Raw genomic sequence first — 126,809 nt, 5'->3', positions numbered from 1 at the left:
CAATTAAAAGTTCTGAGCACATGAATGACACAGCAAAGTTGTATTTACGAATGAAAAACTGAATTCTAGATGATACACGAGTTGCAGAGTTGTGACATTGGTAAGGGCAAAAATAATGATCTTTAAGTGATATAAGTGTTATCTATAATAATTGTTTTTATATAGAGAGATCAGTGGGCACCCCCTCTCCTCTCCATTTAGTTTCAGTTTCCTTGGTTAGTAATTATGCGTTTCTTTTCATAGCTACTCATTGTTCCCCTTCAGTCGCTCACGTTCGACGTAGTCGACATATTGGGATCACACTTAGAGAGCCTGTCATCATCGAGTACTGTTAAAACAAGCCAATCTACAGTATATGGATGTGTATTGTATCTGGACTGTGTCAGTTGGGACTCATTCAATTCTATATGTAAAAAAGCTTGACTTGCGTCTAGTAATTCACTAGCGAGCGCCAGAAAGTCTGTTCGGCGTTCATTGACACTTTCATGGCGAACGTGAGTTAAAACAAAACACCCATAAAACCAGCGATGAGCCAGCTTCACACAGACGTTATCATCTCAAAACCTTCCCCCTTTCCGGCAATAAGGAATTCCAGCTCCACACACACGTAAAGTCAGAAGACTCACACCCACACAGACAGACACACATACACTGACTTTTCATGAACTTCCTCATATAAAGACATTACTAAGATTTGATATATTTGATATGTTTTTATGTTGGCCATGTCCTATTGGGGTACCTGATCTTATCGTAGCATTAAATTAACTATAAGTGTGTGTAATTATGCCGTAAGCTGTATCTTTGTCATTTCTATTCTTCTTCATGTTTTATTTGGTACCGTTTTAATCCTCTTAGTCTCACTGAATTAACCAGCTACAGGAAATTACAGTAAAATGTATTATCCTCTGCACAACAGCTTTCTGGTTAGAAACTACATCTTTTAACACTGGAATAAAACATTAAAATTATGTGGTCAGAAAGAGACAAAGGAAATCCTTCCCGCCAAGGTTTTGTTGAATGTCATTGGGCAGGTTGCTTCAAAAGAGGTGTGGACTGTTTTCCTTAAAGATGACGGTCCAAGCATCTGCTCGTCCTCTTCTTCGGCTTCTTCTTGTGTTGGACGTCTCCAGTTTGTCCTTTCCTTTTAGTCTTAGTCTTTTGTTTTATTTTGTTAAGTTTTGTTTTTCCTTTTCGTATTCTACTTTGTTCATTTCCACAGACGAGTAATGAACTTAGCCTGAATTATTTCTTTGGAAACTTTACGTCGAGGACCTTTAAACCTTCATTGAAGTGCGCGCTCTGGACCCATCCACAAACCACGTGACGCTCCGACGAAATGACACACCACACACATGCGCTTTCTCGACTCAGCACCACAAAGAACCATATATGCAAGTATTGTTTATCGAGCTTTCAGAGCATTAAGATTGTGTTTTCAGTGTTGTCTCTCAAGGGTTTACGGTCTGTAATTTGCCACTCTCCTTCGGGATCTCTCTCTCACTCACTTCCTGTTTCTTTCACTTTCATTTTCTTTCAGTGTTTTGTGGTTTTAGTCTGTTGTATGTACTCCGTGTAATTTTAGTCACCTGTATACATAGTTTTCCTTTATTAAATACATTATATTCATTTGATTGACTGTCTCGTGCGCATTCGAAAGTCCCTTTAATGTTGCGATCAAGCTATGTGCTTTACAAATGTATTGATACTTAAAAGTATTGTTATGATTTCCATTACACAAGAGTAGATGTTAAACCTCATGCTGATTTGTACTTGGGTTTCGCTAAGATAAGCACAAACTAAGACGTAGCTTTACAGTAACCTATGCTTCTCTCTCTCCATCTCTCCATCCATTTACGCTTCTTTCCTGATGGTGATGTGAATCTCCTTCTGTCCGGCGTTAACGGCTGCAGTATACTTGGCGCGTCAGCACACACACCGGCTGCAACTACAGTGTGCTCTCCCCAGTGGACCAGCACGACAACCGTCTGGATTGAGCCGAGTAGGGGACATCTCTAGGGTCTTCAAGTGGGCACCTTCCGTCCTCAGTGTTTCGTCGACTAGCCCACGACACCTCAAGAGGGCTCGACAGTGACTCTGGCGTCCCAGAGTCACCCCCCTCCGTCCCCCACTCAACTCAGCCCAGCTTACTGACCTCTACATCCCTCCTGCTGCTGAGACCTAACCACAATCTCACAATCTCTCCGCAACCCAACCATACGCGCCAACCCGTTTGACTAAGGCTGTCGAGCCCCACTGCAGTCTTAAATGTAGTTCTACCAGAAAGACTCGGGAGAATAAATACTGTAACAATAAATACATTTATTGATAGCCCAGCAAGCAATAAAGTTCTTTGGCGTAGGCCCCGTCCATAGCTCGCAATCCGAGGGTCCGGACTCTGCATTTCCTGCCTGAAGACGAAGGCAGGGGCGCAGCCGACCCCCAAAAATGGGTGGAAGATAATTCCACCAGGACGGAGCCCACCCCCAAAAAACGGTAAAGAAAAGTATACCCACCAGTCGTGTATCCTTTAGAGCCTAAAATAGAAAGAAAAGGGAGTTAATAATGGGCATGAACATGAAATGTGGAAAGCCTCGTAGCCATTAACTAATTAGTGAGAGACGACTTCATAGTGAGCCTGAAAGGTACTATGAGAAGACGTGAATAAAGCATTTATGCATTTATGTTCTGCTGCTGTATGTACATTAGCATTTATCCATGCTGACGCTTTCATCCAGAGCGACTTATGTTTTGAGACGCACTTACGTCTGATCGAACCAGTTTCCCTGAGAATGAGTTGGAGGGAAGCAAGTGTTGTGGAATAGTGACTTAACTGAGAACGAGGCTAACTTAGGACATAGGGACAGGTCATGGAACAAAGCGGTTATAGGACCACAGAGAAAAGGCCACCTTGGGCATACAGAACCGGCCATATGGGACAAGGCCGTAACAGACCGCACAGAGACAAGGCCTCGATGGACCACACAAAACAGAGCCACATTGGCCAGGCCTCATTGGACCACACAGAGACAAGGCCACGATGGACCACACAGACAATGCCACATTGGGCCAGGCCTCATTGGACCACACAGAGCAGGCCACCTAGGGCCATACACAGAGCAGGCCTCCTTAGACCGCAAACTGGCCACATTGGACCACACGGCCATGATAGACCACAGACACAAGGCCGCCCGGCCACATGGCCTTGCTAGACCACAGAGACAAGGCCGCAATGAGCCACAACGGCCTCTAATGCCGCACATAGAACGAGGTAGACTGGACAAGGCCGCAAGGCCACACAAAACCAGGCCGCAAGGACCACAAGACCACATGGCCATTTTTTAGCGAGGCAACAATGCCTCAAGGCCGCTTGGCCACGCAAACAACGGCCGCTTGGCCACATTGAACCGCGCCACTAAAGGCCACAGACCACTGGCCATTTTTTACATACAGGACAAGGCAACTTGTGCCACAAGGCCACTATAGACCACACAGAGCAAGCCACACAGACAACGGCCACTAGGCCACATTGAACCGCGCCACTAAGGGCCACAGACCACTGGCCATTTTTTACATACAGGACAAGGCAACTTTGTGCCACAAGGCCTCTAGACCCACACAGAGACAAGGCCCGCTGGGCCACAAGGCTGCTAAAGCCATACAGAGACAGAACCACTCATCGACAAGGCCTTAGGCCACATAGAACCAATGCCATAACTGGCCACAAGACCACGAGACAAGGCCACATTAGGCTACACGGTCACAGTAGACCACACTGAACATAGAATGAGGCCGCAAGGGCCGCGATATCGTAAGCCCACACTGAGACGAGGTCACACAGGGACAACGGCCACTAGGCCACACAGAACCGAGGCCATAAAGGCCACAAGACCATGTAGGCCACACATAGGACAAGGCAACATTATGCCACAAGGCCTTGAGACCCGCACAGAGACAAGGCCCGCTGGGCCACAAGGCTGCTAATGCCACACGGATACAAGGCCAACGAGACACAGCCACTAGGCCACACAGAACCATGCCATAACTGGCCACAAGACCACGGGACAAGGCCACATTAGGCTACACGGTCACAGTAGACCACACTGAACATGTATATCATATAATTTTTTTTTTTTTTTTTTTTTTTTTTTTAAGACCATAAAGACCACATGGGACAAGACCACAACGGCTACTACTGCCACATAGAGACAAGGCCACATTAAGACAAGGCCACTAGGCCACATATAGACGATGACTCATTGACCATTTGTAATTGCAAGCAGAATTTAAGACCAATTGTGAGAATGGATTATCATGGCACCACCACCAGTAGTTGCAAAGGTTATTTACCTGAACCGTTTTAGTGAAGAGCTTGCTGAGCTTCGAGGATGATTTTGAATCAGGTCTTATATAGACTCTAATGCAGAGGAAGACCACCTTAATAGCTGAAGTAGAAATGCCATGATCAGCTGCTGTAGTGGCTGCCTCGATCCTGAAGGAATAAACAGTATACTGGGAGGGAGATAGACTGCAGCTTTTGAGGACAGAAATGATGAGTCCTGAACTAGGCTTAGAGAGAAGTGCTCCGTTAGTTAGGATAAATGGAGGGGAACTTAAAGAAATTAATCATAGATGAGAAGGGACAGAATTTATAACTAATTAATAAATTGATAAGTGAAACAGAGCCTTGAGAGTCATTCTTAGAGTTCTTAAGAAAGAGAGTAAAGAAATTAGGTGAGAAACGCAAATTAGAAGAGACCATGGGGAAATCGGAGCATTTAGCTCCTGGAGTGAATCCCCTGGATGCATGAGCCATGCATGACGCTGTAACAGACAGCTACAATCTGAATACCAATAGAAAAGAGACCATTACGGACAGAAAGTAATAAAAGGGGGTTGGATGGATTTTGCTTTTCTAACTTACTTAGTGTGAAATGTTGCCGTATAAGCATAACCAACATCTTCAAGGTTACAACACTCAAAGTTCAAGCAATGGGAGAAATTCATTTAAAAATTGCTTTTTAAAGACTACAACAGCGGTGAGAGGAGCTAACGAAATTCCTCCTGGGTTAGTGCAGCACAACCTAAATTTACATGAATCCTGCCCACGGGACATGATTTAAAGAAAATCGAGACAGAATAAGCTAATTAGTGACTAGAGATAGCTACGATGAGCTACATAATTCATCAACGACCATCCGGAATGTTGTCTATATGTTGACACTTCTTAAGTCTCTCCATCTTGAATGATCCCGGTTGAGCAAAGAGAAAAGTTTATAATTGTTGGTGAGAGGTAATCGAAGCTGCAAAACGAGCTGTTGAAACTCCGACCCCTGTGCCGGGAGTAGCAGCCCTGCCACATCCAAAGGGATAGACAAAACGATATGCTTAATCACTTTCGAAATGACCATTCCAACATGCTATTCAAAATTATCTGTGGGCATTCCGAGGCAAACCCCACATACACACCGGAGACCAATCACATATTTTGCTATTTTTACTTTTCTTATTTGTGTGTTCTGGTTCTGTAAAGCACTTTGGTCTGTCTAAGCGGCTGTTTAAATGTGCTATATAAATAAACGAACTTGAACACATAACCTGCGAAAAGGGCACAATTATAAACATTTTTATCTTTGTGATACAATGTGATTGGCAGGCGTTTATCGGAGGTTTAGTACAGGTCTTGGCTATGCCTTAAGTAGCAGACAAAGAGAAGGTATGATAAACAAACTTGGATAATTAGTATTAAAATACTTGCGTGAATTTAAATGCCTGCGAGCAAACTATGAATGGAAGAAATATTAAATTACGATTTCGTAATTGTAGACGAGGAAGGAACAATCGGCCGTGATCAGGATGTGAAACCAGGAATCTGAAAAAAAAAGCAAAACATTACTAATTTAACAACTCTGTTAGAAGAGGGCAGGGTGATGGATCCGGGTTGCTGAACGGCAAAAGCCGTCTGAAAGCCTGTAACAAAGAATGAAAGCACGTAGCTTATGGCTTTGCATTGGCAGGAATAAGCAATGATTAATTATGAAATTGAAGACGATTGATAGCCAAATTAACGTCTCAGGAATGGCATGATCGCCTAACAATAAGATCTGCCTTGATGACAACCATGCTTTGTAAGCACAAAGATATAATATATTTTGCGATCACGTCAAATCCCTAAGGACGCTAACGACCGTTATAGGATGATTTTGTGAAGAGTGGACGAAACGAACCTTGAGTAAGCTTAGAAGATTCATCTAGCCTTTACTGATCTAGATATCCGAATCTAAGATTGGACGTGCACCCTTTGTGTGTTTTTTTTTTTTTTTTTTTTTTTTAAATTCTTAAACCGGCTAAATCTGACTTCTTAATACGGTACTTACCTGAAGTAAGGTGACGGCGTCTTGTCAAGAAGCTACTATCATTACCTAAATGATACTTGATCTGTTGTCTTTTGAGCGTAGAATCCTTTTCTCAGATGTGCAGCATATGCCTGACATGGCTCCCAAGTTGCTCTTGCAGAAATAGCCCCATTCATCGCTGGCCACAACAACAGTTGAGACTCTTGAATAGAAAGATACATGAACATGTAAATCATACAGTTGAGCAAAGACAATGCCACTCGAGGCTCCTTCACTGATTAGTTCTGTTTGATTGGTTGACTTGATAAAACTAATATGACTGTTAGTTCTACTGAGTTAACAGTTTTTGCTAAGGATATGTGGCCTTTGACAGGAGCATCCTTAGTCTGCATTTTTCTGTACATTAATGTGGAAATACCCATCACATAAAATATTTCTATCACACATATCAGTGGATTAAGTAGTCACCAGGAAAGGTTGAATATTACAGCAATTGTACACATTTCCAATATTGTAGATCTAATTTCATTAAGGGACTTATAATATGATTTTAAAGTAGCCTAAATGTTAAAAATGGTTGTTTGTGAAATTACACCACTTATGTAAATATGTAATTAACTGCCATTGTAGAGATATCCACTACAGCAGGTAGTGATGGGCGATACTGCAAATTTCTGTATCGATCCGATACCAAGTAAATACAGGGCCAGTATCGCCGATATCGATACCGATACCGATACTTTTTCATTTTAAAAGCATGCATTTGAACTTGTATGCACTTTCCTGTGCTAGAGCAGTGTGTCATGATTTATGAGGTGAATGCATCATTAATATGCTAAATCTGAACACGTTTTCATGACTACTAGTCCTATTTTGTGATTTGTGCTCTCAACTCCCCTTTAATTAGTCAGTGACTTTTACAAAACTACCCTAATTATAGTACTAGCCTACTAGTACTAGCCTACTGTTCAAAAGTTTGGGGTCTGTAAGATTTTTATTTCTCTTAGTAAAAACTGTAATATTACAATTTAACAATTTAACATAGGCTATCTGTTTTCTATGCCATAGTAAACTGTAATTTATTCATGTGATCAAGGCTGAATTTTCGGCATCATTACTCCAGTCATGATGATAATTCATTTTAATATGCTGATTTGCTCAGGAAACATTTCTTATTATTATCAATGTTGAAAACAGTTTCATATTTTGTCGGAAACTATGAAACATTTTATGCAGAATTATTTGATGAACAAAGTTGAAAGAACAGCATTTATATGAAGTAGATTTTTTTTAACAGTGTAAAACCCTTGACTGTCACTTTTGATCAATTTAATGCATCGATCCTTGTTGAATAAAAATATTAATTTCATAAAGATCTTACTGACGTCAACATTTTAAATCGTTATGTACAGTTTTGGTTTATTTATTGCGAAATAACGCCTGATTGTTTCTCTGACATCTAAGCAAGGCTTAGTTTCCCAAATGCACTGGACATGTGAGCTCAGCGAAGCACGAGCATCGAACGCTCTCTGTGATTGATTGGTTTCGTCTTGTATACAGATGACTAGGAGAAAAGGTTCTATCCTACACAATTACCCGCTAACATTCGCTTATTTTTCGCACTGAATTGCGTGCTAAATTAATAAAAAAATACTGGTAAAAAAAATACACATTTGGATCGATATTTTTATGTGAGGATCGATCCTTTTCGATACCACGTCAGTATCGAAGTATCGATACTTTAGGATCGATCCGCCCATCACTAACAGCAGGGGTGTAGAATTTAGTAGGGACGCTAGGGACGTGTCCCTACCAATATCCAGTGACACTGATATATCCCTAGCAATAATTTCGATCAAAACTTAAAATATCCACGTCTGAGTGTCCCCGTCCCCACCAATTTAAAAATCAAACCTACGCCACTGCACTACAGAATGCATAACAGCCAATGAACAACTTGCTCTCTTTAGCTCAGGTTTATTTATTTATTTATTTTTAAACCAGTTACTCAGTTGTTAGTGGGTATTTGCAAACTGCCCGCGAGAGCGTGGTATCGACAACGCTGATATTATTAGATCACTGTACTGTGGAATATCGGTGACGCGAAACTTGTTTACACTTGCTATGAACATTTCCCCTTTAAGGCGAGCTATCCGGCCCCATCAGTCGTAATACAGATCAGTAGTAATTATGAACACGTACGCCACGTCACCGTGGACTCCAATTTGAATTCTGCCGCTGGTGTAGGAAGCAACGGAGAAATACTTACCTGGATGAAGTTTAATCATGATAGAGGGGACATATATTAACAGTGGCTGGTGGAAGCGCCAACCAAAACTGAAAAACCGACTTGAAAGCCTTGGAAGTGGAGCTTGAACTTGAACCAGCGAGAGAAGATCGCCTCTCGTGGCTTGCAGAGTTGATGATTCATGTCGGTGGATCGGTGATCTGCGGGATAATGCACCCGTGCAGACAGCGAGATTCTTTTGCTGGACAAGTTGTTGAGGATGACATAGTTCTCTTCCTGCCGGATTATCCTGGCTGAGCTGACGCTGTTGAGGCTTTTGATGACGTGAAAATGGAAACTGGTTACCCAGGGTGTTTTAGGCCTAGAGAGCAGAACTTCTCATGAGAGACCTTGGCTGATCAAAAACTCTCCGAAGACCACTGTGCATACGGGGAGATGCGGCACTAAACCATACTAAACGCGGGAACCTCGAAGTGTAGCAGGAGATACGGCGGGACATATCCATCGTCTGAACTCAATAATAGTAAAACAATATGCGTGTCCTGAAACATGTTGGCTGGCGACTGAACGAGAGCATGAATGAAGGCGACTGAACGAGAGCATGAATGAAGGCGACTGAACGAGAGCATGAATGAAAGCGTCAGCATCTGCGAACTCAAACATGTGTAAGTACTGGTCTTTTATACCGCAAGTATTAGACACGATTGGATAGATGAGAAGGTAATAAGTGACGTAGCAATTGAGTCTTCCTGGCAGAACTTAACGCTAAAGCTTCCATTTTCAGTGGCAACGGTTCCGTATGGCATACCACCTACCGCAAAACACAATATCTGCCCAAACACCAACCCTCATTCACGCAATATACACAGGAACGTAATAACTGTAATTACTATGCAAACTATACAAATAAACCAACAGACTCTTTGAGTTTTCCAAGAATTCTTCGAAACTGTAGTGTGGCGGCCTGTACATAGCCAGCTAGAATCTTTCCGTCTCAACCACAGCCAGTTGCTGCTCCTCTCTGCTGCTTCAGATAAGTTCTTTACTGTGCGACGCAACTCTTGGCCACTGAATCCGACGTCTCTAAGGAACCGGGTTGTAGAGTGTGCCACAAAACCTCGACAACCCACTTCCACTGGATAAACCTGGACTCTCCATCGTCGCTGTTCTGCTTCAGTGGCCAGATGAGCATACCGCAGTTTCTTCCTCTCATATGCCTCATCTACCGCATCCTCCCATGGCACTGTTAACTCTATCAGTTGAACAATGCGTGCTGATCCAGACCACAAAACAATATCTGGTCGGAGGTTAGTGGTAGCAATCTCAGGTGGAAAAATAAGCCATTGATCAAGATCAGCCAGCATCTTCCAGTCCCCAGCAGCTTCCAGTTGTCCTGGGCGAGAATTGGTGTTAGCACCTTTTCTTGGTGGTTGCTCGCCTGGGCGGAGGAATATTGTCTTCTGCGTGTAATGTTTTGCTAGAACAGGCGGCAACTTATTGGTCATAATACGCTTGCCTTCCAATGCTAAAGCCAAACATCGCAATATTTGGTCATGGCGCCAAGTAAACCGACCTTGGCTAAGAGCGACCTTACATCCTGTCAAAATGTGCCTTAATGTGGTAGGTGATGAACACAAAGGACAAGAGGGATCCTCTCCTACCCAGAGGTTTAGGTTCTGTGGTGATGGGAGAACATCATATGTTGACCTGATAAGGAAACTGATCCTACTCTCTTCCATTGACCATAAGAAAATTAATTGTAAACGGATTTGTCTGGCTTCCAAACAGCCTATTATAAAGATTACGCAAAATGCGTAAAGGCTTATCGCTATTGTTTATTGGGCGACAGAACAAAAATGTTAATATGAACCTTAAAATTAAAATAAATTACAAAATATGTTTGTAACAATATGTACATAAGTTACTTGTCAGGTATTGTTCATAAAAACAAGCATTAGATTAATAGTTACCGTTTAAACTGTTATGTTTCATCCGTCCCACGACTCCCACCCCTGGGTTTCAATCACCCCTCTCTGGCGGGACGACTGAAACAAAGCACAACTACCGTTCAAAGTCGATTTTTACTTAAATCATTCTATGTTTGTACCGAATAAGACATGATACTAAGAGAACACATATTTGAGTTGTTTATCACAAAAAAAAAAAAAATCTATCTGTAACCTTATCTTAGAAAACAAGGTTTATCTGAAAAGTGTTTCAACTGTCCCGGCTCTCCCCTATTTTGTGCTGCTTGCTGCGTTTGAGACATGGCCCCCCCCCCCCCCTCAGTGCAAAACGTACATTTCACATGTATATTCTCCATATGTAAATGCTAGAAAGTCGTGCAAATATTTCCATGTTCCTGCTAAACCTCACATTGAACGAGCACTGCTGCACGCATGCGTGCCAAATAGGAGCGCAATAATTCCTGAATAATTCTGACCAGGGGCGTCACTAGGATTTTCATTTTAGGGGGGCTAAGCCCCCAATATGATTTAAAAATATATATATAAAAAGGTAACACTTTAGTTTAGGATCTAAAGATCACTATTAACCATTTTCATTACGATGCAAAGGCACGGTTTTATAATAACTGTGGTCCCAAATGTGAGGTAGGGCAAATAGGGGGGTTCGGGGTCTCCCCGAGAAAATTGATTTCTCTGATCACATATGTGTATTTTAAGATGTTCTGAAGGCCAAAAAACTTGGATAGTGGGCAGCTGATTATTTTTCTCTCCTCATCAGCATCACACTCTTTTTCTCTTTGTTTTTATCTTGCCCAGCTGAGCTTTGACTGATATAGGCTTTATATTTTTGTCTGTCAGTGAAGAAAGTAAACATAGGGTCAACTGATAGGTTGATTTTGCCTATGAATCATTTTCTCAGACGCGTTTATTTACTGAAAGCTACTAAAGGTAATTAAGTTTATTAAATGCATTCACAATATGTAGGCTACACATTTATTATTGATCTAATGCCTAATACAGGGCCGTAGACAGAGCTTTAGTCACAGAGGTCCTAAATTTGAGGTTGGTAGGGGGTTCAAATTTTTTATTTCTCTGATATGTGCATTTCAAGACGTTTGAAGACCAAAAAAAAAGGATAAGAAATAGCTTTAAAACCATGTCAGTGGGCAGATTATTTGTCAATACCTGCTCTCTTCTCATCACCATCACTCTTTCTTTTTTTCTCAGTCTCTTCATCCCTTTCTCTTCCCCTCCTAAAGCTGAGCTTTTTTAATTTACTAAAGGCTACAATTTGTATTATATTCTCAATATGTACACATTAGGGCTGGGCAAAAAATCGATTTAATCGATTTATCGATTTTGTAGTTTAAAACGATTTTTATTTTGCAAACTCGAGTTTTTTTCCACAATAGTTTTTTCGGACTTTTCCGCGTTTCGTCCTTGTGCGTTACCGTAGCGCGATATGAGCCAGCCCCCGCCCCGCGTTACACAGTCAAAACAACATGGCAGCGTGTAGCAGAGAACTAACGTTACTTCCAAAGAAAGGCACAGGTAATTCCGTAATTTGGAACTGGTTTGGTTTTGATGCAGCAGACACAACACAGACGAAGCCTTGCTGCAAAATATGTTTCAAGGCTGTTGCTACTGGAAGCAGCAGTACAACAAATCTTTTCCAGCACCTGAGGAATAAACATCGCGAAGAATGGGAGAAGTGCAGCCGGCTCCGTAGCGAAAACGGCTCCTCTAGCACACCTGCTAAAAAGCAAACTACACTTCCTGAGAGCTTTACAAACTGTGTGCCTTATGATAAGAACGGAGCGCGATGGAAAGCGATTACAGAGGCGATCACGTTTTATATTGCCACAGACATGCTGCCAATTTATTCTGTCGAAAAGCGAGGCTTTAATCACATGCTAAAAGTATTAGATGCGAGGTACGTTGTCCCCAGTCGCAAGTATTTCGCCAATGTAGCGCTGCCTCACCTGTACAATACAACTCGGGAAAAGATCAGCAGTGAGCTGGAGGAGATGCAGTTTTACTCAGCCACAACGGACCTGTAGTCCAGCCGGACGATGCAGCCATATCTGAGTCTGACGGTTCACTACATCAACATTAGTTGGACTCTGCGCAGCATCTGCCTTCAGACAGCGTATTTCCCAGACAACCACACTGGTGAGATAATTGCCCATGGCTTAAAAGACGCTCTCAGCTCCTGGGGACTTTCGGAGGAACGACTCGTCTGCATGACAACTGATAGTGGCACCAACATCATAAAAGCCCTTAAGGACAACAACTGGCCCAGCTTGCAGTGTTTTGGCCAAAGACTCCACAACGCTATAGGTAAGAGTTGGTGTAAGAATAAATAGGTGCACATACTTGCACATTGTAAAGTACTGTTTGCTCATAATTTAATAGCCAGAACATGGTATATATTTCAACTGGTTTACACACAGACATAAATTCATATTTACAGTTTATTTTAGTTTATTTACATAAATAAACCTGACTTTTCCTTAATCTGCATTCATTATACATTATGTATTAAACAGTGTTACAGCTATTAAAATTGGGATAAAAGTACAAAACAACAGTTTGGAGTGACAAAAAATATACTAAATATCTTTTCACATTTATTACAGAGAATGGTGTGAAGGACCCAAGGATCGATCGGGCCATAGGGGTCTGCAAAAAAGCTGTATCAGCCTTCTCCTACAGCTGGAAAAAAAGGCGAGACATGACAGAGGTGCAGGCTGAGCTTGGACTTCCCCAGCATCTTTTGATCTCAGAATCCCCAACACGTTGGGGGTCTCGTCAAAAGATGATTGAGCGCTTCCTTGAGCAAGAGAAGGCAATAACTCGTGTCCTGGGTGCGGACAAGAAAACGCGTCATCTTGTTCCCACGTGGCAAGATTTGGAAGTATTAGAAGCCACCAACAAAGCAGTGAAACCTCTCCAGGACTTCACTGATGCACTGTCAGGGGAATCATATGTCAGTGTGTCATGCATCAAACCAGTGCTGCATTTGTTTAAAACAAGTCTCCTCCTGCCAGACGAGGAAGATTTGGAGCTAACAAAAACAATCAAAGCGAACATCATGCGTTACCTCGAAAGTAAATACAGTGATTTGGAGAAAGAGGAACTTTTGGACATGGCCACACTTTTAGACCCGAGGTTCCGTACAACCTACATTGATGCTAGCAAACTGGAAGTTGTCAAAAAAAGAGCAGTGTCTGAGATCTCTGCTCTCTGCAGCTCTACCACAGAGGAAGCTGGTCCCTCAGCTGTTCAAGAGAACACCCCACCAAAAAAAAAAATGACTCTGGGTGCCTTCTTTAAAAACAGTGCACCATCCACCACGCCACACCCACAATCTGAGAAAACAAAAATTGAGACTGAGCTTGCAACATATTTCCTTATTCCAGACATAGAGCCAGACACAGATCCTCTTGAATGGTGGAAGCTGCATCAGCCCAACTTTCCAAGGCTAAGCTTACTGGCTAAAAAATATCTTTCTATTCCAGCCACTAGTGCCCCCTCAGAGAGGGTATTTAGTGTGGGTGGGAGAATAGTTCCCCGCAACCGGGCCTGCCTTAAGCCAGAGGTTGTGGACAGGCTCATCTTTCTTGCAAAAAATGTTTAGAATGAGCATGCACAATGTTTCAGAGATCTAACAAGCATGTGTTTTGTTGTTATAGATAAAAGTTTACATTTGTTCACTCTTTGAGCAAGCTATATGTCTGCCACAGGCATGTTTCATTTTTTATATTCACACTATACTGAGAAGAGTTTATTTTTTTAATTGTAATGTTATATGTTACAAAATTTGTAATTATCTGATTTCTTGAATAGAAAATTTAAGCTACTGTGAAGTTGTTGCACTTTTGCTTAAACCTGGGTTAAAGCTTGAAATTGTTGAATGACAGAGCATCATTTACTTTTTGTTTTGGGATTCTACGCATTGTAACTCTTGAGGACAATCATAGCAATAAAGTTGCACTTTTGACACTATATCTGATGTCTGCAGTCATTTTTTAAGTGCATTGGGAAAAAAAATCGAAAATCGAATCGAAACTCGAATTTTTCTTTAAAAATCGAAGATTTATTTTTTGGGCAAAATCGCCCAGCCCTAGTACACATTCATTATTAATCTTGTGCCTAACATGATGAAAACGGCTTTGTTAATGTTTCTGTAAACTAATTATTACATTACATGAGTCACGTTACATAGGCCTATTTTCAGTTCAAAATGGCGAAATTAGACAAAACTATATTACCGTAGTTTGCCTGATTATTTTTTGTCATTCGTTTAACATTTATGACCTAAAAAAGTAAAATATGAAATGTTAAGTTTAGCTACTTACATCTCAGCAGCGTCTGTGAACATAAAGCCTGCCTACTTTGATTTGATTGGTCATCTCAAATATTCTGACATTGACGAGCAGTGACAGACCAATGAGGCTTAGTCAGATGAACACACACATGAACACACACACCCAGAGATGCTCACAAGTCTCTGAGCTAGAGTCCAAGTCAAGTCTCAAGTCTCTGAGCTAGAGTCCAAGTCAAGTCTCAAGTCTTTGAGCTAGAGTCCAAGTCAAGTCTCAAGTCTCTGTGCTAGAGTCCAAGTCAAGTCTCAAGTCTCTTGTGGTTATAAGTGTTGCATCACGTACAGCGACCCATCCAGGTTGCTTAGAACACTGCATAGCTTTATATAAGGAATTCAAAGCATGTAATATGTTAGGTTACACTTTATTTCGATAGTCCACTTTAGACATTCAACTAACCATGTACATTTTCAACTACATGTCAACTAACTCTCATTAGAGTATTAGTAGACTGTCAGGTTATGATGTGGGTTCGGGTTTGGAGAACAAGTTGACTTGTAGTTGCCAAGTTACTTATAGTCAGTAGAATATCTGTTGGGGAACCAACAAAATTAGAAATTATAATATATAATTAGCAGATATTAAGCCTACTAATACTCTAATGAGATTTAGTTGACATGCAGCTGCAAAGTTACTTATAGTTAGTAGAATGTATAAAGTGGACTATCAAAATAAAGTGGTACGGTATGTTATTATGACTCCTTTATCTATTAGCATACAGTATCAGCTTTGATTTTGGTATATAATCAGTATAAACAGGCTATTGCAACATGACAAAAACACCAAGAATGCTTTACCTTTAGTTAATTTCTTTATTTTGCCTTGTAGCTTGAACATACCAAGACATAAGACCAAATATAGAAAATGATATAACTCACAACACTAAAATTGACACACTCCTATTAGTGCAAAACATCAGTGTAGCTAAATGCAAATAAACTATTGCATCCAAATGAAATTTTTAACACTACAGTGCACTTCCAAAACATTCAAATGCTCAAAATCTTTAGTGTAAATGTGAAGCAACTGACCAACTTATGGCATGTAACTTGTTAAGAACAAAATGTTTAGAAATAAAAAAAATCCAAAGGGTGAGATCAGACTGGTTAACCTTCTCTTCTCTTAACACACTAGGTATGGGCCACAAAACATTTCTGGCTTCTTCTGGCTGCACTGCCTATGCAACTAATCATAGCTTATATACTGTAAGTCAACACATCCCAGACTCTCAAACCAGTGTAACGTTATAACTAAATGAAACAGTAACGTTACATGATCAACAATAAACCTGTTTGTAGACAACGGGCAGCCAGCGGCACGTAAATGATTAACATTACGTTAATCGACCACCACAAGTTTGGCAATTAAACAAACGCTCATTCATATTTCATAAGGAAGACAATCGGAGTTAACCTCCCGTAACGTTAGGTAGCTAAAGCAATAAGCAAGCTAACGGTAGATGGTCAATGCTGAGCTAAACATGTTTACTCACCTATCAGGGTGCGTTTTCAGATGCCTGATAAAATTAGATGTAACGTTAGTTGAGCCAGAATCTTTTATCGTGATACTGCATATTTTGCATTGAGCGCTTCTTTTGAGCGCGTCTTGTTTGAAGTTTTTGAACCCAAAGCTAACGATGAATGGCACAGCGACGGCCGGTGCAGTCGAACTTTTTGTTTGTTATCCTCTCATGTGTGGTCGCGCGCGCGCTGCCAGCAATAGGCCACGTAGTACGTGGTTACGTAGGCAGTAGTGATGGGCGATACTGCAAATTTCTGTATCGATCCGATACCAAGTAAATACAGGGCCAGTATCGCCGATATCGATACCGATACCGATACTTTTTCATTTTAAAAGCATGCATTTGAACTTGTATGCACTTTCCTGTGCTAGAGCAGTGTGTCATGATTTATGAGGTGAATGCATCATTAATATGCTAAATCTGAACACGTTTTCATGACTACTAGTCCTATTTTGTGATTTGTGCTCTCAACTCCCCTTTAATTAGTCAGTGACTTTTACAAAACTACCCTAATTATAGTACTAGCCTACTAGTACTAGCCTACTGTTCAAAAGTTTGGGGTCTGTAAGATTTTTATTTCTCTTAGTAAAAACTGTAATATTACAATTTAACAATTTAACATAGGCTATCTGTTTTCTATGCCATAGTAAACTGTAATTTATTCATGTGATCAAGGCTGAATTTTCGGCATCATTACTCCAGTCATGATGATAATTCATTTTAATATGCTGATTTGCTCAGGAAACATTTCTTATTATTATCAATGTTGAAAACAGTTTCATATTTTGTCGGAAACTATGAAACATTTTATGCAGAATTATTTGATGAACAAAGTTGAAAGAACAGCATTTATATGAAGTAGATTTTTTTTAACAGTGTAAAACCCTTGACTGTCACTTTTGATCAATTTAATGCATCGATCCTTGTTGAATAAAAATATTAATTTCATAAAGATCTTATGAATCTTCATAAGCCCCCCTAAAAAGGGCCTAGTGACGCCCCTGATTCTGACTAAAATATACATTTTGCATGGAAAATTCATGTGCAATATTTAAAACACCAAAAGTGTCTTTTAAATATAATAATGTATCTTTAGGATGTTGGATAAGTTGCAGTGAACTTATATCTCATTACACTTATCTCATTACTTAAAATAATAAAAAAGTATACATTTTATATAACCCTCCCTCCCTTATTTGTTATTTTATTTATTAATTAATTAATTGAAAGACATAATAAAGTAAAATATATATTTATATATATATATATATATATATATATATATATATAAAATATTTGTAATTTGGACATAGATGTGCCTTATTTAGAATTTTAAACCTACAAGTGTATTTTTATGATAGGAATAAATAATAGGAATATTGTAATGGGGTCAATTAAATGTAGGCTAATATACTGTAGGCCAATTACTAAGCTCAGATTCATACCAGTTAAAATGTATACTGTGCTTTTGAAATTTTTTTTTTTAATTTTTGATTTTAACTTCTACTATAAAAAGCTTCTTTTTTTTGGATTGTAATTTTCTAATGTTCTTCTAATAACCATAAAAACTTCAGCTGCCAAACAAAACCAGAGAGAAATGTATTCATAAACCTTTAAAACAATCTAATTAAATCTTGGGATTTAATTGGGAATCAAAACATTCAGCCAGTAAGAAAAGAAAACCTGTAGGATTATATATATATATATATATATATATATATATATATATATATATATATACACAACTTTACATAAACATTTTATGTACAATATAATTGAACACGTTTGTAGGTCTATATTGTCTCATTTATCATTGTAGCCTTGTTTAAGTAAATTTCCTGTATACTGTATATTTATTTTTGGACAGATAGTGGTTAATTAAGTAATAAAATAGTAATAAAATAATGGTATGAGAGAGTGTCAGTGTTATATCATTGTGTTCCTGTCGGTCAGTGTTAGAGGATCTGTGTAATAACTGAGGCTTAGCCTGACAGTTAGCCTGCCCTGGACCAGGTTAGTTTCCCAGCATAAGTTGCCAGAGTAACTGAGTTTGAACTATTTTAAGTTTGCTTTATGAAACAGAATCAACCGACAACAAGTCTGACTAACCAAAATAAGCCTGGCTTGTATTTTAATCTTGTTTTATGGAACAGCCTTCAGGTTTGATAAGCAGAGCAACACAGAGTGCAGGAAATGAGGTCATAGTGACATCAGACCAGCAGAGGAAGCCAGAGACTGAGGAAAAACAACAAACTGTGTTCAAAACATTCATGAAACATTCTGGAGAGAAGGATCATCACACAGACTCTGTTGATAGTGATATTTCAGCACATATAAACACATACAATCTCTCTCTTGTGAAGGATTTGTCTGTTATTCTTTTCTTCAAAAGACAAAGTCCTCCTATCTGGCAGCTCTTCAGTTGTGATCCTCTTTAAAGGGTCAGAAACAGCATTGATCAACAACATCAGAGCTCACACTAGCCCTGACTGTACAGTTGTGTAGAAAAATATATATTTTAAAACAATATTTAGGCATTTCAAATTCATATGTAATCAGGGACAGTGTGCAAAGTTTTCTGACACCGTTTTGTATTATCTTTTAGTAATGGACCCCCAAATATGATCCCCCTCATGTGAGGGACCCCCATCCTGAAATTTATACACTGAAAATTTTATATTATGTCTTAAAAATAACTTTCTATTAAGTTACATTTATTATATATATTTTCAACTTACTAATGTACTGTCAGATGTATTTTATTTATTTATTTTGTATGTAATTTTATGATTATTTTTATGGATTTTTGTATTATTATTTATGTTTTAATATTTTCAATAGATTAATAACTAACTAATATATGTAATTATTTTAATGACATTTTTATTTATGTTATTGAAATTACTATATTTATTTTAGTCTTATTATTTGTTTATTTATTTTTTACTTTTTTTTAAAGTAATTTCCACAGACCCCGTTTTTTATTATTATTTTATAGTCATGGACCCCCAAATATGATCACCCTCATGTGAGGGACCCCCATCCTAATCTTTATACACTGAAAGTTTAATCTTATAAGTTACATTTATTATAAATATATTATCTACTTACTAATGTACTGTTAGATGTACTTTATTTATTTATTTTTTATGCAATTTGTATTTATGTATATTATTTTATGACATTTTTATTTATGTATTATTTATTTTATTGAAATTTATATATTTATTTTAGTTGTTTTTTTTAAACGTTTTTTTAAAGACTTTTGCACAGACCCTGTCACTCCCGGTTTGAAAACCTCTGGTCTAACACAATCTTATATCATATAATATATAGAAACTTCAACTATTACACCTGTTCCTAAGATCAACAAACACAAGAGCTTGATGACTAACTACCAATCTCACTAACCTCTCTGGTGTGTGAATGCTTTGAAAGGCTTGATAAAGGTATGTAATGATACTCAACAATTATTCAATCATTTTCAATTCACTTATTAGTCTAATAAGATAGTAGATGATGCAATTCTAACATTGTTGCATCTTGTTTACTCACATCTTGAGGTTTACAAAAATCGTTTGAAAATGTAAGAGAAAATAAGAGACTCTGAAACATCTCACTGTTACTGATTTATCATGCGGCTCAAAGTATTATGGGTAAAATCTCTCAGTCTATTCTGAAACATCAACACAGTTTCAATGATGATCCAGAACAAACCCTAAACCCAGGATAGAGCGGCTGAGTGAATGTGGTCTGGACTGTGTGGATGAGGCTCATTGTGTCAGAGACGCTGTAGAAGGACAGAGTTCCTGCATTGTGATCCACACACACTCCTATTCTTCTGCTGATGGACTTTACAGGGAGAACAGTCTCTATGTTATTGTGCCAGAATGAGTATCTGGAGGAAGAGCAGAACAAACTCCAGGACTGATCATTATATCCAAACACACACTCATAACCCCGTCCCTTCCTGCTGATGCTCTTATATGACACTGATATACACACACCACTCCCACTCCACTCAATCTCCCAGTAACAGCGTCCACACACACTCTCTCTACACAACACCTGCCACCACTGATCAAATCTGTCTGGATGATCAGGATACGACTGCTGTGTGTCAGTGTCAGTAATAACTCTGTTACTCTCAGACAGACTGAGGTCTTTATGCACTGTGTTCAGATCCAGAGAGAGCTGATGAGAATCTGATGGAGAGAAACACATCAGAATCGGGAATTATGAATCTGTCTGATCTTTTAATGTGTATCTGAACTCTTCATGACTCAATGTTCAATGTATCATCAGTGTTTCATTACAGCTGATCAGATATCCTGAGAAAATCATCATTTAATTATTAAACTATTAAACTCTTTCATCATGATTTATTTCTCCTTCTACAGGAAGAACATGAACACTTTCAGTGAGTTTTTCTGCTTGTTTCTTAGTGACTTACATTGTAGGAAGTCGTTCCTGGTCTTGGGATTCATGTTGGTGAATGTGACTGTGGAAATAAACATGAACAGTGTGAAGAGAAATGACAGATAACATGTATCCATTTCTAAGACGTTTCTAATCTGATATTATGATATTTGATGATGCAGGACTCATTTCTGAGAACAGATTAATCTCCAGATGCCTCATTTATAAAACACTCGTATCAGATTCGATCCTAAATTCCAATTCTACTTCAAATATGTATATATTACTTCTAAACCATCAAGGGATGTTTGTGGCTGTTCTAGAGTTGATGCACTTGCTCACGTTGCACTTGAATTAAAGACGAACTGTGATTTATAAAGTGGGATGCATTTAGGAAAATTATTTGTGCGTATGGATGTTTTATAAATCAGGAACATTTCAGAAACTGTTGTATGTTCACATTTCGGATCATTCTACACACGTCTGTATAAAGGAGGCGCAGGACTTTACCTCCGTCTGAGATCTTCTTGAGCTCCTCTTTGCAGAAATCCTCCAGTTTGTCTCTCAGCTGACGGACAGATTCTCTCACGCCATCAAAAGAGGAGAGAGAACCGAAGGGAACGTCGGGTTCGTCTGTAGATTCAGGAGGAGCTGAGAGAGACTGGAAACTCTACAGAAAACAGAAATCAAAACTCATCATCTCCACACTTCAGCCAATAACCTTCACTATATCAGATCTGTGCGGCTCTTGTAGACTTGATTTCTCTTCAGTGACTCGCTTCAATCCAGCACTTTCACACAATCAGAAACTTTCTTCTCATATTCATTATGACATTAATTTTACAAACTTCAGTATTTTTCACTTTCACTCCTTGTGAAAAAGAAAGTACACTTTTAAAAAGAATACCGTACTTATAACAGAAATAACATACTTTAACAAATATAAGTGCAGATTGGAAGTAATGTTTTCAGAAACTTAATTCCATGTTATATGCAATTAAATGAATGTGGAATAGTTTCATTTTTTGTATTAAATGCAAATAGCTGAACTTTAGAGTGTTTTTTTGTTGTTGCTCTGCTTAAGTTGGTCTCATTCTGCTCTCATGAAATGTTTCTCTGTGAGTCTCTTGCTCAAGTCCACTATGATCCAGTTCTCCTCGATCTCTGTTACCTGCAGGAACTGGATGTGATGGTGTGTGTGTGAAAGCTGCTCCAGCTCAGCGTCTCTCCTCCTCAGATCATTGATCTCCTGCTCCAGTCGCTCCAGTCGTCCTTCAGCTCGACTCACTGCAGTCTTTTCCTGATCTCTGATCCGCTGTGTCGCCTCAGAGCGGCTTCTCTCAATGGAGCGGATGATCTCAGTGAAGATCTTCTCACTGTCCTCCACTGCTGTGTGTGCAGAGCGCTGTCACACACACATCACAATCACACAGTGAGTTCAGTGAGTCCAAACTGAGACGTCTCACACTTCTCTTCTTCTCCAGACTCACCTTATGAGACTCCACATCCTCTCTCAGCTGATGAAGATCTTTCTGTCTCTGCTGGATTCTCTGACGGATCTTCATCTGCGTCTTCTTCAGCTGTTTCTGGAGGACACACCAATAACAGGGAATGACACGTAAAACTACAACCACAAAAGAAAGTTAAAGTTACATAAATCCAGAATTGATGGAGTGGTTAAAGATCCAGCATGGTAAGGTTATACTGTCGGTTCAAACCACAGATTCATAGTTTCCTGAAATGAGATTATGAATGAATATGAAGCCAGTGTCAGCATCAGGGACGTGCACAGGGGGGTTGCTCAGGTTGCCCGGGCAACTGCCCATATGCCCTTCTCACTCATGTTGCCCTTCCGAGAAAAAAAAAAAGAAAAAAAAAAATCGTACAATGGATGCAGAATTCCACGTAGGCCTAGATAAAAAAAAAATCGCAAAGCCTCATTCACTTCCATTCGGGCACCGAAAGTGAAAGTCAGTAGGGGAAGGGCAAACTCTGTTTACGTGGCTGCGCGTTGCACGCGACCGGATCATACTACAAATCATGCGTAGTTGCCCAGTTACCATACGTACCATCAGAACGATCAGAACTGGCCGACGAGCAAGAAGCACAACTGAATGTACGGGAAGCCAAAAGGTTAAAAAAGGATTGTATTTTTTCCCGAAATCTAATCGTTTTTTTTTTAGAAGCGAGTTTTCCCCATCTGTCAATTCAATCCAGATTATTTATTTTTTCAAATTTAAAAAAATAAATAAATGATAATAATTAAAAAAAAAACTATAAACAATAATATGAGGAACTCTTTTTCTCATGTGTATTTTGGTGACATTTAACATATTACATTTTGTATAGCCTACTGTTTACAAAGTTATATATCATAAACCTGTCATCTCTGACGTTTTGCGATCTTTATAAATAATAAGACCATAATATGAGGCATTGAGTTTGGACATAAACACGGTCAGATAAGGCCATTTGTATGGGCAAAATTCAACTGAATATATTCAGACATAATACAAAAACTATGAACAAGTGCAAGATTAATTCAATTCACAGAAATATTACTGGAGTGTGAGAACCATTATTATGCTGCAGGGATTTTCATGACTCAAGTCATGTTTTTCTGTGTCATTATTAGTAGTAGTTAACCCTTGTGCACTGTTCGATTTCTGTGCACACCCTGTATGGAGCGGGTCAAATTGACCCTAATTGGATTCAATAAAATTCCTCAAAAATCACACTATGAAAAACAACAAAGATTTAGATACAAACTGTAAACTTTTAATATCAACATTTGTCAAACATTACAAAACAACATATCTGAAAATATGATTCATGAAAAAAAAAATTTTAACCATTTTTTTAAAAGTTTTATTTTGACAAATTTTTAAAATAAATAGTATACTGACTTTTATGCATATATTTTACGTTTTCATTTTTATTTTTATTTTACATTTTATGCTTTGAACATCATAACTGAACAATTAAATTTAGTTGTATAATGAAAATGTTTAATTTTCCTAGGTTAACTTTCCCTAGTTTCCTAAGACCTAGTTCCCAATAGTTTCCCTATAGTTTCATTCATTTTCTGTATCTTCAACAACATTTTCCTCAATCTCTGAAGCATCCTCTAACTCAGAAACATCTTCATCTGTATCAGTAGCACAGTCAAAAACCTGTGAAATTACTTATTTTACTGTCAATCTTTGGGAGCTCATTTTTTCTGCTTTCTATGTTGAAGTCTCGTGCTACACTAAGCAAAATTGTGGGAAAGCTCATTATTCACTCACAGGGGATTGAGAAACCAAACATAACAAAAACATACATATAATAAATGTTTTTTATAAATAGTTTGGCTCTGTAATGCTGCATTTGAAAATCCTACATAAAAGTTTTGGTTAAAAGCTAGGTATTTCAGATATATTGAATATAGAAATGAGAGCTTATTTTACTCTCTGTGTCTGACAAAGATTTTCATCTGTAATTTGCAAATAATTTGATAAATAATTAAACACTGTGATTTTAGCTTTTTCAAGTGTGTTTGGTTAGAGCACTTTTAGATACACTTGCACATTAGAACTGGAGTTGAAGTGACATACAAAAATAAAGGTTTTTATGTTGTGTCTGTACAGTTGCTTTTGAATGGCTCCCTATGAGGGTCAAATTGACCCGCGAACACCACGAACGTAATATTATTAGTTTTTGTATATGTCAAAACACAGCAGCATGTTCAAACTTTTACATGCATGTTCATGATGATAGATGAAAAAAAGTCACAAAATATCAAGAAAAAAAAACAAAGGTTTAATATTATTTCAGGTAGCTTGAAAAAATAAATGATAGTTCATTTTTACCATCTGTGGCTGACAAAATATTTTTCTGTATTTAAATAAGTGTGGAAAAGCTAATTTTTTAGCTTTTTCAGGGGGGGGGGGGTGCCCTTTTTTCAGGTCAGAGCAACTGCCCCTAAAAATTCCTGTGCACGTCCCTGGTCAGCATTATTTCAAATATGAATACTTCCCCCTAAAGTTTTAATTCTGTCATCATTTACTCGCCCTCATGTCGTTCCAAACCTGTGTGAATTTCTGTCTATTGACACACAACAGAAGATATTTTGAAGAATATCTCAGCCATAAATATGGTGATGCATCAATAACATCAAACCTCATTGGTTCTTGCATGCCCAAGTCACATGACTAAACATCATGATGTCATGACACAAGCACCAGTGAAGTTTGATGTTTTTGATGTCACCATATTTAATTTAGTGGATCCGTATACATGAGTTGATTTGATTCGTGAATCAAAATTAAGCTCCTAGTTGAGAAAAAAAAAAGGTGCACTTTAGCATACTTGTGGAAAAATATACTTTAAAAGAACAACATTAGTGTGAACTGAACGTAATGTTTTCAGACACTGCATGATATTTACAATTAAATGTAAATGTATTACAGATTAAATTTATATTAAACGGGACTTTAAACGGGACTATATTAAGCAGGACTTCGACATGTGGTTAAAGATTACCGTTTACTTTAAAGTTTACTGACAAACATTTATGGTAAATGTATTTAAATATATGTGTATTTGCACAGTTGTAATGATGAAGTTGCACTTCAGTAAATTTAAAATATATTAACTTTAAATATGATATTGAACAACACACTACAGTTAAAATTATAATCAATAACTTTAAATGAGCTTTAGTATGTCAGTCCACACATCAAAATAAGTGCATTTCTTTAAAGCATGACAAGAGCTCATTAAACTGAAATATTTAATATGATTAAAATGTCATTTAAAGTAAAAAAAATAAAAATAAAATAGAATAGTATAATTTGACATTATAACTTTTTATAAGTGTACCTAAGTTTGTTAAGAAACAATCATGAAAGTGTGCTCTCTTTAAGTGCACTTAAGTAGCCTTTTATTTCATGAATATTATATTATGTGCAAGTACAGGTTTAAAAATATAGTTTTAAGATCTGAAGTACACTACAGGTGCGCATTCAATACAATTAAGCGCAATACTTTTATAAACCACTGGAGTTGTTTAAATTGCTTTTAACTTTGTCTCCTTTTAGAGCTTGAAACTTTTGTACTTTCAATGTTTAGGCTAAAATAGATGAGACATTCTTCAAAATATCTTCTTCAAACCGCTTAGGAACGGCATGACGGTGAGTAAATAAAGACAGCACTTTCATTTCTGCATGATCAATCTCTCTCAGCTCATACCTGTTTCTCTGTCCTCTGCGCTGCAGTTGATGCAGTTTTGTGGTTTTTATGTTCATACTCTTTACACCACACACAGATGCACTGTTGATCAGTGATACAGAACATTTCTAGCTCTTTATCATGTTTGCGGCAGATCATGTCCTGCAGTCGTCCAGTGGCATCAATCACTTTGTGTGGTTTACGAGAGTGAAATTCCTCATGACGGTCAAAATGAGTTTGACAGTAAGACTCCTGACACACCAGACAGGACTTGACGGCTTTGTGTTTTCTTCCAGTACAGACGTCACACTCCACGTCTCCAGCTCCAGCGTAACAGTCAGCAGGAAGTTTAGTCTTCTTCAGTTTCTCCACCACTTCAGCTAGCATGGTGTTTTTAGCTAAAGCAGGTCTTGGACTGAAGGTCTGTCTGCACTGAGGGCAGCTGTAGACACTCTTCTCATCCTCCTGATCCCAGCAGCCAGAAATACAGATCTTACAGTAACTGTGTCCGCAGAGGATAGTCACTGGATCCTTCAGGAGATCCAGACACACTGGACACACAAACTCATTCTGATCCACTGAAATTCTGGCTTCTGCCATTTTACTGCATGAACACAGAGAGACACAAACACACAACAGCTCAACAACACTTCAGTTTCTGTTTCCCTGAACTGAGGAGTTGAAGTAGTTTCCTGCTTCTGTGTGTGAGTGACGTGTGTAAAACAGGAGTGTCTGTAAAGCAGCTTTAATTCCTCATTCCTGCTCAAAGGAGAGTCACTTTCCTGCCGTGTTTATGTGCTCAGCTAGTGGAGTCGAAAATATCGCAATTAAAGTTCTGAGCACATGAATGACAGGGCAAAGTTGTATTTACAAATGAAAAACTGAAGATGATACACGAGTTGCAGAGTTGTGACATTGGTAGGGGCAAAAATAATGATCTTTAAGTGTTATCTTAGTGTTATCTATAATAATTGTATTTATATAGAGAGATCAGTGGGCACCCCCTCTCCTCTCCATTTAGTTTCGGTTTCCTTGGTTAGTAATTATGCGTTTCTTTTCATAGCTACTCATTGTTCCCCTTCAGTCGCTCACGTTCGACGTAGTCGACTAATTGGGATCACACTTAGAGAGCCTGTCATCACCGAGTACTGTTAAAACAAGCCAATCTACAGTATATAGATGTGTATTGTATCTGTGTCAGATGGGACTCATTCAATTCTATATGTAAAAAAGCTTGACTTGCGTCTAGTAATTCACTAGCGAGCGCCAGAAAGTCTGTTCGGCGTTCATTGTCACTTTCATGGCGAACGTGAGTTAAAACAAAACACCCATAAAACCAGCTATGAGCCAGCTTCACACAGACGTTATCATCTCAAAACCTTCCCCCTTTCCGGCAAGAAGGAATTCCAGCTCCACACACACGTAAAGTCAGAAGACTCACACCCACACACAGACACACACACATACACTGACTTTTCATGAACTTCCTCATATAAAGAAATTACTAAGATTTGATATATTTGATATGTTTTTTATGTTGGCCATGTCCTATTGGGGTACCTATGATCTTATCATAGCATTAAATTAACTATAAGTGTGTGTAATTATGCCGTAAGCTGTATCTTTGTAATTTCTATTCTTCTTCATGTTTTATTTGGTACCGTTGTAATCCTCTTAGTCTCACTGAATTAACCAGCTACAGGAAATTACAGTAAAGTGTATTATCCTCTGCACAACAGCTTTCTGGTTAGAAACTACATCTTTTAACACTGCCATAAAACATGCAAATTATGTGATCAAAAAGAGACAAAGGAAATCCTTCCCGCCAAGGTTTTGTTGAATGTCATTGGGCAGGTTGCTTCGAAAGAGGTGTGGACTGTTTTCCTTAAAGATGACGGTCCAAGCATTTGCTCGTCCTCTTCTTCGGCTTCTTCTTGTGTTGGACGTCTCCAGTTTGTCCTTTCCTTTTAGTCTTTATAGTCTTTTGTTTTATTTTGTTAAGTTTTGTTTTTCCTTTTCGTATTCTACTTTGTTCATTTCCACAGACGAGTAATGAACATAGCCTGAATTATTTCTTTGGAAACTTTACGTCGAGGACCTTTAAACCTTCATTGAAGTGCGCGCTCCGGACCCATCCACAAACCACGTGACGCTCCGACGAAATGACACACACATGCGCTTTCTCGACTCAGCACCACAAAGAACCATATATGCAAGTATTGTTTATCGAGCTTTCAGAGCATTAAGATTGTGTTTTCCGTGTTGTCTCTCAAGGGTTTATGGTCTGTAATTTGCCACTCTCCTTCGGGATCTCTCTCTCACTCACTTCCTGTTTCTTTCACTTTCATTTTCTTTCAGTGTTTTGTGGTTTTAGTCTGTTGTATATACATGTACTCCGTGTAATTTTAGTCACCTGTATACGTAGTTTTCCTTTATTAAATACATTATATTCATTTGATTGACTGTCTCGTGCGCATTCGAAAGTCCCTTTAATGTTGCGATCAAGCTACGTGCTTTACAAATGTATTGATACTTAAAAAGTATTGTTATGATTTCCATTACACGAGAGTAGATGTTAAACCTCATGCTGATTTGTACTCGGGTTTCGCTAAGATAAGCACAAACTAAGACGTAGCTTTACAGTAACCTATGCTTCTCTCTCTCCATCTCTCCATCCATTTACGCTTCTTTCCATATGGTGATGTGAATCTCCTTCTGTCCGGCGTTAACGGCTGCAGTGTACTTGGCGCGTCAGCACACACACCGGCTGCAACTACAGTGTGGTCTCCCCAGTGGACCAGCACGACAACCGTCTGGATTGAGCCGAGTAGGGGACATCTCTAGGGTCTTCAAGTGGGCACCTTCCGTCCTCAGTGTTTCGTCGACTAGCCCACGGCACCTCAAGAGGGCTCGACAGTGACTCTGGCGTCCCAGAGTCACCCCCCTCCGTCCCCCACTCAACTCAGCCCAGCTTACTGACCTCTACATCCCTCCTGCTGCTGAGACCTAACCACAATCTCTCCGCAACCCAACCATACGCGCCCACCCGTTTGACTAAGGCTGTCGAGCCCCACTGGTGCGTTAATATAGTTTCAGTGGTAACGGTTCCGTATGGCATACTACCTACCGCAAAACACAATATCTGCCCAAACACCAACCCTCATTCCCGCAATATACACAGGAACGTAATAACTGTAATTACTATGCAAACTATACAAGTAAACCAACAGACTCATCGAGTTTACAAGAATTCTACGAAACCGTAGCGTGGCGGCCTGTACACAGCCAGCCAGAATCTTTCCGTCTCAACCACAGCCAGTTGCTGCTCCTCTCTGCTGCTTCAGATAAGTTCTTTACTGTGCGGCACAACTCTTGGCCGCTGAATCCGACGTCTCTGAGGAACCGGGTTGTAGAGTGTGCCACAAATCCTCGACAACCCACTTCCACTGGATAAACCTGGACTCTCCATCCTCTCTGTTCTGCTTCAGTGGCCAGATGAGCAAACCGCAGTTTCTACCTCTCATATGCCTCATCTACCGCATCCTCCCATGGCACTGTTAACTCTATCAGTTGAACAATGCGTGCTGATCCAGACCACAAAACAATATCTGGTCGGAGGTTAGTGGTGTCAATCTCAGGTGGAAAAATAAGCCGTTGATCAAGATCAGCCAGCATCTTCCAGTCCCTAGCAGCTTCCAGTTGTCCTGGGTGAGAATTGGTGTTAGCACCTTTTCTTGGTGGTTGCTCGCCTGGGCGGAGGAATATTGACTTCTGCGTGTAATGTTTTGCTAGAACAGGCGGCAACTTATTGGTCATAATACGCTTGCCTTCCAATGCTAAAGCCAAACATCGCAATATTTGGTCATGGCGCCAAGTAAACCGACCTTGGCGCCACCTTACATCCTGTCAAAATGTGCCTTAATGTGGCAGGTGATGAACACAAAGGACAAGAGGGATCCTCTCCTACACAGAGGAGGTTCTGCGGTGATGGGAGAACATCATATGTTGACCTGATAAGGAAACTGATCCTACTCTCTTCCATTGACCATAAGAAAATTAATTGTAAACGGATTTGTCTGTCTTCAAAACAGCCTATTAGAAAGATTACACAAAATGCGCAAAGGCTTATCGCTATTGTTTATTGGGCGACAGAACAAAAATGTTAATATGAACCTTAAAATTAAAATAAATTACAAAATATGTTTGTAACAATATGTACATAAGTTACTTGTCAGGTATTGTTCATAAACAAGCATTAGATTAATAGTTACCGTTTAAACTGTTATGCTTCATCCGTCCCACGACTCCCACCCCTGGGTTTCAATCACCCCTCTCTGGCGGGACGACTGAAACAAAGCACAACTACCGTTCAAAGTCGATTTTTACTTAAATCATTCTATGTTTGTACCGAATAAGACATGATACTAAGAGAACACATATTTGAGTTGTTGATCACAAAAAACATTTTTTTATCTGTAACCTTATCTTAGAAAACAACGTTTATCTGAAAAGTGTTTCAACTGTCCCGGCTCTCCCCTATTTTGTGCTGCTTGCTGCGTTTGAGACATGTTCCCCCCCCCCCCCCCCCCCTCAGTGCAAAACGTAAATTTCACATGTATATTCTCCATCTGTAAATGTTAGAAAGTCGTGCAAATATTTCCATGTTGCTGCTAAACCTCACATTGAACGAGCGCTGCTGCGCTGCTGCGTGCCAAATAGGAGCGCAATAATTCCTGAATAATTCTGACTAAAATATACATTTTGCATGGAAAATTCATATGCAATATTTTATAACACCAAAAGTGTCTTTTAAATATAATAATGTATCTTTAGGATGTTGGATAAGTTGCAGTGAACATATCTAACGTCTCAGGTTACGTATGTAACCCTGGTTCCCTGATAGGGAACGAGACGCTGCGTTTGAGACGCGGTGGGAACGCTCTGCGTGATTGCGTCATGAAGCACGTGTAAAATCAGTCCAATGGAAGCCCGATACGTCATAGGTGACGTCATAGACCAGGAAACTATAAAGCACCCCTGAAAACAGACCGCGACAGCTTCTGAAAAGTCTGAAGCAAGTCGATCAGGGGATGCAGGAAGTATGGCAGATGAACGCAGCGTCTCGTTCCCTATCAGGGAACCAGGGTTACATACGTAACCTGAGACGTTCCCTTTCAAGGGAACTCGAGCTGCGTTTGAGACGCGGTGGGAACCCCATACCCACTACGCCATAGTGACAAATGCCCGTTCTGTGTGAAGTCCTTGGCGCACACTAAGAAGCAAGCAACCTCGCCCCTGGAGTGGAGAGGTCAAGGTCATAAAACCTGACAAATGTATGCGGAGAGGACAATCCTGCCGCATTACAAATATCAGGAAGGGAAACCCCCGAAATTAAGGCCGTAGAGGCCGTCATACTCCTAGTAGAATGGGCCCGTACAGCCATAGGTGAAGGCTGACCGGCCGCTTCATAAGCTAATGAAATAGCCTTGACTATCCATTTGCTCATAACCTGTTTAGATGCAGGGCACCCTCTTCTGAGTGACCCAAAACATACAAATAATTGCTCTGATTTACGCCACAGGGCAGCTCTGTGAACGTAGGCATCCAATGCCCGAACTGGACATAACAGGTTCAATTGTTCCTGATCTGGGGTATTAAAAGATGGAGGATAAAAGGCCTGCAGCACTAATGGGCCCCCAACATTAACTGGGACCTTAGGAATATAACCCGGTCTAGGGAATAGAAATGCTTTAACCATGCCAGGTGCAAATTCCAGACATGACGGAGCAAACGACAGGGCATGCAAAACTCCAATTCTCTTGATGGATGAAATAGCAAGGAGAAATAAAGCTTAAAAGTGAGGAATTTTTCTGAAACCTCTTCAATAGGCTCGAAGGGAGCCAAAGCCAGACCCTCAAGTATAATGGCTAAATCCCAAGCCGGTGCTCTAGAGTGCAGTGCAGGTCTCAACCTCAATGTACCACGGAGAAAACGAGTAATCAGAGGATCTCTCCCAAAGAAGTACCCCCCAGAGGGGTATGGTAGGCCGATATAGCCGCCACATAAACTTTAAAAGTGGAAGGAGATAATCCAGCAGAGAAACGGACTTGCAGAAAATCGAGAACTGAACCAACAGGGCAGTTAACAGGATCTAACTGACGCTCACCACACCAGGTGGAGAATAATTTCCATTTCAGTGCATACAGTCTTCTCGTGGAAGGGGCTCTGGAATGGAGAATGTCTCAACGACCTCAGTCGAGAGACTGGATTCTATGAGCCTGGCCCCCTCAGAGGCCAGGCCCACAGTTTCCACAACTCCGGTCGAGGGTGAAATATCGTGCCCCCTGCCTGGGACAGCAGGTCCCTCCTGAACGGAATCTCCATGGGAGTCCGAGAAGAGCTGGCTGCGTGAGGGGGAACCATATAGAGCAATGCGTTGTACAAACGATGTGAAAGGTCGACTTGACTTTAGTTAGACCAAAGTTCTCCCTAAGAAGCTCCACCACCTCGGGGTGAAGTCTCCAATCCCCTGGGCCTCAGCCCCTGCCTCAACAGGATATCTGCTCTGATATACGAGACCATCAGTGTGTTGTCCGCCATTCGCCGAGCAACCACTCATGATCGCCCCCACTTGTGAGGGAAGCATCCGTCGATAGCAATATGCGTCGACAAGAAGCCCCCAACACTGGGCCTGGGCGAGGAACCAAGGTTCTTCCACATGACCGAAGCACGAAGGCATAGCCGCGTGACCTTGATCATGCGAAAACGTATTTCCCCTCGGAGAAAACCCCTTGGTCCTGAGCCACCACTACAGGGGTCTCATGAACAGAAGGCCAAAAGTAATACGTTGGACGCAACTGCCATGAGACCCACCAGTCTGAAACTGTTTCACAGTGAGTGACTGGCCTAGATATACCCCATTACGGCTGTAAGAATTGCTACACCTAGAAAAGTGGTCCTCAGAGCACACTCTTCTTGGCGTTGAGAGGCAACCCCAACATCCTTAATGAGACAGAACGACATCTCGATGCCGAACTGCCATAAACTCAGATTGAGCTAGGAACAACCAATCATTGATGTAGTATAATACGCGAATGCCCTGGAGTCTCAGAAGAGCCAGAGCTGCATCCACGCATACTGAAAAGGTGTGGGGTAATAAACCTAGGCCGAATGGAAGAACCCGATAATGGTATGCTTCGCCCCCGAAAGCAAACCTCGGGAACCTCCCTCTCATCCTCTTTCGGAAACAATGAAGTAATGGCTGTCTGCTGGGAGGAGGAACCCCTTCTACAGCTCCTTTTGCAGAAGTGACAGTACTTCCTGCTCCATAACCAAAGCCTGCTCGGGGTCCACCAATGAGAGGAGGACCCCTAGAAATCTGGGCGAACGAGAACCGAACTGAATTCTGAAACCCTTTTCTATAGTGTGCAGGACCCACTGAGAAATATGTGGCAGTAGTTTCCACGCTGCCAGAAATTTACTAGGGGAACCAGTCTCTCAAGACTGGCCTCTGGATTTGTTTGAACAGTCACTACGGCGCCCTGAAGCGGCGAACCGGCAGGGAACAACCGAACTGACCATTCTACGACCCTCCTCGGAGGATCGTATGGGGATGCTGACACCTCGGTGCCCTGAACGGCGAACCGGCAGGGAACAACCGAACTGGCAGCGCTCCAACCCCCCTCAGAGAGTTGCACCCCAGAGGGCGCAGAGGAAAAACGATTTCTCAAAACCGTCCCTTGGTTGAACAGTCACTACGGTGCCCTGAAGCGGCGAACCGGCAGGGAACAACCGAACTGACCGCTCTACGATCCTCCTCGGAGAGTCGCACCCCAGAGGTCGCCGAGGAGAAACGATTTCTCAAAATCGTCCCTGCCCCGGAGGAGCCCTCAGAAGCCCGATAGCCTCGTTTTCTTGCGACAGGACTTCTTGTCTAAGCTTTATTAGAGATGATGACAGTCCTCAGATCTTGCCTACCTCTAACTAGCTTAGTTCCTACGACCCTCCTCGGAGGATCGTTGAAAAAAGCAGGCACTTCGGCGCCCTGAAACGGCGAACCGGCAGGGAAACCGAACTGACTGCTCGTCTTTTTTCTTATTTGAAGGCTCGTTTGGGGACACTGACACCTTGGTGCCCTGAAACGGCGAACCGGCAGGGAAACCGAACTGGCAGTACTGCGACCCTCCTCAGAGAGTCGCACCCCAAAGGGCCTGAGGAGAAACGATTTCTCAAAACCGTCCCTACCCCAGAGGGGACCACCCTTAGAAGCCTGATCGCCTCGGCGTCAGGGCTTCTTCTTTGTCAAAGCTATTTTAGAGATAAAACAGTCCTCAGATCTTGCATGTCTCTAACTGGCTAGACTGCGACCGCCACCCAGGTACCCCTCAATTGCGGAGGAGCCCGAATGGCGACGCTCTGTTTTGCACTTTGTGCTGAGAGGAGCTTAATAGGCCGAGACTGCTCCCGCCCAGCAGTCTCAGGAACATTAGATTGGTGAGGAAGAAACCTCTGGAACGCCGCTGAATGGTTTATTTCTTAGTTTTCTTGAAAGCGGAGCATCCAGAAGAACAGACATAATTATATCTTTATTTTCCTTTATCTTTATATCAGAAAAAACGTATATATATATATACATATATAGCACTCTGCAGCCACCAGCAGGAAACAACCGAACTGGCAGCGCTGCGACCCTCCTCAGAGAGTCGCCCCTCACATTCATCCATGTCCTTATATACTTTACCCACCAGCGCTGCCTAATAAAAATGTATTCATTATTAAGATGGCTGGTGGGTAACGTCGGGGTTAATAACGATGACGCCGACTCGGGAGAGAGAAAGCTCGCAAGCGTCTCTTTAACCCGAGGCACTGTCAAACTATGATACTTAATACCCAAACATTACTATTTAGTCATCTGGGGATTAAACACATAAAATACAAACCGGTTTATTCCACGATCTCGACACCTCAGTGTGGAGATAGGGAAAAAACCGCAGTCCCCGACGAGGAGGCTGAGATACAGAGTTTTCCTGTTTTAAGATAGTTCATCTAACAAACTCTTCTTTATTTTCAATCTCATAATGTTCAGCTGGCCAGTAAATATTTAACTGGCAACAGCACTAGATAAAACCTCCTTTTTTAAAAAAGCTCCTCTTTATTCAGCAGAGTTATGAGCTGACTTATTTATTCATTGAAAACTCAAACATCTGCCTTTTTATTAAGATTTGTATTGTTTTGTTCTCTTTCTTTTTAAACAAAACACTAACGATACCAATTCCTCGGAACTGGAAATCGCAGCACACTAGATCTGGCATGTGAAAGCTGAGAAAGGGCGGAGCCTGTCCCAACCCCCGCTGTCAGATCCGTTTGCGAAACCCCGAAATGCGAGCCGTCTCCATGCCTCGGCAACAGAGAGACCCGCGCGGGGAACGCGAACCGAACTGTCCTCCTCGAAGAACGCCCGGCGGGAGCGGAGCGTCCTCACGGACAGCTTCTCGCAATGCTCACAGTCAGCTCCCTCGAGAACTGACTGTTGGCATGCTCCACTCCCAAACAGCAACAAAAAGCTGATGTGTGTCCCCACCCGTGATGTAACGAGGGCAGGGAACAACACAACGTCTATAATCTTGCTTGCTCGCCATAATGATAGATAGTGATATATATTGGGCTTGACAAACAACAATAAATAGACAAGGACAGAATCACAGAGAGCGCTTGCTGAAGACAACAGAAGCTGTCGTGGTCTGTTTTCAGGGGTGCTTTATAGTTTCCTGGTCTATGACGTCACCCAGGCGCGTCGTTAGACATGGGCATTCGTTTTTTTTTTAGCCCCGGATCTCAAAAAAATTAATTTATTGATCATTTTTATTATTTTTTTATAATTTTGTATTTATAAAAAAAAAAAAAAAAGACCGGGTCTTTTAATCTATCCTTCGGAATCATGTATTAAAGACGATTAAAATGTGTTCAAGCAGATCAAAGTTACTATGGTTACTATAGTTATGCTTGCATTTAGAGTGCGCACCAGAGGAGAGAGAGAGCCTAAGAGCCATCAGTTAACTTACAGCTTTAGGGCTTGACTGACTGTCATTGTTGTTTGTGGCTTCTGGTGGTAGCTATTATGGACATTAGAGGGGGAAGGTAGGCCTATACTATATACTATATGAAGACTATAGTATAATGTGAGATAGAAATAAAAATTTAAGTCGTTAAATTCAAGATCAGGTAAACGTTTCCCTCCGCTGCGGCTGTCAGTCATTCTCCATTCAACATCAAACAGCGCTGTAACAGTCTTCCCCTTTAATTTGTTTTGCTTGGCGCCACCACTAGATGGCGAAATATACATATTGGATATAAGGGAAAGGAAACCGAGCTAAAGTATTTCATGTTTGTTTCTCGAGCTAACAAGCAGACCAACTCGAGAAAATGTTTCAAGCTTTAAGTTTTAGTATCCCTTTGGCAAGCAGAGCGAGGTATGTTTAGTTTGGTTTTTACATGTATTTCTTTGGTACGATTTGTCGATTTATTCGAACAATGTTAAATGTGTAGTGAATGTTTGTTTATATTGTAAATGTCGTTTGAGTTTATTTTGCCTGTTAATATTCATTTATTGTTTCTTTGTTTTTCTTTGTAGTTTTACGGTGCCATCATACTGTGGTGCGATTGTTATGGTGCAATGAAGTCAATGTGTAAACAGTGTTGTGATTCATGGAGAACATTTGCAACAAAGAAATGAGACAACGAATACTTCAGCAATGAAGTTTATTTTGCATCTTAGTATAATAAATTGAAGACACCCGTCAAGAACTCTCTGCCTATTTTCTGAAAAGCTGAAGGGCCGCTACAGTAAAACTCGCTGCTACACGAGGTCGCATGAGTGGGGCAGTTGGACTTTGCACCAGCAGCGCTGATTGATTGCGTCACGTCAGCAAGAGACTTCACCAGGATTGTAAAATCACCAGCAGTCAACTTGGTGTACGGCTCATTCATGAAAGTTTGGATGGTGATTGCATATCAACGTTATTGTCGCAGACGAAAAGGTAAACTTTCAGTAAAAGAACGCTAAAAGAAACAAGACTGCATACAACTTCCTGGACTGTGTGAGTTGAAACTTTTACAATTAAAGACACTTTAGACGTTTATAAATATTTTAAATTTGACAAAGGATCGAAGTTTCAAGACATGATGTTTGAATGAGTTGTGCAATCTTGATTTATGTTGAAGTTGAAGTTAACGATGTGAGTATTCGTTTATAAGGTAGCGACTGCCATAGGATATTGCTGGGGTTTTATATTTATGGTATACGTTAAAACCAGGTGTAAAATGTGAGAAAAAAGAAAAAAAAGAGAGAAAATAATTTTGTTTTTCATATACAATTTGACTTTTTACCATTGCTGATTATCTGAGTGTTTAAATTATAGATGTCTGATATGAGTGAATACATTGCTGTCTTAAGTTGGTAGACAGACAAAATGGAAGACACATTTGAGCAAATGGCATCTCAAGCAAGTCAAATGTTACTTTCTGATAAGGATTTAAATATTTCTACAGAAATGCAACAGGTTAGATCAAGATCAAGTTCTCGAAAAAGAAATCGAACAGAGAAAGGCCTAGAGATGCATAAACAGGAGGCAAGGAAGCAAGAGAAAGCCTTTAACAAAGCGTATGACTCCTGGAGGCAGACAGCTAAGGAAACTAGGTCTACATTGAAAGCTTTATACACATATGAAGAGCTTGAACAAATTTTAAAGGACATTCAAACTAGACATGATGTAGTTACCCAGCATTATGCTCCTTTATTGCGCAATCAAACAACAACTAAAGAGATTGTTAAAAGAGTAGATGTTTGCACCACACTGACTGCAGAAATTTCTGATTTGGTGAGCAAACGAATAGAAACTGTTGAACAGATCCATAAAAAAGAGGTTGTGAAAGAGAGAGTAAGGCAAATATTAAATAAAGACGAGTATGCATCTATCTTTGGTTGCACCAATACCAATACCATCATCTCAGAATCATCACAAACTTCAGAAAGCCTAAAACCATCAGAGACCTCTTCCAAAGCTTCCAGTAAACGAGCCGACGCAGAAGCGGAACTCGCAGCTAAAGTAGAGCAAGCGAAGGCTATGCAAGAAATCCACAATCAGCAGGCCAGATTACTTGAGATGGAGAATGAATGGAAGCTGCACGAAGCAAGAATGCTAACAGAGATGAAACAGAAAGAATCAGAGATGCGTCGAAGACTAGAAGAAGAAAGGACAAGGCTGCAGATGCTACAAGCAGATAAAGAAGTCAAGGTAGCCGCAGCTCGAGTGAAGGCCTACAACAAATGTGAGGGTAATCTTGAAGAGGAGGATGAGAGAGGTAATGCAAGGCGGTCTGTATGGAGAGAGGCTGATAATCAACCCGAGCTGAATCCTCAGGTAGAGTCATTCCATCCTCAACAAGTATTTCAAGCGGTAAAGACAACTCAAGAGACTGAGAGCCTTGCTCAAGTGTTAGCAAACTCTCTGAGCATAAGTCGATTGCCTGTCCCAGAGCCAACGACTTTCACTGGTGATCCCCTGAAGTTTATTGATTGGAAAATGTCCTTCACAGCACTTGTTGATCGTAAATTAATTCCAGCAAGCGAGAAGATGTTCTACTTAAAAACCTATCTTGCTGGAGAAGCTCGGAAAGCTGTGGAAGGTTTCTTTTATAGAAATTCTGACGATGCATATCAGGGCACCTGGAAAGTCCTTGAGGAGAGGTATGGAAATCCTTTCATTGTTCAGAGAGCCTTCCGAGAAAAACTCATGAGATGGCCTAAAGTGGGAGTAAACGACTCACTTTCTTTGCGAGAATTCACTGATTTCCTACAAGGCTGTGTTGAAGCTATTCCACATGTCAAAGGTTTGGCTATCTTGAACGACTGTGAGGAAAACTATAAACTACTCAAGAAATTACCTGAGTGGATTGTACGTAAATGGAGTAAAATTGTGGTAGACGAATTAGACATGACTGGCGATTATCCAAGCTTAAAACGATTTGCAGAGTTCTTGCAGAAGGAGTCTAAAATAGCTTGTAATCCGTTCACTTCTCCACTCCAACCTTAGAACTCATTAGAATGAGTTCTAAGGTTTCAGAAGAGAGATTTCCCAAAAGAGCCAAAGCTTTTAAAACAAATGCTCGAGTTAAAGATTCAACAAGGATGGAATTCAAGATAACATCACCATGTTCTGTCTGTGAGAGTAAAACGCATAGTATCGCTAAATGTCCTGTTTTTGCAGAAAAGCCCATTGATGACAAGAGGTCTTTTATTCGTGAGAATCACCTCTGTTTTGGATGTCTGAGAAGGGGGCATATTTCTAGAGACTGCAAAACACGGCATATTTGTGGCACATGTAGTTTTCGGCATCCAACTTGCTTGCACGAAGATAAAATCAAAGAGCCTGTGAAGGTATCAAGAACGGGGTTTACTCCTACAGAAGTGCACACGAGTCAAGAAGTTCAAAATATTATGTCGCATACAGTAACACAACGTGCTTCTGCTACATCTAGTATTGTTCCTGTTTTTATTTCAACAGTGGAGAAGCCACAAAATGAAATCCTTACTTACGCTTTACTTGACACACAGAGCGATTCGACATTTATCTTGAAAGATTTCCTTGATGAGCTCCAAGTAAGCAGTCAAGCAGTGAAGCTGAGACTTAGTACTATGACGACCACAGATACAGTCACTACAAGTAATAAGGTTAGTGGCCTGAGAGTTCGAGGACTCCAAGGTGGGAAATGTATTAAAATACAGCAAGCCTATTCTTGTGACTTTATTCCTGTGGACAAAGCGTATATTCCAACTAGAAAGACTGCGTTGCAATGGCCTCATCTTGAGCACATTGCCAATGAGTTGCCACCCCTCCAGAGCTGCGATATAGGATTGTTGATCGGATATGATTTTCCTTCAGCACTGGCTCCCTTAGAGGCTATTATTGGCACTGAAAATGAGCCTTTTGCACAGAAAACAGAGCTGGGTTGGAGTATCATTGGCCTTTGTAATCCTCACCTGGACAGACAAGGAAGTCAAAGTTTCATTCATCGAGTCTCAGTGAAAGAATTGTTAGTTCCCTCAGCTAATGATGTCTTAAAGGTATTGGAGTTAGACTTCAACGAGAAGGGTTATGAGGACAAATATGTGTCCCAGGAAGACGTCCGTTTTATACGCCTTCTTAGTGATAACATCAAACATAAAGAAGATGGACATTTTCAACTGCCCCTTCCTTTCAAGAGCATCAGTCCTCCGTCACTACCTAATAATAAGAAGCTTGCTATGGTACGTTTGCAGCACTTAAAGAAGAAGCTGAAGTCAAACCAACAGTATTGTGATAATTATAAGGCATTCATGGAAGAAATGTTCAATAAAGGAGATGCAGAGATAGCCCCTGTTACATCTAATGGAGAAACGGTGTGGTACATGCCCCATCATGGCGTTTACCACCCTCATAAGCCAGATAAGTTGAGGGTGGTGTTTGATTGCTCTGCAAAGTTTTGTGGCATTTCTCTTAATGATACTCTTCTCACTGGTCCAGACTTGATCAATTCTTTGGTGGGAGTACTTTGTCGGTTTAGGAAGGAAGCGGTCGCTGTGACATGTGATATCGAAAAGATGTTCCATCAATTTCATGTTCCTCCGGATAACAGAAACTACTTGAGATTCTTATGGTGGGAAAATGGAGATTTGGAAAAGGAACCCCAAGAATATAGAATGACCGTACATCTGTTCGGTGCCGCTTCATCTCCTGGTTGTGCTAACTTTGGGTTTAAATACCTTGCAGAGCAGTATAAGTCTGAGTATCCCACAGCCTCGTCATTCGTGAAGAAGAACTTTTACGTTGATGACGGCTTGATTTCTGTTCCATTGATCCAGGAAGCGAAGGAGTTGATTGTCAAAGCCCAAACCCTGTGCAAACATGGAGGGTTACGCCTTCACAAGTTTAATTCAAACGAGAATGAAGTTCTTCATTGTGTGAATTCCTCAGAGTGGGCAGTAACAACTAAACCTCTTAATCTAACTCCAGAAATAACAGGAAATGTTCTTGGCATTCAATGGTCTACGAAAAATGACACCTTCAGTTTTGACATCAAACTAAAAGACCAGCCTGTAACACGTCGGGGTATTTTGTCAATTGTTGCTTCCTTGTTCGACCCTATTGGGTTTGTTGCTCCTTTCCTTTTGAAAGGAAAGTGCATTTTACAGGAGTTATGCCGTAGAAATATTGGATGGGACGATTGTCTTCCTGATGACTTATTCCTACGGTGGGAGGAGTGGAAAAGTAGTTTTCAGGACCTAAAAGATTTTAGCATTCAAAGATGCTATCATCCAACATCTTTTGGTAACATTGTCTGGAGAGAACTGCACCATTTCTCTGATGCAAGCAACCTGGGGTATGGCGCATGTTCATATCTTAGGTTCAAGAATGACAAAGATGAAGTACACTGTAGTTTCGTAATGGCCAAAGCTCGAGTTGCGCCCACAAAGATTAAAAGCATTCCCAGACTGGAATTGTCTGCTGCGGTAACTTCAGCCAGAATGAGTGTTATGTTAAAGGCTGAACTAGAATTGAAGATTGATCAAGAGTTCTTTTGGACGGACTCGCAGGTTGTACTAGCATATGTCAACAATGAAGCCAGAAGGTTCCATGTGTTTGTTGCAAATCGTGTGAAGCTAATCAGGGAAATCACAAATACAAACCAGTGGTATTATGTCAACACATCTGAAAATCCTGCTGATCATGTTTCTAGAGGTCTTCTTGTTTCAGACATACCTTCAACAAACTGGATGTCAGCACCCAAATTCTTATAGGAACGAGAAGTGTGTCCTCCACCTAACTCCTCAAATAATCTACTCGTGGGAGATCCTGAAGTCAGACTAGTTCAAGCATTTATGATGAAGGGTGGTGTTAGTTCTGACTTTCTTGAACGATTCAGTCACTTTTCTTCCTGGAGAACTCTCATTAAGGTGATTGCTAAAATAAAAAGGCTGGCCTCAAGACAGAAATATCTCAATCGCATTGTGACTGTGGAAGAACAAGAAAAGGCATCTGAGGTTGTTATCAAGCTTGTTCAACAACAGGTTTTTTCTCAAGAGATAAGAGCAATTCAAGGAGGGAAGGTTCTTCAGAAATCAAGTGCGCTTTATCATTTCGATCCAATTTTGAAAGGCGGTCTTCTTCGTGTCGGAGGAAGGTTGAAACAGTCATCTCTTAGTGAAGAGTTCAAACATCCAGTGATTTTGCCAAAGGACAGCCATGTCACCAAACTTATTTTGACACACTATCATGCCAAAATTTGTCATCAAGGGAGGTATCAAACACTCATGGAACTCCGGGCAAATGGGTTTTGGGTTATCGGTGGCAGTAGATCAGTAGCTAAATTGATTTACAAATGTGTACAATGTAGGAAGCTAAGACGGCCAGTAGAGGAGCAGCAAATGGCTGAGCTTCCTAAAGAACGGATTGAAGCCTCTCCCCCTTTCTGCTTCACTGGTATGGACTGTTTTGGCCCGTTTATCATAAAGAAGGGTAGAAAGGAATATAAAAGATATGGTCTTCTCTTTACTTGCCTTTCTTCTCGTGCCGTCCATATCGAAATGTTGGAAGATTTGTCAACAGACATGTTCATTAACGCTCTAAGATGTTTCCTAAGCCTCCGTGGGGCTGTTCGTCAACTTTATTGTGATTGTGGCACAAATTTTGTAGGAGCTCGAAATGAACTCAGAGAAGCTCTTAAAGAATGTGACTCAAAGACATTGGAGGCATTTCTTACTGAAAATCAGTGTGAGTTTGTTTTTAATGCTGCTTCAGCTAGTCACTCTGGTGGTATCTGGGAACGCCAAATCAGGACTGTGCGAAATGTGCTGAATGCCACGCTTTCTCTGTGTCCAGGCAGACTCGATGACTCTTCTCTAAGAACATTATTTTACGAAGCGATGGCTATCGTTAACAGTCGACCATTAACCGTAGATGGAATAAATGACCCCGAGTCACTGGAACCCATAACACCAAACCATCTTATCCTAATGAAATCTAAGATCGTTCTTCCTCCTCCTGGGAACTTTCTGAAAGAAGACATGTATGCTACAAAAAGGTGGCGTAGAGTCCAGTACTTAATTGAACAGTTCTGGAGTCGTTGGAAAAGGGAGTATCTCCTGAATATTTCCATACGTCAGAAGTGGCACGTACCTCGATGTAATCTCAAAGTTAATGACATAGTCATCATCAAAGAGGACATGCTGCCAAGGAACCAGTGGCAGTTAGGTAGAGTAGTTGAGGTCATTCAAGGAAGTGATGGTTTAGTCCGACGAGTTAAAGTTCAAACAGGAGAACGAAAACTAAAGACTAAGTTAGGGCATCACTCTAGACCTTCAATCATTGAGCGACCAATTCAAAAATTGGTGGTTCTACTTGAGCACGAGTAATTCATTGATAAAGGTGACTCATGCATTAGACAATTAGGTTAAACACAAGGTTTAAAGTTATTTGTATTTTGTTGTGTTGAAAAGGGTCATTGAAGTTTGAAATCATGTATGATATTTTTTTTTTTTTTTTTTTTTGTTAATTTATCATAACATGATTGGTGGGAGTGTAACAGTCTTCCCCTTTAATTTGTTTTGCTTGGCGCCACCACTAGATGGCGAAATATACATATTGGATATAAGGGAAAGGAAACCGAGCTAAAGTATTTCATGTTTGTTTCTCGAGCTAACAAGCAGACCAACTCGAGAAAATGTTTCAAGCTTTAAGTTTTAGTATCCCTTTGGCAAGCAGAGCGAGGTATGTTTAGTTTGGTTTTTACATGTATTTCTTTGGTACGATTTGTCGATTTATTCGAACAATGTTAAATGTGTAGTGAATGTTTGTTTATATTGTAAATGTCGTTTGAGTTTATTTTGCCTGTTAATATTCATTTATTGTTTCTTTGTTTTTCTTTGTAGTTTTACGGTGCCATCGTACTGTGGTGCGATTGTTATGGTGCAATGAAGTCAATGTGTAAACAGTGTTGTGATTCATGGAGAACATTTGCAACAAAGAAATGAGACAACGAATACTTCAGCAATGAAGTTTATTTTGCATCTTAGTATAATAAATTGAAGACACCCGTCAAGAACTCTCTGCCTATTTTCTGAAAAGCTGAAGGGCCGCTACAAGCGCGTTGCGTTTGGTTACGACAGTCAACGATGAAACTCTCTCCAAGATGATTCAATGTTACTATTATTATACTTTATCGGTAGATAAAGCTCTATGGTTTCGCATAAAATGACTGATCTTGCTGGACTGTATTGTTGTAGGCTACCTTAATATTCGTTTCTACCGTGTGTCTGTTAGATCACAACACTGGAGAGCACTATAATTGTTCTTCACGCGCACATTAACTAAAATTTAAAACTGTTAAAGGAAAAGGCTCAATAAACTATTGCATAGATAGATACTGTTACTGTATAATACATTATGCATCGATATGCCTTTCCTTTGTGCTTTGAACTTTTCTGCGCGCTGTGACTGTGTTGCTTCAAGCGCATCATTCTGCGCTCGAGATGCGCATAAGCGCTGTGTGCCGCACATGAGTCTTTCATAATTATATTTTTGCGCAATGAAAGATTATTAATAGCTTTTTTGTTCTGTCCTTTCTATCATATGTTGCTGCCTCATTAAACAGCTCTGCTATACGTTTAAAAATGGCTTAATTTTAGACTATATATAATAATTGATCTTTCTGATTTTTATCTTGTTTTTCATGAATGTATTTTACAACTATACAAAGAGCAATGTGTAACGTTTTACCTGATTTAGTGCTACACTTATTGTCTCTTTGTTCCACACTAAATAATGTTTTTTTTTCACTAAATGTTCATATTTTATACAATTATTGTTTTTCTAGACTAAATTTTTATTTAGATTAGTTATCCACTAATCTAGTTTATAATATAATTTTTGTCATAGGTTATGATCATATATATATATTTTGATTTGTTGTTTTTATTTATAATGAAGTTGTCTGTATTAAGTAGATTGTGTTTAACACACAAAAGAGTGATTATCAGTTCAACACACAGAGTTATAGAAATTCTACTTGATTTAAAAAAAACTGCGCTGGTATTTGACCGGTATCGGTTGATACTCCGAATTTTTGGTATCGGATTGGATCGGTTCAGAAAAAAATATATCGGGACATCCCTAATATTTTCTGGTAGGCTATCTAAGTTACCCAGGAGCTCTGTTGACATAGGCTTAGCTTGATGAATTGAGTCGTTGAACACAGCAGGAGAGAACGCAATGTTAGCCAGCTAGCTAAAGCTCTGGAAAATTATTAGCTAACGCTACGGAGGCCATAATATTTTTGACTCATGGCTGAAGTTAAGTTTCTCCAGCTCTCCAGGTTGGCAAAAAATGCATCTCAAAATGCATCAGATTGATGCTTTAAAATATGGAATATTTAAAATTTTCTTACGGGGGAGCATGCCCCCGGACCCCCCTAGAGGGGTAATATCCTTCTCAACTTTTGACTGGGGACTGGGCTAAGCCCCCAATGTATCAAGACCCTAGCAACGCCCCTGACGTCACCTATGACGTATCGGGCTTCCATTGGACTGATTTTACACGTGCTTCATGACGCAATCACGCAGAGCGTTCCCACCGCGTCTCAAACGCAGCTTGAGTTCCCTTGAAAGGGAATTACACTTATCTCATTACTTAAAATAATAAAAAAGTATTAACTACATTTTATATAACCCTCCCTCCCTTATTTGTTATTTTATTTATTAATTAATTAATTGAAAGACATAATAAAGTAAAATATATATATATATATATATATATATAATATTTGTAATTTGGACATAGATGTGCCTTATTTAGAATTTTAAACCTACAAGTGTATTTTTATGATAGCAATAATAGGAATATTGTAATGGGGTAAATTAAATGTAGGCTAATATACTGTAGGCCAATTACTAAGCTCAGATTCATACCAGTTAAAATGTATACTGTGCTTTTGTAATTTTTATTTTTAATTTTTGATTTTAACTTCTACTATAAAAAGCTTCTTTTTTTTGGATTGTAATTTTCTAATGTTCTTCTAATAACCATAAAAACTTCAGCTGCCAAACAAAACCAGAGAGAAATGTATTCATAAACCTTTAAAACAATCTAATTAAATCTTTCAGCCAGTAAGAAAAGAAAACCTTTAGGAATATTTATATATATATATACACACAACTTTACATAAACATTTTATGTACAATATAATTGAACACGTTTGTAGGTCTATATTGTCTCATTTATCATTGTAGCCTTGTTTAAGTACATTTCCTGTATACTGTATATTTATTTTTGGACAGATAGTGGTTAATTAAGTAATAAAATAGTAATAAAATAATGGTATGAGAGAGTGTCAGTGTTAATATCATTGTGTTCCTGTCGGTCAGTGTTAGAGGATCTGTGTAATAACTGAGGCTTAGCCTGAAAGTTAGCCTGCCCTGGACCAGGTTAGTTTCCCAGCATAAGTTGCCAGAGTAACTGAGTTGAACTATTTTAAGTTTGCTTTATGAAACAGAATCAACCGACAACAAGTCTGACTAACCAAAATAAGCCTGGCTTGTATTCTAATCTTGTTTTATGGAACAGCCTTCAGGTTTGACAAGCAGAGCAACAGAGTGGTCAAATGAGGTCATAGTGACATCAGACCAGCAGAGGAAGCCAGAGACTGAGGAAAAACAACAAACTGTGTTCAAAACATTCATGAAACATTCTGGAGAGAAGAATCATCACACAGACTCTGTTGATAGTGATATTTCAGCACATATAAACACATAAAATCTCTCTCTTGTGAAGGATTTGTCTGTTATTCTTTTCTTCAAAAGACAAAGTCCTCCTATCTGGCAGCTCTTCAGTTGTGATCCTCTTTAAAGGGTCAGAAACAGCATTGATCAACAACATCAGAGCTCACACTAGCCCTGACTGTACAGTTGTGTAGAAAAATATATATTTTAAAACAATATTTAGGCATTTCAAATTCATATGTAATCAGGGACAGTGTGCAACGTTTTCTGACACCGTTTTTTATTATCTTTTAGTAATGGACCCCCAAATATGATCCCCCTCATGTGAGGGACCCCCATCCTGAAATTTATACACTGAAAATTGTATATTATGTCTTAAAAATAACTTTCTATTAAGTTACATTTATTATATATATTTTCAACTTACTAATGTACTGTTAGATGTATTTTATTTATTTATTTTGTATGTAATTTTATGATTATTTTTATGGATTTTTGTATTATTATTTATGTTTTAATATTTTCAATAGATTAATAACTAATAATAATAATAATAATAGATTTTATTTATAACGCGCTTTTCATTCCAAAGAATCTCAAAGTGCTACATAAAAGAACAACAGTAATAGCTGCAGAATACTAAGAACAATAAAAGCAATAGAACAATCAGCACATAAAAGCCTTTCTAAATAAAAAGGTCTTCAGTTCAGATTTGAAAGTATCCAGGCTCTGTACTTCTCTCAGCTCACTCGGGAGGTGGTTCCAAAGCCGAGGTGCAGCTGAGCAGAAAGCTCGGTCCCCCATAGTGCGAAGTCTTGTGGTCGGGACCTGAAGAAGTCGGTGACCTGATGATCTGAGAGTGCGGGAGGAGGATTTCAAGGTGATGAGTTCTTGTAGATAGGGTGGAGCAAGACCAGTGATACATTTGTGTGTGAATAGCAGAATTTTGAAATCGATCCGGAATGAAACAGGGAGCCAGTGGAGTGAGTGTAAGATGGGAGTTATGTGATCATATTTTCGGACTCTCATGAGGACTCTGGCAGCGCTATTTTGGATGTATTGTAGCTTCTGCATGTTTCTGGCAGAAATCCCAATGAAGAGTCCGTTACAATAATCCAACCTGGTGGAAATAAAAGCATGAACAAGTTTCTCTGCATCTGAAAGAGTTAAAAGAGGACGTAGTTTGGAGATATTTCGAAGATGGTTGAATGAGGTTTTGCAAATATATTTAATGTGTTCATTGAAGGTCAGCTGCGGGTCAAACCTAACCCCTAGGTTTGTAACAGAGGAGGAGAAAGTGATGGCTTGGTCGTCCAGGATGAATTGCGATACGGGCGAGGAGTGGATCTGTTGTGGGGTTCCAACAAGTAGTGCCTCAGTTTTACCGGAATTTAGCTGGAGGAAGTTGCTAACCAACCATACCTTAATCTCCAGAAGACATGTGTTGAGTCGTGACAAGATTGCGGAGGAGCTTGGAGCAGTTTTAATATAAAGTTGCAAATCGTCCGCATAACAGTGGAAGGATAGTCCATGCCTGCTGATGACAGAACCGAGGGGAAGCAGGTATAGAATAAATAGGATAGGGCCGAGAACTGACCCCTGCGGGACACCACACGTAACAGGGAGCAGCCTGGACTCATAATCTCCTAAAATGACTCGTTCAGTCCTGCCAGAGAGGTAGGACTGAAACCACTGCAGTGCTGTTCCCGATAGTCCAACTGCATTGTGGAGGCGGTCCCGAAGGATGGTATGGTCAACCGTGTCGAATGCCGCTGTTAGGTCGAGTAGAATGAGCAGTGATGGTGATCCTGAATCAGCTGCCATGAGAAGGTCATTTGTCACCCTTAGCAAAGCTGTTTCGGTGCTGTGGGCCGAACGAAAGCCTGATTGAAAAACCTCATATAAGTTATTGTGTTCTAGATGGTTGTGAAGCTGAGTGGCGACTTCCTTCTCTAGAACCTTTGACAGAAAAGGGAGGTTGGAGATTGGTCTGTAGTTTCCCAGGACCTCTGGGTCTAGGGTTGGTTTCTTAAGTATCGGACGAATGACAGCAGCTTTAAGGGCAGGAGGGACAACGCCTGTTTTTAGTGAGAGATTAATAAACTCAGTGATGATTGGGCTGACACTGGAAATGAGCGACTTGAGCAAAACAGTCGGGATGGGATCCAGGATGCAGGCGGACGGCTTCATTTTATTGATGATTTCCTCAACATGGCTCTGCTGAACCTCGGCAAAGTAAGGAAAGATCGTCAATCCACCGGACAGGGGGTTGGAGGACGACGGAGACAGTGATGGAGAGCCAGATATTGAAGTGCGGATGTTATTGACTTTGGATCTAAAAAAGTCCATGAAGCTGTTGCATCGCTCCACTGTGGCTTCAGTGGATATAGATGATTTCGGCTTCAGGAGATTGTTTACTGTAGAAAAGAGCTGTTTGGAATTTCCAGTGTTCTTATTGATGAGGTTGGAATAAAATTTTGCGCGTGCACCCTTCAAGGACTTAAGATAAGCCTTTTGATGGTCACGGAATGCAAGATTGTGAACTGTTAGACCAGTCTGTTTACAGCGTCTTTCCAGGGTACGCCCCTCAGTTTTCATTTGCCGCAGCTCCTGCGTGAACCAGGGTGCAGAGCGTTCGAAGTTGACTTCCCGAGTCCTGACAGGGGCATGGCGGTCAAAAACACTGCTCAATGATGTATTGTAGTGATCCACTAGTCCGTCCACTGTTGTAGAGGCTGGGCAGTTTATATTGGACTGAAGGTCTGCAGTGAATGAAGTTGGGTTTATTTGCTTCCAGTTCCGGAATGATATTTGGCGCTTTGGTCTAATGATGGGCAGTGAGAAAGTAAGGGCCATAGAGACCAACTTGTGATCAGACACTCCCAGATCTTTAACCTCCAGGTTGTTTATGGGAGCCGCGTCAGTAATGACAAGATCTAAGGTGTGGCCCTTGGTGTGCGTAGGAGCCTTCACATGTTGTCGGAGACCAAGACAATCAATCAGACTCATGAACTCTGTTGTAAGATGACAGGAGGGTTTGTCAACATGGATATTAAAATCACCAAGAATAACAATCCTGGATGACATGGAACAGAGTGATGTAAGTAGATCATGTATTTCAGGGAGAAATGAGGAGTGTGGTTTGGGGGGACGGTATATGAGAAGCACTGTCATGGAGTATGGAGGTTTACATTTGAAGGCTAAACATTCCATTGAGGCAAGATCAGGCAGTGGCAAGGGAGAGAGTTTCAGTTCATCCCGATAGATTACGGCCAAACCACCCCCACGTCCAGAGCTGCGTGATTTTTCCATATAGACATAACCCTTAGGGCAAGCTTCATTGAGTACTGAGTGGTCGCCTGTTTTGTGCCAAGTTTCCACTAGGCACATGAAGTCTAATCCTCTATCCAGAATATAGTCATGGATAAGCAGGGATTTATTGGTAAGGGATTGTGTGTTAAATAATTCCATAGTAGCAGGAGACAGAGCTGATGGTGAAAGTCTCTGTAAGCTCCGCAGTACACTGTGGTCCACTCCGTGTTTTATATATCTCCCACCACTAGAGGTCGTCAGGAGCGGTGAAGGGTTCCTACATACTCCAAGCGCGGCAGCGCTCTGATGACGCCGTTGTAGCGCGACACGCGCAGCTGAAGACCAGATGGAGGGGATCGTCGATGCACCATGCAGGAGATAAACAAAGTCTTTCCGAGCACTTCTGTGGCAGTACCGGGGTCGGCGCAAAAGTCCAAGCTGTCTTATAGCTGTGATGCAAGGTGGAGCAGTGTCGCAGTTGAGACTCAGCAGTTTAGAAATGGAATATTTCAACATCATGCTGGACGCTGGTGGCGTTAGCACAGTGTTTACACCAAAGAGCGGCAGCAGGTACGTTGCTAAAGCACCCAGTCAAAAAGATTGTTGCGGTACAGAGAGGTAGGAAACTTGCAAGGGGGATAAAAAAAGTCCTATAAAAAAAAAACACTTTCTTAAAATACGCTAAATTAAAATCAGAAATTAAAATCAGAAACGGAGAAGCGGCGAACAGACAGCGCCAGCGTCCTCTCCGTCAACTAACTAATATATGTAATTATTTTAATGACATTTTTATTTATGTTATTGAAATTACTATATTTATTTTAGTCTTATTATTTGTTTATTTTGTGTAACTTTTTTTAAAGTAATTTCCACAGACCCTGTTTTTTATTATTATTTTATAGTCATGGACCCCCAAATATGATCACCCTCATGTGAGGGACCCCCATCCTAATCTTTATACACTGAAAGTTTAATATTATAAGTTACATTTATTATAAATATATTATCTACTTACTAATGTACTGTTATATGTACTTTATTTATTTATTTTTTATGCAATTTGTATTTATGTATATTATTTTATGACATTTTTATTTATGTATTATTTATTTTATTGAAATTTCTATATTTATTTTAGTTGTTTTTTTTTTAACATTTTTTTAAAGACTTTTGCACAGACCCTGTCACTCCCGGTTTGAAAACCTCTGGTCTAACACAATCTTATATCATATAATATATAGAAACTTCAACTATTACACCTGTTCCTAAGATCAACAAACACAAGAGCTTGATGACTAACTACCAATCTCACTAACCTCTCTGGTGTGTGAATGCTTTGAAAGGCTTGATAAAGGTGTGTAATGATACTCAACAATTATTCAATCATTTTCAATTCACTTATTAGTCTAATAAGATAGTAGATGAGGCAATTCTAACATTGTTGCATCTTGTTTACAAAAATCATGTGAAAATGTAAGAGAAAAATAAGAGACTCGAAAACATCTCACTGTTACTGATTTATCATGCGGCTCAAAGTATTATGGGTAAAATCTCTCAGTCTATTCTGAAACATCAACACAGTTGCACTGATCCAGACCAAACATAAAACCCAGGATAGAGCGGCTGAGTGAATGTGGTCTGGACTGTGTGGATGAGGCTCATTGTGTCAGAGACGCTGTAGAAGGACAGAGTTCCTGCACTGTGATCCACACACATTCCTATTCTTCTGCTGATGGACTTTACAGGGAGAACAGTCTCTATGTTATTGTGCCAGAATGAGTATCTGGAGGAAGAGCAGTCCAAACTCCAGGACTGATCATTATATCCAAACACACACTCATAACCCCGTCCCTTCCTGCTGATGCTCTTATATGACACTGATATACACACACAACTCCCAGTCCACTCAATCTCCCAGTAACAGCGTCCACACACACTCTCTCTACACAACACCTGCCACCACTGATCAAATCTGTCTGGATGATCAGGATACGGCTGCTCTGTGTCAGTGTTAGTAATAACTCTGTTACTCTCAGACAGACTGAGGTCTTTATGCACTGTGTTCAGATCCAGAGAGAGCTGATGAGAATCTGATGGAAAGAAACACATCAGAAACAGGAATTATGAATCTCTCTGATATTTTAATGTCTCTGAACTCTTCATGACTCAATGTTCAATGTATCATCAGTGTCTCATTACAGCTGATCAGATATCCTGTGCAAATCATCATTTAATTATTAAACTCTTTCATCATGATTTATTTCTCCTTCTACATGAAGAACATGAACACACTCAGTGAGTTTTTCTGCTTGTTTCTTAGTGACTTACATTGTAGGAAGTCGTTCCTGGTCTTGGGATTCATGTTGGTGAATGTGACTGTGGAAATAAATAGACATGAACAGTGTGAAGAGAAATTACAGATAACATGTATCCATTTCTAAGGCGTTTCTAATCTGATGTTAGATGATGGAGGACTCATTTCTGAGAACAGATTAATCTCCAGATGCCTCATTTATAAAACACTCGTATCAGATTCGATCCTAAATTCCAATTCTACGTCAAATGTGTATATATTACTTCTAAACCATCAAGGGATGTTTGTGTCTGTTCTGTAGAGTTGATGCACTTGCTCACGTTGCACTTGAATTAAAGCTGAACTGTGATTTATAAAGTGGGATTCATTTAGGAAAATTATTTGTGCGTATGGATGTTTTATAAATCAGGAACATTTCAGAAACTGTTGTATGTTCACATTTCGGATCATTCTACGCACGTCTGTATAAACGAGGCGCAGGACTTTACCTCCGTCTGAGATCTTCTTGAGCTCCTCTTTGCAGAAATCCTCCAGTTTGTCTCTCAGCTGACGGACAGATTCTCTCACGCCATCAAAAGAGGAGAACCGAAGGGAACGTCGGGTTCGTCTGTATATTCAGGAGGAGCTGAGAGAGACTGGAAACTCTACAGAAAACAGAAATCAAACCTCATCATCTCCACACTTCAGCCAATAACCTTCACTATATCAGATCTGTGCGGCTCTTGTAGACTTGACTTCTCTTCAGTGACTCGCTTCAATCCAGCTCTTTCACACAATCAGAAACTTTCTTCTCATATTCATTATATGACATTAATTTTACAAACTCCAGTATTTTTCACTTTCACTCCTTGTGAAAAAGAAAGTACACTTTTAAAAAGAATACCGTACTTATAACAGAAATAACATACTTTAACAAATATAAGTGCAGATTGGAAGTAATGTTTTCAGAAACTTAATTCAATGTTATTTGCAATTAAGTGAATGTGGAATAGTTTAATTTTTGTATTAAATGCAAATAGCTGAACTTTAGAGTGTTTTGTTGCTCTGCTTAAGTTGTTCTCATTCTGCTCTCATGAAATGTTTCTCTGTGAGTCTCTTGCTCAAGTCCACTATGATCCAGTTCTCCTCGATCTCTGTTACCTGCAGGAACTGGATGTGATGGTGTGTGTGTGAAAGCTGCTCCAGCTCAGCGTCTCTCCTCCTCAGATCATTGATCTCCTGCTCCAGTCGCTCCAGTCGTCCTTCAGCTCGACTCACTGCAGTCTTTTCCTGATCTCTGATCCGCTGTGTCGCCTCAGAGCGGCTTCTCTCAATGGAGCGGATGATCTCAGTGAAGATCTTCTCACTGTCCTCCACTGCTGTGTGTGCAGAGCGCTGTCACACACACATCACAATCACACAGTGAGTTCAGTGAGTCCAAACTGAGACGTCTCACACTTCTCTTCTTCTCCAGACTCACCTTATGAGACTCCACATCCTCTCTCAGCTGATGAAGATCTTTCTGTCTCTGCTGGATTCTCTGACGGATCTTCATCTGCGTCTCCTTCAGCTGTTTCTGGAGGACACACCAATAACAGGGAATGACACGTAAAACTACTACCACAAAAGAAAGTTAAAGTTACATAAATCTAGAATTGATGGAGTGGTTAAAGATCCAGCATGGTAAGGTTATACTGTAGGATCAAACCACAGATTCATAGTTTCCTGAAATGAGATTATGAATTAATATAAAGCCAGTGTCAGCATTATTTAAAATATGAATTCACCCTAAAGTTTTAATTCTGTCATCATTTACTCGCCCTCATGTCGTTCCAAACCTGTGTGAATTTCTGTCTATTGACACACAACAGAAGATATTTTGAAGAATGCCTCAGCCATAAATATGGTGATGCATCAATAACATCAAACCTCATTGGTTCTTGCATCTCCAAGTCACATGACTAAACATCATGATGTCATCAAACAAATTTGATGTTTTTGATTTCACCATATTTAATTTAGGCTCCGTACATTAGTTGATCAATGATTTGATTTGATTTGTGAATAAGAATTTGGCTCCTAGAACAACTTAGGACTTTGACATATGTTTAAAGATTACTATTTCCTTTAAAGTTTACTGACAAACATTTATGGTAAATGTATTTAAATATATTTGTATTTGCACAGTTGTAATGATGAAGTTGCACTTCAGTAAATTTAAAATGTCAACTTTAAATATGATATTGAACAACACACTACAGTTAAGATTATTATCAATAACTTTACATGAGCTTTAGTATGTCAGCCCACACATCAAAATAAGTGCATTTCTTTAAAGCATGACAAAAGCTCATTAAACTGAAATATTAAATATGATTAAAATGTCATTTAAAGTAAAAAAATAATATAATAGTATAATTTGACATTAATTTGACAAGTTTGTTAAGAATTAATTTGACAAGTTTGTTAAGAAACAATCATGAAAGTGTGCTCTCTTTAAGTGCACTTAGCCTTTTATTTCATGAATATTATATTATCTGCAAGTACAGGTTTAAAAATATAGTTTAAGATCTGAAGTACACTACAGGTGCGCATTCAATACAATTAAACGCAATACTTTTTAAAACCACTGGAGTTGTTTAAATTACTTTTAACTTTGTCTCCTTTTAGAGCTTGAAACTTTTGTACTTTCAATGTTTAGGCTAAAATAGATGAGACCTTCTTCAAAATATCTTCTTCAAACCGGTTAGGAACGGCATGACGGTGAGTAAATAAAGACAGCACTTTCATTTCTGCGTGATCAATCCCTCTCAGCTCATACCTGTTTCTCTGTCCTCTGCGCTGCAGTTGATACAGTGTTGTGGTTTTTATGTTCATACTCTTTACATCGCACACAGATGCATTCTTGATCAGTGATACAGAACATTTCTAGCTCTTTATCATGTTTGCGGCAGATCATGTCCTGCAGTCGTCCAGTGGCATCAATCACTTTGTGTGGTTTACGAGAGTGATATTCCTCATGACGGTCAAAATGAGTTTGACAGTAAGACTCCTGACACACCAGACAGGACTTGACGGCTTTGTGTTTTCTTCCAGTACAGACGTCACACTCCACGTCTCCAGCTCCAGCGTAACAGTCAGCAGGAAGTTTAGTCTTCTTCAGTTTCTCCACCACTTCAGCTAGCATGGTGTTTTTAGCTAAAGCAGGTCTTGGACTGAAGGTCTGTCTGCACTGAGGGCAGCTGTAGACTCTCTTCTCATCCTCCTGATCCCAGCAGCCAGAAATACAGATCTTACAGTAACTGTGTCCGCAGAGGATAGTCACTGGATCCTTCAGGAGATCCAGACACACTGGACATGTGAACTCATCCTGAGAAATTCTGGCTTCTGCCATTTTACTGCATGAATACAGAGAGACACAAACAACAGCTCAGCAACACTTCAGTTTCTGTTTCCCTGAACTGAGGAGTTGAAGTAGTTTCCTGCTTCTGTGTTTGAGTGACGTGTAGAAAACAGGCGTGTCTGTAAAGTGTCTGTGGAGTCATACATTTTTTTTAATTACGAGTTCCGAACACATGAATGACAGGGCAAAGTCATATTTATGAATGAGAAACTAAATTCTAGATGATACACGAGTTGGTAGGGGTGAAAATACTGATCTATGTGTTGTGTTTTCTATATTTGTATAGAGATCAGTGAGCGCTCTGTAGAGAATGATGTTAATCACTCAACTTCCATGATTTGTTTCCATTTATAAATATGTTGTGATACCCTTTATAAATAAGTAATATAATCTCTAAAGTTATGCAGGTTAGGTGGATTGGATGTGCCAAATTATCGTTTGAGTGCTGGGTTGTGTCAGGAAGGGCATCCAGAATAAAACTTGTGTGTGAAGTTGACCCTCATTTTGTCTCATGTATCATTGTAGCCTTGTTTAAGTACATTTCCTGTATACTGTATATTTATTTTTGGACAGATAGTGGTTAATAAAGTAATTAAGTAATAAAATAATGGTATGAGAGAGTGTTAGTGTTAATATCATTGTGTTCCTGTCGGTCAGTGTTAGAGGATCTGTGTAATAACTGAGGCTTAGCCTGAAAGTTAGCCTGCCCTGGACCAGGTTAGTTTCCCAGCATAAGTTGCCAGAGTAACTGAGTTTGAACTATTTTAAGTTTGCTTTATGAAACAGAATCAACCGACAATAAGTCTGACTAACCAAAATAAGCCTGGCTTGTATTCTAATCTTGTTTTATGGAACAGCCCTCAGGTTTGATAAGCAGAGCAACACAGAGTGCAGGAAATGAGGTCATAGTGACATCAGACCAGCAGAGGAAGCCAGAGACTGAGGAAAAACAACAAACTGTGTTCAAAACATTCATGAAACATTCTGGAGAGAAGGATCATCACACAGACTCTGTTGATAGTGATATTTCAGCAGCTGTAAACACATACAATCTCTCTCTTGTGAAGGATTTGTCTGTTATTCTTTTCTTCAAAAGACAAAGTCCTCTTATCTGGCAGCTCTTCAGTTGTGATCCTCTTTAAAGGGTCAGAAACAGCATTGATTAACAACATCAGAGCTCACACTAGCCCTGACTGTACAGTTGTGTAAAAAAATATATATTTTAAAACAATATTTAGGCATTTCAAATTCATATGTTATCAGGGACAGTGTGTAAAGTTGTCTGACAGGTGTTTTATTATCTTTTAGTCATGGACCCCCAAATATGATCCCCCTCATGTGAGGGACCCCCATCCTGAAATTTATACACTGGGAATTTTGGTCCCACTTTATATTAAGTGGCTTTAAGTACTATGTACTTACATTGAAAAATAAGTACATAGTACTTATTGTGTTGATGTTGTATTGTAAAACACTTTTGCTGCTATTGAGGTGTGATATGGGTAAGGTTAGGGACAGGTGTGCTGGTATGGGTCGGTTTAAGGGTGGGTTAAGGTTTAAAGGAAGGGTCAACTCTGTAATTACAAATGTAATTACATAAATTAATTACAGCTGTAATTACATGCTGGTATTTTAAAATATAAGTACAATGTAAAAACATGTATGTACACAATAAGTCCATTGTATCAAATTATTAATTTCAATGTAAGTACATAGTACTTAAAGCCACTTAATATAAAGTGGGACCGAAATTTTATATTATAAGTCTTAAAAATTACTTTCTATTAAGTTACATTTATTATATATATTTTCAACTTACTAATGTGCTGTTAGATGTATTTTTTTATTTTTTATTATTTATGTTTTAATATTCTCGTCACTTGCGAAACACCCCTGTGAAAACCGGTTTGAAAACCTCTGGTCTAACACAATTTTACATCATACTGTTCCTAAGATCAACAAACACAAGAGCTTGATGACTAACTACCAATCTCACTAACCTCTCTGGTGTGTGAATGCTTTGAAAGGCTTGATAAAGGTATGTAATGATACTCAACAATTATTCAATCATTTTCAATTCACATATTAGTCCAATAAGATAGTAGATGATGCAATTCTAACATTGTTGCATCTTGTTTACAAAAATCATGTGAAAATGTAAGAGAAAATAAGAGACTCTGAAACATCTCACTGTTATTGATTTATCATGCGGCTCAAAGTATTATGGGTAAAATCTCTCAGTCTATTCTGAAACATCAACACAGTTTCAATGATGATCCAGAACAAACCCTAAACCCAGGATAGAGCGGCTGAGTGAATGTGGTCTGGACTGTGTGGATGAGGCTCATTGTGTCAGAGACGCTGTAGAAGGACAGAGTTCCTGCACTGTGATCCACACACACTCCTATTCTTCTGCTGATGGACTTTACAGGGAGAACAGTCTCTATGTTATTGTGCCAGAATGAGTATCTGGAGGAAGAGCAGAACAAACTCCAGGACTGATCATTACGTCCAAACATACACTCATTACCCGGTCCCTTCCTGCTGATGCTCTTATATGACACTGATATAAACACACGACTCCCACTCCACTCAATCTCCCAGTAACAGCGTCCACACACACTCTCTCTACACAACACCTGAAGCCACTGATCAAATCTGTCTGGATGATCAGGATACGGCTGCTCAGTGCCAGTGTCAGTAATAACTCTGTTACTCTCAGACAGACTGAGGAGTTTATTCACTGTGTTCAGATCCAGAGAGAGCTGATGGGAATCTGATGGAGAGAAACACATCAGAATCAGGAATTATGAATCTCTCTGATATTTTAATGTTTCTGAACTTTTCATAACTCAATGTTCAGTGTATCATCAGTGTCTCAGTACAGCTGATCAGATATCCTGTGCAAATCATAATTTAATTATTAAACTCTTTCATCATGATTTATTTCTCCTTCTACATGAAGAACATGAACACACTCAGTGAGTTTTTCTGCTTGTTTCTTAGTGACTTACATTGTAGGAAGTCGTTCCTGGTCTTGGGATTCATGTTGGTGAATGTGACTGTGGAAATAAACAGACATGAACAGTGTGAAGAGAAATGACAGATAACATGTATCCATTTCTAAGGCGTTTCTAATCTGATATTATGATATTAGATGATGGAGAACTCATTTCTGAGAACAGATTAATCTCCAGATACCTCATATATAAAACACTCGTATCGGATTCAATCCTAAATTCCAATTCTACGTCACACAAGTATATATTACTTCTAAACCATCAAGGGATGTTTGTGGCTGTTCTGTAGAGTTGATGCACTTGCTCACGTTGCACTTGAATTAAAGATGAACTGTGATTTATAAAGTGGGATTCATTTAGGGAAATTATTTGTGCGTATGGATGTTTTATAAATCAGGAACATTTCAGAAACTGTTGTACGTTCACATTTCGGATCATTCTACACACGTCTGTATAAAGGAGGAGCAGGACTTTACCTCCGTCTGAGATCTTCTTGATCTCCTCTTTGCAGAAATCCTCCAGTTTGTCTCTCAGCTGATGGACAGATTCTCTCACGCCATCAAAAGAGGAGAGAGAACCGAAGGGAACGTCGGGTTCGTCTGTAGATTCAGGAGGAGCTGAGAGAGACTGGAAACTCTACAGAAAACAGAAATCAAAACTCATCATCTCCACACTTCAGCCAATAACCTTCACTATATCAGATCTGTGCGGCTCTTGTAGACTTGATTTCTCTTCAGTGACTCGCTTCAATCCAGCACTTTCACAAAATCAGAAACTTTCTTCTCTTATTCATTATAACATTAATTTTACAAACTCCAGTATTTGTCACTTTCACTCCTTGTGAAAAAGAAAGTACACTTTTAAAAAGAATACCGTACTTATAACAGAAATAATACACTTTAACAAATATAAGTGCAGATTGGAAGTAATGTTTTAAGAAACTTAATTCCATGTTATTTGCAATTAAATGAATGTGGAATAGTTTACTTTTTATATTAAATGCAAATAGCTGAACTTTAGAGTGTTTTTTTGTTGTTGCTCTGCTTAAGTTGGTCTCATTCTGCTCTCATGAAATGTTTCTCTGTGAGTCTCTTGCTCAAGTCCACTATGATCCAGTTCTCCTCGATCTCTGTTACCTGCAGGAACTGGATGTGATGGTGTGTGTGTGAAAGCTGCTCCAGCTCAGCGTCTCTCCTCCTCAGATCATTGATCTCCTGCTCCAGTCGCTCCAGTCGTCCTTCAGCTCGACTCACTGCAGTCTTTTCCTGATCTCTGATCCGCTGTGTCGCCTCAGAGAGGCTTCTCTCAATGGAGCGGATGATCTCAGTGAAGATCTTCTCACTGTCCTCCACTGCTGTGTGTGCAGAGCGCTGTCACACACACATCACAATCACACAGTGAGTTCAGTGAGTCCAAACTGAGACGTCTCACACTTCTCTTCTTCTCCAGACTCACCTTATGAGACTCCACATCCTCTCTCAGCTGATGAAGATCTTTCTGTCTCTGCTGGATTCTCTGACGGATCTTCATCTGCGTCTCCTTCAGCTGTTTCTGGAGGACACACCAATAACAGGGAATGACACGTAAAACTACTACCACAAAAGAAAAACAAAGTACATGAATCCAGAATTGATGGAGTGGTTAAAGATCCAGCATGGTAAGGTTATTCTGTAGGCTCAAACCACAGATTCATAGTTTCCTGCATGAGATTATGAATGAATATGAAGCCAGTGTCAGCATTATTTCAAATATGAATACCTCACTCTAAAGTTTTAATTCTGTCATCATTTACTCGCCCTCATGTCGTTCCAAACCTGTTTAAACTTATGTCTATTGCGGGACACAACAGAAGATATTTTGAAGAATGTCTCAGCCATAAATATGGTGATGCATCAATAACATCAAACCTCATTGGTTCTTGCATCTCCAAGTCACATGACTAAACATCATGATGTCATCAAACAAATTTGATGTTTTTGATTTCACCATATTTAATTTAGGCTCCGTATACATTAGTTGATCAATGATTTGATTTGATTTGTGAATAAAAATTTGGCTCCTAGAACAACTTAGGACTTTGACATATGGTTAAAGATTACTATTTCCTTTAAAGTTTACTGACAAACATTTATGGTAAACGTATTTAAATATATTTGTATTTGCACAGTTGTAATGATGAAGTTGCACTTCAGTAAATTTAAAATGTCAACTTTAAATATGATATTGAACAACACACTACAGTTAAGATTATTATCAATAACTTTACATGAGCTTTAGTATGTCAGCCCACACATCAAAATAAGTGCATTTCTTTAAAGCATGACAAAAGCTCATTAAACTGAAATATTAAATATGATTAAAATGTCATTTAAAGTTAAAAATAATAATATAATAGTATAATTTGACATTAATTTGACAAGTTTGTTAAGAATTAATTTGACAAGTTTGTTAAGAAACAATCATGAAAGTGTGCTCTCTTTAAGTGCACTTAGCCTTTTATTTCATGAATATTATATTATCTGCAAGTACAGGTTTAAAAATATAGTTTAAGATCTGAAGTACACTACAGGTGCGCATTCAATACAATTAAACGCAATACTTTTTAAAACCACTGGAGTTGTTTAAATTACTTTTAACTTTGTCTCCTTTTAGAGCTTGAAACTTTTGTACTTTCAAGGTTTAGGCTAAAATAGATGAGACCTTCTTCAAAATATCTTCTTCAAACCGGTTAGGAACGGCATGACGGTGAGTAAATAAAGACAGCACTTTCATTTCTGTGTGATCAATCCCTCTCAGCTCATACCTGTTTCTCTGTCCTCTGCGCTGCAGTTGATACAGTGTTGTGGTTTTTATGTTCATACTCCTTACATAACACACAAATGCATTCTTGATCAGTGATACAGAACATTTCTAGCTCTTTATCATGTTTGCGGCAGATCATGTCCTGCAGTCGTCCAGTGGCATCAATCACTTTGTGTGGTTTACGAGAGTGAAATTCCTCATGACGGTCAAAATGAGTTTGACAGTAAGACTCCTGACACACCAGACAGGACTTGACGGCTTTGTGTTTTCTTCCAGTACAGACGTCACACTCCACGTCTCCAGCTCCAGCGTAACAGTCAGCAGGAAGTTTAGTCTTCTTCAGTTTCTCCACCACTTCAGCTAGCATGGTGTTTTTAGCTAAAGCAGGTCTTGGACTGAAGGTCTGTCTGCACTGAGGGCAGCTGTAGACTCTCTTCTCATCCTCCTGATCCCAGCAGCCAGAAATACAGATCTTACAGTAACTGTGTCCGCAGGGAATGGCCACTGGATCCTTCAGGAGATCCAGACACACTGGACACACAAACTCATTCTGATCCACTGAAATTCTGGCTTCTGCCATTTTACTGCATGAATACAGAGAGACACAAACACACAACAGCTCAACAACACTTCAGTTTCTGTTTCCCTGAACTGAGGAGTTGAAGTAGTTTCCTGCTTCTGTGTGTGAGTGACGTGTGTAAAACAGGCGTGTCTGTAAAGCAGCTTTAATTCCTCATTCCTGCTCAAAGGAGAGTCACTTTACTGCCGTGTTTATGTGCTCTGCAAGTGGAGCCATACATTTTTTTTAATTACGAGTTCCGAACACATGAATGACAGAGCAAAGTCATATTTATGAATGAGAAACTAAATTCTAGATGATACACGAGTTGGTAGGGGTGAAAATACTGATCTATGTGTTGTGTTTTCTATATTTGTATAGAGATCAGTGAGCGCTCTGTAGAGAATGATGTTAATCACTCAACTTCCATGATTTGTTTCCATTTATAAATATGTTGTGATACCATTTATAAATAAGTAATATAATCTCTAAAGTTATGCAGGTTAGGTGGATTGGATGTGCCAAATTATCGTTTGAGTGCTGGGTTGTGTCAGGAAGGGCATCCAGAATAAGACTTGTGTGTGAAGTTGACCCTGCAAATGAGCAGGAATGACGCTAGGAATACAGTAGATATAGTCATTTGGGTTACAATGTATATCTTTTTTCTACTTCCATATTATGTTTCCTCAAGTATTTTGATTTAGTGAATAAAAGACTATATATTTTTGGAACTCCGGCTGGTCTTCATGCATGCCACCACATCCGACAAAAGGAAGAATCAAGATGATTGTTCTCTCGAGGACCACACAAGGGATTTTTTGGACCTGATATGCCTGACTGCTCCCTCTGTGTGTTCTTCAATACCAACCTCAATGAGCAGTCCAAGGCATACCTGCCCAGTGTATCCCCTTGAGGGACCTTCGCTGAATATGTTGAGTGTGTCAGCCCACGGAACCAGAGCCCACATTCGCCACAGACCCCTTGCTAGAGCGCACTCCCGCCATGTCTGTCCTAAGGTCAGACCCTACCGCCAGGTTCTTCCCAGAATCAGGGCCTGCAGCAAAATCCATCCCTGAGCCAGGGTCGAATCACTGGCTCATTGATTTGTGGCCACAAAGCCAGTTCCCATCCATGTCCCCACCCCTGAACTTTCTCCTCCTCTGCTGGTTCCATCCAGAGTCCTTCCTCCCCTGATGATCCCACCCTGCATCCTATCTCCTTCATGTCAGCCGGTACCATCCTGCTCCCTGATCTCGTCCCCTCTGCTGGTGCCGGCTAGTTCCCTGGTTCTGCCGCCTCCACTGGTGCTGTTCAGCTCCTCGGCTTCAGCTTCTCTGCTGGTTCCATCTAGCTCTCCAACTCAGCCTTGGGCATCCCGATTCCCAGCTTGACCCTGTGTTGCAGATTCCCCGGCTGCACCTCAGGCCTCCATTCCAGTTCAACCCAAAGGTGTTTGATGGGGTTGAGGTCAGGGCTCTGTGAGGACCAGTCAAGTTCTTCCACACCAAACTCATCCAACCATGTCTTTATGGAGCTTGATTTGTGTACTATAGGGCACAGTCATGCTGGAATAGTTTTTGACACACTAGTGCTTTGAAACAGTGTTCCAGATCCAGAGCATTGCTTGAAATGGGGGTGTCATGTGACCTGTGGAAATAAAGCTTCGTTACCTCACTGACACGTCACACCGGGCTCAAATACAAAGCGCATCGATTGTGCTGTTCTATTGCACTATCCATTTAGTAGCAATATTATAATTATATCGGTCATGCCTATGTGTATTTTTTTAGCGTTGTGTATTGTTGTTAAAGTACTACTATTAAAAACAGTGACGTGTGAATGTCTATTGTCTGAATGTAAATTAAAACACCTTGTGGGCTCAACCACTGTTCTGCACACGTGCCACCATTTTTCTAATGACAAATGTGCTTATTAATTTAAATATACAAATAAACCTTACAAGGACAAATGAACAAAACATCTGAATACAGTTGTAGGAATGTTTAATGACCACCAGATGGTGAAGTAGAGCACCGTGTCAAAACCTTCGAAGCAACTATGCAGTTTGTTGTTAAAACCAAAACCTCACTGCCTCTTTCAGCACATCCCAACTAATACTACCACTTACAGTTGACCGTGGAATATTTAACGGATGAAATTTCACAAACTGACTTATTGCAAAGGTGGCATCGTATCACAGTACGCTTGAATTCACTGAGCTCTTCAGAACGACCGTTTCACAAATGTTTGAAAATGCAGGTGCTTGATTTTATACACCTGTGACAATGGTTCAGATTAAAACACCTTCATTCAATAAGAGGTGCGTCCCAAACCTTTTGTCCATATTGTGTATAGCCCTGAGTTCCCATTTGAGTTTGTCTGTTCTCATTTACATTTAGTGTGGTTTGCTTCTTGCGATATACTGAGTATTCTGTTCATTTGATAAAAGACTGTTTAGTGTAAATTCATTCGTCTTTGTCTGTGCCTGCAACCACCCCTCAGTGACATGAACTCCTCTGTAGCCCTCTCAATGTAACGTAAACACCGATATTGTACACTTAACTAGCAAGACATTCATCTTTAATATTAGTTCCTAGATGTAGAGAATGTTTCACTTGTCATATATTTGTAGGTTGTTCAGATTTCTCTGCTTCAGCACACTAATATTTAATTGATATACAGCTCACTCTCACCATTATCAAAATTGTGTTAAATGCTTGAAACATTAACACATGATTAACTGGACAGTCCACAATAAAATTAAAATTGTCCTCGTTTATTAACTCTCGTCTGGTTCCCAACCTGGATTTTATTCTGTTGAACACAAGAGAACGTTAAGGGGTCATTCACACAGAACGCGTTTTGCCCTGATAAATGTGAGACGCGAGCAGTGGAATTAAAAAAAAAGATCTTGGTAAACATAAAAAACGCTTATTTTAACTTTAGTGTCATGTTTTTAGAACAGGGCCTCATGCCTGAAACATGGCAAAATACGTGAGGTGGTCGAACACGTTTGTCAAGCACATTTACTTAGAAAAAACATGGAAAAAGAGAAATACCTTTAAAGATAACTGGGATTTTCAATGTGCAGTGATCACCAATTGTAAAAAAAAAAAAAAAAAAAAAAACAACTATTGTATTTTATATTATATTGATTACAATACACAGTACAGTATAACATGTTTATTTAACCACAAGAAACAGCCATCACATCCCTTTGCCAGGGCAGCTCAGTTTCCTGAGAGACAGACCAGCCCAGGACTGAACGTGTGTGTAGCTAAACGACAAATGGACGATCGAGTCAGTGACGGGGTGGTGTGTTTGCAGGCTCAGAGCCTGTCAGAGTTCAGTCAGAGTTCCCCATCCAGTCTCTTGTGGACCAAGTGGTCATTTTAAAGGCATTATTTGTTTTCTTCAAATTCCTTTCATTTTTGTTATATATATAAAAAAACAATCAAAACAATGACTTGACAGGTAACAATTGAAGTAAAGAGCCAGGGCAGATATTCACTCCAGCACCACAGTGCCTCCCGCCGCTTCAAGTGCTGCTTTCAGTTTCTCTGCCTCGTCTTTAAACACATTAACCCGGATCTCCTGAGGTAGGGACTCCACAAGCTTCTTAGCCTGTAATTGGGAGAAGAAAAAAAACAGCAATGAAGGACATTACATCATGATCCAAGCCCTAAATCTCATTAATGGGTTGCAGAATATAGCGAAATTAATTGCTGTCTGAAACCTTTTCACATATTAAAAAACACACCAGAGCCACGGACAAAAATATTGACACTGTCATGTCACATTTATATAACGCTTTTCTAGGTACTCAAAGTGCTTTTACATATAAGAGCAAATTGTGATATTGTTTATCACAAATTGTCGGCTTCTGCTTGTGCACTCGTCTTTTGAGGATTGACCACGGGTTCTCTATGGGATAGCCTGGCCACAGATCCAAACTTTCAATGTAATGATCTCCACGCCATTTCATTATCACTCTTAACCTCGTGACATGGTGCTCCATCAAACTGGAATATGCACTGATCATCATTAAATTGCTCCTGGATCGTTGCAAGTTGTTGGGTCATTCATTGTCAAAAACCAACCAAATTTCAGAAACTTCCCCGGCTCAAATGTTTACCCCATGTCATTTGACTCCAAATCTCAGGTGAAAGTTGTCATTTTGACCCCCTCCACAAAACAATAAATTACTCACTAAATATACATTCATGAAATTTTATATATTTTGGCTTTCTTCTTTATTTATGCATTTCTTTCATCAGAAAAAAAAGATCAAAATCAAAATTTTTAGCCGGAGACCTCTGGTTGAGTTGACAAGGAATGACCCGGTTGTTCTTGCAGGAGATTTTGATACCATTCTTTATTCCTGGCAGTGTTTTTGGGCAGAAGTGTGGCACGACACAGGACTCATGGTAGCGTTCACCTTTTCTTCTCCAGACAATTGATTTCCCAGATGTCCCAAACAGTGGGAACGGCGCTTCTTCAGAGAGCACCATCTTCTGCTGTCCAATCCTTATACTTCCTGCAGAATTTCAGGCTTCTTTGGTGCCCTTCTTGACACCAGGCCATTTCCCCAAAGTCTTGCACTCACACTAACCTGCTGCCAATATTGAGCACAGGCGACACGATACCAGAGCCGACTCCTGACACTCCAGTCCTGGACACGCTGGGACGTCCTGAAGCCTTCTTCACCGCACTTGAACCTCTCTCTTTGAAGTTCTTGATGATCTGGTAAATGGTTTTCAGGTACACTATTCTTTGTAACTATTTCCTAGCATGTGAGGCCGTTTTGATACTAAGTGATGATGGTTGCACTTCTTTTTTTTGGGAGGTAACCATTGCTAACCCAACAACACAATGACTGAACGCACTTCCCTCGTTTTATAGCAATCGGTCTGCTCTTATGATCTAATCAAAATGACAGTGATATTACCTGACTAGTACTTGTTCACACTTTCCCATGTGCTGATATGATTAGTGAAATGATGTTAGCTGGTCATTTTGTACCGGGGCCAGAAAACAGTGAAATTTGGGTTTTAGTGGTAATTTATTTATTTTGGCCAATTAAGCTTTTGCGAATGCATTTGATCACTCTGCACAATAACCTAGAAACAATGCATCAACACTCCAACAACTGAAGCAGCAAACTTTGGGAAACACAACATTTGTCACTGCGAATACTTTTGACTAGACAGCAACTAACTGATGTGCGCCAAAACACAGACTTAAAGATATTTAGATTAGTTCTCCTGCCACAGTGGCCTATAAAAAAAACATCCCTCACGTCATTCACCTGTGAGTTCATGTACCAACACCTTACCTGTACAAGATTTATTCCCTCCATGCAGTTCTTCACTTCTTTAATCAGTTTGACTTTATCAGCCGCCTTTAGTTCTGTCAGTTTGACTGTAAAATGTGTTTTCTCTTTCTTTGCAGGTGCCACGTCCTCCTCTACCGCCTGCAAATTCAGTTCAAACATTAGAGGGGAAAAAACTCACTAACAAAACTGTTACATGGCACTTTTTCCACAAAAAGGACAAAATATGATTTTAAACTCTTAAAATAGAGTTCTTTTTCCAACAAATGGTCAGTAAAAATATGAGATGTTTATTTTTTATATATTTTCTAAGGGGTTTAAACATTTTTGCAACCATTGGGACGCATCTAAACGCAGCTTAAAACCTTGATTTGTGCAATATACAAGCTTTAAGCAGTAATGGTTCAAATTACATGAACACATCATTTACAAATAAGAAACAAAACTTAAAAAAAAAGGAATTAAAAAAAAAACTACACCAGAATGGGTAATAGAGAGTGACATTTTTTAAATAATAACAGAATAGTACAACAAATATGGGACACAGCCATTTCATTTTTTCTGGGTATTACACTTATTTTTTAATGACATTTAAAATCATAAAACAGAGAAAGTTGAGAAAATCAAGAGTGTTGTCATTTCATGCGTTTAAAACAACATTCTGTCCCGGCTAGGTTAATTAAATGTTAGATAATAGCTTATTAAAAATACTGTATGTTACAGTTGACTCCAAAAAAAAAAAAAAAAAAAAAATTATATATATTTTTTTTTAATTCATTTTTTAATTCACAGGGAATGGGAGTACATCTTTACCTCTGCGGATGGTATTGCTGCCACTGAGCCCATCGCCATCATTCCAACATCCTGAATGTTCAGCGTTTTCTGATGGGGACAAAAACACACAGCGTTTTCATTTAAGAATAAGATTAAACCTGGGCAATCGAGTCAATATTCACAATGATTTTGCAGGTGATTTTAAATTCTGCAACACCATGAATATAGTGAAGAATTTTATTTACAAAAGATGTTTCTAAGAGTAATTTTGCAATTCCTTCTTGTCTTGCAATTTATTAAAGAGTTGAAACTTTGATTCTTTTGAGTTTGATTCTTTTCTGTGAATCAGTTCAAACAGCCCATTTACTTTACATAAAAAATACTTTTTACAGAAATCATATACTGCTGAATGTTCTGACAAGCATTTATGGTAAACTAAATTATACTTCAATGTAAATTATATGGAAACGTGCCTGTGTTTAAATATCTTTGTAATGACATTTCAATTCAGTTATACTGAACACTGTACAGTTAAAATTTTAATCAAGTATATTACGTTTGCTTTATTCAGCTTATAAAAATAAGTGCACTTTTTTGAAACACAACAAAATATTATTAAAAATAATGAATACAATGTACTTTTAATTAGACATTATTTACAATGTGCATTTTTAAAGGTTCAAGTATGCTAATGAACAGTCATGAAAGTGTGCTCTTTTTAAGTGCACTCAAGTGGCCTTTTTTCATTAATATTATAATAATATCTACAAGGTTTGTAAAAATATACTTTTAACATTTGCGGTACACTACAAGTGCACAACTTGTTGTGTCATCACTCAAAAATGTTCACAGTATTCCCAGTTAAAATAAATGTAGACAAACATAGTGTATTGTGTGTGTGTGTCATATCTATGATATAAAAATACGACTGTGTATATTAATTAAAATGATTAAATATCACTCATCCTTCGGTTCATTTAGTGGGAAACATAATTTGACTGTTTTTAACTAGATTTTTACTGTATTGTATTTTATTTCCTGCATTAAACAGTGTCCACACACAGTGCGCTGTACCTTTAGTAACTCGTTGAGGTCGGACACTTCTATGAGCGTGAGGTTGGCGATGTCACTGACGAGCTGTTGGATTTTGGGCGAGTATTGCTTGGGTGCCCCATCAAGAGGAGGCGTAGTAATGGCACCGGACGCACTGACAGGGCCGGTCTTGAGCGTTCGCAGGGCACACAGTGCTGTCGTCTGTAGCTTGTGTCTGTGAAATGTGTCCATTCACACAACAATCATGAGCATATAAAGCAGCAACATCATATCTATAGCAAAAAAATAAATGTGTTCCTGTAACACAGTTAATACTCCAAATAATGGGTCTCATTCATGAAACACGAGCAGAACGAATTTGTGTGTAAATCGTGTGTAAAGTGGTTCTGGCGTAAATTTTCAGATTCATTAAAATGTTCGTATTTTCCAAATGTTAGTTGGTACACAAGAAATCTACACCTGCTCCCAGCCACGCGTAAATAGTGCGCTTAACACCCGAACGTTTTGCTCATTAATAACTAAGGCTGCATTTTAATTCACCTTAATCGGGTACATATTTGCACAGCATTTAAAAAAAATATTATATATAGTAATTACATACGTTTTTTCTTATTATGAGAGCCAGTACTAGCATCTGCGATGGTGGTCCTTCTCCAGTTTGAATACTATTTTTCCGAAGTGAACTAATTCGTTTTTTGCTCTCAAGCTTAATGTCGAACCATTTTCTTCTCACTTCTGGGAATGTTCGATTAACAGATGAAACTCCATTAACTGCATCTGTAATATGCTGCCAAGCTTCCTTTTTTTTAGGACCCGATACGCCACTATGTACGCTGAAAAAAAATGTGGCGTTTTGAATGAACTTCTGATAATAAAACTTCAATTTCTGCATCTGAGGATTTTTTTTCCATTCGCATTCATGTCATAATATGATGCTCATATATAGTTGTCAGTCGGATTTAATGGGTGGGATTTATGGTAATTGAGAATGAGCGTGCACGCGCATCCCATTTACGACTGATTGGAATTCATTAACACACACACACATTTCACTATCACATCTGACGTTTACGAAGTATTTGTGAATCAGGAGAAGAGTTTTCGGGAAGGTCTCTTTACGCGCAAATCACTCGCATATTTACTCGTATATTTACTAATGTTTCATGAATGAGACCCAATGTCTTTACTAGTGATTAGTATGATTTTACCATTCGAAAGTTTGGGTCAGTATTGTTTTCTAAAGAAAGATCATGGTTTCCATAAAAATATTGCACAGCACAACCATTTTCAACATTGCAAATAATCAGAAATTATTCTTGAGCTTCAAATCATCATATTAGAGTGATTTCTGAAGGATCATGTGACACTGAAGACTGGAGTAATGATGCTGAAAATTCAGCTTTGACCTCAGGAATAAATTACATTTCACAACATATTAAAGTAGAAAACAATTCTTTTAAAATTGTAAAAATATTTTACAATATTCCTGTTTTTACTGTATTTCTGAATCTGATCAAACAAATGCAGCCTTGGTGCACAAAAAAGACTGTTTCAGAAACTTGTATATTATATACATTTTTGATTGTACTATAATGGATATGGATACACAATTTTGGTTTTCACAATTTCTTTTATGATTCAGGAAAAAAAAAATTGAAACTCAACATTTGTTTTCATTGAATTGCATTATAAATATACAGCAGGATCCAAAAGTCTGGGACAACTAGTGAAAATGCTGACTTTTTTTTGTTGTTGTTGCATTTTTCACTACACAATATATTACCAACGAGCATAGCAATTTAAGTCAACAGCTGCATAAACATGATGATCATGTTCACGGCCATGCTTTTTGAGGATCGAGAGCATCAATGAAAGAAAGTGTTGCAGCAAAGCCTCAGTCGGACATGTAAGGTTTTGTAACTATTATGAATGGTTTCTTAGCCGTGCTTGTGTACCCACTGCTGACCTTTAGTACAGAGCAGTTCCCACGGTCAATGTCACATACATTTACTTACATTTGACTAGAGACCCAGTAACAGAAAATATTAAAAAACGTACCAATTGTGTTACATCACAACTGTTTTTTACTCATTTCAAATTAGCTTCCGGCTGTAAATGAACAGACAAAGCCCAGATTTGCATGCTCTGCTCTCTATACATATCGGTTGAATGACCACTACTAGACATGCATAAGAGGAACTTATACACCTGTGATTCATTAACAGAAGTCACGTGACCTTATACGTTGCGGTCATTCTTGATTAGTTATTAGATGCAATATCAAAGCGGTGCATGAATTAAACTAACGTTACACTCCCTCACTTCTGACGGTCAGCGATACATGCATCTGATCTGACGCAGAATAATAAAGATGCACATCACACAGTTATGATCTTAAGATCTGTGCGTGTGTGTTTTATTGACAGGGATGCCTGTAGTGTGTCAGTCCTCTGCCCTTGAGAGGCGCAGGGGGGTTGGTTTAGTCTCTGTCTCTTACCGGTGTGTGTTTGCCGCGGCCCGCAGCGCGATCCGGACGCAGTGTCTGCTGCAATACATCATGACCCGATTCCGTGGGCGACCGAGCAGTGTGTGTGTGTGTGTGTGACTGAGACTGACTGGCTGTCGGTCCTCCTCTAACAGAAGCACATGGCGTCCTCCACCGGCGCTTCCTGACCTACCCACAATGCATTGCGACGGAGGGACAAACTTTATTTAAAATACTCCTGTCACAAAACCTTTTCCATAAAGGGATAGTTCAGCCAAAAATGAACATTATATCATCATTTACTCACACTCAAGTTGTTCTAAACCTGTATTGAGTTTATTTGTTTTGTTGAACAAAAGATATGTTGAATAATGTTGTTTACCCAGACTGTTTTTGGTCCCCATTGACTCCCATAGTATTTTTTTTTTCATACTATGGAAGTCAATGGAGACCAAGGGGGTAATCCATCGACCGGATGTTGAAGCCCGCCGGGTGCCGCCATGTTGTAGCAGAACTTCACTTGCGTTAGCATTTCCATTGAATCCCATTCATTTTGGCGTCACTTTGACAGCGAATAACTTTACATCTGAGGCGTTTAAAGACTCCATTTGTCCATTATTTATTTCTAAAGAAACACGACAATGTATAAAGGGCTCCATTACCTTCTATGTTACATTATGGCCCCGTAGAAACAGATTTAGTAAAAATAAGCTAACGATTGCGTCATAACCACTCGACTCTCTGTCGCGCTGTACAGAAATTACCGTACAGACAGCAGGAGAAGCTCGCAGGCAATCGGGGGGACGTCCCGTCAAGGGAGAAGCCCATAGATAATGAGTCCATAAAAGCAACGGAATACTTACTCCTGCTCACTCACGCCAAAGAACTCTTTGCTCAAGTTCCCCGTCTCTGCAAGATTAACGTTGGCAATTTTCACGCACAGCTACTAGAAGATTCACGTCTGTCAGACAGGTTGCTCACGTCATCAAGCTTAGTTTGAGTCGGTTTGAGTCTGCGCGTCAGGAACGGAAGTGCTCAAAAATCGCTAAAAGTGGGCTTCAACTGTCTCAACTGAGTTCCAATGAGATCGCTCTGTCCATTTCTTTTACTGTCTATGATGGAGACCAGCAACTGTTTGGTAACTGACATTTTTCAAAATAAGAAGCACATACAGGTTTAGAACAATGTGAGTTAACGATGACATCATTTTCGTTTTGGGGTGAACTATCCCTTTAATATGCCTATATTTAAACTAAAATAGAATCTGTAAACAATGGGCAAGAAATATTCAATATGTATCGGAATAAAAACCTAAATGGTCTCAATTGAGATGCAGTACAAAAAGTAAGGTTTCTCAAACAAATCCTAGAAATATCCTATTTAGCTAGCCACTGACATAAAATAACTTTATTAAATAATATTATATTATATTAAAAAAATATTAACTTTAATTTGTATGGATCATGGGCCTTTTTAGACTCTTTGAGAAACAGGCTATTCTCTCTAGAGAAGACATCACCTTATATTAACCTAAATTTTAATTAAAATATTTTAAAACATTTAAGATGCTAAATTACATAATAAACCATAAATAAATATAATGATTGATTGATTGACTGATTGATTGATTGATTTGATTAATTGAAAGTTAGCATAGAGGCCATATATGGCTATTTGACAATTTCATCCACCAGATATAATCAACCTGAAAATGTGGAGAAATGTTAAAAATGCATTTTCCTGCCCCTTTAAAATAAATAGCTAAATTAAATATATATATTTAATTAAATATATAATATTAAAACAAAAATTCAGAAATGTTCTGCATGTATACACACTATAGATGCTCCCTAAAAAAGTATGACTAAGACTCAAATCCTTCCCATTATAAACTGACATAAAAAGTGGAACTTTTAATGATCTCCATCATTACATTTGGACTAAGTTCTTCGTTTAATGTTTTATATGTGTAAATTGCATATCAGTTTTTGTTTCAAGGAGCTCCGCCATCTTGATGTGACCAAAATGGCCACCATGTAGGCTACATTTAAATAGCCTAAGTAAAATAAAATAAGAATATTAATAATAAAAACTATAGTTTTAAAATACCAATACAAGGTAAACATTCTGAAAACCATTTGAGATGGATTAACCAATAGAAAAGCAAAGAATCAACTGATGTTGGAATCTGATAGATAGCTAAACAAAAAGGTTAGGCTATTTAAAGGTCAGCTATAAAATGTTATTTGCATTCTCCGTTTATTTCTTTGTTATCATTTTATAAATGTTGAGGCGTTTGGTTATGCAGATCTCAAAGGGGAGGAGCAGACAGAAGCTTCTTACCCGTGTAATCTCCTGATCAATCTGTCCATCACTGAGCTCTTCCACTGCACCGACTGAGCTACAGCACAGCGTGAGTATCAACAACACATCTCTCATGTGTCTCTGCATTCTGCTCCTAAAATTATAAGCTATTACTGTTCTAAGTTTTACCAAAAAACGACTTTATTAAAAGTGACCAACCATTTTTCAATTAATGGAAATTAGCCTATATTTTTGACATGTCATGTGGAGGGCTGTATGGAATAGATTTGTCAACAAAGGACAGATAACGAATATCAAAGTGTGTAACTTGTCAAAATGCATCAGTGAATTATAAAACGTTTTTGTTTATTCACACATATATGCAAATATATCCATGTATTAGAAAACTAGGTTGCCACATAATGTCCCCATTTAGAGTAATCCACCTCTTTTATATCATTTTTATTTTATGGCATAATGTGTCATTTAAATACTACAAAAAAATAGCAAATTCAAGCACTGCCGCCACTGTTATATTTCACATATGATAAATCGAGATTAAATGTTATAATGCTTTATTATTATTATTATTATTATTTTCCATTACTTTTAAGTCAGCATGAAATGGAAATTGCTATAGTCTTTTCTTCCCTATTGTGACGTGTGAGTGAAACGGCTTCTCGAACAAGAACCAATAGGGCGGGCTTGATTTTGTCCTTGATATTGATTGGATGGTTGTGGTTTGCTATTGGCTGATCTCATGTGAGTGACAGGTTGCCCCGCCCTCACGCCAGTAAACACATCATCAGAGAAGGGAAAGTTGTTTTGATTAAAGATTATGAGGACACTTGAATAAAAAAAAAAAATGTGGACAGGTAAATCATTTATAATAAAAATAAATAAATAATAATCCATTTTGATTTCATGGTGACTTTAATCTTCATTTACAAATGAAAGCCTTACTGATCAATGGTGCCGACCGTCCCTTTGCGCCTTTGTGGTGATTTTGCGAACTGGTCTGTATTTACCGCCTTGTGGCGATGGCTTCGATCAACCACTTACTCTATATAAAAACAAATGTTCAACATTCAACAAAAGTATATGTTTAATATTCCTTTCTGTTGCAGATCATGCTGCTCTCGCCGGCGGCCGAGCGGAGTCAGGACAGCTTGCTGTCGGTACTGTGGGAGATTCTGGAGGATCAGTCGCATCGTGAGCTGTCTGGTCTTGAGTTAGGATCCGGCACGGGCCAGCATGTGGTGCACTTCGCTCAAGAAATGCCCTTTGTCACATGGCAGCCGTCAGACATCAAGGAGGAATCCCGAAACAGGTACACAGGCTGCTGTCTTTACTGTGCTATTATGAATGTCACTACTCTTATATACACTGTTGAAAATAAAGGTTCTTCTTTATTGGCATTTATGGTTCCATGAAGAGCATCCATGAATGTTTCCATTCCACAAAAGGTTCTTTATAGTGGAAAAAGGTTCTTTAGATTTTTAAAGTCCCCCTGTAGTCAATAATTTCATCCCTTAAAACTCATCACCAAAATGAAAAAATTCTTAATGCCTTAAAATAGCCTCGTTTAGTATACGCAGTTATATGAATATGCAAATGAGCCCCGCCTCCACTCACTCACACCAGGTCAGAGATCCACTTGTTGACGATCACACGTTGATCTGATTGGTTACAAGGTAGTTTGTGACGTCAGAAACACCAGCGATTTCAAACCGTGTTTTTGAGACTGTCTTTGGTTCACTGCAGTTTTAAGGAGCAAATACTGTCGACTTGTGAATTTACACATGGTTTAGACATACACTCACCTAAAGGATTATTAGGAACACCTGAAAAGGGAAAAACATCCAGTATGCGGCAGTCCTGTGGGCGAAAATGCCTTGTTGATGCTAGAGGTCAGAGGAGAATGGGCCGACTGATTCAAGCTGATAGAAGAGCAACTTTGACTGAAATAACCACTCGTTACAACCGAGGTATGCAGCAAAGCATTTGTGAAGCCACAACACGCACAACCTTGAGGCGGATGGGCTACAACAGCAGAAGACCCCACCGGGTACCACTCATCTCCACTACAAATAGGAAAAAGAGGCTACAATTTGCAAGAGCTCACCAAAATTGGACAGTTGAAAATGTTGCCTGGTCTGATGAGTCTCGATTTCTGTTGAGACATTCAGATGGTAGAGTCAGAATTTGGCGTAAACAGAATGAGAACATGAATCCATCATGCCTTGTTACCACTGTGCAGGCTGGTGGTGGTGGTGTAATGGTGTGGGGGATGTTTTCTTGGCACACTTTAGGCCCCTTAGTGCCAATTGGGCATCGTTTAAATGCCACAGCCTACCTGAGCATTGTTTCTGACCATGTCCATCCCTTTATGGCCACCATGTACCCATCCTCTGATGGCTACTTCCAGCAGGATAATGCACCATGTCACAAAGCTCGAATCATTTCAAATTGGTTTCTTGAACATGACAATGAGTTCACTGTACTAAAATGGCCCCCACAGTCACCAGATCTCAACCCAATAGAGCATCTTTGGGATGTGGTGGAACGGGAGCTTCGTGCCCTGGATGTGCATCCCACAAATCTCCATCAACTGCAAGATGCTATCCTATCAATATGGGCCAACGTTTCTAAAGAATGCTTTCAGCACCTTGTTGAATCAATGCCACGTAGAATTAAGGCAGTTCTGAAGGTGAAAGGGGGTCAAACACAGTATTAGTATGGTGTTCCTAATAATCCTTTAGGTGAGTGTATAAACAACATTAAAAGCTGGATTTTCACCACAGGGGGACTTTAAAATGTTCTTCACACTTAGAAAAAAATTGTTCACTGTTCACTGAAAGGTTTTTGAGGGACCAAAAATGTTTTTCTATCTATGACAGTTTTGGAGCCTTTATTTTTAAGTGTGTATTATGGAATGATCTGGGTTTTGAGCGTAACGTTACTCTGCTGCAGTATCAGAGCTTACATTGGGGCCACTAAGGTAAAGACAGCACTGGAGCCGGTGCATCTGGACGCCAGTGAACCCTGGGAGAAATGGGCAGGACTGCCACGAAGCTCCTGTGACATTATCATAGCGATCAACCTGCTCCAGTACAGCCCCTTCAGCACTGCAGAGGTATGACACACATACACACACTGATCTGCTTTTACACGGATTTACATGTGAAAACACAGAGGATGAATTTCCCCTAAACAGGGTCTTGCAACTCTGGACAGTCCTGCAGCCTTCTTCATCATGATTGCACTTATCAAATATCCTACAAAACGTGAATATTATGTAATTATATTACAAGTACATTACAGTTCAGAAGTTTGGGGGTATGTTATTTTAAGAATATTTCTGAAAGAAGTCTCTTATGTTCACCAAGGCTGCATTTATTTGATCAAAAATACAGTAAAAACAGTAATAGTGTGAAGTTTTATTACAATTTCAAGTAACTTTTCTATTTTAATATATTTTAAAACGTTATTTCTGTGATGCAAAGCATCATTACTCCAGTCTTCAGTGTCACATGATCCTTCAGAAATGATTGATCATGATTAAAGGCACACTATGCAGGAATTCCGTTTTTGTCAAACAGCGACCCCTAGAGTCGGTGTGGAGTACTTGTATTTAATGTTACTGTCATAAATACCACTCACGCAAAGCGTCTCTGCCATAGACTGGTCTCTGCACTCACAGCCTGATACCCATTTGAAGCTGTTATATTAAAGGTACAAATCTTGCATAGTGTGCATTTAAATAAGAGATCTAGCACTAAAATGTGTTTTTGAACTCAAGTTGAGCGCTCGTGTCCGCTGCTATCAGTGTCATGGATACAGTGTTCTCTGTGGCGCGCAGTCTTCACTCGGACGCGCTCTTCAGTCTATCGCAGTTGCGGAGACTCTCTATTCATTCCGGTGAAATCACAAAATAAAATGCACAAAAACGTGTCCCCGCTTGATATAGACTGTAACCACTGATGAACATATTCAGTTTTGATGAGAGAGAAAAAACTTAGAACCTGTAACCTCTGACACGCTTGGCAAAATATCTACCACTAGACCATTAAAGAACTCAAACAAAACTTGCGGATCGATGCATTTATTTACGGGTTGAGCAGAGAGGCTCATTCTCTTTTCTTTTTCCTAGTCTCTTCTGACCGCGTTTTCTTTGCTTTTTCCATCGTCGAGTATCATGTCTGAAATGCGCGCAAGTGTCTTCGTGCTTCATGTTGTGGTTGATGTGTGTGACGTCGTTGCCGTAAAGCATGTCGTGATTCTCGCGGGATTTGTTGGGGGCGCTCCTCTCAAACTTGCATTGCTGGTTTTTCCAGCGGCGTCCCCCCCGAGCTTTACTACCAGGATGATTCGCCCTACTATGAGTTTGTTTACAACCGAAATGACTTTGAAGCTGTTATATTAAGGTACAATAGTGTGCCTTTAAGGGGGTTTCCCCGTGCCCTGATTGTCATTTGTCAGTTGCGTCTTGCTTCTCCACAAGAGGTTTCAGTCCTTTCAATATAAAAGTATTTTCTACTGACTGACTCACTCATAGACAGTCTTTGCCGCCATCTAATGGCGAAATGTAACTTCTGTTGCTGTTTACGGTCAGGGACTATATTTTTCCAGCAGAAGGAAGGCTTTTAGCGATTTTACTTCATGAAAGTTGCATTGATACATATTTTTTGGCTTTAATATTTGTATTGTGTGCAGGTAACAGTTTAATAAAACGGTTCGATCGTGCCTAACAACCCCCTTCAGCCGTGACTTATTCACGATACAGCACCTCTCCTTCCTTATTGCTTACGTCTTCTCAAACAAGAACAAATGTAGACTTGATTTTGTCAATGGGGAATTGAATGGATGGTTGTGGTTTGCTATTGGCTGATCTCATGTGAGTGACAGGTTGCCCCGCCCTCACGCCAGCAAACACATCATCAGAGAAGAGGTGTTGCTTTTGTTTAAAGATTATGAGGCACATTCATTAAAAAAAATAAAGATGTGCATGGATAAATCGTTCATAAATACCGCAATATTCCATAAAAAACAAGAACTGTCAAACAAGAATTTGATTTCATGGTGACATTAATGTAATCCACAGGGTGTGTTTAAAGGATCTGGGCAGATACTGAAACAGAACGGCCTTCTAATGACTTACGGAGTGAGTTAATCTAATTTCTACATGTTGTCCAATATATTTTTAATTAACAACTTAGTTATAATCGCTTTTTAATACAAGACAAATCTCAGTATAAACATCATAACCTTGTGGAATGAATGTCTCTCAGCCGTACGCGATCAATGGCACCATCACTCCCATCTGCAATGAACACCTGGACCAGACGTTACGCCAGATGTGGGTTTTCACAATCTTATTTCAAGATTCAATATACTGGTAGCCTATTTATTGAGGTATTAGATGAAATATGCAGACGATGTTTCAGGTGCACTGCTTACAAACCCTGTCACAGGAATCCGGAGTGGGGTCTTCCAGACGTCGATGTGCTCCGACAGCTGGCCTTCAGTAATGGAATGAGGATGGAACGAATGGTGAGGGACGCTCAATCTCATTTTTGAAGCCTTAAAGGGGTCATATGATGCTTTTTAATGTTTTCCTTTTCGTTTAGTGTGTAAATGTGTATGTTCGTACATGTATAAGATCTGCACAATGACAAAGCTCATAGTCTCCATCTGAAAAACCAACGACTTTATTAACCGTTTGTGTTTGCAATTGCTTCTGAAGCCTTGGAAGTTAACGATTATGGATAGGGGCGTTACATTTCTGACAAACGCTTGATGTTTTTGGCCAATCACAACACACTGGGTCTTCTGGCCAATCAGAGCACTATGGGCTTTTCAGAAGGAGGGGCTTCGTAGAAATCAAGAGTTTCAGACTATCTGGGAATAAAGGTGTTGCAAAAATGTACAGTATGTGAACATTAAAGCATGTTAACCTATTCTAGTACAACCAAGAAACAAAATAATGAACCTAACCAAAAGTCACGCCTATTTTTAAGACCATTTTGATTTTGAACCATACAACAATTAAGCAACTTTTTCTCCAATAATTTTAATTATCATAATGCATCTGAATGTTTATTTTTTCTGTAATTCTCATTCTCAGTGATGATTTTCTTTTATTATTCACATTGCAATATAATACTAACATAACATACACATTTAAAATGACTACGGTTGAATTCACACTGCAGTAATGAGAATCCAAGTCTTTTTTTCATGTCTGTGTTAAACAGTAATGAGGATTTAGGGGGTGGAGGGTTGTATTTGCTAAATTATGATGAAAATAATGTAACAACACACTAAATCTTAATAATCTTAAATACATGCTTAATTTTTACTTTTTCCTCTTTTCATTCATACTTCATTAAAGTCCCCCTGTGGTGAAAATCAAGCTTTTAATGTTGTTTATATGTCCATATGGTGGATCTCTGAGCTGCTGTGAGTGAGTGGAGGCGGGGAATATTTGCATATTTATAGAACCGCATGACTAAAGGAGGCAAGGGTGTAGAGTTACATTCAAGCTATTTTAAGGCATGACAGATTTGTCATTTTGGTGATCAAAGATGAGTTTTAAGGGATGAAATTATTGACTACAAGGGGGCTTTAAGCAAAATATAATTCCTCATAGTGATATTAGAAACATGAGAAGGACGTTCTTGACAGGTTTCTTGCGATCCACTGATTCCTGTTGATTGAAAAACCCTAAAGACAGAATATTAATAACCTGTAATTTGCTTCATTATTCAACAGATTGAGATGCCCGAGAGCAACAAATGCCTTGTCTTCAGAAGACTGTAGCAAATCTGTTCATTAAGAAAACGGATCCGGTTTCCAGGATAAAACGGCCACAGCGCTTCACTTCCCATCATTAAACTCAGTTTCACATTCTGTCAGTACTGTAAAACACACAAACCGGACAGATTTACATTGTTTTATTGTGCACATACTTTCAGAGACAAGAAAAGAAACATTTCCACTAATGTATGACCAATAAAAGAACAAGATATTTATTAAATATGATTTTAAAATGACTTCTTTTTAAGATGAAGCGGATCAGTATGGAACAAAGGTGATATTAAAGGGGTTACAGAAGTCACCGGTTGTGTGTGTTTGTTACAAACATGCACCGTTCAAATCATCCAATAGCTGTCCATCTCTCCTCAAAACCATCCACAACCACTGTTAAAAATAGACTTTGTCTGCCATCGATTTGATGCTCAATTCTACACTGCGATTAATTGGTAATGAAACTGCGGCTTTTGAGATGGACTGATTCATCTGGTTCTGAACCCCTGGCTGATCCACATCGAGCAAAGATGTCTTACATGCAGCACTTGGAAACCCCAGCCCGTTTATCTGGATCTATTCCATTGGTGATATGCAAATGGCAGTAAAGTTGACATCTCATTGGCTGGTAATTATACGACAGAAGCCAATGTGTCCGCCATCTACCGCATAAATCATTAGTGAGGATTCCACAACACTGATCCTAAACTCAGAGCTTCTGACGTGTTTCTAGAACTGCAGACGATGGTTTTGTCACACGGAAACCAGCACTGGAATGTCACGTGATCTGGAAAATGGTGTGTGACGCCTCAGTGACCTCTGCTAAAGCCAGCAAGTCTCGTATTTGAAGAAAACAAATGGCTGTTACATATTCACTCATGCAAACACATTTTAAGAAAATATGAGACAAAGGATGGTTATGCCGTCTTTTTAAATCATATCGTGTTTCTCTCTCTATAGTACGAATGACTACGCATAAGCTCGGTTTTATTAGGAAAAACTACATTTGAACAAATCTAGAGAGAGGAAAGATAGCAGTAGGGTGAATCTCACAAACATGTCCAGGTCACGTTTTAATGGAAGCTCATTTCTGCTACATGAGGAAAAAAGATTCATGCTTTGGTAAATCATAATTATGACATTACAAATTATGAGATGCTAAGTCATAATTATGAGATACAATTTAACATCCTAATTTCAACTTAACTCAATTATGATTCAAAATAAACGACTTTTAAAATGTGACCGAGAAATTGTCATAATTATGATAAAAAGTTTTAATTGATGTAAAAAGATTGTCACAATCATAACTTTTTAGCATCATAATTTGAACTTTTTAACCCAATTATGACTCATAATATTGAATATTGAGATGAGAAGTCAAAATTGACATATTTACAATATCTAGTCTCATGATTTTGACTTTCAACATTTCAACAAATATTAAATTTGTGAATTTTAATCTCCTAATTATAACTTAGTATCGCATAATTCAAATTTTCATTTCCTAATTATGATTTTTCCAAAGCATGAGCATCTCATGTGGTGGAAATGGGCTTCCATAAACAATAAATAAGCGATTTTTTTATTTATTTAGGACCATTAAGAATTTTATGCATTATTTTCATGACAATTAAATACATTTCCACCCAAATTCTTACCAATGTGTCAAGATGAGTTTATGTAATTCCCATAATTGTCAATAGTGAGTCTTATTAATGTTACAGTTCGTTTTAAAAACTGAAATCAGTATAAAAGGCAGAATAACAAATATTACCATTGTGTATAACTACTTTACAGTTGAAATAATACACCAATTTTGTGCATTACAACAATAAGAATGGGGTGAGAAGACGAGTTTAATTGTTGTAACTAATGTCACAATACCCCAAAAAGATCTAAAAAGGGCTTGGTTTCCTTTATGGGGTGGGTTCTTTTGTTTTGGGGGTAAAAAGTGACCCAGACATTGGGTTTTGTGAGATTCATCCAGCTGTTCCCCACCAGCTCCATCTGTAGCCTCTCCTCCTTCGTTTAAAGAGACAGGGAAGGGAGAGGGACTCAGACGGCCAGATGCTTTTACTGTGTTTGTACACCTTCAACACTTGTGGAGCGAGAGCAGGTGGAGGATAATGACCCCAGAACCGGCAGGGTTGGATGTAGTGTGCTGGACTTGGCGGGTGAAGGCATATGATGAGCGATCAGTCGAATGAAATGAGCTGAGCCTCAGCACTGCCCGGAGGAGCCTGCGGGTGCTGCTGTTGGGATTGCTGCTGCGGACCACCAGGGGGAGCCATCTGCTCAAAAACATCAACAAACAGTTGACAGTGTAAACATAATGTGTCTACTGCACATTTTTGGTAAATGTGACCACAAGACGGTACTGAAATTGTAAAAATGTGACGATACCAGCATTTCCCTCTAGCATTTTGAGCGCTGTTGAACCGATTCTTAAACACCTCTGGTTGGCCATTGTGTTCACTCGCTCAACATATAGGTCTACAATGATTGGCTATGGCCAATCAGAGACCTATATTTTGAGCTTGAGAATGCACAAGCCAATCAGAGACATATATGTTGAGCGCGTGAATGCAATAGCCAATCAGAGACATATATGTTGAGCGCTTGAACACACAAGCCAATCAGAGACATATATGTTGAGCGCGTGAATGCAATAGCCAATCAGAGACATATATGTTGAGCGCTTGAACACACAAGCCAATCAGAGACATGCACGTTGAGCGCATGAATGCAAATGGCCAATCAGAGACATATATGTTGAGCGCTTGAACACACAAGCCAATCAGAGACATGCACGTTGAGCGCGTGAATGCAAATGGCCAATCAGAGACATTTATGTTGAGCTCGAGAACGCACAAGCCAATCAGAGACATGCATGTTGAGCGCGTGAATGCAAATGGCCAATCAGAGACATATATGTTGAGCGCTTGAACACACAAGCCAATCAGAGACATGCACGTTGAGCGCGTGAATGCAAATGGCCAATCAGAGACATATATGTTGAGCGCTTGAACACACAAGCCAATCAGAGACATGCACGTTGAGCGCGTGAATGCAAATGGCCAATCAGAGACATTTATGTTGAGCTCGAGAACGCACAAGCCAATCAGAGACATGCACGTTGAGCGCGTGAATGCAATAGCCAATCAGAGACCTATATGTTGAGCTCGAGAACGCACAAGCCAATCAGAGACATGCATGTTGAGCGCGTGAATGCAAATGGCCAATCAGAGACATATATGTTGAGCGCTTGAACACACAAGCCAATCAGAGACATGCACGTTGAGCGCGTGAATGCAATAGCCAATCAGAGACATACATGTTGAGCGCGTGAATGCAAATGGCCAATCAGAGACATATATGTTGAGCGCTTGAACACACAAGCCAATCAGAGACATGCACGTTGAGCGCGTGAATGCAATAGCCAATCAGAGACATGCACGTTGAGCGTGTGAATGCAATGGCCAATCAGAGACATGCACGTTGAGCGTGTGAATGCAATGGCCAATCAGAGACATGCACGTTGAGCGTGTGAATGCAATGGCCAATCAGAGACATGCACGTTGAGCGTGTGAATGCAATGGCCAATCAGAGACATTTATGTTGAGTGCGGGAACACAATGACAAACCAGAGGTGTTTAAGAATCCATTCAACAGCGCTCAAAATGCTAGAGGGAAATGCTGGTATCGTCACATTTTTTTAAATTTCAACACTGACTTGGTACCGAAGTCAGTACTTATGACAACACTACCATAAGGTATAATATGTCTAAGATGTGTAAAAAATACACTCAAAATGGTAAGAGAGTAGTATGCGAGTAAGCTATTCCACACAATGAAATGTTTAACTATAAAACCTCTGACCTGCTGGTACATAGGCTGCTGCCCAGGCATGTAGGGCTGTTGGGGAGGCATGTTGGGGTCTTGTCCTGGAAGAGCGCTCATCATATTCTGCAACAGAAATCAAACTTTACATCCTGTATGGTTTTTGGGAAGGACATCAGATCTGAGACGTACAGGTTTAATGCAAGCCACGAATGTGCTCTGATATAGTAAAGCATACCTGCATGTTGTATGGCTGGTAGCCCATGTAGGCAATACCATTGGTGGGGGGAGCCTGGGACATAGGGGGCAAACTCTGAGCTTGGGACACCACGTTCTAGAGAAACAACATGTAAACATTCAGACCCAACATTCAACCTTTATGCTACACAAAGCAGACCTGCACTTCCTGAAGGAAATAAAAGTATTTGTTAAGGCTGGGAATAGACATACATTTCATGATTCGATTTCGATTGAGCTTGAAATTCGATTCAATTCTGATCTTGATTCAATTCAATTTGATATCAATTCATTTGGAGATATATATATATATATATATATATATATATATATATATAGGTACAGTACGTCAATTAATCCTGAAGGTAAAAAATCTTTCAACTAAAACAGTTAACTATATGGGGAACCTGTCAGTTGGTACATTACTATAATATTTAGAGGTTAAAAATAACAACAGACTTGTATGCATTTAAATTATACAAGGCAGTTTTTATAATAAAGTTGTGATGATAATATTTTAATGACAAATGTTTCTACACCAATAAACATTTAAACGGTGGCTGTCAAATAAACTTGTTTATCATCACAGATTTATTCAAACGTACATTAAATATTGAAAAACAGCTTAAGTAAAAATATAATGAATATGACAAAATGCATTTATTTATAAAAATGCTCTTCTCTAGAGGTCATTTTTCTAGCTAATTATCGAGTTTATGGACACAGTGAATGGGTTTTCTGAGATAAATGTAACGTTACGTGACTTTACAAGCGGTTTTATCTTTCCGGGGTAAAACACTCATTGAACGAGTACATGTGACATGATACATTTCAGTAAGTTGTCTTGTATCTTTCAATATACCTTCTGATGTTCATTCATGTTCAGCTCACGTGGCACTTAAACTGAGATGCCACAGCGATCACATTAAGAGTGCCAAAACAGCACTTATTGTTTGAATTTCTAAATAAAATTGACATACAGTGGTGTGAATAAGTTATTACCCCCATGCTAAAGTTGCCTAAAAAGAGGAATAAAAAATCATCTTTTGGAAATTGATCTTAATGCCTTAATTAGAAAAATGAGGAAAAATCCAACCTTTAAGGACACCAATTTTCTTTGTGTATGAATAATGTATCATAAATAAATAAATGTTCTTCCTTAAAATACAGGGTGCATAAGTCAGGCCCCCCCTATGTTAAATTCCCATAGAGTCAGGCAGATTTTTATTTTTAAAGGCCAGTTATTTCATGGATCCAGGATAATATGCATCGTGATAAAGTTCCCTTGGCCTTTGGAATTAAAATAGACCCACATCATCACATTCCCTTCACCATACCTAGAGATTGGCATGGGGTACTTTCCATAAGATCATCTTTCAATGCAAATCAAACCAGCTATTAGGCTAACTGAAATAACACCATGCCAATCTCTAGGTATGGTGAAGGGAATGTGATGATGTGGGATATTTTAATTCCAAAAGCCAAGGGAACTTTATCAGGATGCATATTATCCTGGATCCATGAAATAACTGGCCTTTAAAAATAAAAATCTGCCTGACTCTATGGGAATTTAACATAGGGGGGGCCTGACTTATGCACCCTGTATTTTAAGAACATTTATTTATTTATTATTCATACACAAAGAAAATTGGTGTCCTTAAAGGTAGGATTTTTCCTCATTTTTCTAATTAAGGCATTAAGATCAATTTCCAAAAGATGATTTTTTTATTCCTCTTTTTAGGCAACTTTAGCATGGGGGTAATAACTTATTCACACCACTGTATATTGAAAACTATGCCTATGTTTCATAAATACAAGGAATGCAAGAAGTGCTGCACGGGGTGTAACTTCAGTGTCTCGGTGCTTTTTGGGTGTAGGGATGCTTTCACTCATAAGAAAACAAACAAACAAAGGCACTCGAGTATTAGTTTTTAGAAAAATATAAAAAGCCTTTATTATTTCATGGCTTAGATTTTAAAAACAGGTGACAAGCAACGGCACACCTACGCGTTGCGGCACAGACTACGTTTCATTTCAAAAGTAGCAAACCACAAAACGTATTTGGGTTTATTGGATGGGGAGTACGTTACAAATAGTGTTTAGTAAAGTTTTGTTCACACATCAACTGAAAGCAACAGAATAAAAGATTAATTATTGACATTTAAGAATCCATATCAGTTCATTGAAGTGAGAATCGGATAAAATCAGTGTTTTCAACCCAGCCCGAGTACTTGTAACGCAGTAAAAGAACATGATGGTTTTAGGTAAATGTAAGGCTTTGATTCTGAACGGGATGTCCTGACCTGGTAGCCCTGCGTGGGTGTGGGCTGGTAGTTAGTGTAGGCAGGGGTGGTTGTGGGAGGGGCTTGTCCAGGGGCGACTGGCTGCCCGCTGGTGCCTGCAGGCTGATACATGTAAGCCATGTTGGGATCTAAAAAAAAAAAAAAAAAAAAAAACAGTGGGCAGAGAATCTATTAATAAATTTGAACAAAATAAATTGTAGCACATTAGAAGCTGATCTAGTTAAATCGTTAACAAAAGGTAGAGGATGTTTGGGTGACCTGCAGGCATGGCCTGGTACGGGCCACCACCGGCCGTCTGTCCGGGCTGGTTCATGTAGACTCCATGCATGGGCGACCCCTCCACTGAACCAGCAGGACTGAACGTGCCTGGATAACTGGGAGGCCCAGCGGGGGGATAAACCACCCCTCCGGCCACGTTAGGAGGCAGCGACTGCATCTGCAAACAGAACATTACAAACAAGGCTGCAACAACTAATCCATCAAATCAGGGAGAATGACAACAATCAGAATCTGATTATCAATTAATTGCGTCTGTGCGTTTTAAGTCCAGTGATAATTTCCATTTCGCAGAAAGGATTGTCCTGACAGCAAGCGGGTCTCCGTTAAACTTCCCAGACTGAAGCAGGGGTGACAGAGCACTAGTTCTGACTAAAATATACATTTTGCTAAAATACTTGTTGGAGATTAAATGCAGGTTTATTATTCTGCATGTAACACACGCAACTGTAAGTGAAAAGGGACTTTTGTAATAGGGTATAAACTGTAATAATGTTCAGATGAGTGAACGTTTGCATTCCTCCTACAAGTTAACCGTAGTGCTTTGGTTTTGATTTATCATCATTTTTAATTTAGTGATTTTAACTTAATATTATAAACACTTATAATAGGCTTACCATAGTAAGTAAGTAAGTAAGTAAGTAAGTAAGTAAACTTTATTTATATAGAACCTTTCACAGATAAAATCACAAAGTGCTTTACATGTACTTGTGAATCGCCATCATAGTGAATCAGGGCAAGACAAAAACATATTTTGAAGATAAGGATTGATCATGTATTGACCCATTATTTACATTTTGTTATTTATGAATAAAACGAAAGTAAAAAAAAAAAGCAAATAAATGTACAGTGCAGCCTACATAGATGCATGAAATATATTTGGTTTCATTACCCTCAATTTTCACATTGATTGGAGCACAACATTGGCCAGGTTGTGGAATAACATTTTTTGTAAATAATGGATTTTTCATCCGATCAATTAAAGGAATAACCAACAGATTTATGGTTTATAAAAAAATATGAAAATCTAAAAAAAACTTTGGCTTGTAAGAGGCGTTAGACTAGTTTCATGATGCATTTTTTGTCATGTAACTTTTGTATGAATATGAAACATTATGAGATTGTTAAGACTGAGATGTTTCAACTGTGTCTCTCATTTAAGCTTTAATAGCAAAAAAGAGATGGTAAGTCTGATTCATTTGAAAATGATTTAATATTATTCCCTGTATTAATTTAGTAAAAAGAAAAAAAATTCTCAGTAAGAGCAAACTTGTATATATCTACAAAGATATAAAAATGATATATTTACTTGTTAACTTATATTATAATAGTATTCATCATGACTGATGACTTCCTCTGCACACTATGGCAGGCTGACGGTGTCAAAAGTGTGTCTGCAGCAGTGCGCACCTGTGAGTAAGGCAGAGAGAAGGCAGGCATCTGCGCTCTCATCTGAATGGTGTGTTTCTGCTGCTCCAGGCGCATCTGTCTCTCCTTCTCCTGCTCCTGCAGGCGCTGAATCGCCAGCTGCCTTTGCATCTCCAGATACTCCTGCAGCAACCAATCACGGTCAGTTTCCCCCCCTCCTCACGTGATTCAACGGTAAAGCAGAAAAGCAACTTGCCTGTTTCTTCTGCCTCATGATCTCCAGTTTCTGGGCAAGCTGGATTTGTCTCTGTCTCTCAGCCTCCTCGGCAGACCGTCGCAGCTTCTCCCGGTGCTCCTCTCTCAGAGCGTTCAGTGCCGCCCGCGCGTCACGCACCTGCGCCAGCTTGTCCTGAAGACCCTCATAGTACACTGACAGAGAGAGAGAAGACAACATTCAGCATCTCAAGACTCCAATACACTAACAATAACACACCAGTAATCGCTTAACTACATTTACAAAAAAAGACAAGTAAACAATCAGTAATAAAATAAGAACAAATAAACAAATTGCATTCGATAGCACAATATAGTAGAATAAAGAGCAATGAAATGAACATGGCTTTAAAGTTTTTTTTTAGGTGGGTCTAACAGTATATATTCAATACTAAAGAAATTAAAGTAATCAGATGTAAAATAACACTGGATAGTTTTCATTTTAAAAATCAAATCCAGATTAATGCTTACAATTAAAGTTACAGAAGTGATTCAGTCAAGAGCAGCGAGTGATTTTCTCTGTCTTTGGTTCTCTGATCATCATGACAGACATGTTTATGAGGCTGCTGTCACTTTAAGAGCGTATGCACTGTTACACAGCATGCGTTATCTTTCTCAACTAATTAGATTTCAAAACTGACTGTTCACCTGAATACTTGGCAAGACGGGCATTTTCACAATTTTGTATGTATTAGACCGTTTAAGCTCAATAAGCCACGAAACAAGTCACTTTGGTTCTCGCGAGCTGTTTGAGAGGCGGCTTTATGTGCGCGACACTAATATAGATCTCAGTGTTGCACGTGCTTTTGATGAGAGTGTGAACTTGCAATTAAGACTAAAATCATGCGCAATATACAAACACTATTCAACTGGAGCGAATGAGAAGAGTGAGTGAGAGGAGGCGGGTGTGTGTAAATAAATGTGCAGCTGGTGTCGGTGTATCGATACTGCAGATGAGGAGTATTGGAACGTTTCCGATATTTCAGTATCAATCCCTATCAAAATATTGATATTTTTGACAACACTACTCCCCCCTACCTACTTAACTATCTGAATATTGTTTTGATCCAAGTAATTGTCCCATTTTACAAAACGTAAATTGAATTTAAAAGAATTTAACAGTAAAAATAAAATGTGGTGTTTTTGGTAAAAACGGGAAAGAGCTCACTAGCTGATAATGAAACCATATTTAGATTATTTTCATTCTTAATAATTAAAGGGATAGTTCACTTTGAAATAAATTTTTGGTATGTTTTAGCTTACCTCAAGGGCATCCAAGATGTAGGTGTCTTTGTTTCCGCAGTAGTTTCAATTTTTATATTTTTAGGTGAAACCGTTCTTGTCTGTCAGTCATATAATGCAGGTCTATGGTCACCACCTCAAAGAGCATGCACAGAGAAGTCCAAATTAAACATGATTTAATGACTCGTAAATGTAAGTACACATTGATGGCCTAAGACACGAAACGAGCGGTTTGTGTGAGAAAACGAACAGTATTTATATCGTTTTTACCTCTTGTAAACACAGCCACGTCCAAGTGATCTGAGGGCGCGGGCGCTTCGGTCTGCGCAAGCGCCGGAAGTGACCCCTTCGCGCGTGTACGTCACTCATTGTTTACACAGAGCAGAGATTGTAGGTAAGACGGCTAATTAAAATGGTACTAATTTGCGCTTATCCGGGATGTTTAAACCGTCGTAAAAGAAAACAATTACGTATGCTCGCGCGAACTCATCCGGGAGTGGTGAGTTTTCACTTCCGGTGCTTTCCAGCGCTTGCGCAGACCGAAGCGCCCACGCCCTCAGATCACTTGGACGTGGCTGTGGTTACAAGAGGTAAAAACGATATAAATACTGTTCGTTTTCTCACACAAACCGCTCGTTTCGTGTCTTAGGCCATCAATGTGTACTTACATTTACGAGTCATTAAATCATGTTTAATTTGGACTTCTCTGTGCATGCTCTTTGAGGTGGTGACCATAGACCTGCATTATATGACTGACAGACAAGAACGGTTTGACCTAAAAATATCACAATTGAAACTACTGCGGAAACAAAGACACCTACATCTTGGATGCCCTTGAGGTAAGCTAAAACATATCAAAAATTAATTTCAAAGTGAACTATCCCTTTAACGGTTGTATTGAATAGTAAATGCAGCGTTTGACCAGATCACATGTTTTGGAGGCCAATTTGCACCTGTATTTAGCACTGTTCATGAATGTTGATACCAGGTGGAAACGGGCCTGAAACACAAATACGCCCTCGTGACTCACTTCTTTTTTCATCCAGCTGGTTGAGTATTTCCAGCAGCTGTGGGTGCATGTTGTTGATGGACTGGAAGAGAGAGAGCACGGAGCTGTCATTGGTGATGCTGCGGCCACGCATGTGGTTGCTCTTCATGCGGTTAAGGAAAGTGGTGACGGCATTCTGCAAGGCCTTCAGGAACTGCTCGTGGTTCTCCTCAGATTCTCCATTCTGATACTGCTGCTGAAGAAACAGACGCAAGACATTCAGCGGAGAACATGAGTAACGTTAAACAGCGACTATCCATTTTAGAGCTCCAAGTACCTCCACGATGTTGATGGGTTGGACTGGAGCGTGGACTTCCACTGGTTGGCTGATTGGCACGGGCTCAGCCAATGAAACAGGAGCAGGAGCAGAGGGGGTGGGACTCTTGCGAACCTCTTCCTGTTTCTTCTCCCAGTAAGTTCTGTTCAGGTAACGGGCCAGCTGAAAATAATATTTCACAATATTACTGTATTTTTGAGAATGGAAGCTTGTTTTCACTATGGAATAGAACAATTTAAAAGATAATTGCGATTTTTCTGACTTCTTTTGTGAATTGTGAAAGATAAACTTGCAATTGCGAGTTATAAAGTCAAATTCTGAGGAAAAAAGACGTACTTTTTTTATAAGAATTGCGACTTTTTATCTCACAATTGACTTTTTTTTCTAATTCTCTAGTTTTCTTTAGTCAAAGTCAGAATTCTGTGATACAAAGTCGCAAATTGATAGAAAAAAAAATGTCAGAATTGAGAGATAAAACGTATTTTTTCCACTTGGACTTTATTATAACTCGCAATTTATTTATTCAGTGCTGGAAACAAGCTTCCATATTTGAGAGACTTTTTTCAAAAACATTATTTTAAAAAAAAAGTATTATTTTGCCCTGTAGTTTGCATAACTTCAGCATATTTACTTTACTAATACACATTCATAGTCTTGACAGGAGGGTAAATAAATGAGGATTTTTGCTTTTGGTTGAACTATATATTTTTTGTGTTTATTGCCTAAAATCGCTTGTACTCCTCAATTGTAAGTCACTTTGGTGACTTGAAAAGTGTCTCCAAAATGAATAAATTCAAGTGTAACTATTCCTTTAAATGATTGTTTTTACCTCTGGATCCACGTCTTCGGCTGACGGAGCCGATGAGTTCTGAAATGTAAAAAGGGGAACAATTTAGCCTCTAAACATAAATGTTATCTTCAATTCATTACTTAAATGAAGGTCTCTTACCACAGGTGAGGAGTAGAGGGTGCTGACAGGAGGGGCAGAGGAAGTCACAGGGGTGGGATCTGCTTTGGGGTAGGCAGAGTAAGGGTTCTTCTGTCTCTGTAAACACACACACACACACAATCATCACGTGCCCCTTCGTTTCTGCAGACAGCAGCGTTAGCTTGAAGCCCGCCTCACCATCCTCTCCTTCTCCTCCGCTTCACTCTGAGACAGTGCGATGGCCAGCTGCAGCTCCTCTTCCTCCTGCAGCGCGGCCTCGTCTCTTTTCGGAGGCATCTGAGGAGCAGAGCAGCAAGAGGTGGTCAGGACGAAACAACAGGCAGGTGAGGAGAGGGGGCTGGGGGCTTTAATATTTAAATATTAGCAAGGCACACATAGACATTTTGGCTGACACATTTTAAATAACAATATTGGCCAGTATTAAAACACTATACTATTGGGTCTACAAAAAAAGGGGGTATAAGAACATTATATAAAGAGTTTACAGTTTAAGTTGAAATGAATAATAATTAGTAATTAATAAGGGGTCATATCACTGCCTTCCACCGACTGGGACAAGTTAAAGAATAATAAATAAAATAAAAACACCAACACTGATACTGATATACTGTACATCTATATTAAAGGTGAAGAGTGTAATTTCTACACTGTTAACGGCACCAAATGAAACCGCAATATCTTTGCCCGACAAAACATTGGCTCTACCTTTGGTGTGAAACTGCTTAATTGGTGTGAAAATACACCACTAAAAGTTTTTAGTCAGTAAGATTTTTTTAAAGCAATGAATACTTTCATTCAGCAAGGATGCATTAAATTGATCAAAAGTGACAGTAAAGATATTTAAGGCCCCGTTACACTTCAAGCAAATTGAAGAACAAACTGATAAGACATCAAACACTGAACAAAATTTGTTTCGGGAGTTTGAAACAGTTGGTTTGTTCGCCCCAGCTGGTAAACAAACTACCACTGGTCTGTGGCGATGATGTAATAGGTGGGTGTGGCTCTGAGGCTCCACCTTCTTTCACGTGGAAATCTTCATTTCTTCTGTTCGGTTTCTGTTTTTTCAAAGGCTGACGAGCTTAGTGGTTAAAATGTATTTTATTTTTAACACTGTTCCTGGTCATTATAATCCCGATGTTTGTCTGTGCGCTGCACATTTTACGGAGAACAGCTTCCAGAACCAGAATGAAGGCTACACACAAAAGCTTCTCCTTAAATGGAGCAGTTTGTCGGGACAATCTGTTGTTAGTGGATCAAAACTTGTAAGTATGTCTTATTATATGTGTTTGCGTTTTCTTTCAACAGTTCTAATTATAAGTTTTATGTTGCTGCTACACTCTCCTGCTAGCCAACATTAGTGTTAATTTAGTGTTGTTTACTATAGCTTTTGTAAGCTCTTCCTTTTGTAAGACTGTTCACCGCCCCTTAGGAAAATTAACCATGTTTTTGTGATCAATTACTGTTTGTGTAACCATAGTTTTCCGACAAATATCATGATTAACTGGTAGATATCATCGGATCTATAATGTATAAGAAATACATACAACTCTGAAACATCCTGTGAAATCCACGCTTGAAATCCATTTTAAAATTTACACTAGAGAAGAACTAGAAGTTGTGAAGGAGTGTGGCATTTTGTGAACACGCGCTAAGCAAGCGTTGCCAATCACAACACACTGGGCCAGCCAACCAATCACAGCACATTTCGTATTTCGGAAGGAGGGGCTTTATCGAAAACGGCGCGTTCGGGACAGATTGGGAAGAACGGCGCTGTAATAATGTAAAATATGTGAAAAATAATGCGTTTTTGAACAATCAAGCATGAAAGCATATTCTAGTACACCCCAAAAACAAAATCAAGACTTCGTTAAAGTGACGCGACTGGAGCGCTGGATTGCGGAGCTGGTGCAAACACATCCACATAACTATGATCAGATGCTTTCTTAAAGGGTCATTGTCATATTCATCTAACCTTCGCTCTCAGCAGCGTGGACGGCGTTGTGATGTTCACTAACATTATATCACCGCTCACGTATTGCAAACTTCTTTTTAAGCTCTAAGCGCAGAAAGATGACTTCGCCGTGAGTATAAGAGACTTCGTGAGAGACTTCTTTCAAAAACATTTTATAAAATCTTACCAACCCCAAACTTTTTAGCAGTGTTGCAATTCTAATGGCAAATAAACAAACTATTCTGTTTGGTCAAACTAGTGGCACAGAAATGATACACTTCACCTTTAAATGTTGCGTTCGTTACTGATTGGAGTGGGATTGACAGAAAGCACACAAACTCGACAGTAATATGTGCTCTCACTCATGAGCCTCAAAATTGCTTTGCATTTAAGATCCAAATAAACTGGTGATGATGATTAAACTCTTGTTTCTATAAATGTTGGTGGCATGCTTCATAATTGTGACGCCCATGAGAGTGAGCCCTCTATGAAATGTAACTACTTACTGCTTCGGTGGGCACTACCTGAGACTGCTGGGACAGAGGGCTGGTCAGGTACTCAGGGGGAAGCTCGGACGGCCCAGCGCTGGCGGCCTTCCCTTCAGCTTTTCTAGGAGGGGGAGAGAGGGACGGGTGGCTGGTGAAGAGGAGGGTTTAGGAGACACAATCAACCTGGTCAATCTCTGGAAGTCAGCAGGATTATGAACATGAGGGACAACTCAAAAGATAACATTACAATACGAAAAGATATTACAATACAATAGATAGAAATGACAAAAAAAAGAGAGGGGGGGGGGGGTTAAAAGTAGCAACATTCAAAAACCTATTGAGCTACCTTTCTATCAAATGCCTACATAAGCTACAACATTACTGAGATGGGTCATAAGTCACTGATACGGGACACTCAATTTTGATCAATAATAAAAGTATTAATTAGCAAAAAAAAAAAAAAAAAGAAGCGTACTGTCCCCAAACTTTTGAATTAGGGCTGAACGATTTTGAAAAATAATCTAATTGCGATTTTTTTTAAGCTCTTTATCTTCTGTATTATTCTACAAAGACAAGCAATAAATCATTGTATGGTATGACCAACACAATATTAGATAGATTAAACATAAACTGTTCTTTCCTGTAGGCCAGACCTATATGTTACAGGGTTTTTCCTGGGTTAAAAAAACACACACAGTTAAAAGTAGCCCTACCCACGTGATCTGCGAGCCCAATACTGACGATAAATTTAAAATAAAAGCAAAAAAAACAGTTAGTGATTTTTGCTCATCTTATTTTGATGTATGATCTCTTACCTTGATGTTTGTTTCTTTTGTTCCTCACTGTTTACACTTGGTTGCTCACTCTTTTTTTTGGGCCCCTCATTTTCTTCAGGACTGTGGCTGAGAATTATTCAGTTTACAAACTCTTCCAAATTATATATATATAAGCTATGCAATTATCAGACACCGATAAGATCCTTCTTTGCTAGACCTGATCATTATTTGGGTATATAATATCAATATTAAAAAGTAGCATTTAAAAAAATAGCATTAAAAAGTTTATTTGAACTAAGTCTCATTTTCTACAATACACAATAAAATTAGCAGCTAGCTAACAACAACTTGCTTAATTCTGGTTTCACCTCACTCCAAACTAAACTAAATGATTTTATTGGCAATTTACTACACACTTGTCATATAAATAACCTGAAAATACAGTGGATAATTAAGGCTAATTCTTACTAGCCACTCTTGCTAAATGGGGTAAAGCACACTTGCGTTCTCATTTCAGAGGTGTTCTGAGTAAACGATTCGTTATACACTAGTGATGGGTTGATCATGAACGATTACTTCATTTTGAACAAATCTTTATTATGACTCGAGTTGTCTCAGAGGGTGATTCGCTCATTTTGTGTTGACCGCACATGCGCAACATCCTATAGGTTCTGTACAGGAAACAGAAATGATTAGTTCACCTCCTTAAGTCTTCGGGTCTGAGTTGTTTGTTCCTTTGTCATGTAACGTGACAGCTGTATTGGATACAGAAATACTCAAACTTTCTTACAAACAAGCGCGCAGTCAGTTTTTACGTGATATGTGTCCGGTCTCATATTGCAGGTTTTTTTATTTCTTACAATTTATAAATGTGCAAATTTCTGTCATAAAAGTTCTTCTCCATAACACTGTGGTAAAGAGTTGGTTAACGCTTTAACCTTTATCCGAATGATGCGGAAAATCACTTTGATAAAGCAAATACCTACATATTATAACAACATACATTTACGTGACAAAAGAACGAACGACTCGAACCAAAAGACAAGAGAAGTGAACTAATCATTTCTGTATCCGGTACACACTGCATAGCTCAGCTTATGGGGATGTGACGTGACAAACGAACGAATGGCTCAGATCGGGAGGTGAGGTAAACCTTTTCTCTTATTCAAAATGTGATCAACGTTGCGCAAGTAGATGTGTTGGGAGAATTTGGCCGTTAACACGTAATTATATTCTGCTGAAATAAACAAAATTACGTGAAAAAAGATTTGTTCATTTTGATGAACGAGATTCAAAGATCCGAGTCAGTAAAATGATCCGAACTTCCCATCACTATTATACACCGATTCAGACAGTGACGTCATATTGCGATATTATCGCAAATGCAATTAATCGTTCAGCCCTATTTCGAATGGTAGTGTGTCAAACGCTCCCCCACCCCAAGCATGATACTCGACTCACAATTGATTTCAAAATTTGGCAGCTGTATGAAGATTCTTACAACAAAAAAAAAAAAAAAAAATCTCCTTTTGTGAGATTTCATTTTTGTGAGAATTATTATAGGCCTCATGACAGAAAAAAACTAAATGAACAGCACAGTAGCTGTGTTTCTATCCACTTATTTTAATAAGAATTTGGGGATATTACATAAAAAACAACAACGCTGGATGGAAACGTCAAGATCTGAGTAAATTCAAAAAATTTAATTGAGGTGGAATTTTTTTTTATCCATTAAGAAGAGATGCGCATAAACTATGATGGAAACACATTTACCGAATAAATCTCTCGATGCGCTACAACAAACCCATGTAACTTTGCCTCAACAGAGGATGTGATTGGATAACTGGACTAACCAGCAGACCAATCGCATCACAGCATCTCAAATGTTGGTTTGATCGTTCTGAAATGCCTGAGTCTGTCATGAATGATTTGCTTTAATTCTAATTGCGTTGCCAAACATAAGGCGTCCGAATACAAGATAACACGACCGTGTCTGCGTTTCATCTGCGCGCTCTGAACTGCAAGTCAATAATGATATAGGAAAAAGAGCCTCAATGGCTTCCCCAATCACAGGAAAATTCCCATATGTATTACAGATATTCTGCGCCAAATACCCAGGAGGCGACGATTTTGTTTTCTTGAACACAAGGTATGGAAAGAAACGCTGCTTTAGTCGCAAATGTGTCATGCGTTATTCCAATTTTGCGCATAAATTAAATTCCCAACAGTGAATTGAAACATTGCAAGTTATAGCCTAGATATCATTCTTCACATATACTCACTTGTTGAGAATCTCAAAGCAGGGCTCACACACTCGCACCTCCTTCTCAATGCCAAACTTGGGAATGGTAGAGTACTTCGAAGAGCACTTCCCACAGAAGATCTGCCCACATGCCCTGCAGTGGTGCTGAATGAAGAGCCACCAGCCATTATACATCATGAGATCAGCTTATACGGGCCAGTGCTTCTCAAACCTGTCCTGGAGCATCACTACACATTTTGGATGTCTCCCACATCAGGCACCCAATTCGAAGCGGTGTTTGAAATTGCCCCCTAAATTCCCTACATTACTCCACTAATATTGTCCACTTGAAGGAGTGAATGAATACGAGTGAGTGAATTTGGACACTGAGTGAGTCCCGGATGGGCAGCTGATTTTGCATAGTTTTAGTTCTTGCAGTTTAATTTTTGTTTATAAACTTATCAAACTGGCAGCTCCAGTAGTAAAGAAAAAAATGATCTTGAACTCTGTCATGGAAACTAGCATGTCTAAACCTTAATTAAACAATTATCATTTAAAAAGGAACTTATACCAGTATGATATTACGCCGTACCCACATTGGACCAGCAGTTTGAAAAATGGATGGATGGATGATTCACCTTAGAGCGAGACGCGAGAATTCATTCGACGTAGGGCTGGGCGATATGGCCAAAAAAATGTATCACGATATTTTTTTTTTATATCAGTCGATATCGATAATTATCACGATAAATCTTTATTTCTTTCAAGTTTAAAGGCAGATTTTTGCTCCTAAGTGAAAGTTGTATAAACCAGAGCGTTGTGGTTTTAAAAATCTGAGGTAGAACATTCAAACATTTGTCATTTTTCCTTAACAAAATAAATATCTGAAAATAAAAATATTTCTTCAGCAGTTTGCAGTGCAGGCTGCAATATTCAAATTACATGTTTTGTCTCGAAATGTATATTTGACAGTGAGTTGACAGTAAATCTACATCCTAACTCAAGCTAATGCTACTATGTTAAATTTATGTTCATTAACAAAAACAGTAACATCTGTTTGTTTGTTTTTTTAAATTTAAGGACCACATTTTTATTTTGTAAAATGTAATATTCTGACTGTTTGAGTTTTATTAAAATTAACCATTGGTCATCCAGTATCATGCATTTAGATCATGATAACCACAGATTAAACCAGGCATAGCCTATAGCACCTCACTATCATGGCAAAATGTAACTTTATGGTATTTGTATGAAAAACAGTAGCCTAACAGTTAAATACATTAAATACTGTAATTATATTCCATTAGTCATTTAATACATTGTCTACATTAATACTATTATACAATTCAATATGTATATCCCACATTTCATGGTGCAGTTAATATTACTAGGCTAACGTTACAGTAAATCCATGGTAGGCTAAATGGATTCAGTATCAATTCAGATTCTGACTGTTTCGCTGCGCAGTGTTTCTCCTGTTTGTCAGCGGTGTTTCATCTGCCTTTAAACTGATTTAAACTGGACATTGTGTTCTTCGCTGAACTTTAGCGCTTCTCACTGGATCTCGTGAGCGAGACGATCAGAGTAAACGCGTCTGCTCTAGTGAGCTTGCGCTGCCATTTGGACTTTGAGCCGAGCGGATAAACGGTCCGTGAGGCGCGCGCGGTTCAAATGAGTTTCGTTCCGCTTTTGGCGCATACACATTGTCGAACATTTATCGACCTCTTGATATCGTTTTATCGAGAAAAAATATATCGCGATAATTATCGTTATCGTTTTATCGCCCAGCCCTAATTCGACGTGACAGTCACAGTGCATTATGGGTATTCTCTAGCCGTTGAGTGCACATAGGTTGTACACTCATTATTGCGGTGCATTGTGGGATTGAATGAGAGCACTCGATAACGTACAACATGGTTTCGGACACCGCTAAAAATGGCTGTCCCTTCAAATAGTGTCCTATTTAAGGGTATATGGGGGCGATTTCGGACACAAGTCTTGCAGTCTGTACTAATGAGCTGATGAGTTGAATCAAGTGTGTTAGATGAGGGAGACATACAAAATGCGAAGTGGTGAGGGTCCTCAGGTCATCTTTTGAGAAACACTGATATAGGCTACTTCATAAACTTTATATAGCTCAGTATGGTAGATTATCAAAGGAATGGTTTGTACCTTTCGGGTCATAACACCAAACTGAACCCTACATCTGTGACACTCCTCTGCATCCACCCAATCAGGGGCCTGACAAAAACACACACACACACAAAAAAACACATGACAAACCAAACACCAGAGAGTGTGCAGAACGTATTCGCTTTACTCAACAGTTATTCTCACCCTCTCTGCTGCAAACATGGCATCACTCTCCTTGAACTCTGGGAAGACATGACCTGTTCAAGTAGAGGTGATTGTGTTTCTTTAAACAGTGTCACAGCAGTCATTAAGCAACTATTGTTGTTGATGCCACATTCACACATACAGCATTTTTAGCATTCTGTATAGTTGTCGTAGTAGATGTTTGTACAGTTGCATCCCCTTACATTGTTGGTAGGCAGCACAAATGCTCAAAACAAGTGGTCGACATTATATATCGATATCATCAAGGCCAATATATCAGACGATATTTGTCAGTTTTTAATTGTCGATACTGGCTGGCATATGTTTTTCTGTATGTCCAATGTGTCGGAAGTGAGACTTTTATTTTGAAAGCGCTGAGAATGCCAGTGCCTTAGCATCTGAGCTCCCATTCTCCATCTTTATCAGTTTATTCTCTCTGTTTATCAGTTGTCTAATACTTTTATTAGACAGAACAGTTAAACAAAGAATGTAAACGTTCCACTTAAAGCTATTATAGCATTTGTTTTTTCTATTATTAGTAATATAATGGCAAACGCTACAATAGGTCCTAATCTACCATCAGCAAATACACATTTATATCATTAAAACAAGTCTTTGAATATCTAATAAGCATCTAATTTCACAAACTTGCATACGTGACTGTCTGCGTGACAATTTTCGTCATTTCGTCATCTTATTTTATGGACATTCTTATTTAAAACCGAATCAAGTGTTTTTGCTATTTATTTTGCATTGGCAAGTGCAAGTTTGTTTATAACTGGCAGTAGTGTATAACATATCATATCATTTTGGTTACTGCAAATCGCTGTACGTGTGAAGTCCCTTGAGTTTATGAATCTTACCTTCCACCTTCATGATCTGATAGGTATCCTGGACGACTTTGTACTTGGGCTCGTTGCGGAAGGCGTGGGACCAGGCCTGGATCAGGTAAAGGATCTTGTTCTTCACGTTCGGTTCGGGTTGTTTCTAAACACAGAAGAGTCACACTCTCTCAGTGATGGCTTAAAAAAAACAAGCTCTGAGCTCTGACCTCAGAAGTTGCCTAACCAGCTCATAAAAACACACACATGAGAACAACAATATATCAAGCCTCAATAAAGCCACCTCAAATCCTTCTCTGGAGTTGCCAATCTCACAGAAAATCAACAAAAGAACTCCAAAACGTTTAGTTTCTGATTTCTGCTGGAACTCCCCTCAGCGAAATAAACATGTGACGACAAAGACACAATCAGGAAGTACAGTTTAGCATGATTCACTGGGTCTGACCCACTTGGAAAGATCATAAAGGCGGGGCCAAAGACTTTTTAAAGCAACAGTCTAGAGACAGACAGGTTGAGTTTAGCAGCAATCACCTTGAACAGCTCCTTCAGCTCTTCCATTGTCTGCTTACAGGCCACTTCATCATGAATGGTCTGGCCACAGTTCTTCACCACTGACTCCAGGACCTGTTGACAAGCAAATGCTAACTTACACACATGACCTTGACTGATCGGGGGCACAATACAAAACTTTTATTTTTATAATCTCTTGGATTAACTATGTATGCACCCAACATTAAAGTGCTACTCTTATGCTATTTTAAAGGTTTCCAGTTTTGTTTTGGAGTCTCCTACAATAGGTTTAACTTTACATGCATCCAAGGTCAAAAAAACACTTTCATTTTCTCATAACATACAGTATATTGCAGCATGACCTCATTTCTCATAGTGTCTGAAAACAGTTTGCTCGAAGATTCAGTCTTTCTAATCTCCTTCTTTCAGCAATCCTCCTCTGCTCTGATTGGTCAGATGTCAATTAATGTGTTAATGCAAAGTGTTAATGCAAGTGTCGTTTTTCATTATTAGGCAAGTGGCTGTTTTCATTAAGGTAGGCTACCTTGATTTAATTTAATTTAATTCACGCCTTTTTTTCTCTCTTTCTGCCTTTTTAGAATTACACTTCACTGGGGTATGCACAAACATATGCATTTCGATGACATTACTATTATTATTTTGTGTAGGACACAGACATATTTAGATGTCGTAATTCCATGATTTGTTGCGTCTGTGTTATGTTCCGCATGATGGCCCTGTCATCTAACAACCAATCACCGTGATCATTGCGAGGAAGCTCGTGCATGAGAATTCACGTCATCCATAGCAACGAAGACTCACTCTTAGTTTAGGAGTCGTCATTTTTCCTTACTAAGAGTAGGTCTGAAAGGCGTTGTGAATAACTTTTAAGAGAAAACTCCTAGCTAAAATATTTTAGTGCGATTTAGGAGTACTCCTAGTGGTAAGATAAAAATCTTTGTGAATACGGCCCCTGGTCTAGAGTGCTCAACACATAATGAAGATGATTGACACTTACCTCAAGAGCATAGAGCGCTACATGTGGATTTTTGTCATTGAGTTTTTTCTTGATGGAACCAATTGCATATTTTGCCCTGGTGGTGGGAAATGACAAAACAGTACATAAGGAAGTCGAGACAATATTTATGACTCCTGCTCTTACACTGATATGCAAACATGACCAAATGTTTTATGTTCTTACTGCGTATCGCCTTGCCGAATGAGGTCACATATCTGCAGAATGGACTCCCAGTCGGTCTCCAGCAGCAGCTGGCTGGTAGCCTTATCTGTAAAGGATTGGAGGATCACATGTCTGATCAGAATCAATTCTCTCAAGGTCTGTTTACTGAAAACATGGGAAAAGAAAGAGGAAAAGAGTAAGACCATGTTCAGGTTTGACAGTATAGACCCTTTTGCGCCGACGTCACAATTACTACAACTTTTGCAAATAACAATTGCGGTCCTGGACAGTGAGTGACCTTACACATTAAGATAAAATCTGATTTTCTCCAGCAATCATTGTTAAAAAACAAGCTTAGCTAACAAAACTTGCTAACTAGCGTTAGTGAAGCGGTCAGGGGAATCTTCTGACTCCACCTAAGCTCCGCCCACAAAAAAAACATTACCATGTTTACCAACTGAAAAGGGGTCCATAGTAACAAATATGCACTTTTACCTATACGATACCGAAGAAAAATAATAATAATATCGTCCATAATATTATTTAAGTTTCTGATTTAGGGCTAAGTAATACTATATATATATATATATTTGAACTGTTTAAAATAATAAAAGCATGTTTTTCAAACTTTTTGGGTTTGCTTAATTGTATGTGATTATTTTGTATTTTTTTTATATTATGTGCTTACATTTATTTGATAGCATGTTTTCATTAAGTATTTTTTTTAATTATTATTATTCTTGTAAAGCACTTTGAAATACAACTTTGATAGGTGCTATAAAAAATTATGTTTATTCTTTTTATTCACTAAATGAACAAGGAATAACAATACAGAATATTCTTAATTTATATGCACCAATAATATAATACAAACAGCATTTACCTACATATTTAAAATACAAATTACACAATATGCACAAAAAAAAGAAAACTTTAATTGATTATTTTGTTGTTGTTCGATATCTCACTTTAAAATGATTTTACATGTTGCCTATAATTCAAAATCAGAAATGTACACAATTTAATTAATATTTCACAATTACAATATAGATAGATAGATAGATAGATAGATAGATAGATAGATAGATAGATAGATAGATAGATAGATAGATAGATAGATAGATATTTGTGAAGTATTGGAAATGGATCTGATGTGTGAAACAGGAAGTTACGGTTATGTGGTGAATCTGTATGTAAGTGGACCAAAACATCCTCTCTCTCTCTTTACAGCAGTTCTCGATTACATGAGCAAACAGGAAGAACCAACCGTGACTAACGGGAATACACTAAAACACACCTTTAAAATCCTCAAATGACACTTTTCCAAAAGGTGTGAGCAACTGAAAAAACATAAATATTTATTTGAAACGCAATTACAATACGCCAAATTAAATGTGCGGTATAGCCTAATTGCCTTGCCAACAGCAAATTGTGTCAATGACAAACCAAATTCACTGCCAATGACATCAGACACACACGAAAGATTACATAAAGGGAGAAACGCATACATGATTTGTTATTTTATGATTTTGTAGCTTGTGAAATAGAGGCCTGAAAATAGCTTTAGCTCCGGTGCGCTGCTAACTAGCTAACAATATAACTTAATTGATTTATTTAAGACAATAACAACACAAAGTTGAACTGAACTGAAAAGGATAGTCGCAATGTCATGTTTAAGTTCGTGTCACTGGTGTGTTTGAATGTTCGATGGGGAAAATAAAGACAATAGATGTTGAGGGCTGACATTACCGTGACTATTGAAGCTGGCCTAGCGTTAGCATTAGCAGACTCATCGGTCTGTCAGTTAGAATTAACACCGAAAACATCCAATATAATACATACCCAACAGTCTCTCAAATGTTCCGCCGCCTTTGCCCATGTCTTATCTCTGATATCTGGACGATCTCTGAGTCTGTTTAGCTGTTGTTCACCTGTGTGAATAAGCAAAGCGAGTTTCACTGCCGGGTAACACGCGCATGCGCACAAGAAAGACGCGATTGTCAAATAAAAGTCCAAGTTACAGTAGCATAGTCACTCCCTGTAGCCACCAGAGTGATAAAAAAGAGTCTGATTTGTTATTAAATGACATTAGTATTTATAATAAAAGATGTAATAATAAATATATCCTCCTGATTTGTCATGTCCTGTCTGTCATGGTTTTCCACATGTTTGTGTGCATGTGTGTGTGTGTGTGTGTGTGTGTGTGTGTCTGTCTGTCTATGGTGTGTGTGTGTGTGTGTATGTGAGAGAGAGAGAGAGAGAGAGAGAGAGAGAGAGAGAGAGAGAGAGAGAGAGAGAGAGAGAGAGAGAGAGAGAGAGAGAGAGAGAGAGAGAGAGAGAGAGAGAGAGAGAGAGAGAGAGAGAGATTTACCTTATTAATATTTGTATTATTTTGCCCATTCTAGTGCTATCACAATACAACAAATGAATGTTTTATTGATAGGTAACTGAGAATAAGCAGAACATTTCAGTGTGCCAGTCATTTTGTTATGATGCAATGAATTTGCTGCATGAAAACAACGCTGTTACTCTAACTGTCTACGTGTGTACTAAAGTGTGAAAGAGCTACCTGAATGTGACAATGCCCTGACCTGCCCTGAATGTAACAGGTGTGTCCCAATTTGTGTACTTGTGCACTATTCTAAGACATTGTGTAATAGTGTAAGTGTTCATACTGAACATTCCAACAACAATGTTGAACACTTCATGCACTCAACTGTCACAGCTTTACTTATGTAGCATTGTAGGAGCTATCAGATCTGGATCTGGATGATAAAATGACCTTCATATTTTCAATAACTTTCATACACTTGATGGAAGAATACAGTGAGAATGCGTAGTATAAGTACATAGTGTATAGTAGCTCAACTGGGGCACAACTTATGTCACCCTGGCAGACATATTGTCCCATTTATAAAAAATAAGCCCTTGTGCCAACCACCCCTTAGGCTTCTCCATCCCTTATTCTCTAGCAGTCAAGACAACAATACGCACTTTTCTATATTTTACAACCCAGGATATTCACTCGTAGCATTAGGTCATACATGAGTCACTACCTGGCGCAGTAAACAATGCAGCTATTGTAAATGCTGCGCTGCAGCATACAGTGGTATTGTACTGCGGTCTATAGATGCAGAGCAGCCCCCATAACAACAGCCAGAGATGCTCAGAGAGTCAAGACAACATGAGCAGAGAATGTCTTCATCAGCTGGACTGTTTACATGAGATTTATATGCAATTGTACATAACAAACATAAAAATGTGTATCAGATATTCTCTCCCAAAACTTGATGTGAATGATCTTTAGCTTAATGACCTTAAAAAGACCCATGTAAGATTTATGTATTGTTATAATCAGATTAAATGAGAATCTGCATTCTGTATTTCAGTTTTGAATTCATTAAATGAGCAAAATCGAAAGTTGATCGGATGATTCCAGCTGTTACTTTGCCTTCCGTTGTTATCAAAGGGACCTTCTGTTTTCTAGACATGTCTAAAAGACTAATATATCAGTCAGGCCTAGTTTTAGATTATCTGTTTTGGCTGATTAACAGTTGTAGGCCTGTGTTGTAAAATCAGGGTTAAAGGTAGGGTAGGTCGTTTTTGGTCTAAAAAAACTTTTTCCCAAATTTGTTTAAACTTTCTATATATATCAATGCATAATTAAAATGTAAGTACTCTGATAAAAAGAGTATAAAAATCGAGTGACTCTAGACCGTTTAATCTGCACTAAACACAGCTCATTATTTCCTTCCGGGACGAAACAATGGATTGGCTTAGGCGACTGTCACTCTCTCGCAACGATGGCAACACCCCCGCTGCTACATGCGCTGCCCACATGCGCGCACTCGTTTGACTCCAGGAGGGTAAGAGACTAGTAAGAGACACAATCAGTGGCGGATTTAGCAAATTGGGGGCCCAAGGTGAAGGTAGTTTGGGGCCCCCCATCCAATCTTTAAAAGAGAAGGAAAAAAAAAATTCAGAATTTTTTTTTTTAAATAAACATGGCACTTTCTGGAGAGTTTTGTGCAAAGAAATATAGAAAAAAAGTAGGTCTAGCAAGTCTTATATTTCTGTAATTCACAGAGATCATCAAACACAAATGCTGACTGAATAGATTGCTAGTTGAGAAACACTGCTTTAATTAATGTTTTTATGCTGACTTTGTGAAAGGTTAACTAAACAATATGAGCCGTCTTCCTGCTGGCCAGTAGGCCTAAGTTATTTGGCAAATTTCATTCATACAGATCTGTATTATGCTATAGTTTTTGATAGTGTTATACATTTCTTACAGATAATCACGATGATCATTGCGTTTGTCTTACCGAATCTTACCGAATTGCAATAGCTTTATGCAATTACAGTTTGTCTATAAGCTTTTTTTTTTATTAATGCCGACAGTAAAATGTTGCCAGATATTGCTACGAAAAACAAGAAAACAAAATAATAATAATCCGAAATAAGTTCAAAGCTTTTGTTTTGGAAATAAGATTAATATATCACTAACCCTAACATGCAACTTTCCACTTTAATAATTTCCTAAAGTGTCACATTAAATCAGAAAAAAACAAGTCCAGAAGACTACTGCAACCTTTCCATTAGGTGGATCTGGCAACACGGAGGCTGCACGCGCGCCCTCACTCACAACGCGCTCCTGTCTGCGACACTAATGATTTGATGCCTTTTGTCGCAATTGTTTTTTAGAAATATATAATTTGCGAAAAGTAAAAAATAAAAAAAAACTTAAGTATAATTTAATGGGGCATTTTGGGGGCCCCTAGCTAGCTCGGGGCCCGAGGCAATTGCCGACCTTCGCCTAATGGTTAAGTCCGCCCCTGGACAAAATTACATGCAAAACACGGCATATATGTTATGAATCTTACACGAAATTCACCTTCATCACAGTGTAACTGATTGTAATGGGAAAACGTGTATCAATGCAACCTGTTTTTAGCTTTGCTTTATGTTACTAGCTCGTTAACGAATCAAACTCAATATATTTTAAACTTTACCAGTATGTATCGATATGCTAGCTTGATAGTGAGTACTAACAGCCATGTTAGTTGTTTATATTCATAATGATAAAGTTAGGTATTTTATTACATGTGAGTCTGACATGAGGTCACTACATGCACTGCTCCTCTCCGCTGGGCGCTGGTAAGCGCGTCCTCCAGCTGTGAGCTGTCGGCATCGCGCGTTCATGTGTTTTGGGGGCGTGGTTTTGGAAGGAGCCCAGAATGGAGGGGGTGGAAGTGAATGGAGATAAGTAGCTGTGTTTATTACAGCCCTGAGAGGACTACAGACACTCGATTTTTATACTCTCTTTTCCAGAGTACTTACATTTTAATTATGCATTGATATATATAGAAAGTTTAAACAAATTTGGCAAAAAGTTTTTAAAAAAATTCCCACCTACAATACCTTGTAAAATAAGAGTTTATTTAAATTGAACTATTTTGGTACATCTGATTTGCTATCATTAAATTATGAACATCCTATCAGTTAACCGAGATATTCTACACCATATTGATATAATTTTTATAGTCCACTCCAATGTTGTTTGGACAAAAATATCTATTTCAGAATATCTATTTTGTGAAGAAAGAAAATCACACAAGGTTGGAACAATTTTTAAAAAATGTTATGTGAATTTTCTTTTAAGAACAACAATTTAAAGTGACACCTCTAAGATTTTATGTATGGTATTCCATTAAATGATATTAACACCTTAAAGGGATAGTTCACCCAAAAATAAAAATTCTGTCATCATTTACTCACCCTCATGTCATTCCAAACTCATAAGTTTTTGTTCATCTTGAAAACACATAATTAAGATATTTTGGTAATGCTTCCTTTTACAGTCCTGTTACCCATGGACATACTAGGTACTTTATTGTAGTAATTACAATTACTGGGTAATAACTAGGCACTAACCCTGAACCTACCCCTAAACCTACCCCTAACCCATGTACTTACCTTATATTAGCCAGTACTTTCTAGGTAAGTACACTGTAAGTACACGTAAGCACTGTACTATAAAAGGAAGCGTTACCGATATTTTAATGAAACCGGAGAGATTTCTGTTTCTCCATTGAAATTCCATTCCTTATAAAGTTCTTAAAGACATCACATGAGTTATTCATATGAATCAAGCGGTTTAATACAAGTCTCCTGAAGAGGCAAGAACGCTTTATATGATGCACAGATTTAATAGGCTTTTATTTACATATTAATATTGATCAAAGCATACATACAATCTCAAACGTACTTGCTTGATGTGTGAGATCCACTAAGGTTTGTTCTCGTTCGTCAAGCAAACACGGTTGAGCTTTCAATAGAGAGACAGAAATGTTTAATTAATTTGTGTTTTAAAGCTGAAAGAAAGTCACATGGGTTTGGAATGACATCAGAGTGAGTAATGAGATAATTTCTATTTTTGTGTGAACTATCCATCTTATTGTACCTAACATGAGTAAACGTGTCTGCGCTGCACAAAATGTCAGATACTAAGTGGAATTGTCAGCATCTTTTTGAACAGACGGACATCCAAATAATTCAGAGAAGACATTATAAAGGATTTAAAGTTTTATTATTGAATAACATAACAGACAAATACAGAAAAAGACAGACTTATAAGTGGACATTAGAGGTGGCAAGGAAACTTCATTTCACATTTCTATTCACTACCTCCATCATACTACAGAAATATTCTGAATGATAAAAAATAGATGAGAATTAACTTGAATCTATCACAATGGGAAACTCTAGCAGAGAAGGCTTTCGGGGGCCGGCGTGTCGATGCTGGTCATTAAACATAACCCTTGACCTGGCCAGCTCCACCCGCTCGGCGTGGGCTGCTGTCGCCGCTGCTAAACGTAGGAGAGGAGGGAATCCCGGGGGGATTGGACCCTGCGTAGAGGAGCGATCCACCAATCAACAGCAAAGCCGAACCCCCCCAGCCCAGGTAGAGTGCGGGGCCGAGCTCACGTTTGTGAGGGGCCGCCACATAGGGGTCATAGAAATCCTTAATGATGGAATGGGCCGTCCAGCTGACGGGCACGAGGATGAGGAACCCTGCGATGACAAAGAGCATGCCCGACACGCGGGCCAAACGAGCCTTGAGGCTTGGGAGGCCGACGCACTGGGTGCACTTGATACCCAGAACACCCAGCGTGAGCGACAGGGAGCAGATGAGCAAAGCGAGAACCGTAAGACCCCGGGCGGCCTTCATGTCACTCGGAAGAGCCAGCAGGCTGTCATACACCTTGCATTGAATCTCCCCTGTGCTCTGCCAGATGCAATTCATCCACAGGCCCTCGCATGTGATCTGCGCCGTTACAATGTTGTTCCCGATAAAGGCAGTGACCCTCCACATGGGAAGGGTGCACACCAAGAACCCGGCAACCCAGCCGATGATGGACAGGACCAGGCCGAGCAGCTGCATGCCGGTGTTTGCCATGATGAATCTTTTCCAAGAATGATCACTTGGAAGAGTCCAATGGATGGCACAGACAGAAACCTTCGATACACTTCAAGGTCAGCGAGAAGCGCGAAGACAAAGTCCTTTCCCTTTCTTCGTAAGTGAGTTCCAATAAAGAAACAGCGTAGTAGACTGGCAAGTGGACCTAAAGATTGGAACAGAGGAAAGGGTATAAGTTACAGTAAGTTACTGTTTACAGGAGCCAAACTCTGAGAACACATGCTGATATAAGTTGCAGTCTTGACATGGATTCTTCAAAATTATTTCTAAACATTCATGGTCTTAAAGCAGGCATGCCCATTCCTGCTCCTGGAGGGTGTTTACAGCGGAGTTTAGCTCTATCCCCAATCAAGCACACCAGAAACAGACAATCAAGGTCTTTGGGATGACTAGAAACTTCCAGACAGGTGTGTTGAAGCTAAAATTCAGAAAAGTTGCCCTCACAGAGCAGGACTGGAAACCCCTTTCTTGAAGAGAGAGTGTGGGCTCAAGTTAAACCGGGGGGTGTCCAACCCTGCTACTGGGGGGACAATGTCCTGCTAAATTTAGTTCCAACCTGCCAAAACACACCAGCCTGAAAGTTTCTAGTAATCTGGAAGAGACTGGGATAGCTGCAGATTGGAGTAATGGGCTTGTCAAAAGGTAGAGGCGTGCCAAAAAGGTACACAATGCTACAATAAGAAACTAACCCCTAACCCTACTCCCTAACAGGCAGCTTTCGAGACCAATTGCAAAGATCTTTCGGCACACCCTTTACTCCAACCTGCAGATACACACACTTGATCTAGAAGATCTTGATTATCTGGTTCAGGTGTGATCGCTTGACACTGTACCTCAAAGGGACTTTGTACACTATCAACCCCTAAAAGGTGCATATAAGTACTCTAGAGTAGTGGCATGTTCTGTTTAGGGGTAAATGAGGTACAAAGATGTCCCTTTGAGGGTACTAGTGTACAATTTACTACTAGGTACAATTTACTTTCTGAGAGAGTAATGTCAATTACAACAGAAGATCATTTCAAATTGTCTCTCAATTTGATTTAAAACAAGCAAATCTTTCTGTTATAGTGATATGTATAAGTAAACATACATTCCATCAGAAATGTGCTCATGTTTTTGCTAATATACTTATGTATTACTCAGTAAACATGTTCATTATGCAAGCTGTCTAAATCGACCTTGAAGTGGAACTACTTTATAGGTGAATGAACTTTTGGATACTGTTCCTGTAGTATGATTCCAGGTAGACAGCTGCCTTTCTTGTATTAAATGTGTGTGTCGTTCGTCAGGTTTAGTGGTGTTACGTGGTTATGACGTTATGACGTGATTATATCAAACTAGTCACATGCTAACAAGCGTAATGTCTGTTGCTGCAAACACACTATCTAACTTTCAAAGATTGCTGTTCTTTTCACACCACACAACTGTCTGTCATCACTGATGTCTTCAACTGTCAAAACACATTTCACTCTGCAGGAGCTGAATAGCAGGCATATCTAGATATTTAACCTGCTAAATGCCTCTCAGACATCTGGGAATCTCTCAGATTGTGTGTTTTTGAAAATACACACAGCAAACTGTTGGCGAGTGGAAAATCAGAGCCAAAACTGTGTAGTGTAACTTGTGGCAATACCTTTAAAATGGTGTTTATTTTATTGTTTACTACCTGGTGCTATGAATTTCGACTGCTTTTTTTAAAACAAAACAAAATCATTTTCAGAGGAAATTGTTATCATGCCACAAATGCTGTTATGCATCTTAACTTGTAACCCAGAACATTCCTTTAAATATTCATGTGGTTTTAGACATAAATATTTAGGGACTGTTATGTACAGTGAGCATTACTGGATTCACTATAGATCGGAGAGAATGGGTCCTTTTCACACTGTGGTGGGTGTAGAGCTACGCCTGGTGGGGTGAGTGGATTATCTCAGAAAAACATGAGGAGCCTCTGGACACAAGAAGCTTTCTTTGAAACGTTCAGAGTGGGCCAAGCAGACTTGAGTCTGTTTATGTCCAATCTGAATGCCGTGCTGCATAAGCACTTAGTCGCAATGATAAACCTCACAAAAACACTCAAATGCTGTTTAAGATATTAACATTTCAAGTTATTTACTGAACCATTAACTTCTGATTTCCATGATAAATGATTGAAATTGTTGTTACCTGATTGACGACAATAACGTCCCTGAAGTTTAACTCCTTCCACAGCCACTCATCTGCTAATCCTCTATCTTCTTGTGTTGGGTTCCTTCGATCTGGAAACAGAGCTTGACCTGAAATGCCATAAACCTGCGATGGAGGTGAAACCTACAGATTTAGACCTCAGGAGAGGCTCAGCTTGGGTTATTGTCACTTGGGTTGTATGTTTGAGAGTGAAGTGCTGCCCTCTGGGATGCCAGCTCGGGTCTGTGTTGCGGTGGGCAGAAGCATGCGCTTATGTGCGCGTTCGTGTCAGCGTGTGAATGCGTTAATGTGTCTTGAGTGTGTCTCCCAGTGCCTGGTGTACCAGCACAATGACTCGCTGTTCTCTCGCCCTCGCGCTCCTCGATCCCCAACCCGTCCATCTAGTCCTCTTTTTCATCCTTCGCCTTCTTGTTCCTTGAAGCGAACTCCATCGTTTCTTACTACCTTTCATTCGTTTCCCTTTCATAAAAGTTCACAGAGCGAGTACAAGTATGTTAACGTCTTACAAAGTTTCATGTCTATGTGACAATGGGATATGTGTAAAGTTATAAATAACATTTAAGGAATAAATAAATAAGAATGTACAATTGTAGCTATTGCACGTTTTGGATAATATAAACTTTTATGTTTTCAAAAGTTTGGATCAAACCATTTTGTTCATTTAAAGAAATGCATCATCTTCTGTTGATTATTGTAACTTATATAAATTGTAATAATAACTTTTTTTTAAAAACATTTTACAGAGAGGATCTCAGTTGGACTTGCCCGGACAAAGCGTGCTACGGTGTTGCAGGGCAAGTAAAACATTTTTAAAAGTCTGTTAACAAACAGTCTGCTCATACTTACTGTGGCCTTTTATTTTGTTAATATTATATTACCTGCAAAGTAGTTTTTAAAAATATACTTTATTTTAGGTTCAATACAAGTGCACGTTCAGTAATATTAAGAGCACTTATTTTTTTGCTAGTGTATACAAGGTAGGCACTTATTAGCCCAAGTCAAAATGGTCGGACCCCAGATCTTAGTGATATTCCAGTCAATAAATTCAGGCTTCAGTCCCTCCTTTAATGCAAGTCAATGGGATTTTTTTTTTTTTTTTGCTTGTTATATTGTCCAGCAGGTCAAGCGTGAATTTGATCACCTAGAAAAAAATATCCACCTCTCATGAAAAACTTGGACAGTTTGAGGTATCCTTCATGTCTGTAATTAAAATAAGGTTTTAAGAAGCACCAGTAATAAATAAAAAAGGAATATGTGTGATGATAATTATAATAATTGCACCCTATAACGGCAGTGGTAAAGGAAGTGGCTGGCATATTGTTTCAGATGCTGCAACAGCTGCTGCTGATGATAAGGGGAGCAGTGTTCTTTTCCCCATGGGGTCGTCCCGGGCTGAAGATGGGGTGGAGCTTATCTGTGAAAGTATCTTTGAAAGTGTAGATATGAGTCCCGGTATCCAAACAATAGAAAGATACGCGTCCCCCCTCATAGTCTAGGTAAATAGACACTCTTTTGGGCTTTTGACTGAGGCTAAAGGAAGTTGGTGGGATTGTGTTAGCAACATACTGGGTGCCATTCTTTAAGCTAAGTGTCCAGAAGCCATTGGCTGGACATATTGTGAATTTTCCCTTTCTGTTGACAGATTGTCTGGCTACACCCAAATCCCAGTCAGTCTTGTCTCCGACCTCCACTTCCCAAAGGTGTCTTCCATAGCTGAAGGCTTCCTTGGACATTACATTGGCCACCCGGTCAAACCTCTTGGGGTTCTCTGGGACTTCTTGTCGCTTATTGGCGTGTCTAACCTCCTTTCTGTCCTCAGAGACGTAGAGGTAAGCGTGAGCTGTCCGGGGATTCAGATTAACATCAACTGAAAAGGAAGACAGACGATTGGCTTTCTAGAGAAACTCGTAATGACAGAAAACGAATTCTATTGAAACATCAATGAAAACACACCTGAGTACTTCTGCAGCCTCTTCAGTTCTGAAAAGAAACAAGTTGCACATGAAACATAAATGGCATAAAAAATTATGCTAGCTTGCTAAAAGTATTACATTCTTACATTTAAGATGCACCCAAAGGTCACCGTTTAGCAAGTTATCTTTAACAGTTCGGTCTTTATAGAAACTCACAATTGCGAGTTTATATCTCTCAATTCTGACTTTATTTCCCGCTATTAGTTTATAACTCACGATTCTGAAAAAAAAAGGTCTGAATTGTGAGATATAAAATCTTTCTATTCCGTTGCAGAAACAGGCTTCTATAGTTATCGGCCATTTTAAGAAGCAAAAGTTGAAATTGTACAGCTTTTGACCTCAAACCATGGAAGTTTAAAATTTCTAACTGCAAAAAAACCCCCAAAACATAAGCTTGATTAATGGAAGAAGTTGTGAGAGATATGTTTAGTACTAACAGGCAAAAGCACAGTGTTATTTCAATCATACCAGCTTTAGAAAGTCTTTTAGCTTCCACCTTGACCGTGTCCATGAAGTCAACCACAGCCTGACTGGTGACGCCAACACACGGATCAGTCTCCAGTGTGACTTTAGACCAGTCTCTCATTGCTCGCGGTATATGACTGAAGCTCTATAGATGAAAATAGATCGATTATTCTTTACTATGCAATACACGTTAAAAGGAATATTTCACCCAAAATGAAAATTGGCCTCATGTTGTTCCAAACCAATATTTTTTTTCTCCATGTAACAATAAGGAAAACTTTTGATGAATTTCACACATGCTCTTTTCCATAAAATGAAAGTTCAAGGTTCATATATCAACACTCTAAAAAATAATTCAGAAAATCAGAAACCATGGAAACTAATAAGGATCGGGAACACAGGCACAAAAAAAAAAACTAAACCACACTTTTTTGTGTGTTTTAGGAGGAGATCTGTTAGTGTTTAATGTTTTGTTGGGATCTTTTAGGGGTTTCTGTTATGTTGTCGTCTTATCTGAAGAGTAGAGCCTATGGTTAGATCAAGGAAGGGCCAAGAGACTATTAGACTACTGCAAGTTGCTTTATATTAAAGCAGTAACTATGTGCGAGCAATTGCTTTGATGGTTTCTTAATTATGTTAGTACATGTACTATGAGTCATGCATTTTATTCCATTCATATTCCTTTGCTATTAACATAATGACATAACATAACAAAGACTAGACAAAGTAACACAGAGCAAAAAGAATAAAAAGAATAGTGCTAGCAAACAAAACAAGAAATGTGACTACCTTTTTAAGACGCTCCTTGTCATTCAAGAGCTCTAAGTTGGTGTGTCCTTTGTCCAGTTCAATTATTTCTTTCTCCAGGTCTTTTACAAGTCTTTCAACCCTTTTCTCCGCCTCTCTTTGTTTCTGCTCCACTGCTGCCACTACCAGTTTATGGCCGTTCTCTAAGGCGCTCAACAGAGAAGAAAACACCCTCTGACTTTCCTGAACCTCTCGGAGACATGAGCTCTGTTTAGAGAAAGAACAGGTTTTCTTTTAGAAATAATTGTAATAAATCTGGGTCAATAATTTTGATTAGCAAGCAAGTTTAAACTAATATTTCAACCAAATATAAAACAGTTGCCCTTCATTTATTGTTATAATGTTTTTAAACGCTGTGTCGTGATTGGTCGCGTACCTTTAGGTACTTTAAGGAATTCTGAAGTTTCTCAATCTTTTGAACTCTTTCCTGAATCATTTGATCCACCTCTCCTGCATTCTTCTGTTTGCAGTACACGAGTGAAGAACAAAACCACAGAAGTAAGTTGTTTTCAGGAATGCTGTATCGTTTAAAATGATTCAATTTTTTAAAAATGATGCACTCACAGGTTCATCTTGAAGTTCATCCATACTAAAAAACTTTGATTTAGCAGCCATACGTGTCTTCCTGTAGTTTTCGGTGACGTCTGCCAGTATGCGGTTCACACTGATTCGTGGTCTGGAGCCAAAGGCCCTCCTACAGAGCGGACACTCTTCTGTCCCGCTGCGGCTCCAGTACGTGCGCAGACACATTTTACAGAAGCTGTGGCCGCAGGGTGTTGTCACTGGGCTGCTGAACATGTCCTCGCACAGAGAGCACAGGAAGTGCTTCTCGGACAGGAGACTCATGCTAGATTCCATCCCTGAAAGATCACAACGGCAGACAACTGAAAGTACTATATGGCAAATTACATTTAATTATAAAAATAGTTTTAACCACTTTTAACCCTTAAACACATACCACAGGTCTTTAGTGACCCGGGATGTCATTAACTACCCTCCACCTCATTCATTTTTTTAGTTAGACATCAACCTTCTTAGTATTCCTCAATCAATTTATTATAAACAACATGACAAGAAAACAATTATAATAGAATCCCTGTTTTCCCATTTATTTTGTGTAAAAAATTGTATAGGGTCGTTGAGGACCCGAGTTGTGTAATAGTGTGAGTATATATTTTTTCTGCACAACAATAATTGAATTTTTGATGCCTGATTAAGTGCTATTCACATTCATGTCTGATACAAAATGATGGAGTGACGTTTCACTCATTGTCAACGCAGGCAGAAAACAAAAGAATAATCAGCAAAACTTGAATTGGCTTATTGATTTACTGCAGAGCAAGTACTGAACTCGATCAAATATTAGTGTCACTGTCACTTGATGGTGGATCTGGTGAAGAAGCTGTCAGCGATCAAAATATTGATTTTGAAGATGTTGAAAATGATAGTTCTGAGAATATGTTTGAGATCGTGAATATGAGCCAGATGTTGAATGTATTGGGAAATGAGCTCTGACGAGGACAGTGATGATGGTATAAAACATCTGCTCAAACTGAACCCTTCAAAGATCCAAAAGTTAAAAAAATATGCTTTATTTTATTCTTCTGTAAATGTTACTCTAATATCAGGAGAGTTTTATATCCATCCGTGTTGGTTATAGATACGGGTCGCTAAAGACCAGAATATGTAATAATGATTGGCGAAACATTCATGCATTTAAGGGTTAATCAAGTGCCTAAATGAATCATACAATGCACTTATTGTGTACATGTTTAAAAAAAAAAAAAAAAAGTAATTCATCTGTAATGTAAGACTGGAAAAACTGGTTGAAGAGATAGACCTGACCACTGGTCTATGAGACAAAGGACCTTTCTGGAAATTAACATTTGACTTCCCCTGCACGAAAGTCTCACCTTATCTACATTGTGAGGGACACCTAGAACTCACAAAAGAATAGATATGGTTTAATGTGAATGATTATCATTGAGTTTTGTGTTTAGTATAAATTAAAATGTCTCAGAGTGAGTACAAATGTCTCATTTCCAAATAAGTAAAACAAAAGGTAATAAGGTTTTTAAGAGTTTAGAGAAACTAGCACACAAAGGAAGATAGGCAAATGGTCCTCCTCCTACCCCCCAAAAGGTGTAACCTCTGAATGCAAATTACCATTGTTAGCATGTTTCCATGTGAATGAGGTTCTGGCTATTTAATGGAAAGCAGCAAGGGATCGGGGCCTTTTCTGTACTTCAGAGAGGCCGATCTCTCAGCTTCAAGTATTTCCTAATGTCGGGTTCGTCTTCTCTTTATTCCAGAGCATTTTATGTTTTGTATTGATTATCTTTAACTGATTATGAAATTGGAATGATAAATTTACCTGACATAATAAATTGTTACATTTGATGATTCTAACTGACCTTGATATTATTTCATTAGAGTTAAAAGGAATTAGTCAAACTTTCGCTTATATTTAATGATGCACAGATATCATTAAAAACCTTTTCATTTATGGAGTCAGATGAAATAACGAGAGAATACATATGAAAAATGTATTGCATTTAACCCACAATACTTTGCCACGAGAAAAAAACAGTAATACGCATACCCATACCACCAAACCTGTGCATAACCTGACCCGTATCCCACCTCAGTAGCAGCACAAGTGTTTTTCAATACAACATCAACACAATAAGTACATTGTACCTAATTATTACAAGTACATGACCAAATAGGACATCTGTATAGCCTGTTTTATCCCAGTACTGGTGATGATCTAATGAACGAAAACTTTAGTTAAGATAAGAGATCAGAAAATTCTTGTCAATATAAAGCATCAGACTCATTTAACACAAAATACCAGGGTAAAAACACAATCTGCAGTCCTCTTCCTAACTTCACTTTCTGCATATATCATTTATAGAGCAAAGCTTCAGCTATTGTGCCCATGCAAATATTTGCAAGCGCTTATATAATGAGTCTGTCTGGCATTCCATTCAGTGTAATGTGGATCTTCACAGGCCTCTCTTCAGAGTCAACACAGTGTGGTATGGGGAAGAACAAGTTCAACCAGAAACCCCTGTCGCCATCAGGACAAGTCTAAATATTTATCTAGCAGGTTTCAGGACAGATTTTCAGACATGATTCTCAGTAGCTATAAACATTTAATAACTGGTTGAACTTAAAAAAATTAACTGCACAGTACAAACTGGAACTCAATTATACATTTACATCATTTAAATATTTACCACAGTTGGATATTTATAAATCTGTATTGTAGCTGTTGCTCTTTACACTGTGAGCTAACATTTAAAGGTACAAGACAAAGGTTACAGTAATCTCATTGGATCTTACCTGTACTTCAGCGCATGAAAAGAGTTGTTCACGTCTCTTAGGGTGAGTTTCAGAGTGAGCTGGATCATAAAGTACACAGGTGTGTTTTCAGCAAGGGGAGGAGCCTTGGACTTTACACTGAGTCATGCACATTACCACATTGTAAAGACAACAACCATGATTTCCATTACAAAATAATGGCTATACACGTCACAATTAGATATGCCCATTTCGCAGCAGTAAATATTATTGGGTCATAACACTTTTATTGGTTTACTGATTAATATCAGACCAATCAGAACACACTTGATTGAACACAGTCGATTTATAAATAGCTCTAATATTTTTCGCTGTTCTGAACTCAGTTTTTAATTTCAAATGTTTTCCTACACTTTAAAAAAAATGTTTGATTCAATTTTGTTTTTAATGAAATTATGTTGAGTTAGATAAACTTAATTTATCATAAACATCAAGATAATTACTCAAAAAGAAAAAGGTTGTTCCAAGTAATTGAGTTGTGGACCAGGCAATTAATTAAATTCAACAGCTAGGATTGAACATGGAGCACATAACATTTAGCCTGTAAATTTACTGAATAAGTAAAATATGACTTGTCATGGAATATTAGCACAGTTATTGCTCATATGCAGTGCTTCAGACAGTCAGACACAACCTAATCACAGCACTCTTCAGCACAATGGTAACCACAAAAACTTTAGTGTCAAACATTATAGCATCGTGGGAACTAGAAATCCAACCTGAAATAGAAAGTTACACCTGGTTGCACGATATACACGGTGCACGTACAGTTAGTGCCTGTTATGCACTTTAGGTAAGGAGTGTGTGCCACCCCTTGTACTTTTGTGTTTTCCTTAGCTAGATAGAGTAGATTATTTAGGGCGTTGTGTATACCGAATAATTTCTTTGTTTTCTACATTTTTCTTTTAGTAGGCAGGTTAGAAGGATTGGAAATTACACCTTAAGGAAAATATATATATATATATATATATATTTTTTTTTTGTCTTTGATAAATACTGTAAATAGCTCAATACATTCAGTCTATACATTCAGTCTAGTGGCTTCAGCTTTTCATAAATAAAACCTATTGTCTTTAAAAAATAAAAAAAAATAATTCTTTAACCTTTATTTAACCAGGAAAGTCCCATTGAGGTTAAAAAAACTTCTTTTTCAAGGGAGTCCTGGCCAAGAGGCAGCAAAAACACAATCAATTACATTTATAAAGGTTATACAACACAAATAATTAAAAACATTTACAATTTAAGCAGGTCATTTCAGGTTCTCTCAATCTGGACTTTTAAGGAAATAAGTTCAGATAATTTCAAGTCTTTTTGCAAAAAATTCAATGCAGAAGGAGCGGAGTAAACAAAAGCCCCTTTTCCCAGTTCTGTACGGGCAAATGGAACAAAGAGCAGCAAGTGATCATTTGATCGCAATGAATAAGAACCAACACTTCTCCATGTGATTAAACTACTGATGTAGGATGGCAACAGACCAAGCATGGCCTTATAGATAAAAATATGCCAATGCCCTGATCTCCTGTTGGACAACTTTTGTCACTTATATGTTACGTTCTATTCCCCTAACATCATAACACAGTCAAACTATCTTTGGTATGGGCCGGTTTTGTGTTGCAGTTTAAAGCATTTGTGAACCACTAAAACTCGGGATTACTGACTCAAAATCATATTATAAACATATTTTCCTTACGTCAAGATGACGTGGAAAGCTTTTGTAAAGCAATAGTTAACCCTGCGTCATAGGCTACTCAGTGTAAATGGAGCCCTGTGTTATCTTGCTTTACATTTCACACTGCTCATAATTTAACCACAGTTAACAATTAATCATGGGTTTCATAAGCTGACATTTCAAACTCTATACATTCCTAAACCCTGGGTTAAAGTTATTACTTGCATTTGTAGTGTCAGTGTCACTGACTGGTCAAAAAACTCGCATATCCTCATTTTTCAAACTGCCGACTGCATACTGTCAAGTTTATCCTGAATGATCTGTTCAGACTATAAAAGGTAAGAATTAAAGGGTCGCTCCTTCACTTCAATTGACACGCTTGCTGTCACCATTTGACATTTTTATCCTCAAATAATGTAACTACTACTGTTTATACAATGCGCTGTTTCTGTGACTTTCTAATGCTCACTTAGCCTGGCTAACGTCAGACCACGTCTCATTGACATTGAGACGTGGTCTGAGAACCACATGTTCATTTTCTCGTATTTGAGGCGTGGTTTACGAATGCCCAGAGCCGTTTATTGGGTGCTACGAATGTCTATCAAATGCGCCTGTACGTAGCTCATAGCCAATCGTTTCAATTATACCAGATGACGTATGTAGAGCGACAGAAATTAGACGAGGAAGAAGACGATGGGTCAGAGATTTATTTGCGTTCTAAACTACTTAGAACAATATCTAAGACTGCATCAAAAGGTAACTTCGCGCCTGCTGCCATGTTTGATCCATAGGTATAAACAAACTGCTTCGGTGTGTCGCATAAACGTCGTCATCGTCTTGCTGCTCCCTCCCCGTTCTGTGATTGGTCCCCTCGCTAAGGCGAAAATTTGGTCAATGGTATCCAGACTGCCTAGCAGAGTGAATAAAATCGCGCTGCGCAAAGGCAGTATGGGAAATCCCAGGCTAATGCTCACTACACATTGTACGATTTTCTGCTGTCCCAGACGAAAGATGATTAAGCAAGCTGATTTCTGTGGTTGTGACTCCTTTATCCTAAGCGTTGGTCATAAGAAGAGATGAGATTTAAAAAATGATAATAGAAGGTGCAAGGCTAGGTAGGTCCAATGGCAGTTGATTCCATAAGCAACGGGCAGCTACAGAAAAAGCTTCGAAAATCGAAAGACATACAAAAGAAACCTATTTGATGATCTGAATGGAATAAGAAGATCTTTGAGATAAAAAGGAGCTTGATCATTTAGAGCTTTAAAAACAAACAACACAATTTTAAACTGGATCCTAAAATTGACCAGGAGCCATTGGAGCAATGCTAAAATAGGGATGACATGGTCCTATTTCTTTGCCCTGGTCAACAGCCTTGCAGCTGCATTTTTAACCATCTGGAAGCAAGCACGAGATGACAATGAAGTACAATGAATTACAATAATCTTGTGATAAAAGCACGAATAACCTTCTCCAAATCTTGGAAAGACAAAAATTATTTAAATTTGGAAAAAATATTGATAAAAACTACTCTTAACAACTGAATTAACCAAATTTGCTTAAGCATAATTCTGAGTCCAGGATGATACCAAGGTTCCTGACCTGGGAAGAAATTGAGGGGTAATGATTGCCAAGCTCATTAATAAGACCATCTCTCAATCTCGGGGGACCCACGACAATTATTTCTGTTTTGTCCTCATTAGGTTGGAGAAAGTTATTTGTTAATACTTTCTTAACATCATCAAGACAGTCAACGGTACAGTATGTACAACTGGGTATCATCAGCATATAAATTAAACGAGACATTGTGCCCTCTAATAATATTCCCCAGCGGACGCATATGTTAAAGAGAAGAGGGCCCAGAATGGAGCCCTGGGGTACACCACTAATAATAGGAGCTAAAGAGGAGGAAAACGTACCCAATAATACAGAAAATGACCTGTTTTTAAGGTATGAACTGAACCATTGTAAGGCAGTACCCTCTAATCCTGCTCCTAAGCAGGGTTTCATAACTCCAGGTTCAACTTAGTGCCAACCCTGCTTATAAATTACAAGTGAAGCGCTCCTGTACCCAGGGTTAAAAGTGGGGTTTAGAATGACGATAACCCAGGGTTAAGCCCAGTGTGAAAAGCCCTGTACAGTCTGTAGAAGATCCAGCAGTGTCAGAGGCTGACTCTGTGCACTATGCAGTCCCTTTGTGGGCATCTGCGAAGGAATTGGAAATGTAGCTCCATACTGCATTAGCTGCACCTCCAAGTACACCACCTAGAGCAGCACCGATAGCAGCTCCTACTGCCATACCGTCATGTCCTATCGCAAATCCAAGAAGTGCACCTACAAATGCTCCTTTTCCAACTGCAACAGCGTAATCAACAACTCTGACCGTGAAGCCAACCTTGTCTGCGACAGCCAGCTCTGCTTTCTCTCTGCACTCCAACTGTACCTTTACTTCATACTTCATAACCTCACTGGGAAGTGCCTCCCCTGAATGTTTGTTCTCCAGCACCTTCAACGTCTCCCTGATCTCCTTCTCCTTTGATTTTCTGAGGAAACGCTCCTCTATCTGAATTCTTTTTTCTGCATCCTTAAATTCCAGGTTTGAAAACATGCCATGCTCCAAGACCATCTCATCGACCTTGGCAAACAATGCTTGCGTCTGGCTGCCTTCCTTCTGGTTTTTTTCTTCATTGAAGCAGAGGTAGTTCTGGACACATTTCTCAGCAAGCTCTCTAAAGCTCTTGTTCTTCTTAACCTCATCCTCTATGGACAGGGTTGTCAGATCTCTCTCATGGTATAAAACAATCAATGTGTGCTTCAAAACACGATCTCCAAAGTAGTGCACCACAGGCTTCAGTATGTTCAGAGTGTCAGAGGTCAAATGAAAAGGGTCTAGAACAATCATTACAGCATGAGGACCTGGAGAAGAGAAACAAACCGCCTTCCTGAGCTCCTTGTGAAGCACACTGTCCGGCAAGTCGTTGTCTTGAAGATTTGGTGTGTTGACCAGGGTTATTTTTCTCTCCTGCACAACCCCTGAACTTTTCTTGGTAGCTGAAATATTGACATCATCTGCCGTGAAGACGTCTGGCCCCAACACAGAGTGTGTCAGTGAGATCTGATCCCGACTTGAGCTGCCAAAGACCAGCAACCTCAATGGTGTTTCACTGCTCACTGTGAGATGAAGTAAAAAAACAACAACAAAAAAACATTATTTATCATATTAACCGTAATTAATCAAATGTTCTGATTTGTTCTTGAACTTACTGTTAGGTCTATCATGTTCAAAGCTCCCTCTTCTCAGAGCTTTCCCTTTGACTGCTGCCATTTTAAGAGTAGAACTGACAGGTGTTGACGAAATCAGGATATGCTAGTCTATTAAAGAAAAATACATTTTGAAAGACATAGTATATTGGTTTAAAAAGCCACAGCTTGGATTTAAATTTAGGCAAATGCTTAAGAGTCTATGATTGGATCATTATTGCAGTGATTTTTTTTTTGTTTCTAGCATGTTGTATGTTTGGGAATAGTTCTTCTAACACTAATTGATGGAGTGTGTAGCTTTTCATTTCCTAAACAATGTAGGAAGAAGACACATCATGTTCATATTCCAGGATGACAATGTCAAGATTCATCAGGCTCAAATTGTGAAAGAATGGTTGTGAGGGAGCATGAAAAATCATTTTCACACATGAATTGGCCCCTCTGAGTTCAGACCTTATATAAATTAAAAGTCTTTGGGATGTGCTGAAGGAGGTGCTTGTCATACAAGATTTTGACCAAAAATGTATGCATGCACCTATTGATGGATAAGCATCACAACATTTATTTCCATGAGGTACATACATTTTTGGTCACGATTTTCTAAATTCAAAATATTAATAAAACCTATAATACTATCTGAATGACACTAAAATAACACTGTTTGGTTACCAAAATTCTTCAGAATATCTTTTGTTTTATGCAGAAAAAAGAAGTCTTTGTGAATAAGTGATGACAGAATTTAAATTTTGGGTGAACTATCCCTTTAAGTTTTATGCTTATACTGCATTACAACAACACAAGATATAAAAATAGCAACCATTCCAAAGCATGTAGAATATTAATATAATAACTTTTATACAAAAAAAGAAAGACAATAACCTCTGAACTTACCTCTCATGTCCATGGCACACCAACCCAGCAGCATCCCACTACAAAAACAACAAATATTAAGCATACAGATGCAGTTTTATTACGTGGTAGGCCTATTTCATAGTTCTGGTTTATTACATATTTATATACGCCAGCGCCGTGCATTTAGGATAAAGTGAAATCATAGAGATTATCTTTAAAATATGTAAAAAATAAAAAATAAAAAAAATAAATAAATGTGAAAACCAACCCAGCTTCCATAAACAAATGCTTACCATAACAACCCCTCTTTGATCAGCAACAAAAAATAAATAAATAGTATAGGCCTACTAGAGCAAATTGCGAGAGAACGCAAAAGCATTGACTTATTATTTTTCCTCACATTATGTTTTTCCCTGACCACATGTCCATTTAGGGCGGGGCTCCGTATATGGAGCTTTTGATTGGTCAGGCCGCCTGCCTGTCTTTCTCCAGTTTTCGTTTTGAATGTATATTCACTTTTTTTTTTTTTTTTTTTTTTTTTTTTTGTCAAAAGCGCTTTTCAATTGTTTATTTTGAAAATGCTATTGTTATTATTCCGGCGGCCCTGGGTTCAAAATATTATATTCAGAGTTGTTACTATCCTGAATATATTTAGCTGTCAGCACGCAATGTTTTCTCGTGTTAGAACAGTCCAACAGTCGTGTTAGAAAAGTTCAAAGTTAGTGAACTTTCGTTTTTGCATATACGTTTTCTCAAATCATTTCTTTAGTGACATACGCCTACTTAAATGAATTAGCCTATAGATTAGTACATACCCATGTTTTCACCGAAGTACAACTTGATGAAAGTGCGAGAAAAAAGTTGTTTGGAGAAAAGTGACAGAACGTCTGAAAATGAAAGTAGGCCTACTGTATCCTATAGGCCCGCCCTATGTATTTCGCAATATGACGTGACGTATTCCCTACTCGAGTGAAATAGCCTAATTTGTTTATAAAACTTTAAAAATGTCCAAAAATTTTTCGATTCAAATTATTAATTCAAAATACTGCCTTACACATATTTGCTACTGTCTTGAAACACACAGCAATAAATGCAAGGTATAGTTTTATTAAAAACAGAAAAGTGTTGGACAACATAATCATCAGCATAAAGCAAAACAAAAGGAGGACAATCCACAAAAGACAATCTAGAATGCAAGCCTACAATTCAATACAGGTGACCAATTCAACTTTTCAGTATTTTTTTTTAAAACATATGTAATTAAAAATATTCTATTAAATTAGAAAAAAACAAAAACAACCCTGTAACATTGTAGTCAAATGACCTCTAAAGATGCACTGTTACTGCGTATCCAGAGATGTTGTTACGATCACCAGCTGGAGTGCCCTTAGTTGGCCAACAGAGGGCACTCCACCCTGAACTATTGACACACCGTCTCAGACTACATTACCCATAACCCACTACCCGGAATTTTATTAACCATTAGCTCATTACCTCACCCTAAGCCTGCTTGTCTCAAACATTCATTGCAAAAAGTCTTGTT

General features: G+C 39.0%; 8 protein-coding genes, 1 long non-coding RNA gene and 1 pseudogene across 24 annotated transcripts; 1 reads left to right on the top strand and 9 right to left on the bottom strand.

Moving 5' to 3' along the window:
• Positions 1–19,956: 19,956 nt before the first annotated feature.
• Positions 19,957–26,829, bottom strand: LOC130086010 (tripartite motif-containing protein 16-like protein). The gene is made up of 6 exons (XM_056252109.1): positions 26,130–26,829; positions 22,388–22,483; positions 22,069–22,302; positions 21,408–21,567; positions 20,932–20,979; positions 19,957–20,683 (listed from the first exon to the last, which is right to left on the bottom strand). The coding sequence occupies exons 1-6, from the start codon at positions 26,706–26,708 to the stop codon at positions 20,163–20,165; spliced, it is 1,638 nt and encodes a 545-aa protein (XP_056108084.1). The 5' UTR covers positions 26,709–26,829; the 3' UTR covers positions 19,957–20,162.
• Positions 26,830–51,733: 24,904 nt separating this feature from the next.
• LOC130085961 (tripartite motif-containing protein 16-like protein) lies at positions 51,734–55,974 on the bottom strand (annotated as a pseudogene).
• A 2,138-nt stretch (positions 55,975–58,112) lies between these two features.
• On the bottom strand, positions 58,113–62,478 carry LOC130085946 (tripartite motif-containing protein 16-like protein). 2 transcript variants are annotated; one of them, XM_056252025.1, is made up of 6 exons: positions 61,749–62,478; positions 60,401–60,496; positions 60,082–60,315; positions 59,422–59,581; positions 58,940–58,987; positions 58,113–58,701 (listed from the first exon to the last, which is right to left on the bottom strand). In XM_056252025.1, exons 1-6 carry the CDS (start codon positions 62,325–62,327, stop codon positions 58,181–58,183), a joined length of 1,638 nt encoding a protein of 545 aa, XP_056108000.1. In that variant the 5' UTR covers positions 62,328–62,478; the 3' UTR covers positions 58,113–58,180. The 2 variants fall into 2 exon arrangements, with proteins under 2 accessions (XP_056108000.1, XP_056108010.1); XM_056252035.1 differs by lacking the exon at positions 58,940–58,987.
• A 3,302-nt stretch (positions 62,479–65,780) lies between these two features.
• On the bottom strand, positions 65,781–72,155 carry mrpl12 (mitochondrial ribosomal protein L12). Its single transcript, XM_056252088.1, has 5 exons — positions 71,963–72,155; positions 69,487–69,679; positions 68,452–68,520; positions 67,642–67,779; positions 65,781–65,930 (listed from the first exon to the last, which is right to left on the bottom strand). The coding sequence occupies exons 1-5, from the start codon at positions 72,022–72,024 to the stop codon at positions 65,814–65,816; spliced, it is 579 nt and encodes a 192-aa protein (XP_056108063.1). The 5' UTR covers positions 72,025–72,155; the 3' UTR covers positions 65,781–65,813.
• A 3,169-nt stretch (positions 72,156–75,324) lies between these two features.
• Positions 75,325–81,413, top strand: zgc:103625 (methyltransferase-like 26 B). The gene is made up of 6 exons (XM_056252075.1): positions 75,325–75,584; positions 77,228–77,390; positions 79,359–79,418; positions 79,546–79,613; positions 79,729–79,807; positions 81,029–81,413. The coding sequence occupies exons 1-6, from the start codon at positions 75,385–75,387 to the stop codon at positions 81,074–81,076; spliced, it is 618 nt and encodes a 205-aa protein (XP_056108050.1). The 5' UTR covers positions 75,325–75,384; the 3' UTR covers positions 81,077–81,413.
• LOC130086005 (uncharacterized) lies at positions 81,196–82,207 on the bottom strand. The gene is made up of 2 exons (XR_008807193.1): positions 81,830–82,207; positions 81,196–81,799 (listed from the first exon to the last, which is right to left on the bottom strand). It is a non-coding gene; the product is annotated as an uncharacterized LOC130086005 (long non-coding RNA).
• Positions 82,208–82,581: 374 nt separating this feature from the next.
• Positions 82,582–105,155, bottom strand: hgs (hepatocyte growth factor-regulated tyrosine kinase substrate). 12 transcript variants are annotated; one of them, XM_056251908.1, is made up of 22 exons: positions 105,049–105,155; positions 103,228–103,312; positions 103,045–103,120; positions 102,048–102,140; positions 101,538–101,661; positions 100,675–100,727; positions 100,510–100,578; positions 98,378–98,502; positions 96,135–96,221; positions 95,338–95,467; positions 93,058–93,156; positions 92,881–92,976; positions 92,761–92,799; positions 91,932–92,093; positions 91,637–91,850; positions 89,348–89,520; positions 89,134–89,274; positions 87,706–87,883; positions 87,448–87,575; positions 85,146–85,241; positions 84,947–85,033; positions 82,582–83,358 (listed from the first exon to the last, which is right to left on the bottom strand). In XM_056251908.1, the coding sequence occupies exons 1-22, from the start codon at positions 105,083–105,085 to the stop codon at positions 83,263–83,265; spliced, it is 2,388 nt and encodes a 795-aa protein (XP_056107883.1). In that variant the 5' UTR covers positions 105,086–105,155; the 3' UTR covers positions 82,582–83,262. The 12 variants fall into 12 exon arrangements, with proteins under 12 accessions (XP_056107883.1, XP_056107892.1, XP_056107908.1 ...); XM_056251917.1 differs by having other exon boundaries at positions 91,637–91,847; XM_056251933.1 differs by having other exon boundaries at positions 95,356–95,467.
• A 4,618-nt stretch (positions 105,156–109,773) lies between these two features.
• On the bottom strand, positions 109,774–113,463 carry cldnk (claudin k). The gene is made up of 2 exons (XM_056252063.1): positions 112,853–113,463; positions 109,774–110,831 (listed from the first exon to the last, which is right to left on the bottom strand). The coding sequence occupies exon 2, from the start codon at positions 110,663–110,665 to the stop codon at positions 110,015–110,017; it is 651 nt and encodes a 216-aa protein (XP_056108038.1). The 5' UTR covers positions 110,666–110,831; positions 112,853–113,463; the 3' UTR covers positions 109,774–110,014.
• Positions 113,464–113,713: 250 nt separating this feature from the next.
• btr02 (bloodthirsty-related gene family, member 2) lies at positions 113,714–119,585 on the bottom strand. Its single transcript, XM_056252052.1, has 7 exons — positions 119,467–119,585; positions 116,683–116,978; positions 116,495–116,578; positions 116,101–116,325; positions 115,315–115,456; positions 114,827–114,853; positions 113,714–114,740 (listed from the first exon to the last, which is right to left on the bottom strand). The coding sequence occupies exons 2-7, from the start codon at positions 116,974–116,976 to the stop codon at positions 114,196–114,198; spliced, it is 1,317 nt and encodes a 438-aa protein (XP_056108027.1). The 5' UTR covers positions 116,977–116,978; positions 119,467–119,585; the 3' UTR covers positions 113,714–114,195.
• Positions 119,586–122,334: 2,749 nt separating this feature from the next.
• Positions 122,335–126,143, bottom strand: si:dkey-120c6.5 (GTPase IMAP family member 7). 4 transcript variants are annotated; one of them, XR_008807184.1, is made up of 5 exons: positions 126,082–126,143; positions 125,306–125,343; positions 124,418–124,525; positions 122,583–124,324; positions 122,335–122,527 (listed from the first exon to the last, which is right to left on the bottom strand). XR_008807184.1 is itself a non-coding variant. In XM_056251889.1 (4 exons), exons 3-4 carry the CDS (start codon positions 124,476–124,478, stop codon positions 123,336–123,338), a joined length of 1,050 nt encoding a protein of 349 aa, XP_056107864.1. In that variant the 5' UTR covers positions 124,479–124,525; positions 125,306–125,343; positions 126,082–126,143; the 3' UTR covers positions 122,335–123,335. The 4 variants fall into 4 exon arrangements, 1 of the variants encoding a protein (XP_056107864.1); XR_008807185.1 differs by lacking the exon at positions 125,306–125,343; XR_008807186.1 differs by lacking the exons at positions 125,306–125,343; positions 126,082–126,143 and adding an exon at positions 125,560–125,583.
• Between the last annotated feature and the right edge of the window lie 666 nt (positions 126,144–126,809).

This window comes from Rhinichthys klamathensis, unplaced genomic scaffold (assembly GCF_029890125.1).
Source record: "Rhinichthys klamathensis goyatoka isolate OS25496 unplaced genomic scaffold, OSU_Roscu_1.1 h1tg000004l_1, whole genome shotgun sequence".
Taxonomy (NCBI): Eukaryota; Metazoa; Chordata; class Actinopteri; order Cypriniformes; family Leuciscidae; genus Rhinichthys; species Rhinichthys klamathensis.
This window is presented reverse-complemented; position numbering and strand designations above follow the sequence as displayed.

What these genes read in the sequence shown, in the direction of transcription:
- LOC130086010 (XM_056252109.1), bottom strand. Translation starts at nt 26,708, where the DNA reads ATGGCAGAAGCCAGAATTTCAGTGGATCAGAATGAGTTTGTGTGTCCA. An exon ending in AGGATGTGGAGTCTCATAAG is followed by an intron (nt 22,303 to 22,387) that starts GTGAGTCTGGAG and finishes TGTGTGTGACAG; the next exon opens with CGCTCTGCACACACAGCAGT. An exon ending in CAGGAACGACTTCCTACAAT is followed by an intron (nt 20,684 to 20,931) that starts GTAAGTCACTAA and finishes TCTCTCCATCAG; the next exon opens with ATTCTCATCAGCTCTCTCTG.
- LOC130085946 (XM_056252025.1), bottom strand. Translation starts at nt 62,327, where the DNA reads ATGGCAGAAGCCAGAATTTCAGTGGATCAGAATGAGTTTGTGTGTCCA. An exon ending in CGCAGAGGACAGAGAAACAG is followed by an intron (nt 60,497 to 61,748) that starts GTATGAGCTGAG and finishes TGTGTCCTCCAG; the next exon opens with AAACAGCTGAAGGAGACGCA. An exon ending in ATCACATCCAGTTCCTGCAG is followed by an intron (nt 59,582 to 60,081) that starts GTAACAGAGATC and finishes TGTTTTCTGTAG; the next exon opens with AGTTTCCAGTCTCTCTCAGC.
- mrpl12 (XM_056252088.1), bottom strand. Translation starts at nt 72,024, where the DNA reads ATGATGTATTGCAGCAGACACTGCGTCCGGATCGCGCTGCGGGCCGCG. An exon ending in ACCTCAACGAGTTACTAAAG is followed by an intron (nt 68,521 to 69,486) that starts GTACAGCGCACT and finishes TGTCCCCATCAG; the next exon opens with AAAACGCTGAACATTCAGGA. An exon ending in CAGCAATACCATCCGCAGAG is followed by an intron (nt 67,780 to 68,451) that starts GTAAAGATGTAC and finishes CTGAATTTGCAG; the next exon opens with GCGGTAGAGGAGGACGTGGC.
- zgc:103625 (XM_056252075.1), top strand. Translation starts at nt 75,385, where the DNA reads ATGCTGCTCTCGCCGGCGGCCGAGCGGAGTCAGGACAGCTTGCTGTCG. An exon ending in GCCCCTTCAGCACTGCAGAG is followed by an intron (nt 77,391 to 79,358) that starts GTATGACACACA and finishes TGTAATCCACAG; the next exon opens with GGTGTGTTTAAAGGATCTGG. An exon ending in GACCAGACGTTACGCCAGAT is followed by an intron (nt 79,614 to 79,728) that starts GTGGGTTTTCAC and finishes ACCCTGTCACAG; the next exon opens with GAATCCGGAGTGGGGTCTTC.
- hgs (XM_056251908.1), bottom strand. Translation starts at nt 105,085, where the DNA reads ATGGGCAAAGGCGGCGGAACATTTGAGAGACTGTTGG. An exon ending in CCCTCTACTCCTCACCTGTG is followed by an intron (nt 92,800 to 92,880) that starts GTAAGAGACCTT and finishes TTTACATTTCAG; the next exon opens with AACTCATCGGCTCCGTCAGC. An exon ending in CCGAAGACGTGGATCCAGAG is followed by an intron (nt 92,094 to 92,760) that starts GTAAAAACAATC and finishes TATTATTTTCAG; the next exon opens with CTGGCCCGTTACCTGAACAG.
- cldnk (XM_056252063.1), bottom strand. Translation starts at nt 110,665, where the DNA reads ATGGCAAACACCGGCATGCAGCTGCTCGGCCTGGTCCTGTCCATCATC.
- btr02 (XM_056252052.1), bottom strand. Translation starts at nt 116,976, where the DNA reads ATGGAATCTAGCATGAGTCTCCTGTCCGAGAAGCACTTCCTGTGCTCT. An exon ending in ATGAACTTCAAGATGAACCT is followed by an intron (nt 116,579 to 116,682) that starts GTGAGTGCATCA and finishes TACTGCAAACAG; the next exon opens with AAGAATGCAGGAGAGGTGGA. An exon ending in TAAAAGACTTTCTAAAGCTG is followed by an intron (nt 114,854 to 115,314) that starts GTATGATTGAAA and finishes GTTTCTTTTCAG; the next exon opens with AACTGAAGAGGCTGCAGAAG.
- si:dkey-120c6.5 (XM_056251889.1), bottom strand. Translation starts at nt 124,478, where the DNA reads ATGGCAGCAGTCAAAGGGAAAGCTCTGAGAAGAGGGAGCTTTGAACAT. An exon ending in TGAACATGATAGACCTAACA is followed by an intron (nt 124,325 to 124,417) that starts GTAAGTTCAAGA and finishes TTCATCTCACAG; the next exon opens with TGAGCAGTGAAACACCATTG.